The sequence below is a fragment of the Hylobates moloch genome, unplaced genomic scaffold (genome assembly GCF_009828535.3).
Source record: "Hylobates moloch isolate HMO894 unplaced genomic scaffold, HMol_V3 SCAFFOLD_13, whole genome shotgun sequence".
NCBI lineage: Eukaryota > Metazoa > Chordata > Mammalia > Primates > Hylobatidae > Hylobates > Hylobates moloch.
This window is the reverse complement of record NW_026652288.1, coordinates 100,794,570-100,938,748: the sequence shown is the minus strand read 5'-3', so window position 1 is coordinate 100,938,748 and position 144,179 is coordinate 100,794,570. Positions and strand designations below refer to the sequence as shown.

Genomic DNA, 144,179 nt, shown 5'->3' with positions numbered 1-144,179 from the left:
AACAGTTATTAATCTTCCAGATATCATCTTTTGTCAGAACTCAAGAATTATGAGGGGCCCTCGACATACTGATGCTTTCTGACTGAGCTGCTCTCTACCCTGAATACAAGAAATCCTAGTAGTTAGGCAGGAACACCACCCCTATTCAGCCTAAAGAAGTTACAGAAGAGGGATCTTTATCCTTCCACAACTCTTAGGATTAAGGGTTCCCTTGTAAAAGGGAGGAGGGAAACGTCAGAGGCGTTGGAACCAGAGCAACTTCGTCTCGAATAGAGGTTGCGTAAAATAAAGCTGAGACCTACTGGGCTGCATTCCCAGGAGGTTAAGGCATTCTAAGTCACAGGATGACACAGGATGTCAGCACAAGGTACAGGTCACAAAGACCTTGCTGATAAAACAGGTTGTGGTGAAGAAGGTGGCCAAAACCCATCAAAACCAAGTTGGTGATGAGAGTGACCTCTGGTCATCCTCACTGCTTGTTATAAGCTAATTTTAACGTGTTACCATGTTAAAAGACACTCCCACCAGCAGCACGACAGTTTACAAATGCCATGGCAACATCAGGAATTTACCCTATATGGTCTAAAGAGGGGAGGAACCCTCAATTCCAGGAATTGCTCACCCCTTTCCCGGAAAACTCATTAATAATCCACCCCTTGTTTAGCATATAATCAAGAAATGACCATAAAAATGGCCAGCCAGCAGCCCTCAGGGCTGCTTGGCCTATGGAGTAGTCGTTCTTTATACCTTTACCTTATTAATAAACTTACTTTCACTTAAAAAAATGGTTTTTGAAAAAAGTGAAAATGGAAACACAACATACTAAAACCTGTGGTATAAAACAAAAGCAGTACTAACAGGGAAGTTTTTGGCAATAAATCCTTATATCAAAAAAATGGAAAAATTTTAAATAAACAACCAATTGGTAAACCTCAAGGAACTATAAAAGCAAGAACAAACCAAACCCAAAATTCATAGAAGAAAAGCAATAATAAAGATCAGAGCAGGGTTGACCACAGTGGCTCATGCCTGTAATCCCAGCACTTTGGGAGGCCAAGGCAGGCAGATCACTTGAAGCCAGGAGTTCAAGACCAGCCTGGCCAACATGGTGAAATCCTGTGTCTACTGAAAAATACAAAAATTAGCCGGGCGTGGTGGCACATGTCTGTAATCCCAGCTACTCAGAAGGCTGAGGTAGGAGAATCGCTTGAACCTGGGAAGCAGCGGTGAGCTGAGAATGTGCCACCGTACTCCAGCTTAGGCAACAAAGTAAGACTCCATCTCAAAAAAAAAAAAAGAAAAAAAAATCAGAAAAGAAATGAATAAAAGAGGCTAAAAAATATACAAAAGATCAACAAAACAAAGGTTGTTTTTTTGAAAAGATAAACAAAGTTGATAAAACTTTAGTTAGACCAGCAAAGGAAACAGTTAGAAAACACAAATAAATGAAATCGGAAGTGAAAAAGAAAACATTAAAACTGTTACCACAGAAATACAAAGGATCATTACAGACTACTATGAACAATTTTACACCAACAAATTGGAAACCCTCGAAGAAACAGACAAATTCCTAATACATACAACCTACCAAGATTGAACCATGAAGAAAAAGAAAACCTGGACAGATCAACAATGAGCAACAAGATTAAAGAAGTAATAAAAATGACCCCATCAAAGAGAGCCACAGGACCTGATGGATTCACTGCTGAATCTTAGCAAACATTTGAAGAAGAACTAATACCAATTCTATTCAAACTATCTCCCAAAATTGTAGAAGAGAGAATACTTCCAAACTCATTATACGAGGCCATTGTTACCTTGACACCAAAGGTGTCAAAGGAAACCAGACAGACACAACAACAAAAAAAGAAAACAACAGACCAATATCCCTGATTAGCACAGATACAAAAATCCTCAACAAAATACTAACAAATAAAATTTAACAACACATTAAAAATATCATTCACCACAATCAAGTGGGATTTTTCCCAGGAATGTCAGAATGGTTCAACATATGCAAATCAATCAATGTGTTACATTGCATCAACAGAATGCAGGACAAAAAAAAATGATCATTTCAATAGATGCTGAAATAGCATTCAATAAAATTCAAACATCACTTTATGATTTTAAAAAATCTCAAAAAATGGAAAAATATTACATGCTCATGGATTAAAAGAATTAATATTGTTAAAAATGTCTATACTGCCCAAAGCAATCTACAGATTCAGTGCATTCCCTAACAAAATAACAATGATGTTCTTCACAGATATAAAAAAAAATCTTAAAATTCATATGGAACTACAAAAGACACTGAATAGCTAAAGCAATCCTAAGCAAAAAGAACAAAGCTAGAGGATCACACTACGAGATTTCAAACTGTACCACAAAGCTATACTAACCAAAACAATATGGTACTATTTATGGTATTGACATAAAAACAGATACATAAATCAATGGAACAGAATAGAGAACCCAGAAGTAAATCTACACACTTACAGCCAACTCTTTTTGGCAAAAAAGAACGTATATTTGAGGAAAGACAGTCTCTTCCTGCTGGGAAAACTACATAACCATATGCAAAATAATGAAACTAGATTCTCAACTTTCACTATATGGAAAAATCAACTCAAAGTGGATTAAAGACTTAAATTTAAGCCCTGAAACTATGAAACTACTAGAAGAAAACATTGGGGGAAGAAACACAGCACATTGGTCTGGGCAAAGATTTTTTGGGTAAGACCTCAAAAGCACAGGTAAGAAAAACAGAAATAGACAAATGGGATTACATTAAGCTAAAAAGCTTCTGCAAAACAAAGAATATGGAATGGAAGAAATTTTTGCAAACTATCCATCTGATAAGGAATTAATAAGCAAAGTACATAAGTAATTTCAACAACTCAATAGCAAAATAATAATGGTCTGATTAAAAATGGGCCAAAGACCTGAATAGGCATTTCTCAAAAGAAAACATACAAAGAGCCAATAAGTATATGAACAATGTGCAACGTCATTCATCAACCGGGGAATGCAGACCAAAGTCACAATGAGATATTATTTCACCCAAGTTAGAATAGCTGTCATCAAAAAGACAAAAAATAACAAATGCTGGTGAGGATATGGAGAAAGGGAAATGCCTGTACACTGTTGGTAGGAACATAAAGTAATACAGCCATTATGGAAAACAATACAGAAGTTCCTCAAAAAATTAAAAATAGAACTACCACACGATCCAGCAATCCCACTGCTGCGTATATATCCAAAAGAAAGGAAAGAGTATATTGAAGAGGTATCTGCACTCCCATGTTTATTGCAGCACTATTCATAACAGCGAAGCTATGGGATCCACTTAAGTGTCTATCAACAGATGAGTGGATAAACAAACTTTGGTATATATATACACAATAAAATACTATTCAATCATAAAAAAAAAATCCTGTTATCACGTGGATGGAGCTCTAGCTCATTATATAAAGGGAAATAAGCCAAGCACAGAAAGACAAATATCAACGTGGTCTCACTCATATGCAGGAGCTAAAAAAGTGGAATTCTTGGAGGTAGAGAGTACAATGGTGGTTACCAGAAGCTGAGAAAAAAAGAGTAAGATAAAGAGAAGTTGCTTAGTATGTACAAAAATACCATTAGGTAAAAAAAAAAAAAAAGTTCTAGTATTTGATAGTACAGTAGGAAAATTATAGTTAACAATAATTTATTGTATATTTCAAAATAGCTACAAGAGAAGAATTGTAATTTTCCCAACACAAAGAGAAAAAGATAAATGTTTGAGGAGATATATATCAAAATTACCCTGATTTTATCATTACACATTGTAAATTCATATATCAAAATATCACATGTGCCCTGTTAAAAATATGATATATCAATTAAAAAGTACAATAAAATAAAACGGGGATGTGTCTAAAACTGGTAGTGTCTTATAATTGCTGTGGCCTGGCGGCAGTTGTAATGTCATTGCCTGCCTGAATGCAAATATCAAAAGCATCATCCTCAAAACTTGCAAAATGGGTATCTGCAGCTTGGAAGAAATTCCCAGATTAATGAGTGAAGATTTATTTGAAATAATGCTGTGACATCGATTTTCCTAATGGTACAAAGGATGATATTGTGAGAAATGGCATGGATATGGATGGCTGTGCATCCAAACATGATCCAGAAGAGTCAGACTCTGAATGGGGAGGAGCTTCCAGAAAACGTAAACAATTATTTTGGTTATGTTCATTTTTAAGGTATCCATAAAATGGACATATAATTCTACAAACTGTCAAAAATGACGTATAAAGCTCTGCCAGTGTGTATAAAATAAAATGCAAATTTATGTGAAAGCATTCTCTTTTTATTGGCAGCATTTTTCTCTCTTAATTATGTGTATAAACAATAATGATGTATCTGACAATCAGTGGCATCTTAGAAACAATGAAATACCTAAATGTCTAGTTGGTTTTGTTTGTTTTGTTGTCTTTTTTTAAAATCATGTTATCCTGAATATTTCAGCATACTCTCCTAATGATAAAGGCATTCCCCTATAAAATTGTGATGCCATTATCACATCTCAAAAGCTGAGCGATATTTCCATTATGTCATCCAACATCCAGTCCATATTCAAATGTCTCCAATTGTCCTAACATGTCTTTTGTATGTTTAAACCAATATTCAGTCAAGTCTCATGCACTGTACTTGACTAAAATCGTTCTTATTATTAGCACTGGGTATTACCTACTCTTTAGGGACAAATTTATTTTCCCCATCCCCCTGAATCTTTTAAGGCATTTTGTTTCATCTTGTTTATTATCTTACGGAACTCATCTAAGGTAAGGGATATTTAGCAGCCTTATAAAAAAAAAAAACCCTGCTCATTTGGCATCTGTATTTTCTTTTACTGAGTTTTTTTTTTAATCTTTCTGAGGTAAAATTAAATAAAAGGCCATTTTCAAACAACTTGGGTTTGCAGCAGGACCAGGTTGTTCTTAATGCACTAACTAAATTCCTCTCTGGGGTAACGTACTTACGTACAGTAGAGGTCCCAGATACCCGAACATGGGTTGCCTTTTGAAAGTTCGGTGTGCTGTTCTCTGAGTGTTAGGGGTTTGGTTAATTTTGAGTAACCTCTTTATTTTGATGAAATATCCAAATCTTCCTGTTGCCACTTTGAAAATAGCTCCCTCCACATTTCCTTTAGATTGGAGTTGGTGCTTTGAACATAATGTTCATATCTCTGGAAAGAACAGCATCTCTCGATGAATAAAAATATTCCTCTTCAAAAAAGAACTTGCTGTTCCATTATTATATAAAATGTTTCAGTGCTGGTGTGAAAAGAATGTATAGACTTGTGGGTAGTGTATAGACTAAAAAACAAAACAAATTGAGTGCTCCAGATAGTAGGAAGTGAACACTGCATATTCTTATTATGCTTCTCATTTATCTTAGAGCAAAATAAAATGAGATTTTTGGGGGAAAATGGACTTTAAAAACCATACAATCTCATACCTAATATAATGTACAATAATGTTTAATTGAAATTGTCTGGCAACCCTAGCTAAAAGTGAGTTGTATATTTCTAATTTAAGTTTTTCAGAATGAATTTATTTTTTTGCTTCTAGTTCTATGTAGGGCTTTCTATAAGACGTCTGAAGTGTAGAGTTGTATATGCGTAAAGTTTTACTGCTTATAAAATTTTTTTACAAAAGAATGATAAGTATCTGAGATGATAATTTTGTTAATTAGCCCAATTTAATCTTTTCACCTTGTAAACATATATCAACACAAACATTGAACCCCATAAATGTATGCAATTATTATTTGTAAATTAAAAATAAAATCAAGAAAGAAAAATATATATTCCTTTTTCAGCTGCTATGAACAACAAACTAAGCCAGAAGCATGCAATACCGGGTGATGTCTGATCATTGATTTAATACGACAGCTCTATTATGTAGATTTACTTAACTAGTTTCACAATGGATAAGTCTTAATTTCCACACAACTGACATGTTATTAAATATAATAACAAGCTCTGTTAACAAACATCTCCCCTTTCTTCTGTTTCTACTATACTCCTAAAAGGAAAAAAAAACATTCAAAAATGTGATCTTGAAATAGAAGCTTTCTAGATTATACGTCTAAGAGTCATTATCACTGCCCAAGCATGGGGCATCTCAGTGAACAAGCCAGGTCAAGGCCATTTCTATTTTTTTCAGGCTTGCAGTTGCAGAATTTTAAAAATGCCAAAATATAGCTACAAAACTAATATATGTTAAAGGTTTACATTTAACAAATTATTGTGCTCTAGAAAATTCAATGATGGTACATGTGACCTATCTTGGAGACAATTTCAAAAATATATTTTTGAAGCCCAACATTATGAAACACCCTAGGCTCTCAACTTCCAGTCTCTTAGAAGCTGTGCTAATCATACATTCACTTCATTAAATACAGAGTTTTGATACCTCTATAATCTTCACCTCCTGTAAACTACTTGTTGTAGTTCTCTGGTCACGTTTGTATGTAAACACGTGCCATAGTAAAGTACCAAACATTGACACCCACAGCAATAAAAAACAATTGAAAAAATGTGTCAGAATATGGTGCTACACGACTTTTGATAGGGAAAATAGTTTTCTATGTTAAGGGTAGCATTTTAATTCCACAGAGACCATGAGAAATTATGTACAAATAAATTAGAGATTAAAAATCCACAAAAATACTGATATCTCATCAGTTTATTCATTTACAAAGAAAATTTATCTTATTTCAAAAGGAATAAGTCATCACTCAGTTCCCTGATTTTTAGCCATCTCTGTCCATCAATAAATACAGATATATTTCCACTCATTCTTATCATCTCTCTCCAGTCTCACAAGAAGGTTTATCTTATATCAAGTCTCAACATAATCCTTTAACCTGTGCTTTAAATCGTACTCTCTTCTTCCTTAGAGACCTCACAACATCCTCTTCTGGTAACTTCAACAGCTCCCTTACTGCTTTCTTTCCCTTCATATATAAATAAACATAAATCTCTCTCTCATTATTCAAAAAAAAAACTTTAATTTCAGGGTCTCCCAGCCATCATCTAATTGTCCTGATTTCCCCTTAACTAAATTCTTTAGAGGTAATCTACACTTTCTCCTTCCCTTTCCGCTCTCATCCTACAGCTATAAAATTTCCATCCCCATCTTTCCAAGGAAATTTTTATCACAAAGTTAAGCAGTTACTCCATTATTTCCAATAAAATGAACACATGTCAGCCTTGATTTTACTTTAAATCTATTAAATATGTAGATGTCTGGACCAAGTTTTCTTGAAATTGTCTCCTGTAGGGCTTCTATAACGTAATTCTTGCCTGTTTTTCCCTCAACATCTGTGGTAATTTTTCAACCTCCGTCATAGATTGAATTTCTTTCGGTTACACCTGAAGTGCTAGTATTTCTCAGAGTTCCATCTTTGTTCTTTTGATTTCATTGTATTCTGTTTCCCTGGGTGGCACCATCTGCCCTTATAATTTCAAATAAACTGTACTGATAAAGCACAGATCTATGTTTCCAACCTCGATGGCTTAAATGCCCTTTATGCTTTTCTGTCTACTTATTTCAGGGCCACAAAATCACTCAATGCTTTACCACCAAATCTCCTCCCTTTTCAATGAGTGGAACCACCGCCTTCCCTAACTCAGAACACAGAAATTATGCTTGACTCTTCCCACTCCCTTGTTTTTCACAAATCACTGAGGCCTGATGAGGCTACCCACGAAAGCTCTCTTTGTTCTACCAGATGCTCTTTACCTACAATTCCTGATGCTTCCAAACCTTGCCACTTATATTAATAGCTGAGCTCTTCTCCCTGCCCCCAGATTGTTTGCCTTCAATATTTTCACCACAAAACTAACAGGATGATCCTTCTAAAATGCAGAGCCAATCAAGCTATTTCCCATTTCCTCCCATGCTTAAAACAGGTCATTGAATTCCCACAGTCTTCAAAATAAAATATCAACTTGGCCCTCCACAGTCTGTCACTGCCGATTTCTACAGCTTTATCTTACCAAATTTGCCTTGTAGCCCACATTTTAGTCATACTGAAATGTATATACTGAATACTGACATTTCAATCATATTGAAATGAATGCTTTGAATGAATTTCTGGAAAAAATGTTCTTTAAACATTTGCACTTTTGCACATCCTCCTCATTTGACTCAGCTTGAACATCACCCAGGAAGCGGTGCCTGTTTTCTCTTAAGGGACTGAGAAAATTCTCCTTTTCTGTATTCTCATACAATCTCATTGAACTAATCTCAGCTACAAGATCATTTTATTATTTTATACAGTCAAATATGTGTTCCCTAGGCAGCTAGGTTCAGTGTTCCTTGAGGTTGTGTAGTATATTTTCTTCTTCCTACCCCCACTGTCCTTTGCAACGTCTGGCACATATTTGTACTCTATCAATGTTGAATGAATGAATTCAAGCACTACTTACTAGTACTCTTTTGCAGTTAGTAATGTGATAAAGCATGTACATTATCTAATTTAAACTTAAAAGTGCTTCACTTTGTATAGATGCATAGAGAGATGTAGAAACAGAAAGCAAATCACGAATTTCTAAGTTGGTCTTTTTATTGTAGACACTAACATCCTTGTCCATAATTTTACATGTGTGCCCACACAAACACATAATGTTTCTCATTCTGTAGAAATACAAAATACTCCCTTAGGGAGCATCAGGCAAGCTAAATTATTTAAAATACTTCTGTGAATGAGAAAGACTGTTATTATAATTAGGCACATGTGACTAGAACATGCTAGACCAAAAAAGTCTTATGTAAGAAAAAGGTATTTTGAGATTATAATTCTCTTTAAATACTATTCTTTTAAAAAGAAACAATATATAGAGGGCTCATTAAAATATTTTTTTTTTAACTTTTAGGTTCAGGGGTACATGTGCATGTTTGCTATATAGGTAAATTGCATGTCACAGGGGTTCAGTGTACAAATTACTTTGTCACTCAGGTAATAAGCATAGTAGCTAATAGGTAGTTTTTTGATTCTCACTCTCCTCCCACCCTCCACACTCATGTAGGCCCCAGTGTCTGTTGTTCCTTTCTTTGTGTCCATGTGTACTCAATGTGTAGCTTCCACTTATGAGTGGGAACGTGCAGTATTTGTTTTTCTGCTCCTGAATTCGTTTGCTAAGGATAATGGCCTCCAGCTCTGTCCATTTTCCTGCAAAGGACATGATCTCATTTTTCATGGCTGCATAGTATTCCATGGTGTATATGTACCACATTTTCTTTATCCTGTTTACCACTGATGGGCATATGGGTTGATTCCATGTCTTTGCTATTGTGAATAGTGCTGCATTGAACATACACATGCACATGTCTTTATGATAGAATGATTTACATTCCTTTGGGCATATATCCAGTAATGGGATTGCAGGGTTGAATGGTAATGTTTTCAGTTCTTTGGGAAATTGCCAAACTGCTTTCTACAATAGCTAAACTAGTTTATATTCCCACCAGTACCACGTAAGTCTTCCCGTCTTTCACAGCCTCTCCAGCATCTGTTATTGTTTTGACTTTTTAGTAACAGCCATTCTGACTGGTGTGAGATGGTATCTCATTGCGGTTTTGATTGGCATTTCTGTAATTATCAGTGATGTTGACCTTTTTGTCACATGATTGTTGGCTGCTGGTATGTCTTCTTTTGAAAAGTGTCTGCTCATCTCCTTTGCTCACTTTTTAACGTGGTTGTTTGCTTTTCTTCTTGTAAATTTGTATAAGTTCCTTATAGATGCTGGATATTCGACCTTTGTTGGGTACATAGTTTGCAAAATTTTCTCTCATTCTGTAGGTTGTCTGTTTACTCTGTTCATAGTTTCTTTTGTTGGGCAGAAGCTCTTTAGTATAATTAGGTCCAATTTGTCAATTTTTGGTTTTGTTGCAATTGCTTTTGGCATCTTTGTCATGACGTCTTTGCCGGGTCCCACGTCCAGAATGATATTCCCTAGGTTATCTTCCAGGGATTTTATAGTAAACCATTACTTTACGTAATCAAATGCATCTTTGAGACTTCAAAGATTATTAAAAATGACATAGCTCAACCTCTTCATATATTACAGGAAAGGAAATTGAGACTCAGAGGGAAAAAAACAGCTTGCATAAAATTGTACAGCTTGTAAATGGAAAAGTCAAAAGATGTTGGAACATTAAAAATTAAGTATGGCTCATTCCTTTATTGTAAATGATAGGTTTAATTTAAAATACTGTGGCCTCTAGGTTTTTTCTCTGCAGTTTTAAAGCCTCACATTTTTAAAACCAAAATGAAAAGAGTAGTGATTCTATGTAGTACCCACTCATGATTGACTATTTTATTTGAGTGTAATGGGTGCTGCAGGGGCAGTTTACATGTCATCTGCTTTCAGCATTAAGCTCCTGACAAGCAGAATCCCAGGAAATACAACATGTGTGCCATTAAACCATCAACGTCTCTTAATAAAGTACAAACCTAAAGGTAGGTAAGGCCAACCAGCACTTAATCACTCTGAGGAGAACTAAACCACAAAAAGTAATGTCTGGAAAAACAAAGGTTTTTTCCAATTCTACCACTCTGGGGCTCTTTACTCCTAGCAATATAGAGATACTACATCTGACACACAGAATCTGGGTCAAGAAATGATTTTTTAAGTGACAGAATTGTCTGTAGTAAGATCATTTCCACTCCTACTGCATTATAGTTCTTTTCACTGGTGCTAATTCAATACATACAATGCAAATTAACTTTAGATCTCACTGTTGATTTTTTTAAATGAGGTATTATATAATGAACAATAATTGAGGCATTTTAGATAAATTTTACTGACTCGGGTCACTAAGTACTCTTCCTTGTTTCCCTGAAATGTTTTATATTCTAGAAAATATTTGATGTTCATGTTTAAATATGATCTTATAATCTACGTATTCTTATTCATAATGATAATGAAAACAACTTCTACAACTTAAATAATGTGGAACATAGTTCACAAAGTGCCTTCATATAGATTTCACACAATCTCCACAATCCTATAGTATTTTTATTTTTTTATTTCACAGAGTTGTAGTAAGCTCAGGGATATTACATTAATTTGGAAGTTCACAATATTATTATCTGGTAGATCCTGAAGTTGATCTCATATTTTTGGACACCAAGTTTAGTGTTCTTTCCACTACTTAATTCTGTGATGTTGGTGAGGACATAATATTAGAAATGGAGTAATGCAGTTTTTTTTTCCCCAACAAAGTTATTCAAAGTATATCAATTTTGGCTTCTAAGTGAATTTTCTTTCTCAAAATACCTTTCTATTCTAAGAAAAAAGTTTCCAAATTTTGGAGTCGCTAAAAAATAAAAACTAGTATTAAATAAAGGATAAATAAACTGAAAAGAAAGGAGAGAAAGGAAGGAAAGAAGGAACAAAGGAGGGAAAGAAAAGGAAAGAAGGAGGGAGGGAGGGAAAGAAGGAAGGAAGGAAGGAAGGGGAGGGGAGGGGAGGGGAGGGGAGGGAAGAGAAGGAAATAAAGATGAAAGATGGTGGAAGGAAAAGGAAAGAAAGGAAAGGAAAAGAAGAGAGGGGAAGGGAAACATCAGGCATTTCATTACCAAGAACAATTGTGCATTAGATATTTAAACAGCCCACCTTTCAAACTCTCCACCTTTTCTTAGCAAACCCTATGAAAATGCATTTGTATGTAAATATGTATGGTTTTCTGGGTCAAAGAATATAAAGCTTTCATCCATAATAGCCCATGGTACTATTATCAAAGGAGAACACTATCTGAAATAAGGAATTATTTGTGTGGGAGATGTAGAAAATAATAGAGCAAATTCTTCTAGGAGTAAAGAAGAAGCAACTGATTAAAACTAACAGAATCTGGAGGAGGGGGTTGTGAAACTCATGGCATTTGAACTGGGTCTTGAAAGATAGATTGAATTTCAATAGGAAGGGGGGAAAATAGGGCATTTCATGCTAACAGAAAGGCAGGAACAAAAACACAAAAGAAAAATTAATATTTTGGAAAGCAGATGTTTCAACATCTGTTGAATGGTTCAGGTGAGTGGGAGTGCTTAACAAGGGGCACTGATCAGAAAGCAAGTCAATTTTTGACCCCATTCCTGGCTTCCCACTTTGTAGTTTCACTTGGTTCTTATATATAAAGGATAGGTCATAGTTCTATTCCATTATAGAAGGACCACAATAACTGCTTGCTAAATTAATATATGCACACTTCCTGCCTCACTGTAATAAACTATTTGGTAATTTCTTCCACTAAAGAAATCAAATTATTTTCTTGTAAGTATATAGGAAGAGCATTCCTCAAAGAATATTATGCAAAAAAGGATAATGCTTGCCTTTTTGTTATTGTAGATTCTAAGTATAAGCCTTTTTAACAAGCTGAGTTAACATCCCAATCTAGCCTATTCTTGTTTCTCTTTGCATGTGTTTTACTTATTCATCCACCTTAAATATTTCCAATTCGTGGAATTCAAGAAAACTGGGTTAATAAAACATGTGTGTCAAGAGTATATTTATTTTATCTCTAATTTTTTCATTACTATCTCAGTCCAGCACTAAAATCTGTAAAGAAGGAATTGACTATTACGGGGAAGTAACTTTAGAAAGAAGGTTCATTGATTACATGAGCTCTAAATTCCTTCTCTAAAAATTCTGCTATATATGTTCTCAAACTATTTTCTCTTTAGAGGAAAATAATTTGTTACATACTTTTGTTCTTTATAAATTGGTTTAATATGTTTGCTAGATTATTAGACGGTTTGTAGTTGTAACTTATATGGAGATTAAATTCTAAAATCAGCACAGAAGGTGAAAATCCCATATTGCGAATTACCAAATGCTAATTTAAAATGTTTGCTACCAAAGATACAGAGAAACAAATGGAAAGTCATGAATTATAGAATAAAAATGCATTGAGTTGAAAATTACTAATTCAAAGTGCCACTTGATGAAATTTTATTATATATTTAATTGCAGGAACCTGCACCGATGATAGTATATAAATAGAAAGTAAACTAACCAATTATACTCTTTGTGTCAAAAATTATTGAGATTGTGCTGATTTATTATCCGGTTTTTCTTCCCTCTAAACTCATTCTATACTCTGTGATGTTGAGGCTCAAAACATGGCAAACAATAATTCCCAGTTTGGGAACTGAATTTCTGCCAGTAGGCAGCATAATAGAATAATAGTGGGAGACGGGAGGAGAGGGACAAGGAGCTCTTTGCTGCCTTACTCCTTTCCCTTGCAGCTGTGCTGGCAGTGACACCTGGTCAAGCCTGCAACTTCTTTCTGCATTCACTAAACCAGCCACATAGGTCCTTTGTCTTCACTGTTTCTTCTTTGTCCCAGGCTCTTCCTGTACCTATGATTCTAGGTCACCAGTATTGCCTTTCTGCTCTTTCAGCTCATCAATATCTGTGTAATGGTATGCCAAAGCAAATCTACTCTACTTTAAATAACTAATATGGTTTCCATTTTCCCATTAGGACTCTGACTTACACTATATTTCCAAATGAATACTAGTCTGATGCTTTGACATCTTCTATAATAACCACAAAATAAGGATGAAGAGAAGACTCAGAAAAAGCCAAAGATGGTGTCCCACCCTTTGGAACCAAAAAAAATAGTACAGACACAAATATGCACTGAATCCAGTGAAGAAAAATGTATTCTCTGAAGTTATCCAAGGCAAAACAAAATTCTCTAGACATCAATCACTCAGAAAAGAGGAAGTGAAAGGAGAGCAATTTTATAAGAGAACTTTCCACTAAAAAACTAGGCCAAAAAAGCAGGGGTGGGGTTGGCAAGGAGGTGAAGAACAATTTTATCTTCTTCACTTTGAGAGCTTCGACATGATTTTATGCTTTTCAGCTTCAAAAATTGCCTTGTTCATAAAAGTTTCATGGGTAATTTAGGTATTTTCTGCAAAAAATACAGAATATATAATAAGTTTCTGAGTTCAGAAGTTTTCTCCATTAGCAACCAATTTCTGATTCCTCTCAAAAAGGCAACTCAGATATTTTGGTCCCTTTAAGCTACTCACATTCTCATTCAAGTGAATAACTAAATGAAAACTGAGCACCGTCATTTTAATGTACCCTCGGGGATAAAGACCATGTTATTTTAAAAGTTAAATATTTTAGTTCCAGAAACCATCATGGCACTTATATTTCTTTTAGAATAAAGGAAATAAATATCTCTACTTGGCCACCCATTAAGGTATACTTGGGCCACAATTTTATGGCAACTCCCAGCATAAGCCATTGTCAAGTCAATTGTAACACAGTTGTCCTCAAGATTCCAATAATCACCGCCACATTGAAACCTCGCTGAGTACTGCTGACCCAAGTAACATATAACCAATTAAAAGTAGCCAAGGACCAACAGGATCTGGGAATAGGGAGACATGTATATCCTACAGATGTTAGAAACAAGCTGAGCTTTCCTACTCATCTGTAAGTGTGCAGACAGACCAATTAGCTCATTATATGGATATATTTAGAGGCAGATTATCCCAGGAAAACAGTTTGGCTCCTGCTCATTCTGGTTTTTGTTTTCAAATACAATAATGTCACTTCATATTTTTAGAAGAAGGTACAAATCTTTTTCACATTTCTTACCTAACTTGATTCACACAGAAGCAATACTCTGAGTTGACAAGCAAATACATGCATACACGCTGATGCAGGTGTAGCATCAGGCATGATCACACAGATGTTCAACAGGGAGTCAGTACTAAGCAGTCAGAATCATCAGAAAGCTGGGAAATGGGGTCATCAATATTCTCAAACAAAAATGGTATACTCAGGACTTAAGTTCTAATTTTCAAGGGAAAAATAAGTTTTACTACGGATGTCAGAGGATAAATAATTTCATCCAGACCCAAGCAAGATTTTTGTCCTATATTCACAAAGAAATAAAACCAAGTTACTAAGTTACATACACTCCTTTGGAGCTAAAGTCTTTCTCACGAAGTAGAAAGTCCAAAGAATGAGAATTATGATTTGACGTGACCTGAAACTATCATTGGATTACCCACATATAATAGATGTTGATGGCATTCTATAAGCTAAAAAGCAATATAAACTAAAGCAGAACTACCAGAGAAAAGCATTTTCAAGATCTCAGCGTAGTTTAGGCCAGTGGTTTTCAAAATATGGTTCCTGTACCAGCAGCATCAGTTTGTTTAGCCTGCCACAACAAATTACCTAAACAAAGTGGCCTGTAAACAACAGAAACTTATTTCACTCAGTTCTCCAGGATGAGAAGTTCAAAATTAAGGAGCTGGCAAATTCAGTGTCTAGTGAGGGTCTGCTTCCTGTTTCACAGACAGCTTCTCAGCATAACTTCACATGGAGGAAAGATGGAGGGAGTTCTCTAGGACCTCTTTATTGCAAAGTCACAATCACATTCATGAGAGATTCACCCTTATAATCTAGTCATCTCCCAGAAACCATCGCATTGGAGGTTAGGACTTAACAAATGGGTTTTGGGGAAACACAAATATTTCATCCATAATGTTCAGCATCTATTGGACACTTGTTAGTAAAGCAAATTTCAGAGACCTACTGAGTCATTAATTTTGAGGAGGAACCCAGAAATTAGTATTTTACAAATACCTCCAGGTAATTGTGATGAATGCTAAAGATTCAGAACCTCTGGGCTAATGGAAAAAATATCTCAAAGTCAAATTTGCATTAGTAAATAGACTCACCTATCTGCTGTGTAATATTGGGTAAAGTAATTTATCATACTGGAAATTTCTTCTTCAGCAAAATGAAAATAATATTTCCTCTCTGTATTATTTTAAAATTTTAAATAATCTTAACAGCCAGTGTTCCCCTGCTAAAAACTCAGCCCAGAAGTACCCCAATGAGAGAAGAGAATGAAACAACAATTCCACATGCATGTTACTGCTAAGATGAAATTACATGGACACCTGCTTCACCTTGAGCAAAGTCTGGGCCATAAAAGTTTAAAAACCACAGAGGTTGCCAAAAGACTCCACACAGAGAGGACCCTTCTGCAAGAAGACTGAGCATGGTTTATGCATTGAGGTAGAACTCAGACCTCATCCATTTTGCATTACTCCTTTGGAGAGTGAATGCACAAGATTTCAGGCCATAAATAATTTACCTAAACACCCACGGATCTTCTAAGTATTAGGACTGTTCTTTCAAATAGGCCAAAACCTGTGAAAATTTGCCAGAGACAGCCAGCTATGCCCAGAAGCAAAAGCCAGCCAGCAATGGAATTGCAACAGCATTCTAGGACTAATCTCATTCCTGGAAATGGGATTTTCTCATGCTCTTCCCACGGAGTCTGGAGGGCCTCAGAACCTCACCTTGGGTCTTCCTAATGACTTCTAGAACAGACCTAATCTTGCTAGTGTCTAGCTTCAGAAATCTAGTTTTCCAGAACCTCATTCACACAATTCCAACTGTTTTTTTCTGACTTCAGGGGGTTCGATTTAACTCTTTGTTCCTACCCCAGGAGGAACACAGACACTATTCTCAGAGATAGGATCTCAAGAATTTATGGTTCCCCCAAAATGTCCAGTGGCTATCAGAAGGAGGCTCCTTTTCTTTAAGAAGATTCCAGTGTTTTTAATTGTGAGCACTTGCCTTCACTTGAAGCCCCCAAACCCTAGGATGATTCCTGGCATTAAGAGGATTTAGGGGCCAGGCCAGGTACATTAGTTCACACCTATAATCCCAGCATTTTGGGAGGCCAAGGCCGGCAGATCACTTGAGGCCAGGAGTTCGAGAGCAGCTTGGCCAACATGGTGAAACCCTGTCCCTACTAAAAATACAAAAAAAAAAAAAAAAAAAACAAAAACAAAAACAAAAAACTGGTGTGGTGGCAGGTGTCTGTAATCCCAGCTACTCGGGAGGCTGAGGCAGGAGAATCACTTGAACTGGGAACCAGGAGGTGGAGGTGGCAGTGAGCTGAGACTGTGACACTGCACTCCAGCTAGAGTAAGAGAGCCAGACTCTGTCTAAAAAAAGAAAAAGACTTCGGGCTATAGAATTAGGTATGGTATCCCCAGTGTCCCCAAAATCTGTTCAGCTACTTAGCAGTACATCAGGCCATCTCTGAAAGGCTCCAAAGTTAAGAAATTCTCAATCATTTGTGAATTCTGATGGAGCCCAGAATTGTTTCTGAAGCTCACAGTAGGTGTAGGAACACCCAGTGATTAACCCTAGGTCCTTCTCTGAAGGCCAGGTTGTCCAGAAACCCCATGAGTGTCCTCCTTCATCACATAAGGGTGTGTGCACCCTGAAGGCAGAATCAGCACCTGAGCTACTTCCAGGTCAGTGACGGTGTCCAGGCTGCCCCCTAGAGCTGATTGGTTGTGCCCTGATTGCCCCCAGAAATCTTTTACCTTATCTTCTCATGGGAAAAAAAATCCCAGGAAGACCATAGCCCTAACTGCCACTGGAAGCATTGGAATCCAAGATAGAGATCCTAAGGATTTCTTTAGCTTTTCTGGAGTAAGTAGGGGCTGTTACATGGCCTCAGCTTAGAACAACAGCCAGCAGTCATTAGTGAGTATTCCTACTGAGTTTATACAAGACTGTGAGGATCTAAAGGTTGGCACAAGGATTCACAGATCAACTCTGGGTGAGGTTAATGCTATCAAGAATTAGCCCTAAACCTGCAATTATGGATTGTAATCTGGCCATATTCAGAGATCCTCAATTCTGAGATCTCTAGAAACTTGTCCTAGTACTTCTCTAGGATAGGGAAAAAAGCCCTGTATATAGCAACTCTTAGGCTTGATAAATTAATTATAGTGAAACAGAAGGCTTCTAGGTGAACTTGGCCAGCTTCTTGGGAAATGTTGACTTTATGTGAAAAAACACCGTATGTCTGAATATCTGTCTCAGTATCAGGTACCTGATGTCAGAGGTTTTTACTACAAAAACAAACAATCAGAACAAAATCTTACAGTTACCCAAACACCCTATTATCCCCACAGTGAGACATCCAAAGAAGAAATGGCTCTGCAAGGCATACACAGAGGGCTGAATGTTTGCGTCCCTCAAAATTCGTATGTTAAAATCCTAGTTCCAATGTGATATATTTAGAGGTGGGGCCTTTATGAATAATTAGGTCATGAGGTGGAGCCCTCTTAAGTAAGATTAGTGCCCTTACAAAAGGGACCCTCTCACCCTCTTTCTGCCATGTGAGCCTACAATGAGAGGTCAACAGTCTACAAACGGGAGGAGGGCCCTCGCCAGAACTCAACAATGCTGGGACCTTGATCTTGGCCTTCTAGCCTCCAGAACTGTAAGAAATCAATTTCTGTTGTTATAAGCTACCCAGTCCATGGTTATAGCAGCACGAGCTGACTAAGATAACACAGACCATCCCTCACAGTACAAAGGGCCTTCATTGAGTAAGATTCAAATGTCTTCCAAGGACCTGGGAATCCTGAGCCATCTTGCAGTCAGTCTCACAAAGGTTATTGTTACCTTTGTGTCAGATTTGTTACTTCGTTAACAAAGGTCCGCAAGACCAACTATTTTTTCTTACCTTTACTCAAAAGTAAAATATGTTTACTCTAACAATTCAAAAGGAAATATAGGTGTTTATAAAGTAAAATTAGGTTTCTCTCTTCTCCACTTTCTCTGGGGAAATCTGATATGTATTTCTTATATTCTTTTCTATGATATATATATCATATATATAATATCATATATAAGTACTATATATGATATTATGTTTTTAACATAAATTAGATAATAAACACACACACATATTGAAGTGTTTCCAGGTTCATTTGTTTCACTTTGTCTTTTTAAATCAATGCGTCAGTAGCCATTTTCCACCTTATCTTTCTCCACCATCGCTCTTAGTTAATAATTTTCCTTTTCATCAATAAGTTAGGTAATCATGAGGGAACTTTCACAACAACCCTCCTACAAACAACTATGCTCAGATTCTCTGCCTTCTCTCCTGTTCCTATGGCTGCCAGGACACTGCCTTCTCCTGGTTTTCTTCCTTTACAATGGGTCACTCATTCTCAGTCTTGATTCTGGTACCACTTCATATTCTCAAGCTCTGAACTGTAGAGTGCCCCAGGATTCATCCTTAGACCTCTTATTTTCTCAAGAGACAATCAGTCTCTAGTGATCTGATCCAGTTCTGTGGGTTTCAATGCCATATCTACACTGATGCTTCCAAATCTCCACATGGAACCTCTTTCCTAAACTTCAGAGGAATGTGTCTATTTGTCCCCATCAAATCTCCACTTGGAGGTCTAACAGTCCTCTCAAACTCACCATGTCTGATCTCCACTGCCCTCTCTCTCCAGTTGTTACTGTTGTTTTCATCATAGTAGCATTACAGGAAGTTTTACTATGTGGTAATGCAGGAATTCTTCCATTGTTATTTGTCAATATTTTCTTCAGGTTCTATTGAATAATGGTACAAGTGCTCACTCTGGGCTTACAAAGATATAATTTTGAGCAAGTCACCTTCCCCTCTCTAGGACTCATTTGGAAAATCAGGTCAATAGTTTTCAGTTGTCTCATGGCAGTTGAGATAGGTAGACTCTAGTTTTCACTTCCCTTGGTGTCCTGGAGATTACTCTTACTTTAATTCAAGCTCTATTACATTTCATCCAGATTTCCGGGTAGGTAGGAGTGTGTGTGTGTGTGTGTGTGTGTGTGTAAAGGTTTATGGTCATGTACTTTGCCATACAGGTAGATGTAGATGTCCCCACATCTCTCAAGTAATTTGTCTATAAAATAAGAGGGTTCAGCTGATTTTGCCCCTTATTGTCTTCCCTACAGCAGTGACAAGGGTATCACTTAGGAGACTGATAGAAATGCAGAACCCAGGCCCTCCTCCCAGACCTACAGGTGATTTACTTGTCCATTCAACACTGAAGCAGGCAGTGTTCCCTTATATTCCTGCAGCTCTGGCATTATAGGAGAAACCAATAATTAAATTATCATAATTCTGGTTTTCTTAATTTTTTTTCTAAATATCAGACGGAATTAAATTGGAAACATTCTCCAAGGCTTAAGAATTCCCTAAAGAATTTGAAAGAGGGTGAGGAAAAAAGCAGTAAAAAGGTATTCTTGCAATTATCCTGGCCTGTGATAAATACGGAGGTCTTTTTCTCTCCTCACTTGTGACAAAGATTCTTTCCTTGGCCAAACTCTACTCAGGTTCCTATGAGCAATTTTCCAACAAGTCCTGACTTTTAGACTTCTGACATCATCTCTGCGTGGTCCAATTTTAGCACGAATCTGGCTAAGTCAGTTTAATGAAAGTCCTCCACCTTCGATACCTAATCAAATCCTTCACTTCCCATACTGGATGTCTTATCACACTGGCTTGCCTTCAGCAAGGATCCTACTAAGTAGATTTAGCCAGAATACCACCTCAATCCTTGATGTTTCCTCTTAGCAATTTTTTATCGAGCGACCCTAACTCTGCTCCTTGACTATAAATTCCTACTTTTCCTTTTTACATTTGGTGTCAAGCTCAATCTCTCTTCCCAATGCAAGACCCAATCTCAGTGGTCCTTACACTTATCTTGATAGTCATCCTCCCACCAGGCTTTAACAAAGTCTTTCTTACTGTCTTTAATAAGCATTAGAATAATTTTTTCTTTAACACATAATTATATTTGTTTTCCACCTATTGGGGGCTTGTTTTTTTTGTTTGTCTGTTTTTTCTTTCTGTTTTTTTTTCTCTCATTTTTTTCCTCTATTCCATTAATTCTGAAAATGTCCACTACCCTGCTCAAACATCTTTAGCTAAGTCTTGCTTTCCTACTTCAACCTGTTCAGGTACATGTTATCTATTCCATATAAGGTTTTCTTCTAAGACTTTATCTGAAAATAAGTTCTCTGGTTTTAAAAATATAAAACAAGAATTTTTTCATCTCTAACATTTTCATATTTTAGCATTAGTTATAAAAGATAAATTACATAAGAAAAAATATAAATAGCTGACAAGTATATTTAAAAGATTAATCTTTCTAGTAATCAAGAAAATTTGCCTTAAAACAAGATAGGACTTTTAAGCTATCAAGTTGACATGGATTATAGATAGTACCCAGGGTTATGCAGCATACACGTCTCTCAGAGTTTGAGTATACAACATTATTCACGCTCTGAAAAAAGAAATATATATCACGATTATTTTTAAATGCAGTCTTTAATCTTTTCATCATATTTCTAGGAGTTTATCATGAGAAAACATTTAAGAATGTACACAAATATTTAGCTAGAGGGATAGTCATCAAAGTGCTGTCTTTATTAGGGGAGTAAGAAAAAAACTGGAAATGCTATAAATATCAATTAAATGTAAATTAACTTCAGCTGTTTATGGTAAAATTGTAGTGGAACAACACTTAGAGGGAATGGTATTTACAATATATCAATTTTAAAGGATGTGTTTCAAAATAATATGAATCCCATTTTAGTAAAATAAATATGTACATGTGAGTGTCCATGTACATCTGCATGTGTGTGTGTGTGTGTGTGTGTGTGTGTTGCTTGAGAAAAACATAAATGAGTTACCTTTTGCACTGGAATTACAAAGTTTCTAATTTAGATTGAGTATTTGTGGTTTTTAAGTAGGGAAAAAAATAAGAAAAAAAAGTATTGTTAATTTCCAAAAGTACAGAGTCTTTCTCCCAAGACTGATGATGGAAGAGGAAAAAGTCAAACCCTAAGAAAGAGTTCAGCTTTCCTTTTTCAATTTTCTGTTCTTCATTGTTTTTAGATGAAAATTCCTAATTAGCAAATCACCTTTTGATAAGCAATGAGTGTCCTGGTGTGGCCAAAATGCAATTATTTAGGCAATGAATTAGTCATTGAACAAAAGTATAACTACTTTTGTCCCTTAAATAGAAAGAACATATAGGGTGTTTATCTCTTTAGGTTTTCTCTGTACCTGACTTCTGTTCTCTTTGGCACTTAATAATACTTTTGCCAGTGGGTTCATGACAAAGGTATATATATTTATCCAAACCACTCAGTTTGTCCATTTCTAGCAGCTACAATAAAAATTCAAGTGTTAAAGTAGATGACAACTATTGACTAATGGTTGAAGAAAAAGCAATATTTTTTCAATTGTTTTTCTCTGTCAACAACTAAGAAAAACAAATTAGAGAAATCATTTAATTGCTGATTAAGCAATGTTAAAATAGACACTAATATTTTGCAAAGTAAGATGCAAATACATTACTTGTAATTTTAATTTCAAAATAAAATGAAATAAAGTTTAACAAATAATTTGCATGAATAATTTTATTATTTTTCTAATTTTTAAAAAGTCATTTGAATAAATTATGAAAAAACAGAGAAGCAAAAGAAAATATAAGTTAAAATCATCCATCATCCCACTGCCAAGGACAACTATCCTTAACATTTGTATATTTACCATTGTAGTCTGTTTTCTATACTAAAATAGACAGGTGTATACAACATATATAACTTGAATCATAGTAAGCCTATTGTTTCATAAGATTCATTCCATTAAAAAATGAGTCATGAAGCTATTTTGTGGATTACCATCTTATAACGGAAATGTAATGGCAGCAGGATGATCCACACGACAAGCTGATAAAAATTTATTTTTTTTCCACTTTTTATTTTGAAATTTTAGACTCAGAATAGTTGTAGTAATAGCATAAAGAAATCCTAAAAGTCTTAAATTCCTAAATGTTAACATGCTACTGCATGTGTTTAGCATTCCCATGCATACTTTCTCTCTTTCCCTCTCATATGACTCCTTCTCTCCACAGACGTATGTATACATGCGTACATAAATACATATATATGTATAATACTTTCTAAAGAGAAAGCTGCAAACAGAATTACACTCTAAACACTTGAGTGTAATTTTCTAAAATGAAGGATGTTCTTTTACATAAACATTACAATTAATAAAATTAGTAAAATTACTTGACATTGATGCACTACTTCTTGTGATACACAGATCAAAGTTACAGAATAAATTCAAATTTCTCCCGTTTTTTCCATAATGCCTTTTATAGAGCATGAATGTTCTTTTTCTTATCCAGAGCACAAGCAAGGATAACATATTGCATTAGTAAATTGGGTCAGAGCCAAATCATGGTGGACATTAAGATGTAGGTCTATTAAGAAGTTTGTACTTAATCTTATAAGAATAGAAGACATTGGAAGTTTTAAGCTCAGATTATCAGATTTTGTTTTGTTTTGTTTTTTAAAGGCATTTCTGTTGGCATCACAGAAAATGATTTGGAAGAACAAGACTGTTTAATACATTTCTGGAACAGTGAGACACAAGAGGACAAGGCACAGACTATACAGATGGAAAGGAGGGGAAAATAAGGGATGAATCAAAATGACATGTGCAAAGGCAAAACCTCTGCTCCTCCATTCCAAAGCAGGAATTAAATAGTTTAAGTTTGTGATGGCAGACCTTTTCCTACCACTGGTATTCACTTATAAGGAAGAGGACAAGAAAATTTCCTGCCTTCAACTTACGTTTGCAAAGAATGTTTTAAGATTGAGTTTGTGCGCCTGTAGTCCCAGCTACTCGGAGAGGCTGAGGCAGGAGAATGGCGTGAACTCGGGAGGCGGAGCTTGCAGTGAGCCGCGATTGCGCCACTGCACTCCAGCCTGGGCGACAGAGCGAGACTCCGTTTCAAAAAAAAAAAAAAAAAAAGATTGAGTTTGTAATGCATTGTGTACTTCTCAGTGAAAAGGGATAGTCCAGTTTAACAACTGTCCATTTCACATTTAAAAATCTGTTTATACCATCACAGCCCCCATTATACACCAAATTACGAAAGGCCTTGAATGTCAGCCCCAAAAGGTCTTACTTTATCCAATAGCCAGCCTAATGTTAGAGATCATTCTTAGTTTTGCACTTAAATAAATGGATGGTGCTAAACTTCTGTCATTTAACAAGCTAAATTAAAGAATAATTAACAGCCTTAAGAGTTAAAATAAAAATATGCACACGTTTTACAATCCTATAAAACCTAATGAAATGTATTATTCAATTAAAAAGTTTCACCTGAGAACTTAGGTTCTTAATGTTCATCATACAATTCAATCTGCACATCTTCCGGGAATTGAGTTAAAAATGCAGATTTTGATTCCATGGGTCTGGGGTGGGGTCTAAGATTCGGCATTTTAACATGCTGCCAGGGTTTGTCCATGATGCTAGTTCCCAGACCACACTCTGAATAACAAGAATGCAGTAATCATTGATTGAGTCTCACTGGATAATAGATTTTTACTTGGAGAGGGAGGTGGCACAGCAGGCTGGAAAGAGTACAAGGGTGGGAGTCAAGGATAAGTAGTTCAAGAACTATCTCTGCCATTAATAAACTGGGTGACATGAGGCAGATCCTATGATCATTTGGGGCCTCAGTTTCCTCGATGTATATATCTGCAATGGAACAGTGAATTGGTTTTCTAGGACATAAGGATATGTTTTTAGCAAACATTTAACAAAATTCAAACCTTAATGAGCAGACATGCTATGGCTGGTTTAATTGCAGTAAATGTATTTATTTAAAAATGTTCAATGTTTTCCTGCTGAGAGTGCATCTGAAATAGTTACCATCTGATTATAAAGAAAACGGAAAACTAAATTTCAAGAGAAAATGACCTCTTCTCTTCAAAAAGTTGAAGGCTAAATGGAAGAACAAAGACTGTGGCCAAAGAACCATAAATCAGGAGATTAAAATATTTCTTCTCATATACAGAAATAAATACCCTACTTTTCTTCCTTAGGCATGGCTTTTAGCAAAATACAGTTTTTGAATTTGAAATGAAACAGTTTTTCATTTCATTTAAACATGTGGCTCTCAACTGATGGGAGACAAAAGACAATTAAGTGTAGTCTATTGCTTGCAGAAGCATTCAGATTACTAGGGGCAGAGTGTTCCCAAGAAATCAACGGGGTCTAATCAGAACACCCAAAATCCAAAAGTATACACCTTGTACAAAACATTACTTCTTCATAATCTGTAAGTCGTTGTATTAGTCTGTTTTCACACTGCTGATAAAGACATACCCGAGACTGGGCAGTTTACAAAGGAAACAGGTTTATTGGACTTACAGTTCCACGTGGCTGAGGCCTCACAATCATGGAGGAGAGTGAAAGGTGCATCTCACATGGCGACAGACAAGAGGAGAACGCTTCTGAAGGGAAGCTCCCATTTTTAAAACCATCAGATCTCGTGAGACTTATTCACTATCACGAGAACAGCACGGGACCCGCCCGATGATTCAATCACCTCCCACCGGGTTCCCGGCAACATGTGGGAATCGTGGGAGTTACAATTCAAAATGCTATTTGAGTGGAGACACAGCCAAACCATACCAGTAGTAAACTAGATAGAATGGATTTTTTAAAAGTGAAGAAAGAGAAAAAGAGAGGGAAGGAAGGAGAGAGAGAGAGATGTATTATTTAACTTGGCAGAGACTTATAGCGAGCACATTCATTCACTTCTCACAATCTTTGGGATCAGCTGTGTTTTTGAAGCAGCCCAGTATCCGAGGGTCACCTTTTGCCAGCTGCCTGGGTCCTGTTGCTTTTGATCACTTTCTCTGGCAGATATGATGTGATTCTATTTGCCAGCTCGCTCCTTTGAGTCTGCTAACTCAGTGCACACTGCTCTCATCTCACTAGCAGGGCTGCCTCTGGGTGAAAGCACTTACTCCTGCCAAAGGCGATCTCCCCTTGGAAGGGCAAGCCCCTGTCATCTCCTGACAGCCCAGACTCCCACGGCAGATGCAGCTCTCCCTCTGGTCCTGGTGTCAGATTCAAAGGCCTGACAAGCTTGCATCAGCAGAAGCTCCCTTTTAATTGCTATAGATCAAAAAGTGCTGAACACGTCCATCAAAATAGAGTAGAACAGGATAGAGGAAGAGAGGAAAGATTAGGCATTTACCAAGATAACCCAGGCTTTCTTTATGCCACCTGGTCCCGTCTGATTAATGAGGGGGTCATTTTCCCACCAATACCATAAACAAAAAGCAACCAATTTCAATGTCTGTATATTGACCCTTCCTCTCATGTATTTTCTCTTTCCTATAATTTGTCCCTACAGTTACCTCATATTTCCATTAGGGGACACCCGCCAACACACACCCACACCTACAAGAGAGAAAGAGAGCCCTTAACCGCATTTCTTTAATTTTACATACTTGTTATTCCTTTGTTCTTTCCTATTGCATTCCATCAACATGGCAAAAAACTTGATTTTCATAGCTGGAAGTGGGCTTCGCTGAACAGAGTCTAAGAGTTGAGTAAACTAAGGCCAAGAGAATTGATCTGACTTATGTAAGACTACACAGAAGCTTTACCTATTTCCCCACTTTCTATTTAATGTACCCTTGTATTTCATGACTATGCTAGCTATATTTCAGTAACTTGATCTAAAAGCTCCAGAGGCAATCACACGTGCTTGTTGGAAACCAAGCCCACTGTGCCACATTGGTCCTGCCACTCAATAGCTTCCTTCTCTGTACAGTGAGAACGTGCAGCCCTCCCTACCTCGCAGAGGAGTTGTGAGCATTGCAACTACTGTCCTGGTAATGCTATTCAGTCCAAACACACAGTGAGTTCTAATTTATTGACTTTTTTTTTTTTTTAACTTTCATGTTAAGTTCAGGGGAACATGTGCAGGTTTGTTATGTAGATAAATTCATGTCATGGGGGTTTGTTGAATAGATTATTTCATTACTCAGGTATTAAGCCTAGTACCCATTAGTTATTTGTTCTGATCCAGTCCCTCCTCCCACACTCTACCCTCTGAAAGGCTCAGTGTATGTTTTTCCCCTCTATGTGCCCATATGTTCTCATCATTTAGCTTACACATGCAATATTTGGTTTTCTGTTCCTGGGTTAGTTTGCTAAGGATAATGGCCTCCAGCTCCATCCATATTCCTGTAAATGATATGATCTCATTCTTTTTTATGACTGTGTAGTATTCCATGGTGTGTATGTACCACATTTTCTTTATCCAGTCTATCACTGATGGGCATTTAAGCTGATTCAATTTCTTTGCTATTGTAAATAGTGCTGCAATGAACATATGTGTGCACGTGTCTTTAGAATAGAACAAATTGTATATTCCTTTGGGTATATACCCAGCAATGGGATTCTTGGGTCAAATGGCATTTCTGTTTTTAGGTATTTTAGGAATTGCCACACTGTCTTCCACAAGGGTTCAATTAACTCCCACCAACAGTGTATAAGCATTCCTTTTTCTCCACAACCTCACCAGCCTCTGTTCCTTTTTGACTTTTTCATAGTCATCATTCTGGCTAGTGTGAGATGGTATCTCATTGTGGTTTTGTTTTGTATTTCTCTAATGTTCAGTGATTTTGAGCTTTTTTTCATATGATTGTTAGCTGTATGTATGTCTTCTTTTGAAAAGTGTCTGTTCATGTCGTTTGCCCACTTTTTAATGGGGTATTTGTTTTTTCCTTGCAAATGTGAGTTCCTTATAGATGGTGTATATTAGGCCTTTATTGGATGCATAGTTTGCAAAAATTTTCTCTCATTCTGTAGGTTGTCTGCTCACTCTGTTTATAGTTTATATTTTCCCTTGCTGTGCAGAAGCTCTTTAATTCTATTTTGTCAATTTTTGCTTTTGTTGCAATTGCTTTTGGCATCTTTGTCATGAAATCTTTGCCTGTTCCTATGTCCTGAATGGTATTACCTAGGCTGTCTTCCACGGTTTTTATAGTTTGCTGTTTTATATTTAAGTCTTTAATACATCTTAATTTTTGTATGTGGCATAAAGAAGAGATCCAGTTTCAATCTTCTGCATATGGCTAGCCAGTTTCCCAGCACCATTTATTGAATAGGGAATCCTTTCCCCATTGCTTCTTTTTGTATCGACTATTTCTTAAGTAGAAATTAGTATTCAGAAGAAGTAAAACGTTTATAGTTTACTCAACTTATTTAATGCATCTCAATAAGTTAGAGACCAACGATCTCCAAAAATTTAGGTTTTTGTAATTTTTTGTTTTTTTGGTGGATCAACAGATTGACAAATGTTATTTTCCCAAGTAAACAAGTTTCTAAAATTCTCACTTACTATCACATTTGTCTTATAAAATAAAAGATACTTAAATTCAAAGTAGAATAAAGGGCATAATTTGAAAGTGAAAAATAATCCTTCCCCAAAACAAATAATACTTTTGATTCTGATGAGAAAATGCTGTCATGGACCAGTGTAACAAGCACTAGAGTTTGCAAGCCCTGTGCTTTTATCTCATCTCCAATAAGAAAGAGGCATGTTGCCAGAGACTGCATGTAGCCCTCCTTCTTCCCATCTTCCCATATGTGCCAGGAAGAGGCAAAGCTCAGGGGCTTTGACTGAGAAGACATTTTTCCAGGACTCTAAATGAAGCAGCTACCAGTCACTGAAAACGTATTCAGTGTTCATCAAATCTGCACATAGATTCAATTTGCCAAAGTCAGTATCCAAAAAAAAAAAAAATGTCATCAAACACGGACAATAAGCAAATCTAACAAAATGAATGCTGGAAAAAGAGCAAGCTCTGCCCCTTATTGTAAAACTCAACTGTACTTCTGGTGATGTTCATAAAAATGGTGTATGAGAAAATAGACTGAAAGCTTAATAAAAGATCAATGTGGGCTGTGACTGCATGAACGGTGTTCAAATTTAGGAAGCAATATCTTGAACTCAGTTTTGTAGCATTCAGACCATGCCTGGAGGTGAGATTTCAACAGGGACAAAGACAGACTAAAATAGGCAAGAGGAGACAATCAGAAGTGCAAAGGCCCTAGGCTGTATCATAACAAGATACTGACGACCCCAGGGATGTCTATGTCAGAGTAGTGAAATTTCAGGAACAACAGTCACTGTTTTCAGATGGCTGAAGAGCTGTCATGTAGAAGAGAAAATAGAACTGCCAGAGGCACATGAAGGTCAAAATGATTGGAAACAAAGTAAAATAGACTTATTCAGCATAAAGAAAAAAAATGTAACTCATACAGTTGCTCCCCTCTCCCCAGCACCCCCAAAGTGGAGTGATTTTCTTGAGCAGTGTTGAGTTCCTTACACTGGGAAGAAAGGAATGTCCACATCAAGGAGTTATACCAGGAAGTCTAACAAAAAGAAAAAAGATGGTGCTATAGATTCCAGCTAAGAGCTGGAAATCTGATAATTGTACTATATAATCTTGAACATCTCCCAGCTAGTTTCTCGGTCTTGCTTTGCCCACAAGTGAGGCTATTATATATAATAAACTCAGAGCATCTTTGCAGTTTGAATATGCTCTGGCTTTTATCAATAAACATATCTGGGTTTTTTTCCTTACCTTTGATTATGCAGCTATCATTTATTGACTATTTTCCTTGAAAAGGGCACTATAAAATGTTGAAGTATGGTATATTATTATTCCCATTTTAAAGACAGAGAAGCTAAGTTTCAGAGCCCATATATAATTTACCCAAACCACACAGCTGGCAAGTCAAGGACATAATTCTAAACCCAAATCTGTCTAAAGCTCTTAAACCACATGGTGCATGGACTGAAAACATTTAAAATTTATTATCTTGAAAGGATTCTCATTTTGTCCTAGCAGCATTTGTTTCATTGCCAAATCCTATGCCTATAAATTTACACAAATTCCTGATTATCCAAGGATTAACTTGGAGATGAGCATCATGAAATTGTTGCCCTTCCCCTATCTGTTTTCTTTGATATTAATACAAGCTTCCATGATAATTCCTCTTTTCATGTCCTGGGACTCACTGCCCATAAAAATGATACTTCCAACAACGTAGGATTACGTGTCTTTGGCCCCTCAACCATAGTCGCCTCTCTTTGCACTCCACTTCAGTTATTTACCATATGGGTTCAAGACCTATACCATATCTAAAATACTTTTTTTCTGACTATAACAATTCATGCTTTACACTAACCCCCTTATTTCATGACCTGTGAACTCTGATCTTGTGGTGATCTGATGGAAAACTGTCCCTACTCTCCAAGAATGTTACTTCTTGCCCCCCTGGCCTCACCCAAAGATCTCATAGTGCTTTACCTTAATCTCTTTCTCTCCTCTGGCTCTAGGCCTCCCTGTTACACATGCCCCATCTAAACCCCAACAGTGCATCACTCTCAACCATTCACATCTTCTGCTTCTATGTATGGGTTGCTGACCTGGCTGCTGAAAGCAAGCAGCCATGAAGATTGATGCCACAGTAAATGAGCACAATCCAATCACAGCTGTTTTCTCAATCTACAGTGTTCAGCAATTCCTAGTCAGTTCCCTCTATCATTTAGCGCAGCCCTTCTTCTAAACTGTCACCATTCTCCACAAGCTTCTAAATCTCACTGTTCTATTGTAGAACATAACTTGTCGTCGTATTTCACGTTCCTCAAACTTCCTTGCCTCCTCGTTCTCAACACAGGAAATTCCCTTCTACTACATGGAAGGAAAAAAAGAAATCAAAAATAGAAATTCCATTCACTTTCTACTAGCACATCCTATGTGCATCTGCATTCTCTTTTCCCTCATCTTCATATTATATATGACCTATGTATACTCTAATATGATGCACAGGCATACCACTGAGAGATTGCAGATTGAGTTCCAGACCACTGTAATAAAACAAATATCACAAATATTCCAGTTTCCCAGTGCACAAAAAAGTTGTGTTTACACTCTAATATAGTTTAAGTGTGCAATAGCATTATACCTTAATTTAAAAAATATTTTATTGCTAAAAACTGCTAAAGATCCTTCAAATCATTGCAAACTTTTTGCAGATGGATGGTCTTGCCTTGATGTTGATGGCTGCTGACAGATCAGGGTGGTGGTTGCTAAAAGGTTGGGGTGGCTGTGGCAATTTCTTAAAATTAGACAACAATGAAATTTGCTGCATCAACAGACTTATTTTCATGAAAGATTTCTCTGTAGCATATGATGCTATTTGATAGAGTTTTATCCACAATATAACTTTAAAAATTGGAGTCAGTGCTCTCAAACCACACTGTTGCTTTACCTGCTAAGTTTATATAATGTTTTAAATATTTTGTTTTCATTTTAACAACGTTCACAGCATCTTCACCAGGAGTAGATTCCATCTCAACAAACCACTTTCTTTGCTCATCCAGAAGAAGCAACTTCTTATCTACTCAAGTTTGATCATCAGATTGCAGCAATTCAGTCACATATTCAGGCACCATCTCCAATTATTGTTATCTTGCTATTTCAACCACATTTGCATTTATTTTCTCCACAGGAGTCTTGAACCTCTCCAAGTCATTCATGAGGATTAGAATCAACTTCTTCTGAATTCCTGTTAATGTTGAGATTTTAACCTCTTCCCATGAATCATGAATGCTTTTAATGGCATCGCAAATGTTGAATCCCTTCCAGAAGTTTTTCAATTTACTTTGCCCAGATCCAACAGAGGAATGACAATCTATAGCAGCTATGGCCTCACAATATGTAATTTTAAAATAATCAGCCTTGAAAGTTCAAATTATTCCTCAGTCTATGGGCTGTAGAATAGATGTTATGTTAGCAGGCTTGAAAACAACATTAATATCCTTGTATATCTCTATCAAAGCTCTATGATCTATGCATCATCAATGAGCAATAATATTTTAAAAGGAATTTTTTTTTTTCTGAGCAGTTGGTCTCAACAGTGGGCTTAGAATATTCAGCGAATCATGCTGTAAGTAGATGTGCTGTCATCCACGTTTCATTTTTCCATTTATAGAGCACAGGTAGAGTAAATTAAGCATAAGCCTTAAGGATTCTCGGATTTTTGGAAGGGTGAGCACTGACTTCAACTCAAAGTCACCAGCTGCATTAGCTTCTAACAAGAGAGTCAGCCTGTCCTTTGAAGTTTGTTTTTTTTTTTGAGACAGAGTCTCGCTGTTGCCCAGGCTGGAGTGCAGTGGCGCGATCTCGGCTCACTGCAGGCTCCACCCCCCGGGGTTCACGCCATTCTCCTGCCTCAGCCTCCCAAGTAGCTGGGACTACAGGTGCCCGCCACCTCGCCCAGCTAAATTTTTTTTTTTGTATTTTTAGTAGAGACGGGGTTTCACTGTGTTAGCCAGGATGGTCTCGATCTCCTGACCTCGTGATCCACCCGCCTCGGCCTCCCAAAGTGCTGGGATTACAGGCGTGAGCCACCGCGCCCAGCCTGTCCTTTGAAGTTTTAAGCCGGGCATTAACTTCACTCCAGCTTTGAGAGTCCTAGATGACATCTTCTTCCAATACAAGGCTGATTCAGCCACACTGAAAATCTGTTGTTTGGTATAGCCACCTTCATCGATCATCTTTGCTAGATCTTCTGGACAATTTGCTACAGCTTCTACATCAGCACTTGCTACTTCATCTTGTACTTTTATGTTATGGAGGTGGCTTCTTTCCTTAAACTTCATGAACCAACCTCTGCTAGCTTCAAACTTTCCTTCTGCAGCTTTCTCACCTCTCTCATAGTTCAAAGAATTGAGGAGTATTAGGGCCTTCTTCTAGATTAGGCTTGGCTAAAGGAGATGTTGTGGCTGGTTTCATCTTCTATCCAGAGAACTAAAATTTTCTCCATATAAGCAATAAGGCTCTTTCACTTTATCACTCGTGTATTCACTGGAGTAGAACTTTTAATTTCCTTCAAAATCTTTTACATTCACAACTTGGCTGTTCGGTGCAAGAAGCCTAGCTTTCAGCCTTTCTCAACTTTTGACATATGTTCCTCACTGAACTTCAATCATTTCTAGCATTAGATTGAATGTGTGAGATGCACAACTCTACCTTTCACTTGGACACTTGGAGGCCACTGTAGGGTTATTAAATAGCCTGATTTCAATATTGTTGTATCTCAGGGAATACTGAGGCCCAAGGTGAGGGAGAGAAATAGGGGAATGGCTATTGGTAGAGCCATCAGAACAAAAACAATATTTATCTATTAAATTAACCATCTTATTTGGGCATAGTTTATGATGCCCCAAAACAATTACAATAGTAACATTAAGGATCACTGATTGCAAATCACCATAACAGATGTAACAATAATGAAGAAGTTTGAAATACTGTTAGGAAAATGGTGCTGAGACTTGCTCAATGCAGGGTTTCCACAAACCTTCAATTTGTAAAAAAAAAAAAAAAAAAAACACAGTATCTTTGAAACACAATGAGATATGACTCTAAAAGGCCAGTTTCTTATATATGCACATATAGGTGTATATTAGGCAAATTTCTCATATATGTAAAGGCAACTTCTTATATATACACATTTAGGTCTGTGTTTTATATATAAAACGTGTATGACTATATGTCTCTGGCTCCTCTATCAGGAATTTTATTATCAATAACGCACTTTCTATTATAATTTTTTTTTTTTTTTTTGAGGCAGAGTCTGGCTCTGTAACCCAGGCTGGAGTGCAATGATGTGACCACGGTTCACTGCAGCCTCGACCTCCCAGGCTCAAGCGATCCTCCCGCCTCAGCCAGCCAAGTAGCTGGGCCTGCAGAGAGGCACCACCACGACTGGCTACTTTTTGCAATAATGCACTTTCTTTTCTATTTTCTTCAAACTCTTCTCTTAAAGTCTACTTGTCAATATTCTCAGATTTTCTATAATTAGCATCTACTAGTAATATCTTTGAAACACAATGAGATATGTGTACTCACTGATAAAGTACTGCTTTTGTAAATGTAGGATTTCTTTTTTCTAATCGAATTGGTGCCTTGGTTTTCACATTCAGCCAATCCAGTAGATTCTCTCAGTCTGGGAGTGCTTCAAGGTTAATACTGTCTTGCCATCTCCGGGTGCCCTCTGCTGGCACAATGATAGTACAACATGTAAAGAAACAGTTCAGTCTGGTGAAGGTGAGACATCACTTCATACTTATCAATTACTGGGAAGTTTATAAAATGCCATCACTTTGGGAGGCCGAGGCGGGCAGATTATCTGAGGTCAGGAGTTTGTGACCAGACTGGCCAACATGCTGAAACCCCGTCTCTACTAAAACAACACACACACACACACACACACACACACACACACACACACACACACACACACAAATTAGCCGGGTGTGGTGGCGCATACCTGTAATCCCAGTTACTCGGTAGGCTGAGGCAGGAGAATCACTGGAACCTGCAGTGAGCCGAGATCTCGCCATTGCATTAAAGCCTGGGCCACAAGAGCGAAACTCCGTCTAAAAAAAAAAAAAAAATTCACTTCCATAATTGTATAACACTAGTTAACATGTTTAAATATTGCTCATTTGAGCTGACATAGAGAGCAGGTGGACTGTCCAATATGGAAGTTACCAGTCGCCTGTGACTCCTAAATACTTGAAAAGTACCCAGTTCACATTGAAAGGCCTATAAATATACACCGTATTTGAAGAGTTATAGTGGCAAAAACAAATGTAAAATATATAATAATGTATTGATTACATGCTAAAATATTATTTTAGATGTATTAAATAAAATTTTCTCAACTCATAATTTTCTACCTTTTCAAATATGGTTACTAGAAAATTGTAAATCACATATATGTCTTGCATTGTATTTCTACTTTACAATATGCTACAGTTAGTACATTCTAAAGTGATAGTATCAGGCAGAAATTTCAAAGTAGGTGATAAAAAATGATTAGATGACACCTGAAATTCTCATGTAGATTGATGGTATAAAATCACTGGAAAATAAAAATCTGAGAAAGATTTTATCAAATTTTTTTGTGTTTTGAGATGGAGTCTTGCACTGTCACCTGGGCTGGAGTGCAGTGGTGCTATCTTGGCTTACTGCAATCTCTGCCTCTTGGTTCAAGCGATTCTCCTGCCTCAGCCTCCCGAGTAGCTGGGACTACAGGTGCCCACCACCACACCTGGCTAATTTGGTATATTTTTAGTAGAGACGGGGTTTCACCATGTTGGCCAGGCTGATCTCAAACTCCTGACCTCAGGTGAGCCACCCGCCTCGGCCTCCCAAAGTGCTAGGATTACAGGCGTGAGCCACCGTGCCCAGCCGATTTCATCAAGTTTTGGATCAATTTTGGAGAATCACTTATGTGTTAAGTGCCGAAAACCACCATCTGTCCTCAGAGTGGGGAGAGGGTAGGAAGTGCCTATGCCTTAATTCAGGCTTATTGAGGGGCATCAACGGGACCACTGTGAGAGCCTGCCAAGAGGCCAGTCACGTGTCCTGTGGGAACAAAATCAGGGGCTGCAACTAGGGGAGTAATATGGTTTGGATCTGCATTCCCACTCAAATCTCATATTGAATTGTATTCCTCAGTGTTGGAGGGGGGCCCGCTGGGAGGTGACTAGATCTTGGGGGTGGATTTCTCATGAATGGTTTAGTACCATACTCTTGGTACTGTCCTCGCAATAGTGAGTGATTCTCCCCAGATGTGGTCGTTGAAAAGTGTGTGACACGTCCCCTCTTGCTCCTGCTTTTACCACGTGAAGTGGCTGCTTCCTCTTTGCCTCCCTACATGATTATAAACTTCCTGAGGCCTCCCCGGAAGCAGCTGTCACTATGCTTCCTGCACAGCCCACAGAACCACGAGCCAATTAAACCTTTGTTGTGTTTTTGTTTTTGTTTTGAGATGGAGTCTCGCTCTCTCACCCAGGCTGGAGTGCAGTGGTGCCATCTCAGCTCACTGCAACCTCTGTGTCCCAGGTTCAAGCAATTCTCCTGCCTCAGCCTCCCGAGTAGTTGGGACTACAGGCAGGCACCACCATGCCTGGCTAATTTTTTGTATTTTTAGTAGAGATGGGCTAGGCTGGCTAGGCTAGTCTCAAACTCCTGACCTCAGGTGATCTGTCTGCCTTGGCCTCCCAAAGTGCTGGGATTACAGGTGTGAGCCACTGCCACCAGACTAAACCTCTGTTCTTTATAAATTACCCGGTCTCAGGTATCTTTTTATAACAATGTGAAAATGGCCTAATACAGGAAGTAACTGCATTTTCAAACTTTGTCAGCGTGCAGAATGCTTCTTCCTCCAGGACAGGTGTGAGCTTTTTGTGTTCTTTACAGCTATGTGTATGGTTTAGCTTCTCAAAGAGGGCCACCTAGAGGGTAATAGGATGACAGTAGGTAGAAATTGGAGATGGACCATTGAACGCTGAGTGCAAAAGATTCTGGGAATTCAAGATGAATGATCCCCAGTGACGGGGGAGGAGAGGAGAGGGTACATATAGACATGCCATTTGACACTCATAGACAGACATGCCATTTGACACAATCCTGGTGACGCTGTCCCTTTTCTCCACCCCCTTCCTTAGCAAAAACTACAAAGAAAAATAAGGGACCTTCTTTGCAAATCTCTGAACCCAAAAATATCTGCAAACATAAACTATAAATAACTGATAGGTTAATAACACTACCTATTTTTAGATGATCTCCTCTGATCCTTATTTTGTCCCTTGCCCCCTCCTAATACTCATTGATTCATCAGATCTTGAGTAAGGCTCTGCTCAGTAAATTGGAATTCCAAGAACGTCAGAGTTGGAGAAGGCCTGAGGAGTCCTCTTTTCTTTCCATCCACAGAGTTATCCATGATTTTTGAGCTCTATGTGTCAGGCACTACAGTAGACAACAGGGACAAGAGGTTGTATTTGGTGAGAAATCACAATCTCCAGTGTAGCCCCATTCTTCCTTGAGGAAATTCTCATACTAAAAAGATTTTGTTTGTATCTACTCACAGAACTATAAAACAGCCTGTGTGTTTGGAGAAAGTGCGGTTAGAATGGTTGGAGCACAATATGGGAGATAACTTACAACTTCCTGAGCAGCCCAATCTAGATAAGCTTTGTTACAAAAGTTCATTTGTCCAGTTTTTCAAATATTCCAGGTGAGAAGTTACTTTTACAAAATGTTTCTAATTTTCCCCAGTAATATTCTTTTATTATTATTTTTGAGACGGAGCTTGACTCTTGTCACCCAGGCAATGGTGCAATCTCAGCTCACTGCAACCTCTGTCTCCCGAGTTCAAGTGATTCTTCTGCCTCAGCCTCCCAAGTAGCTGGGATTACAAGCATGCACCACCACTTCCAGCTAATTTTTTTTTTTTTTTTTTTTTGAGACAGAGTCTCGCTGTGTTGCCCAGGCTGGAGTGCAGTGGCGTGATCTCGGCTCACTGTAAGCTCCGCCTTCTGGGTTCATGACATTCTCTTGCCTCAGACTCCCGAGTAGCTGGGACTACAGGTGCCTGCCACTATACCCAGCTAATTTTTTATATTTTTAGTAGAGACAGGGTTTCATCGCGTTAGCCAGGATGGTCTCGATCTCCTGACATGATCCACCCACCTCGACCTCCCAAGGTGCTGGGATTACAGGCATAGGCCACCGCACTCGGCAGTTTTTTGTATTTTTAGTAGAGACGGGGTTTCACCATGTTGGCCAGGCTGGTCTTGAACTCCTGACCTCAAGTGATCTGCTGGCCTCTGTCTCCCAAAGTGCTGTGATTACAGGCATAAGCCACCGTTTCTGGCCATAATATTCTTCATTAAAGATTATCTTTTCTGATATTTATCATGGCTTTCTTTTGGTTAGTTTCCATGACCATCTTTTTTTTATCCTTTACTTTCATTCTTTGTCATATATTTCAAATATTTCTTATAAAGCTGCATATAGTTTTATCAGCCTGACAATCTTGTCTTTCAATTGGAACATTTAGTTCACAAACATTTGGGTTTGACTCTACCATCTACCTACTATTTCTTCCATTTTTTCTTAAGTTCTTTTCAAACCAGTTATATTTTATTATTTCATTTCCTTCACCATTAACTTGAGAGTGCAGGACAGTTGTCCAGATGGCCTTGGACCAATCCAGTTCTCTTTTTCTTGCTTGTAGTTCTCAAGAATAACTGTAGAATGTGGTAGAAATGCAGCATCCTGAGATATGGGGAGCTGGGGCAGAAGAGCCTGGGCTGTTTCAGTCTCCCAAAACAGGATGTCTTTCAGTGCTTTAGCACTGAATCACAGTGAACACAATGCCTCTGGGTATAAAACTCTGGTTGGGCTTCTTTCCAGGTTCCCTCAGCTGTGCTGCAAGTTAGACCCACACAGATGAAACTCCATCTGTCCAAGGCAGTTTTCCTGATCTTTGGGGGACTGGATTGTGAAGAATCCTAGGCTGCTGTTGTCCTTTGCTGCCTATCAGTAAGTAATAAACCACTTCATGTAACTTGTGTATGAGTGTGTTCTGTCTCACCAGACTCAGATAAGGTGAAGAGTGCAGAGTGAATCTGCTTCACAGGTAGTTTTATATTCTTTTACTACTCTTTTTATAGTTATAATAATGATTACATCAATCACACCTGACATATTAAAGTCTAATACTATGTTACTTCTTCCAAGATAGTGAAGACACTATGCCTTGCTAGCCACAATGTTTTCTTAGACAGAAACAATAAAAATAATCTGGGAATTTGTTAAAAATGAAAAATAGTTAATGCATGCTGGGCTTAATACCTAGGTGATGGGTTGATAGGTGGAACAAACCACTTTGGCACACATTTACCTATGTAACAAACCTGCACATCCTTCACAGGTACCCAAGAACTAAAAATAAAAATTTAACTTTTTTTAAAGGATAAAAAAGATTACATATTAAGTGCAATGTACACTGCTTGGGTGACAGATGCACCAAAATCTCAGAATACACCACTAAAGAACTTATCCATGTAACCAACAACCACCTGTACCCCCCAAACTATTGAAATTTTTAAAATAGAAAAAATATGCAAAATCTCTGTCCCCACCCCAGATCTATTAATCAGAATCTAGCTTTTACTTTTTCATAATTTATATATTATTTTCATGTATTTTAATTTACATTTTTAACCCATGTGATATTGTTTAAACAGTCAATATTCATTTATATTTACCAATATACACTTATTTATACTTATTCCTTTCTGCATTTCTGACCTTGCTATTGTGTGCCCACTGTTTCTAGGCCTTTTCAATGGACAAAGATGGTTGAAAAAATTGTTTTAATATGTGGATGTGTCTATTGAGAGACAGAGAGATGAGAGAGAGACAGAAACGGAGGGAGGGAGGGGGGAAGAGAGAGAGAGATACATAAGGTCATTTGAAATAGTTCATTTCTGTATGAGCATTAACCAGTTGGATACAATTAAGTTAACATCTTTCATTTTACGTTAATAAAGTTTGCTTTGTATTTGTAAAATTTTGTTTCATGATTATTTGAAATACCTAATTCTCACATCAAGTCTACAAAATAAGGAATATTCCATTATATCTAGATTCTACATCTCCCACGCACACATATTTCCTCCCTTCCTATAGCAAACTCAAAAATGTTGTTACTCCATTTTCCTTAATATAAGCAAATATGCACACATAATGGCATGATCTCCCAAACTCCTTTTTCCAGATATATGATGAGAAACTTTCATGTTTTCTCCACCTTTCTTTTCTCATTTAAAAATGTATCCTGTAGATCACTTTATGGCTAAGATCTTCTTCATTTGACAGCTAACCAGTACTCCACAATGCATTAATAACAATTATTTCATTAAAAGTATTAAGATAAATTTTCTAACAATCTACAAGATAAATCAATTTCCTTACGAAATTAGCAAAAGGGCCAAGTAGGCAGTCTCAAACTCCTTGGTCCCCACCAATCCCAACCACACACACACAAATCAAAAAAACAAGCAGAAACTTTCAGAATCAACATTGTCAGAACTCTGGAAAACAATCAAAGGCTTACAGCAACCTAGTGGAAAACAATCAAAGGCTTACAGCAACCTAGTGAACATGGAATCAAGGAAAAGCTAATTTATAAATGGTTGAAAAGCTTTCTGGTGTTTTACTTGCTCATGCCCCACACTCTCCTGGCTCAGCAACACTCTTGAAGAAAGCAGCCCACATTCCCATTATGGGATCCTGGTCCCTAATACCAGAGGAAGTACAGCAGACCTTATATGCAAATTATCATACAGGTCTGTTCTAACCTGACACGGTGATCTGAAAGAGTCATGCAAGGTGCTTATCTTAGTTGGTCTAACTGGAAAAATCACCAAGGCCAGAAACATAGTGGGCCTTATTTGAAAACACTGCAAAGTGGATGAGCAACCCACTGACATCTAAGGCAGGAGATTAAAGTTGAGACATACAACAAACAGACCAAGGCTTAAGAGAGAAACCTGGGAAGAGAGTTTCTTAGCAATCAAGGTTACCTGTATTTATGGGGGAATTTAGAATGCCATACATATGCCAAGGGCAAGAACCATGCTCAAAAACGACCTCAAAAGATCTTAAGTTTCACCTTGGTTGAATCTCTTGACTCAGTGAAAATCAGGCTAAGTGTTCAAGAAGGGAAGGGTCCTAGAAAAGAGCCAATCTGCAAAGCCTGAAAGAGGTACTTTTTTGCCCCTGACACTGGCCCCACCTCTGATGTTCAAGGAAATCTCTGTCAAACATGAGATTAAAAAAAAAAAAAACTAAAGAACTATATATGACAAGCAATATAGTCTCTGCCAAAATAGTTTGGAAAAGTCACTAGACAATGGACTACTACGACCTTCAACAATAAAAACAGAAAGAAAATGCAAACCCCAGGGAAGGCTGAGCATCTGATTTCCAGGGTTACCATATTCAAATGTCTAGTTTTCAACAACAAAAATCACAAGTTATACAAAGAAACTGAAAAATACGGCCTACTTAAAGGAACAAAATAAATGAACAGATGCTATCCCTGAGAAAGCCCGGGTAGTGGACTTACTAGACAAAGACTTTAAAACAGTTGTCTTAAATATGATGAAAGACATGAATCTACACATCCAAGAATCTCAACAAATCCCAGCTAAGATAAACTCAGACACCCATGTTGAGACACATTATAATCAAACTCTCAAAAATCAAAAAATCTTGAAAGCAGCAAGATGAAGCAACTCCTCTTGTACAAGGGAACCGCATTAGGATAAACAGCCAATTCCCCCATCAGAAACTATGAAAACTAAAAGCATGTGGAATGAGATATTTAAAGTGCTGAATGAAAAAGACTGACAACCAAAATTTCTATATCAGGCATAAATGAGGGAGAAATTAGGCCATCCCAAGGTAAACAAAAGCTGAGGGAGTCTGTTACCACTAGACATGTCTTGAAAGAAATACTAAGGTAGACCTTCAGGTTGAAATGAAAGGACACTGGAAATAACTCAAAACTGTGTGAAGACACAAAGGGCTATGATAAATGTAACTACACGAGTGAATGTAAAATCCAGCACTATAGTATTCTTAATTTATAACTCTACTTTTTGTGTCCTACAGCAGCATTCCCAAACCTTTTTGGCACCAGGGACTGGTTTTGTGGAAGGCAATTTTTCCACAGACCAGGGGTGGGAATGATTTTAGGTGAAACTGCTCCACCCCAGATCATCAGGCATTGGATTCTCATAAAGAGCATACAGCCTAGATCCCTCACGTGCCCAGTTCGCAATAGGGTTCACGCTCATAAGAATCTAATGCCACCACTGATCTGACAGGAGGTGAAGCTCAGGGGGTAATGCTCACTCGCCTACCACTCACCTCTTGCTGTGCGACCCAATTCCAAATGGGCCATGGACCAGTACCAAAGGTTGGGGATCCCTGCCCGACATTATTTTAAAAACAAAACCATAAAAATAATTATAGATCTATGCTATTGGGCATAAAATATATAAAGATATAATGTCACTACAGCAACATAAAGAAAACAAAGTTTTTTTTTTTATTATACTTTAAGTTCTAGGGTACATGTGCACAATGTGCAGGTTTGTTACGTATGTATACATGTGCCACGTTGGTGTTCTGCACCCATTAACTCGTCATTTACATTAGATATTTCTCCTAATGCTATCCCTCCCCCCTCCCCACACCCCACGACAGGCCCTGGTGTGTGAAGTTCCCCACCCTGTGTCCACGTGTAAAGAGAACAAAGTTTTTGTATGCTATTGAAGTTGATGTCAATTCAAACTAGACTGTTACAAATTTATTTTGATAAATGTAATCCTCATTGCAGTCACCAAGAGAATATTTTAAAAAATTAAAGAAACTGAAAAAGGAAGCAAAATAATTCATTTAAAAATATCAACTAAACACAAAAGAAAATAATAACAGAGAAAATGAGGAACAGAAAAAAGGATTTATCCATTTGGAAGACAGATATCAAACAAGCAGAAGTCCTTCTTTAATAAAAGTTACTTCAATTGTCAGTGGATTAAAATTCATTAATGAAAAGGCAGTGGTTGGCAGAATGGATTTTCAAAAAATTATTCAATTATATTCTGTCTACAAGAGACCCACTTTAAATCTAAAGACACAAATAGGTTAAAGTGGAAGAAAGGAAAAGGATATTCCATGCTAATGGTAACCAAAAGAGACCTGGGGTAGCTATACTAGTACCAGGCAAAACTGACTTTATGTCTAAAAAAATTACAAAAAATAAAGACATTATATATTGATAAAAAAGTAAATTCATCAAGAAACTACAAAAATTATAAACATATATGCACCGAACATAGCTTCAAAATACATAAAGCAAACACTGACAGAAGTGAAGGGAAAAATAATTTTACAATAATAGTTGAAGGCTCCAATACACCACTTTTATTAATGAGAACATCTAAACAGATGACCAATAAAGTAGTAGAGGATTTGAGTAACACTATAAATCCATTAAACCTAGCAAACATTATATAGAACACTCCACCCATCAACAGCAGACACACATTCTTTTCAAGTGCATATGGAACATTGTCCAGAATAGACTATGTTGGGCCAAAAAATAACTCTTAATAAATTTGATAAAATCAAAATCAAAGTATCTTCTTTGATCACAATTTAATGAAATTAGAAGTCAATGTAATGAATACAGAAAAACTACAAATGTGTGAAAATTAACACATCCCTATAAAACCAATGAGATAAAGAAAAAAATCAAAAGGTAAACTAGGAAATACTTAGAAAATAATAAAGATAAACACATACACAGACACACACACACAATACCAAAATTTAGAGGATGAAGCAAAGGCAATACTCAGAGGGAACCTTATAACTGTATATACCCATATGAAGAGAAAAATCTCCAACCATTAACCTAACTTTATACTTTGAGGAAACAGGGGAAAACTAGCAGGAAGGGGGAAAGAATGAAGATCAGAGTAGAGATAAATGAAATAGAGAATAGAAAAACAACAAAATCAACGAAACCAAAAGTTGTTTATTTGAAAAGATAAATGAAATTATAAGCCTTTAGTTAAAAAAGCGAAGCAGCAAATAACTAAAATTAGAAATAAGAGTAGAAACATTACTATCAATCTTACAAAAATAAAAAGGATTATCCCAAATTTACAAAAATAAAGGATTATAAGAATATGAACAATTGTATACCCATAAGTTAGATAACCTAGATGAAAAGAACCAATTCCTAGAAACATAAATTGCCTAAACCAACTCAAGAAGAAATGCATAATCCCAACAGACCTGTAGTAAGAAATTGAATCAGTAATTAAAACACTCCCAGTCTGGGCGCGATGGCTCATGCCTGTAATTCCAATACTTTGGGAGGCCAAGGCAGGTGGATCACGAGGTCAGGAGATCAAGACTATCCTGGCTAACACAGTGAAACCCCATCTCTACTAAAAATACGAAAAATCAGCGGGGTGTGGTGGCACACGCCTGTCGTCCCAGCTGCTCAGGAGGCTGAGGCAGGAGAATTGCTTGAACCTGGGAGGCAGAGGTTGCAGTGAGCTGAGATAGTGCCACTGCACTCCAGCATAAGCAACAGGGCGAGATTCCATCTCAAAAAAAATAAAATAAAATAAAATAAAAAAAGCATAGGACCACATGGATTTGCTGGTCAACTCTCTAAATAAATAAGAATGGAAAATAATCCTTCCCAAACTCCTCCAAAAAATAGAATAGGAGGCAGCAATTCCTAACTCATTCTAAGAGGTAAGCATTGCCCTCTCATGCCCACTTTCACTGCTGTTACTCAATATTGTACTGTAAATTCTAGCCAGAAAAAGTAGATGTAAAAAAGATATAAAAGACTGACATAGTTTGGATATTTGTCTCCTCCAAATCTCATGTTGAAGCATTATCTCCAGTGTTGGACGTGGGGCTGGTGGGAGGTGTTTGTGTCACAGAGGCAGATCCCTCATGAAAGGCTTGGTGCTCTCCCCATAGTAATGTATGCACATGAGACCTGGTTGTTAAAGAGTCTGGGAACTTCTCCCTCTCTCTTGCTCCCTCTCTTGCCATATGACATGTCTGCTTCTCCTTCACTTTCCACCATGACTGGGAGCTTCCTGAGGCCTTCACCAGAAGCAGATGCTGGTGACATATTTCTTGTGCAGTCTACAGAACCATGATCCAAATAAACCTCTTTTCTTTATAAATTACCCAGCCTCAACTATTCCCTTATAGAAATACAAAATTGACTAATCAGAAAATTGGTACCAAGGAGTGGGGCACTGTGATAACAACACCTGCAAATGTGGATGCAGCTTTAAAACTGGGTAGTAGGCACAGGTTGGAATAGTTTGGAGGGCTCAGAAGATGATAGGTAGACAAAGTTTGGAACTTCTTAGAGTCTGTTTAAATGATTGTAACCAAAATGCTAATAGAAATATGGAGAGTGAATGCTGGGCTGATGAAGTCTCAGATGGAAATGAGGAACTTACTGGGAACTGGAGCAAAGATTACTCTTGTTATGCCCTAGCAATGAACATCGCTGCATTTGCTAATGCCCTATGACTTTACAGAAGACTGAACTTGAGTGATGACTTAGGGTATCTGGTGGAAGAAATTTCCAAGCAGCAAAGAATGCAAGATTTGGTGTGCTAGCTTCTCACAGCCAGTGATCAGACATGGGAGCACAGAAAGAACTTAAAGTTGGAACTTACCATTAAAAGGGAAGTAGAGCATAACAATTTGGGTAATCTACACCCTGGCCATGTGGTAGAGAAGGAAAGAGCATTTACAGGTGAGGAATTTCAGCAAGCAACCATTGCTAGAGATATTAGCATGAATAAATGGGAGTCACGTCCTAATAGCCAAGACCGTTTGAGGTGGCCCTTCGCATCACAGGCCCAGAGGCCTAGGAGCAAAGAATAGTTTCAGGGGCCAGGCCCAGGGTCCTGATGCTCTGTGCCACTTTGGAGAGATGTTCCCTCCATTCTGGTTGTTCTAGACACAGCCAAAGCTCAAAGGGACCCAGGTACAACTCAAGGTGCCATTCTGGAAGGCACAAGCTATCAGTCTTGGAAGAATCCACATAGTGTTAAGTCTGCAGGTGTGCAGAATGCAAGACTGGAGGAGGTTTGGCAGCTTCCACCTAGATCTCAGAGGATGTATCGGAAAGCCTAGGTGCCCAGGCAGAAGCCTGCTATAGGGGCAGAGCGTCCATAGAAAACCTCTACTAGGACACTGCCAAGGGAAAATGTGGAGTTGGAGGCTCCACACAGAGTCCTCACTCAGGCACTGCCTAGGGGAGCTGTGGGAAGGGGTCCACTGCCCTCCAGACTCCAGAATGGTAGAGTCACCAGCAGTGCACATCTTTAACCTGAAAAGCTGCAGACAATGGACTCCAACTCATGAGAGCAGCCACATAGGCTGCACCCAGCAAACCCACAGGGTTAGAGCTGTCTAAAGCCTTGGGGATCCACCCCTTGAACCAGTGTTCACAGGATGTAAGACATGAAGTCAAGAATTATTTTAGAGCTTTTAAGTTTAATGTCTTCCCTGCTGGGTTTTGGACTTGCTTGCCAAATCTGCTGACCCTTTCTTTTGGCCAATGTCTCTTTCAGAATGAGAATGTTTGCTCAATGCCTGTATCACCATTGCATCTTAGAAGTAAATAACTTGCTTTTGGTATTACAGACTCATAAGTGGAAGGAACTTGCCTTGAGTCTCAGATGAGACTTTTGACTTTTGAGTTGATAGCAGAATGAGTTAAGACTTTTGGGGACTATTGGGAAGGAATGATTATATTTTGCAACATGAGAAGAATATGAGAGTTGGGGAGCCAGGGTCAGAATTGTATAGTTTAAATATTTAGATTTCAACTCCAAATCTCATGTTCAAATGTGATCTCTAATGTTGGAGGTGTTTGGGTCATGGGAGCAGGTCCCTCATAAATGGCTTGGTGTTCTCCCCACAGTAATGATTTCATATAAGATCTGGTTGTTAAGAAGAGTCTGGGACCTCCTCCCTCTTTCTTGTTCCCTCTCTTGCCATGACACACCTCCTATCCCTTTACCTTCCACAATGACTGTAAGTCTCCTGATGTCCTCACCAGAAGGAGATACTGGTATCATGCTTATTGCACAGCCTGCAGAGCTATGAGCCAAATAAACCTCTTTTTGTTAGAAATTACCCAGCCTGAGGTAATTCTTCCTAGTAATGCAAAACAGACTAATACAAAGGCATCTTAATTTGAAAGGAAGAAGTAAAACTACCTCTGTTTGCCTATGATATAATCCTATATATTGAAAATCCCAACGGATCCACTAGATACTAGTTAATAAGTGAATTCAGCAAAGCTGCAGGTTATAAGATCAATAAATAAAAATCAGTTGTTTCTATACACTAGTAATGAACAATCAAAAAAGGGAATTAAGAAAGCAAGTCCATTTACAATAGCTTCTAATATACCAAGGAATAATAAGGAATAAATTTAACCACAGGTGTGAAAGACTATACACAATAAATCACAAAACATAATTGAAAAAAATTAAAATAGCATAAATAGATATTCCATGACCATGGATTGAAAAACTCCACATGGTTAAGACGGCAATGTTACCCAAAAGATCTGTGGGTTCAACGCAGTCCTTATCAAAATTGCTACAGTATTTTTGTAGAAATGAAAAGGCTAATCTTAAAATTCATTTGGAATTGCAATGGGGCCCCTGACAGCCAAAATAATCCTGAAAAAAACACTGGAGGATTCACAATCCCCAATTTCAAAACTTACTACAAAGCTCCTGTAATCAAAATAGTGTAGTAGTGGCTTAAGGCTAAACATATAAACCAATGGAACAGAACTGAAGTCCAGAAATAAACCCACAAATTTATGGCCAATTGGTTTTCCTCAAAGATGCTAAGTTGATTCAATGAGAAAAAAAGAGAATTTCTTCAACAAATAGTGCTGAGACATACAGTAGGTTTCCAGATACAAAATAATGAAATTAGAGCCCTATTTCACACACAATTAGGATGACTATTAGGGAAAAAAAGAGAACAGAACAAGTGTTGATGAGGATGTGGAGAAACTGCTGATGGGAATGTAAAATGGTGCACTCATTAAGGAAAACAGTTTAGTGGTTCTTCCAAAAGTTAAACAGAGAGTTACCATATGACCCAGCAATTCCTACGTATATAACCAGAAGAACTGAAAATAGAGACTCAAATACTTGTACTACAATGTTCATTTAAACATTATTCACAATAGCCAAAAGGTGGAAACAATCTAGTGTCTATGAATAGATAACTGCATAAACAGAATGTGATACTTAGAATATTCAGTCATAAAAAGGAATGAACTGCCGATACATGTTACATGAGTGAACCTCGAACACAGTATGCTAAGTAAAACAAGCCAGACATGAAAGGAGAATTAGGTTGATTCCACCTTTATGAAATATCTAAACCAGGCAAATTCATAGAGACAGGTTAGATTGCTAGAAGTTGGGGAAGGGAAAGAATGGGGAATTACTGCTTAATGGGTACAGAGTTTATATTTTGGGTGACTGAAAAGTTTTGGAAATAATGATAGTAATGACCAACACTGTGAATAAAATTAATATCATTGGATCATACACTTAAAATACTAAAACTTCATAATTTGTTATGCAGATTTCATAATAAAAAAACAGCAAAATAAATAAATGCAGAACACACTAAAAGAAAAAAAGGAAAAGAAATTGCCAAAACAGCTTTAATTTTCCATTGGAGGAATATGAAATAATATCCATAGATTTTTTTTGAAAGAGTAATAAAAAGGAACATGTTTCACTAGACATTAATTTAGTAATTTAAAACGTGGCACTAGACAAAGGTAAGAGAATTTTTTACACAGAAAATGTACAGAATTAGAACTATTACAATAGTGGATTTCAAATCTATAAAAAATGAGTTGACTGTTTAATAAATAGCATAGGCAGAAATGAACAGAAAACATCAAAACGAATTCCTAGTGAAATAAATCTCAAATCCTAATTAAAATGAGATTAAAATATGTAAATGTTGGAAACTTTCATTTCTAGGAAATAAAAGACATACTTTTCCCTATCCCTCCCACTAAATACAACTAAAACACCTAAACATCATATTATAAAACCAACGTAAGACTCTCAATACAAAATAAGTAAGTCAAGGAACTTCGGAACCTAAGGAACATGGTTTCCCTGGGTTTTCTTGTTCTCTCATATATATCGGACTAAGAAAACTACAAAGTTTTCAAAACCAGTGGTCTTCAACTTTTTTGGCAGGTACTGGTTTTGTAGAAAACAATTTTTCCATGGACAAGGGTGGGTAGGCAGGCGGGGTGGAGATGGTTTTGGGATGAAACTGTTCCACCCGAGATCAGCACGCATTAGATTCTCCTAAGGAGCCAGCAGCCTAAATGTTTCACATGCGCAGTTCACAGTAAGATGTGCACGCCTATGAGAATCTATTGCTGCTGCTGGTCTGACAGGAGGCGGAGTTCAGGCGGTAATGCTCACTGGCCTGCTGCTCACCTCCTGCTGTGCAGCCTGATTCCTGACAGGCCAAGGACCAGTAAAATGGTAAAATGATCACTCCACTAAGACATGACAATCCTAAATGTGTATATTTCTGTGCTGATTAATATTAGATGTCAACTTGAAGGATACCTAAATGGCTGGTAAAGTGTTTCTGGGTGTGTCTGTGAAGGCGTTGCCAGAGGAGATTGACATTTGTGTTGGTGGACTGAAGAGAGGAAGACCCACCCTCAATATGGGTGGGCACCATCCAATCAGCTGCCAGCGCGCCTCGAACAAAGCAGGTGGAAGAAGATGGGATAAGCTTTGCCTGCTGACTTTTCTGGCTGCCTTCTTTCTCCTGTGCTGGATGCTTCCTTCCACTCGTCCTGCCCCTGGACATTGGACTTCAGGTTCTTTGGCCTTTGGACTCTGTGACTTGTACCAGTGGCTTACCATGGGCTCTTGGGCTTTGGCCACGGACTGAAAGCTGCAGTTTCCCTGGTTTTGAGGCTTTTGGACTTGGACAGAGCCGGTATCAGCTTCTCTCTTCCCCAGCTTGCAGATGGCCTATAATGGAACTCCATCTTATAATCATGGGAGTCCATTCTTCCTAATAAACTCTTTCATATTTATATATCCTATTAGTTCTGTCCCTTTGGAGAACCCTGCTATATACATATATATACACACACACATACACATAGAATATCAAATGGCAGCTGCAAAATATGTGAAGTAAAAATTGATAGCAACTGAAATTAAAAAAGACAAATCCGGAAGTAGAGACTTCAACACCTCTCTCTTGACAACTGATGGAATAACGAGACAGAAATCAGTGAGGATATAGAAGAACTCAACAATACCACTGACCAACAAGATCAACATAAAGACAGCCCCTGACTATGACAATGGTGTTACATCTGGATAAATGTAATCTGAGTATGATTACAAAAATGAGGATGGGGTTACATCTGGATAAATCCATCATAAATTGAAAATACTACGTTGAAAAGGCACTTTCAACTTAATCAGTTTATGCAGATATAACCCCAACATAAGTCAAGGAGAATGAGTATATAGAACACCCAACAGCAACAAATGTGCTTTTTAGTGCTTATGGAACATATACTAAAACAGGCAATATCCCAGGCCATAAAACAAACTTCAACAAATTTAATGAAATTGGAATCATGCAGAATCAAACTAGAAATGGGAGATTTTTAGAAGATATCGGGAAAATGGTTCTGGAGCAATTGAACAGGCAGGCAAAAAATGTAAACCTTGTCCTAAACCTTCACACTTTATACAAAAATCCACTCCAAAATGGAGAAAATCTTCGGGATGTACGGCTGGAGAGTTCTCAGGCTTGGCACCAAGTAATAATCCATAAAAGAAAAAAATTGATATATACCAATTGGTACTGTCCAGGTCAGAAAAGGCCATTTTCATATATACATAAACCCTTAGAGTCAATGACAGGTTTACCTGTGTTTGAGAGCCCCTGCAGCCTGGTCAGGGATGTGAGGGGATGCAGGATTGACAGATCAGCAGGAAAGGTTTCAAAAAGACTAGTTAGGCACAAAGAGCACTGCTAGTGATGGCAAAGATCGGGTAATGACACAAAATACTTTAAAGTGGCAGGCATAATTAAGGGTATGTTATGATCTACATGATCAAAACCGAATTTGCATCATTAGGCTGAGGAATTGATAAGAAAAGTGGGTGTGTCCTGGAAGTATGGTATGCAAGACATACTAGTGGAGTTAACTTACAAGAACATCCAAAGACCATTTGAGGAAAGAGGCTCAAATTTCAGCCTTGGGAACAAAACATAGAGATGGGTATTGGTTAGAAAAACACAAGTTAATGACAATCTACTGGATGTGGAGATAGAAGGAGCAAAATAGTGCAGTAAAGAACAAAATATCATGGTTGAGACCTTTCATGATGGAATGTCTAGGAAGTCTTTGTGATTTTGCAGGCACCCAGCAGTGAATAAAGCTGCTCTCTTCCTGGCGACACCTTAAAAGAAACCAGCAGCCGTTGACAGCAGGAATCCTCAAATGTTAAACTTGAAGGAGTGCTTCAGGCAAGTGAACTGAGGTACAGCAGGATAAATGATGTCCCAAGGTCCTGAAACAAGCTCATAGCAAAACCTGGACTAGGATCCCATATCTCCTTATTCCTGTAGATTTCTTTAGTACACTGATTTCGCAGCAGCCTTTAGTTTCTGTTCGTTCATTTAAGCATGATAACCCAAACACAATGGAGGGGGGCATTTATCTTCCTGCCCTTGAAATGGGGGCAAAATTGTCTTGAAACCGTGATTCTAGGATTTGCAGTAGTCCAAAACCCTCTTAAAGGTTTCTCCAAATTTCTAAGGTGTGCAAGGTAGATAGCGGTCTCTTAGCTGCTTTAAGAAGGAAGTGGCCGGGCGCGGTGGCTCACGCCTGCAATCCCAGCACTTTGGGAGGCCGAGGAGGGCGGATCATGAGGTCAGAAGATCGAGACCATCCTGGCTAACACGGTGAAACCCCATCTCTACTAAAAACACAACAAACTTAGCCAGGCACAGTGGCGGGTGCCTGTAGTCCCAGCTACTTGGGAGGCTGAGGCAGGAGAATGGCATGAACCCAGGAGGTGGAGCTTGCAGTGAGCCGAGATCGTGCCACTGCACTCCAGCCTGGGCGAAAGAGCAAGACTCCATCTCAAAAAAAAAAAAAAAAAAGGAACTTTCTTGTATGCTACCTTTTCACATGGCCATAGCCTGACAATCAGACTCAAGTCATATTCCCCATAAACCACCCTATCACCTTGAGTACCTCTTACTACAGATTAAAGGGACCTGTTTTACTTGCATATTTAATTTTTTAATTGGCTTACAGATGCATCAACTTTTTCCACTGGCAACTTTAGTATTTATTTAGAGACCAAAGATTGAAATCAACATACTAATCTTCAACTAAATAAAACAGTATCACCTGCACATCACTGGTACTACTCAGGATCTAGCAGAGACTACAGAAATCATTTAGATTTCCTGCTATATTTGCCATAGAGGAATCTGAGGCCTAGAGAATCTGCTGTAGGGTGGCTAAATAGTGACATCTTTAAACATAAATTTAGTAGTCATTGAAAATATTATTTTTAAGATACCTGATAAATTTTTGCAGAATCATTTCCCACATTGTGGCTATTCTATCGAACCAAATAAGAAAAAAAAATCTTATGAAGGTAAAATATTGAATAAATCAGTTATTAATATCCATTTTGTCAAAATAACATTTAAGTGTCCACAAGGTGCACAGTGCAGAGAGTTGTGCATGGGGTCTTTAATTATCGGAATTATTGTGTGAATATCCACTTACCTGTTTTTTTTTCTCCCAAATACATCAATCTAACCACCAAACACCACACACAAAACAAAGCTACTTCTCCAGCCGATCCATACTTGGCAGTATTTATTGACGATTTCAATACACCAGCCATCATTATCATGTTATACATATTTACAGGAAGCGTATGGAAATGGAGTAAGAAAAAATTTTACTGTTATTAAACAGACCTATTAGGGTCATTTTGTAAATAATAATAATTATAATAAGACTCTCGTAAGTTTCCCTGTCCTTGAATGCTGTAAAGAAACAAAACAAAAACATGAGACAGAGACCACTGACTTAACAAATGGATGACTTTATTAAGAGAGAAGGACAAGATTGGTGTTTACCTTGGTCAAACCATCTAGGAAAACAAAGTGCACAGACTTATAGAATACTTTGGTTTAAAAATTATTCATAATATCAATATTAGACCTGATGTTTAAAGAACCTAATGAGAAATATAGTGTAAAAAACAAACCATGAAAACACAAGTTTGCATAGATGAATTAATGTAGATGTACAACTGGCATTTTAAAAAGGAGGTTTGCGTTTTGGGAGTGCCTTAACGATGTCGAACACCTCAGCCTCCCAAGACACGTGAAAGTCACCAGCACCACAGTTCTCATTTTCCTCAATGAGGTCATGAGCAGGAACAACTTGTGCTGTATGGAGGTGAACTGAAAGAGCCTGCTTCCATTGGCCTAGTCCAGATGAGTGTGTACATTCCCATCAGAACCCACCACTGGTCACCTTTAAGGCATCCACAAAATGTCCCTCACAGTTTCACTTAATCGCTAGATAGGCATGTGGTTTGAGGCAACCTCTTTGTTTTCTGTCCTCACACAGGCAACTATATTCCATCAAGGTTCTGTTCAATTCCGTGAAAAAGCTATTTCAAAGCTGCCTATTCTTCTGGGGCTTGATTATAAATCCATGAGCATTTGGAATAACAATCCACTTGTTTTATAAATATATCCACATTCCAAATATCAAAGGGGCACTTACTAAAGAATCTGAAAGTGCCCAGGCAATGTGTAGTCTCTCTCTGAAGAGATCATGTTTCTAAATTATGAGACAAATGATAGCATCACCTCAGGTTTCCTGGGCAACTTGATTTATATGAGCAAACTCTTGTACTTTTTAATTCAGCACCTTTCAAAATATATGCTGGGATGGATTCTTCTTAGGGAAAACCCCATTATAGAGAATTCTCATTTGGGGGCATCATTTTTATATGCTATCTCCCCAGTGTATCCTCTCAATATTTATAACACTTTATGAAATAAATATTGGGTTGCCTGTAAGAAGAGAAAAATATTGCTCTTTCTGAGGAAGAGCATTTGGCTTGCAGTTTACAGCAAGAGCTGAAATTACAGACCATAGGGATTTCCAAGGCCAATTTGACCAGAAATACAAAAATTCTGATGTCAAAAACCCTATCACAAAATTTAATAGCTAGAAATTATTTTAGCAATATAGCCTGAAATCCAGTGCAACAAAAATGTATCCCAATTCTATGAGATGTCATAGTATGCTCTCTTAGCTGTCTTCCCTTACTTGTTCTTACTCCTTACTTGATTGATCTTTTGTGAAGACAATGTCGCCCAAACCCATCTTTCAATTTTTCTATTCTTTATATATGAACCTCAGCAATGAATAACAGGGTATTAAGTTACACAATTAATTCTGCCCTTATCTGAAATGCTGAAACCTGCACAGTGCTGGTTCCCTATGCTATGAAGTTACTCAAAAAGAGAAAAAACATTTTCTTCGAATTTTCTGAGAATGTACAAATGCATCTTAAATCTATTAAAATATTACTAGGCAGTGTTCACATATTTATATATATAAAGGAAAGAGAATGGTTTTTAGGGCCATGTATTTCTACAACTCAACATGATTACTTACATGATTGTGTCAGCCTGTGGCATCAAATAGAATCACCACTCTGGTGTCTTTCTTACCATAGCAAAAGTTTTCCTGCTTTTCTGTTAAAAGTAATAAAATAGAAACACTCTTCACATTAGCAAATCTCCCATTTCGAGTAACTATCTGTTTTGTTTGGTTTTCTCCTTTTTTTTCCTTTTAATGGTTAAGCATTTCAATACACAAGGGTGTTGGTGAAATTCTTACAAATAATCTGAATGTCTTCCCTGCATAACAGAACCTTTGGAGATATCTTCTACATAGTCACCATAGAAGACAGTCAACTCTCAATTACTCAAGAAGTGGTCACCTGGTACGAAGGATTTGGCTAGGAAATTCTCTCTCCTTCTACCCGTCTTTTTGGTCATGCCACTGCTTATTCAGAGGTTGACAGACAACATGAAATAAAATTATGTATTTATTGTGTTACAGATCAGCCACAAGTCAGTGGCAGAAAAGGTCCAAAGCTTCTGATGACAAGGATACTTGGGGATCATCTGCGAATGCTATATCTCAGTGGAAAGCTGACTGTCAGTCACATAAAGGAAGTAACGTACACTGACATCAGTCACAGTCAAACTAATTTAAGGCAGTACTGCGCTCCTCACAAACAGTGCTGGCATAAAGTGCAGGTCTCATTGTAAAAGTGACTGTGTAGTAGTGAGATTTTCTGTTTACTCTTTCTTTCTTGACTTCTCTACAATTAAATTTCAGCATTTCTAATGACAGTTGTTAAATAACAGAAGCAACAATATCCTGACTCTTTCCTTTAATATTCTTACCTCTCACCATGGATAAAAGAGATTCTTCCACCAAGAATTGGAATGACATTGTGCCCAGTCTCCAGTTTGCTTCTACCTGCCCATATTACTTATCATGGGCCAAAAAGAAAAAAAGTATTCTATCAACAGTAAGATAAGCAGATATGGCTTTAAGACTCACAGGCACCACCAGAAATGAGAAAATGGGACCATTTTATATAGTCACTTCTCTATGAGCAGTAAGTAATAGACAAAGTAATTTAAAAATCTATTTTCCTTTTTGCTGAAGCATGAGGTTTTGATTGTGTTATGATTGTTTCAACAGAATATGGCACTCTATGTACAACGAAGTCTACCTTAGCACTCCCTACACAAATACTGTCTTCTCAAAAGGGAAAAAGCCTTTGGCTGCAAGTTCTATTCTATTACCAGTCCTTCAGAAAGCTGTTTACACAGAGATCTCACTCCTTTATAGGCTGAAGATTTTATAGCCAATCATCATAGTTATCTTTCAAGAAAATAATCACTGAACAATGAATCATCTTGGTACTCCCCAAGGTGATGTTTATACAAAGGCAAGACATCAAAAATCTAGGACTTAAAATGCTAACCACTCATGGGGTAAACTGAATGCACCATATTACAGTGGGTATTTCCAATTTAGCACAAACAAATTTTAGACAAGTTTTGACGGTATTAAAGAAAATTAATAATCCGTTAAAAGCTAATTATTTTTATACTGAAAAGTTCTGACTTTGAGGGAAAGTGATGAGCAATAGTCAGCAATGAATTTACTCATCATCTAGCTCAGCTTCAGGACACATTAGAGAAGAAAAGGGGGGTTAATGAATCAGGTCCAGAATTTTCTAGAGTGAGCTCAGTAAACACAAAGCCCAAGGTCACACATTTTGAAATATGCTGATCTAGATCCAAGTGGTCACTGCCATTCTAAAAAGGTTTTCCTCCTAAAAGCATCTATCCATATCTTTCTTTTCTAATTTAGCTATTTCTCTATCATCAGAACACCTAGGGTGAATTTTCATTTTCTGCTTTTGTAATTTCTTGGTGTGCTGCTGGTGGTTGTAAAGTAACTTGGGAAATAGCAATTCAGTAGTATGTAAAGCCACTTTCTGAAAATCACAATGTTCCTTTAAATACACGTAAAGCAACTGTCCAGTCCCAAAATAAAATACTTATGTCTAATAAAATACTTACGTCTAACAGTGGTTTGAACGCAAAAGTCAAATATTTTTCAAGTCAAAACATTTAATTTGACTCTTATCTAACTTTACTTCTAAACAATGATTTATAAAATGTGGAGGAGAGTGGATGTCTGTGTCAAGCAGCCTTATGGTAAGGCTCCGTAACATATTGTGCTTATTCAACAACACTGGTGTTAATGAGGCCTGGCCTCCAAAGGACAAAGATACAGAAACAGAAAGGTTTTCCAAGGCCAGAGTATTAGTTTACATCACAACATTAAAGCATACTACATTGTGGGCCTAAAAATTAAACTGCATGTGTTCTAGCAGCAGGAACAACAACAATAACAACAACAAAATCCTTCCACATGTATATAAAAATGACGAAGTAAAAAGCAGAGAACACAGTGGAAAGTGTCTGGCAGTTCATTAAAATACAGTTGAGTTGCTTCTATAGTCTCAAACATTATTACATTATTTGAATGAGAAAGAGTAAGAGGGTTTAACTGGCTGAATTTCTTTCTATCTCCTTATTCATAGGGTAATAATTACTCTGATATTATTTAAAAAGTGTTTGCTTTACACAAAAATAAAATAAACATAAAATATTTTAAAATTGTAATCTTTTAAAAACCTTTAAAAAAAGTAACAAATTTTCAGTAAAGATGTTGAATTAGCTATCACAAGGGAAATAACCACCTTTGGTCACTCACTAAGACAGCTGAAACACTAACATTCCGGGTTAGTGTTAAGTGGTCTGACATTTTTTTGAATGAAGTATCTCCAGTTAACATTTTACAATAATAAATAACTGGATGAAGTACATGAGAAGCAAGAGAAATGCAGAATTTTTAAAGTAAAACTGATCATTGTATGAGATAGAAAAATAAATATTTATGAAATAAAAAATGGCAAGTGATTTTGCCTAGTTATCAAATAAAAATACACTGTTTTTTCTTTTAAAATTAGAATAAAAAAACTTTGAAGGACACGAAGTGAAATCACTGGGCAGATAAAGAAAAATACAGCATTACCATAAGTAAACAAGGCCTAAGCTTTGGATATTGAAAGCACTATCTGGAATTTGACTTAAGGCCAGGACCTTCCATTTTGTCTCCCCTTCTTTATTTAAATGGAGGTTTTTCTTTACCCATTTTATCATAGCTATAAAAAGTCCTGTTATTTTCCTTTTCCTCCATTTCTCCAAAATGACTACATAACAGAGGGATGTTGATTATCTTTCTGATTAACATCTGCCCAAAACTTAACTCACATGATTTTACTTAAATTCCTATAATACACGAACTTCATGAAACTACAAATCTTTCTCAAATGAGACCCAAATCCACTCTGAGAAACTGTTCTAAATAGCTGCCTGAATATTGTCCAACTTTAAAGACCATCTGAAAAGATAAGGCAAACAGAAGGCAATTCACAGTGGGAAAAAAATTAACATTTTTCTCTAGTGACCTATATCTTTCCTAAACAAACGCCATATTGAAATGACAAGAATTTCATATTTATACAATGAAAAATAACAGCAAGTCAAGCTGAAGGGATATATATATGTGTATATGCGGGGGAGAGATAGGGAGAACAAGTGAGCTTGATTGCCATTTGTCAACTAAGTAGTATGGGAAAATAAATATTGCAGTAAGGTTAGCAGCTACACAAAGACTAAATTTCTTGAAGAGGGGCTTTTAAAGGTCTTGTATAGAGGAATACAATCACTTGCACAAAGGAATACAAATGTTTAAAACCAAATACTTGGCTGGCTGGACGTGATGGCTTAAGCCTGTAATCCCAGCACCTTGGGAGGCCAAGGCAGGTGGATCACTTGAGGTCAGGAGTTCGAGACCAGCCTGGCCAACATGGTGAAACCTGCTGTCTACTAAAAATACAAAAATTAGCCGGGTGTGGTGACACAAGCCTGTAATTCCAGCTCCTTGGGGGGCTGAGGCAGGGGAATTGCTCCAGCCCAGGAGGCGGAGGTTGCAGTGAGCCAAGACTGCACCACTGCACTCCAGCCTGGGTGACAGGGCGAGACTCCATCTCAAAAAACAAAACAAAACAAAAAAAACCACAAATACTTGCATAGATGACCACTTCATCAAATTCAACTTCATGTTGAATTAATCTAATTACTGGCATGTAAACCAAACATTATTGAGAGGTTATCAACAAATACTGCTACGACTTTAAGCAAGAGAAAAGCCTCAGTCTACAGCCAGAGAGAAGGATGGCATCATTACTTATGCAATCATTTTTCAATTCCATTTCCTTGGCTCTACAAGTAAATGAAAAAGAAGAGATGGAATACAAAGTTTTTCATATATATGAGTTAAAATTTCAGAGAACTAAATTTTTGTCAATAAATACTAATAAATGTTCCATTGCCCGGGGCTTCGGAAAGCCTTGCTACTGAGCCAAAGGCAGAGGAAGTGTTAAAGAATGCTATCTAGGCCAATCTCCCCAGGAGGGCTGAGAAATGCAAAACCTCTACAGTCCATCTAGTCAGAATAACATATTTCAATTGCTCCAAGTGTTTCTTTTTTTAAAATACTTTATGGTTGTGCTTTTCTTAAAGAATACAATAAGCAAAGGCTCTGTCCTTCAAAGTATCATACACTAATGCAACAAAAAGCTATTTCTTATATTCTTTTATTCTGTGTTGCATCCAAACATTGTTTTACTTTGATCTTCATCTCCATAAAATTTGAATTGCTAAATAAGGCCTACTCCCTAGATACCAAACTCCATACCTAACAAAATGGCCGTTTACAAAGCTCTTAGATACTATATCCCAAGAAGTATATGCAGCATAGAGGTGGTCAATATTCAGAAGCTACGTTTTCTTATACTGCCCAAGTGATCACGAATAACCAAAACATTTGAAATGAATTAAAATTACTTATGGTCAGAAATGCACTTGAGGATAAATCCCAGGAATGCAAACACAGGAGAAAAAAAATAAGTGTAGAATTCATTCTGTATCACCCAGTAATACTTGCTATAGTTAGTCCATTTTCAAGGCAGATTCCTACTTTTTAATGCTTGTAATGAAAACCTGGGGAGGGGAAGAAAAAAGGAAACACAATTAAGGAAAAATCTTTGAAACTCAGACAGCTTTTTCTCCCTGCCCAAGTAAAATAACTTTATTTCTATACATTTCTAATAGTACTTTATTCTTGATTGTGACATATATACAGAATCAATGTGTTAGTTTAGTATTATGCATCAAATGTATGTCAAAGACAGTAAGGTACTCCCCAAAAGGTGATACATGTAGTTTGAGAAAGAAAAATACGAGCTACTTCATTAAATCGGGAACAGTGAAAATGCCACCAACTGATGGAAGTTGAAGTGGGATGTGTTGATGAAGATGTTTATAATGTCCAACTAACCTTATTTTTAAAATAATGTCTTTTGTCTTTTTCTCAGTATTGGATGCAAGTCAGAATGCGGGGGAGGGAAGCTTTCTTAAAAATGCAAATGCTTGACAACCCCCATCTAGAAATTCTGATTTAAGTAGTCTAGAGTGCATTTGTGTGATGGTATTTTTAAATGACAGCAGAAAATGTAATTTAAAGATATTTTGAGACATTATTATTGACTTGGAAATAAGTAACAATATCACCTAAGTCTTCAAAAATCATAACAAATAAACAGCACCAATTAATGAGATCTAATATATTTGCAAAGTCTACTGCACTGTGCAAACTTCTTTTACATATTTAATCTTTTATGATCTTGACAACTCTGACACTTTCTAGACTGCCTCCATTTTGCAGATGAGGAAATTAATATAAGAAACTACCTTTTCACCATTTCATTTTACGACTCTCATAAAAATGTACATAAGTGAATGCAGATCCTTGCAAGAGCAAATACGTTCCTCTGTCAGAGGCGTTTGAACCAGAGCGACTCCATCTTTAATAGGGGCTGGATAAAATAAGCCTGAGACCTACTGGATTCCATTCCCAGGAGGTTAGGCATTCTAGGTCACAGGATGAGACAGGGGGTTGACACAAGACACAGATCATAAAGACCTTGCTGGTAAAATAGGCTATGGTAAAGAAGCTGGCCAAAACCAAGATGGTGACAAATTTGAACTCTGGTTGTCCTCACTGCTCATTATATGCTAACTATAATGTATTAGCATGCTAAAAGACACTCCCACCAGAGCCATGACAGGTTACAGATGCCATGGGAACATCAGAAGTTATCCTACAAGGTCTATAAAGGGGAACCCTCATTTTCAGGATTTGCCCACCCCTTTCCCAGAAAACTCATGAATAATATACCCCTTGTATTAATCAGCATATAATCAAATAACCATAAAAATGGGCAACTAGCAGCCCACACTGCTGCTCTGCCTATGGAGCAGCCATTCTTTATTCCTTTACTTTCTTAATAAACTTGCTTCTACCACTTTACTCTCTGGATTTCCCTAGAATTCTTTCTTACACGAGATCCAAGAACCTTCTCTTGGAGTCTGAATCGGGACCCCTTTCTGGTAACAAATTTTAAAGGTTTCGTCCAATTGAGGTATCCCTATTTTTTCTTTATGCTTTGTTCCATTTTTCTTTTGCATGAAAGTTATGTGGGAGGTGTGCATGCATATTTTAAATCTAATTAATAAGAGTCATAGGCAGATAGGAAACAAGAGCCACTACAGAAAATGCAGTCCTGCGGATCTAAACGGAGGTCACCATCACCTTTTAAGAATCTGATGAAAGAGCTGGGTGCCGTGGCTCATGCCTGTAATCCCAGCACTTTGGGAGGCAGAGGCAGAGGGATTACTTGAGTCCAGCCTGGGGTGACATGGTAAAACCTCATCTCTACAAAAAATACAGAAATTAGCCAAGTGTGGTGACACATGTCTGTAATCCCAGCTACTTGGGAGGCTGAGATAGAAGGATCATTTGAACCCAGGTGGTAGAGGCTGCAGAGAGCCGAGATCATGCCACTGCATTCCAGCTTGGGCGACAGAGTGAGACTCTGTCTCAAAAAAAAAAAAAAAAAAAGTGAATCTGATGAAAGCTTCATGCTCTCTCTAGAGGAAAATGTAAATACACAGAATATCTTACATAAAATTTAGGGTGTTCTGTTTTCTGTTTTGTTACTGTTTTAATAAATGAGGAGTTCTATAACAATGTGCTAACAGAATAACTTATTTTTCCACTCTAGTGGAACACAGAATTTGATTTTTCCACTGCAACATGAGGCTTATATAAAAAAAGAAGATCCTAAACTTGACCACACATACTCTTCTTACCTTTATGAGAGGACTCTGATTTTGAGAAATGCCGTGTGGAACTCTGCTGGTTTGTAAAATGAGTGTAATCCAAATCTTCACCATCTGTCATGATAGGTGGTGGTGGCCTAAAAGGAAGCCAGAATTTAAAGGGGCATTCTAAGTAACGCTTACTACAACTCTACCTCTTATTGGATTGCAAGGTAAAAACATTTTATAACACTCTCGTGAAATGAAAAGCCAAAATGCTTCAGAATTCACACTGTAGTTCTTGGACAGTTGCATGGCCCTGAATAAATTATTTATCTTCCCGTTCCTTTGTTTTGATGTCATAATTCAATAAAAACAAGTATCTCCTCAACAACTAATACATGTTAGGAACTGTGCTAGATAAACAAAGATTAGTGAGATGTGACTGCTGCCATTTATAAGAAATAAACTTTGTTTTGGTAGGTCTTACACCAAGTCAAAGAAAAAATAAGAGAATAAAGAACAGAAAAGAAGAAAATAATAAAGCCAAGGAAGAAAAGAAAGGAAAAAAAGAAAAGAGGAAGGGTAGGAGACAGAAAGGAGGGAGGAAACAGAAACAAAATTTCATGAGCAAAGTTCCTTTATCCACTAGGTGGCAAAACAGATCTTAATACATTTGCAACTTCTATGTAATACATTTGCAACTTTTTATGTCAAAAAAATGTAAAAAAAAAAGATATAATTTTTACTAAATTTTTTATTAATTACTTAATATAGATTTATGCAAACATGTGGCACTGAAGCAGAAAACCTCTCATTCTTTATCTCCCAAAGGTGTACTCAAAGTTTGCACTAAAGGATAGCACCAGATTAAGATTTATCAAATATATAACCATACTGTAGGCCATTTTGTACATTTATATGTAAAATCTAGAAGGCATAAGTATTCTGAAGTTTGTAAAGTTATAGTTGGTTTGGTACAATGGGCTCTGTCATGTAAAAATAAAAGCAAGTGTTTTCAAATTTTTTTAACTTGTTGCCAAGCAATAAATCTTTCCCCAGGTATTCAGCATCCAGAAGAGGTCAACACTGGATATAAATTGGTATATGTGCTGAGGACTATGCTACAGGTTCTACATAGATTATCTCAAGTAATTTTCAGGACAAGTCTGTATGCTAATTATCATATACATATTTTAGAGTCAAATTAGGTTAGATGAGGTAAATAATCTGTCCATGTTCACACAGCTGTTTAGTGGCAGACCCAGGCCTCAAACTCAACTGGATTTCAAAACCAGTGTTCTTAACTACTCTAGTATGCTCTACTACATAAGTGTGTATTTTTATCAGGAGCAACATCATCTGTATACAAGACTGTATATATGTGTGTTTATATACATGCATTTGTATATTTTCATAAGTATACTTTCGTATGTATCTGTACTTATACTTTCAAATATCATTTCATGCATTTTTTGTTACATATATATACATACATAAGTAATGGAAACATAGTGAATAATGCATTTTTTCTAATTTTTATTTTTAAATCATTTGTTTACAAATATTGGAAATTAAATAGTGTTTTTCTCCAATACCTGATATTTATAACACTTACCTTCAAAAAACAATTTAAGACTTGGTAGAAAAACAGAGACAAATCAATCTGACTCTAGGATTAAAGAACTTAGCTTCAAAAAGCAAACAAGTGGCTTAAGAAGTGACTCAGGCCCAAGAAAACAGGGTTAGTAGTTAGAGTGACCCAGTCTGTTCTCTCTTTTATTAATGTCATTAGGCAGTCAAAAATCAGAAAGACAGAAGTTGAGTGGGACTCACAAAAACAACCCATGATTATTGCCTCACCATCAACTCATCATCAAGGAAAAGTATGCTAAAGTTATGAAACAAGCACAGGATGCCCACAAGTTTTCTAGCATGTCCATGTAAGGATAAACAAATCAATCTAGAATGGCTTCAGTGCTCTTAAGCGTACTGTTCTGTTTAGTTTCAGGTTACACAGAGAACAAATCTTGGCTTACTGCTGCCAGGAGTCCTACACCAAATTATTTTGTTATACCAGAGACAACTGTTTTAAAGTTAAAGCATATATATCCAAGTAGAAAAATTTTTATTAACACTTTGTTGTATAGTTTTATTGTATTAAGATTGCCTGTTTCCTACTGTTCTCATGAAATCATTTACATCTTTAACTTAGTGATATAGCCAAACACCTTTCATAATTCACTTCAAAATTCACTTCTTTAAGAAACCCTCCTAGACACTTAAACCAGGATGTCTCCCTATGTTCTTATCATCTTGTATTTTCATCCATAGAACTTAACACAATCATAATAGTTATTTGGATAATTATTTGTTTAGATTATAAACTCATGAGAACATGACAGAGTTCATTCTTGTTGACTGATGTGTACCCCAATTATGTGTGAGCAATTATTAGGGTGCTCAATAAATACTTGATAAATGAATAAATGGAGACAAATGTATTTCACATTCATAAGAATGCGCAAGGAATAAAATGAGATTTAGAAAATATTTAATTTTTTAAGGAAAAAATGCAAGTAGAATAACAGACAATATTACCAGCATAAAATCCTCTAGTTAAAACAATCTGGAACATGGGTTGAAATTTTTTCCAGTTACAAGAATTAGAATTCAGATTGCTAAGTTATCTTCTATTTCCTTAAAAGACAGTAGAAAACTTCTTTCAACAGTGTTTTGTAGTTCTCCTCATAGAGATCTTTCACCTCCTTGGTTAGAAGTATTCCTAGGTATTTTTTGTGTGTGTGGTTATCGTAGATGGGATTGAGTTCCTGATCTGATTCTCAGCTTGAACCTTACTGGAATATAGAAATGCTACTTATTTTTGTACATGGATTTTGTTTCCTGAGACTATGCTTAAGTTGTTTATCAAGTCTAGGAGATCACAGATGACATAAATAAATGGAAAAGCACTCTATGCTCATGGGTTGGAAGTATCTATATTATTAAAATGTCCAGGTCAGGCGCAGTGGCTCACGCCTGTAATCCCAGCACTTTGAGAGGCCGAGGCAGGCAGATCACCTGAGGTCAGGAATTCAAGACCAGCTTTGCAAAGATGGTGAAACCCCATCTCTATTAAGTATACAAAAATCAGCTGGGCGTGGTGGTGGGTGCCTGTAATCCCAGCTACTCGGGAGACTGAGGCAGGAGAATCGCTTGAACCCAGGAGGCGGAGGGTGCAGTGAGCCGAGGTCACGCCACTGCACTCCAGCCAGGGTGGCAGAGTGAGACTCCATCTCAAAAAAAAAAAAAAAAAAAAAAAATGCCCATAGTAAACAAAGCAATCCACAGATGGAACAAATTCCTATCAAATTACCAACGTCACTTTCTGCAGATTTAAAAGAAACTATTTAATCCACATGGAACCAGAAAAAGAGCCACATAGCCAAGGCAATCCTAAGCAATAAGAGCAAAGGGAGGCATGTCATTACCAGACTTCAAACTATGCAAGGCTATAGTAACCAAAAAAGCATGGTATTGGTACAAAACCTGACACATAGACCAATGTAACAGAGTAGAGATCCCTTGAAATACAGCTGCACACCTACAACCAAGGGATTTTTGACAAAGTTGACAAAAATAAACAATAGGGAAAGGACAACTGATTTAAAAAATGGTGCTGGGAAAACTGGCTGACTATATGCAGAAGCATGAAACTGGACCCATACCTCTCACCATATACAAAAAATGCAAGACCTTAAACTATGAAAATTTTAGAAGTAAACCTAGGAAATACTCTTCTCAACATTGGCCAAGGCAAATAATTTATGAAGACCCCAAAAACAAATATAACAAAATCAAAAACAGACAAATGGGACTTAATTAAAGATGTCTGCAAAGCAAAAGAAACTACAAACAAAGAGACAACCTACAGAATGGGAGAAAATATTTGCAAACTATGCATCCAACAAAGGATTAACATCCGGACTCTCTAAGGAAGTTAAACAAATGAACAAAGAGAAAACAAACAACCCTATTAAAAAGTGAGCAAAAAATATGAACAGACACTTCTCAAAAGAAATACAAGCAGCCAAAAAACATGAAAAATGCTCAACATAACTAATTATCAGAGATGCAAATCAAAACCACAATGAGATACCATCTGACAACAATCAGAATGGCTATTAAAAAGTCAAACAATAACAGATGTTAGCATGGATGCAGAGAAAGGGGAACACTTTTACACTGTTGTTGGGAATTCAAATTAGTTCAGTCCCTCTGGAAAGCAGTTTGGAGCTACCATTACCCTGGCAATTCCATTACTGGGTATATACCCAAAAGAAAATAAATCAGTCTATCAAAAAGACACATGAACTCATGTTCATCGCAGCACTCTTCACAATAGCAAAGACATGGAATCAACCAAAACGCCCATCAACAGTGAATTAAAGAAAATGTGGTACATATACACTATAGACTACTACACAGCCATAAAAAAGAATGAAATCATAACATTTGCTGCAACATGGATGCCTCTGGAGGGCATTATTCCATGTGAATTAACACAGAAACAGAAAACTAAATACTGCATGTTCTCACTTATAAGTGGGAGCTAAATCCTGGGTTCACATGGACTTAAAGATGTGAATAATAGACACTGGGAACTCCAAAAGGAGGGAGGGAGGCAAGGGCTGAGAAACTTCCTACTGGGTACTCTGTTCACTATCTGGGTGACAAAATCAATAAAAGTATAAACCTCAGTACCACACAATATACCCTTGTAACAAACCTACATATGTATCCCCAGATTCCAAAATAAAAATGGCAATTTTTGAAAAACAACAACAAAAGTTAAACACACATACACAAAGAGTAGAAAATTCCGTAACAAAGAAATCAGATTTTTGACCATAAGTATTACAAGCTCTACATGAGAATGTGTCTCCTCTACTACTATTACTACACTTCAGTAATAAACATCTTGACCTAGGAAATGCCATGTTCTTCAATCCTTGAAACCAACTATTTCTGTATAGCTAGCTAGCTAAACTTCTCCACCATGATTAAATGTGAAAGAGGAAAACCACAGATTCTAACCAGAAAGTATACATTCTGATATTAGTTGTGCAAGGTATCTACATATGCAAGATATATAAGCTTTAACTTTTAAGTACGAAAACATAGGTTTCAGAAAATTCTTATTCTTTTTCTTTGTCATATATACAATCCTCCTAAAATGACATTTAAAGATAAATGTTCTTCTAAGGTAAAAACAAAAATTTCTATTCTACTAGCCCTAAGTCACTTTTCATTCATTTATAATAGCCATTTTTAATACAGGATCATTTGATTATTCACTCTTTCAGTATGCCAAATATTTCTAAAGTATCTATTACATTCCAAAAACTTGTTTTCAGACTTTAATAAACTTTCTTAAGAAATCAACCAATACTGTTCCATCATATATGCTGTCAATGGTATTAGTATTCTAAAGAGGCCAAGGATTTGAAGACCGCAGAATAAGCCTAAAGATGATTTAAATTCATTTGACTAAAAAGAGGATAATAATCCAGATGTATTTACTTACTGAGAACAGATTAGCTGCTGCTTCTTTTACTTGGATACTTTGGGAATGTACTAAACTATAGAGTTCTAAGAAAATGTTTGGCATGTGCTTAACCAAAAGCTACAACAGAAACAGATTTTATATAACTAGACAGAATATGCCACTATTCTTCTCAGAGCAATACAAACCCAATGTAATTTTCTGAAGGATTATCTTCTGAAAGCAAATGAGTTTTAAGATAGAAGATTACTTTTTAAGGACTCTAAATACATTCACTTGAAGGAAACAAGTCTAGGAGCTTCAGTGTGGGCATGAGTAGCAACAACAGTGTCAATTATTCAATGAAATAAACGTTATGTTTCAAGAATTAATAAATAATCAAGAATAAAAGTCAAATTTGAATAATTCAGAGTTTTCAAAATTTTAAACTTAGTGTGACTTTTTTGTCTTGTTTTTAATATTTTTTCTTCACATTCCAATCATGTTTTCTTTTGAAAGGCAACAAAAAGCAATTAAAAAAAAAAAGAGGTTACTTCCCCAGAGACTTAAATGTTGACAACTTGAGGTAGAAAGACAGCAGCTGCTCTGTAACTATTATGCACGACTGTTTGAGATAAATCAGAAAGTATGTACACCATAGCCACAGCTATTTGTCGAGTGGGATTTAGACAGTCTACAAGGATTCAAGATTTTGTCAAGGACACTGAGACTCAGAAAGAAATGAGTTTGAGCATGTGCAAATGGCATGCACACATCGGTGTGGCTATGAAACCCGGTAAAAATTTAAAACTCGAAATTTTATTTAGGAAAAAAAATCACTCTCATTCCCCAAGCTGAAAGCATAAATTCAGTGAATGCAGAGGTAAGAATCAGTCCTAACAAAAAGTACATTCTTCCTTATCTACCCCAACTTTTGTAAAATCCTGATTTGATGTGCACAACTCAATGTAAGACTGGAAATAAAGTACTAAAAATAACCCTGGATGTCTTGACACTACCTCACAAATGCAGATTTTTGGATCTCCTCTCCAAAAAACATACACTCTTCTTAGGGAACTGACATCTCCTTACTCACCCCAAAGTCAACTTCCTCATTTTCCTTTTCAGGTGTCAGCTTACCGTGCTGGCCTTTCATTCTTAGAATGGTGAGGTTCATCACTCTCTTTTGACTTTGAATTTGCTGCTTTAGCTGTTTTTGGCTATGGACAAAAATACAAACAAACAAACAAACAAAAATAACACACACATACAATCCAGAATCATCAAAGGGAAAGATTAAGTTTAAAGTATGTTTATCATGCCAAGCTCTTCCTTAGTGATTTCAGATTAATTATATTTAGTTGAGCAACATAAAATATTTTTATATATAGCCACTCCAGAGATAAAAAATTTATAGCTGCAAAGGTAGGCTTTGGGCTTACATGAAAGGTGTAATTTAGCCCACTCATCTGAAAGCCTTAGAACAGCCAGAGGAATGAGCTAAACACACAGGAACGTGCTTCCCTAGATGGGTGTGCTTGGCCACTGATTATTAACATAATAGCTACACAGTAATTGACAAGAACCAGTGGATGCCCAGAGTCTATGGAATCCAGGTTTGTGCACTCAAACTTATTTCCGCACACCTGTCTTAGGCTGATTTCCAGCCAGTAAACTAAGGCACATTCAAGTCAACTTTTCCAAGAGAGGAACTGTATCAGTACCAGTTATAAAATAAAAATTACAGAAGTCACGATGATACTTGCTAGAGATGTGGCCATTGCCTTCTGACACACCTGATTTCTAATCCTTAAATACTTACCCTTTCCTAGTTAAGGTAGCAAAGAATCTGAGAAACTCCTGGGCAATTATTTGTGGCTTAATTCATTTAACAGAAGTATTTGGGAATCCTTGACTAAAACAGTACGTTAGAAAAAATCCTGAATTACTGAGTTAGTTAAGAGAGAGCTAAATATACATAATTAATATGAGAATAATACATTCATTGTTTTGAGACTAACTCGTAGGTAACTGGGCAACAGCAAAGAGTACAGCAATACTATTAGCAAGGTTTCTACACCTTCTTTTTCCTCACAACCATTACTGAGACTGTGAGGTGGGACCAGAAACCCAATGGAGGAATTTGTTCAAGAGAGACCAGTGCTAAACACCAACTGTATAAGGAATACACAACCTAGGTTTCATTCTTCTGAGCCTAAACTCCCTCCCTAAAAACTCTGTATTGTACCAATTCTCTCCCTATTCCTCTGCTCTTTTTCCACCTAGCTTGATCTTCTGTTTGTTAACTGTCTACACTTTGTCTTCCTCTCTACATTACACATTACTATAAGGAAAAATGTCGTCTTTCCATGGAGGTCCAAAGTGTTGTCTTGTGCGCTGCCACTGATGAATAAAGTCTGCTCTACTGGAACTCGCAATTACCGCAGCAAAATGAATTGCAGTAACTGTTTATTTTGTCTACAATTTCTGATCAACGAGGGGAAAGATAACAGTCCAAACTCATGCTAGATAGGTCTTGCACTGTGACATAAATAATTGTTGGTGATAAGTATGTATCTTTCAGTCTGCCACAAACCATGTTACATCAAAGGAAAGAGAAACGGGTACATGACAGAGATTAAAGATAATGTAAGCACAAAGAAAGTACAGATGGGAAGAGAAGTTCATTGTGGAAAATATGAAAGCATGTGAAAATATGAAAGCATGTGAAAACGCTACATTCTTCTATAATCAAAGTACTGTATATGAAAACTAAGACTGTTCATGACCAGAAGCACTTGCATTTTACTCGGTCTTAAAGGGAACAGAATGAGTTTTCAATCTTAGCAGTAACTTTTGACATATTTTCAAAAATTCTGTGATTTTTCATGGTGATGGAATCTTCACAGATCAGATTCATATATGCAATACAGATAATTTATATATTCATATATCCTATATTTGCAGAGCTTAACTTAAAAGCAGAGTCCCCTTTTCATTTCTAATTTTATTTCTAATTAGAAAACAAACAAAACACACTCTACCTTCCACTCGGGGTCTTGCTTTCTTTTGTCCAAAGATGATTTCTCCCGCTCCTTGGCTTTTTTGTAAGCTTTCTTTTCTTCAGCCATTAGAAGTCGAGCAATTTCCTAAACAAAATACAGTCAATATCATTAACTGCAGAGTTGCAGATAGAAATATACTAGGATATTTCCAAAGAATATCAGCTAAACTCATTAACTTACTTCATCTTGAGCTACTTGAGCAGCTCTCATGTCCACCTGGGTAGCCTATGATATCGAAAATACAAAAACAAAGAATTTTATTGGAATCTATGTTGTGCGTTTTCAGTATCTTGTTCAAAATAAGCTGGTTTTTGAAAATAATTGTGACTCATGTTCCTGAGGATGCTAATCAGCTGGTATGCTTTCACCAGCCAGAGCAGGAGCTCTTTTTATCAAATCCTACAGCAGGGTCATGGAGAACAATCATGGAGATGGAGAAATGGAGTTACGGACTTCGTTGTTAATGCTTACTCACTAAGCAAAAGTGGATACTCTATTCCTATTGTCTTGATTTTTCCACTCATAAAAAAAGGTTTCTCAATTAAGAGAGGACTATTAACGTAATTTTAAGATGGACTGAATTCACAAAAAAAATACCCATCAATATATATCTAAACTTTTGCCTTAAAATTTGCTCACCAAAAGTTCTTCTTCTTGCAGTTTTCTGGCAATTTCAGCATCATACCATTCCTGATCCCTGTGGGCCATTCGCGATGGAGTAGATACAGCTTCTTTAGTCACTCTTGGCTTCATTCCTTTAAAAAAAAAAAAAAAAAAAAACTCAATGTAATAAAACAACCGAGGATGTTTTCTGAAAAGTTACGAAATTTAAAATAAAGGAGATTTTTCTTTAGTAGCTAACAATGACAATACTACCTCTACTCCAGAATACAGTGTGGGGTGCATTAAAAATATTTTTGCCCTAGGAATGGAAGTGGCAATGTAGATAATGCATACATTTAAACAAAGATATCTAACCAAGCCTGCCTGGTAAAAAGTCCCCTCTCACATAGTTCCTGCAACAGCAGAAAATTATGTAAGAAGTTGCAAGTGAGGCCCTGGAAAAATACAAAGTGAAAAAAAGTCATTGAAAATAAAAATAATTTAAAGAAAAGCAAATTACAGTCAGAGTTTAAGAGGCTAAGCTGTCAAGGGTGGAGGAGAGGAGAGGCTTCTATTTATCTCAGCCTGCATACTTACTACTTCAGAGGGAGCAGAAACAGCCGCACCTGGTAGTCATGTGATAATACCTGTTAGACAGGCAGTGGCCCTGCCATGGCTTTTGCTCTGAGAGTAAATTAACCCACTCGCTTTAGATCTTCCCCACAGCTTTGATCAGACTAATAGCACTGTGACATCTTAGGGAAAATATAACCAGAGCTATATTGAGAGCACAATGACCAGAGTTCTATTCCAATTTATTCCTATAAAGCAATTCTGGCTTTAAACTTTTACTTGACAGTGTGAGTGTATTACATTCAGAATTAATAAAAATTGTGAATACAGTGAACAAGATTACTCATCTGAAATAGTTCATTTTAGTAAATTAACTATTCAGAGGAGAAACAAAATGTACTCCTGATTGTCTCTTTATGCCAGGCGTTGTCAACCAGGGCTATATATTCGAATCACATGAGGGTGCTTTGAACACATATAAAAATATTTGCCCCAACCCCCACAGATTCTAAATTAAGTAGCCTGGGTGTGCCCTGTCCTTGAGTAAGTTTGTTTTAAATCTCCCCAGTTCATTCTTACTTGCAATTAATATTGGTATCACCTGTTTAGTGTATTATGCCCATTAAAATTACTGTAAATTAAAACGATTTTTGTCAAAATCCCTCACCACACTTGACTCACTTGCTGTTAATTTAAAAAAAAATAAAATACAAGTAAACACTGGGCAAATGATGAGAATGTAAGTATTTTGTGAAGCCTATCTTTGTACAACTTTCAACCTCGCTTCTGTGGCTTCAGAAGCCAGACTCATACACATCTCTATTTCCTACAAAGAAAGACTAGCAAACATGGCTTTCTTAGCTTCAGACCTAATAGAACCCGATTGCACAGACCACTTCAAATCATCTCTAGAGCCAGAGTCTTATACTGGGCTAGGCTTAATCTAGATTTCTGAGTGGTTTGGGACAGCCAAAAAAAAAAAAAAAGAACAGTGGCATAGTCCCAAGAGTGGACCATCTGAAACAGAATATAAATCTCCCTGAGTTATTAAGCTTAGTCATAACTAGGAAGCAGATTTCAGAGAAAATGAAATTAGATGAGGAACTCAGTACTGGGCAATGTCAGTGGACAAAAGTCTGCTATATATACCATGTTCCAATCTATAGAAAAAATGATACTTCAATAAGCAGCCCAAAGCTTAATTAAGGATGATGGAACATGCCTAGCTCCTTCACTTTTGCCATCCAGTGAAATACAGTGGGATGTGCTGAAATTTCAAGGACCAAATTTTCTCCACTATTATGCCTCCTAAAGTACACCACAGAATTAGCCAAGAAGATTTTTCACTTTCAATTTTATTAAAGACACATTGTTTTAAATTCTATCAAAGACAATATTCCATTGAATAGTCTAATTGGTTTGACAGGGTGATAAGACTGTAACCTCTGGCAGTTAAAAAGAGAAAGAGTCAGAATCTGAGGTAATATCTCTCAGTTCCAAATATTTAGAGGGGAAACGGTTTATTTAAACCCTTGATGTATCACTGGAATCTGTAAATCTCATTAAGCAGAAAATCCCCACAGCTTGGAATACTAAATTTTTGCATTGTCAGGATGCCCATTCTCTGCAGTGTCCTCTGGACCCAAGGTGACAAAAATTTTTGTAAGGGTATAGAAAAAGAACTCACAGTGCAGTGTAAGGCCGTCATTAAAGAAAACAAAGATGTCCAAAAATTTTTTTAATGTAATTAACTGAAGGAAATTAACAGACTAGTTTCCCTCATCTCAGTATCCTAGACTCTAGAAACCAGCTTTCAAAAAATCGGGTGAGTGGTATTTTCAAGTTCCATATATATCTTAATTTAACACTTCCTTGTCTTTTTCTGTTTATCATCCTTCAGATGAAGAACACAAGAACGTCCCTAAATGAACACAAAACTTCATCCTTAAATTTACAGAATAAAATTGTTGAAAGTACTGATATTCAAGATAAATTTATTCTGAGCTTGGAATAAGGTAAAATGATATATTCTTTTTGATATCATGTAAGAGTATTTGTAATAAGCCAGTCTGACATTTAGGGAATGCCACAGTATATCTGACTAACAATTCACAGCAGAACAGTGCAGTTATTTTATGGCCCTGCGAGTTTAGAAGTTAACCTGCAGAAAATGATGAGCTATTAAGAATTTATAGTCCAACAGAGAAGTAACTGAAAGGTTAGGTACCCATTGCCCTGTAGAAAGTTATCTTATACTTAATTTAAAATTTTATTTTGCACTGTCTTTCAACTGATTCTGTTAATGCTGCTCTGCAAATCCTCTTAGAACCAGCTCCTTGTCATCATGCTAGTTTCTTCATTATTAAGTTAAATATAACTTTGGCCTGTCCTAACAACTTTAAGAATTGTGCTTTTACAACAGCAAGAATAGATGCCACTACCTAGTAATTATATTTTAATGTAATCCTCTGACCTGTTCCAGGGAGTTACAAAATCAAATGCCTACAGGGGCTAGAAAGGTAAAATGTAAAATGCAAGCTGAATATAAAATGACAGAAAAGCAGCAGCTCATGTTGTAGTCATTTTAGTATCTGCCTGATAACAATGTTTTTTAATCCCTTGTGCTGGCAGAATAAAAAAACAAAACATTTGCAATTCCAGTAGTGGAGCCTGTGAGTCAGTGTTTAGTGTCATGCTTCCTCAGCCTATTTAAAATATCCTGGAGCATAACTAAAAGCCATAAAGCCTAACTAGCCCTCAGAGCACTCCTGAAAGTCAGATTCACAGAAGCAGAAACGTAGAGGTCAGTGTATCACCATTCTTTCTCCATACTTTCCCCACGCCTTTGGAACTTATAAACCTCAAAATGTTAGGGGTGTAACTTCCTCATAAACCTACTCAAGACAGATTAATACACTTTCCCCTATTTTTCCGCAGCTCTTTATATCTCCCTAACAAAGTGTATCTAGTTTGGAATTGTTTACAAAGCCATCTTTTTGGCTGAAATCCAAGCACAAAGCCTAAGACAAGGATATTTGTGGCAGCTACTCAGAATGGTTTCCGGAACTAAATTTTAATTTTCTGTATACCCAAGTCCTTTAATAAGAAATGACAGGAAAAACCAACTTAACCTGAATCGGCAACCCAGAAACAAGTTCTCTGACCACAGATAGAGCTTGACTGGCTCCTTCGTACTACGATTCCTAGTGTTACGGCCACATGGAAAACATCACCTCAGCAGTTTATAGAAAATAGAGCCATTACTGTGTCAATGACGGACTTCAGAGTTAAGCCTCAGGGGTGCCAGAAATTTGAGGTTTATCTATAATATTTACCTCATTCTTACATAGGTACCAAGAACTTACCTGTATTGGTACTTTAGAACACCAACTGCAGAGTTAGAGCTGGAGAAAGTTACAGTATAAAAAGTAATTTAATGCAATAACTTTAAAATTTTAAGTTCCTAAGAATCCACCTCCAGGTCTAAAACATGTCCAAACTGCCAGGCCTCACTCCAGAGATGATAATACATGTGAAATCCAGACATTTCCATTTTTAGTTAACAGCTGATTCTGATGAGAATGAACTGAGGCATATTATTTGAAAAATACTTTCTTAAAAGACTGCCTATCCAACTCATTTTACAAATGAGAAAGATGAGGTCTAAAAAATATAGTATTTCCGGCTCTATTGGCCTTTGGTTAGACAAACACTATCAAGACGGGCTCATCAGCTCTTCTGGGTTCACCGAAGTAAAACCAGAAATTCAGGAGTTTTGATTTGGTATCAGAATCTCTGATATACAGTCTCAGTAAATGAAGAACAGTATCTGGAATGGGTACCTCTAATACAACCTGGGCACGGAATAACTCTCCAAGGAATCAGTGCATTCTCACAGAAAAGTGACAAATATTTTCCTTCTTCTTATAGACCTGAGATTAAGTGTATACCTTTTATAATATGTTGCTCTAGGATTTATTTCAAAGTCATGAACATGAACTGGAGAGAAAGAAAGGTTGCTTAAGATACTTATTAAATTCATCGGTTTGTAGTTATATACATGATACCAGGACTTCCATCGAAACTGTCCTCTATTACCTGGGTCATGGAGGTGGAGCTGCTCCTCACTCTCTGAGAATGGAGGAGTCCTGGGCCTGTGTCTCCTTTTTCTGTGCTCACCTTGCCCATGGTCCCTCCCATATACAACTTCCTTGCAGTGAAGCCCTGCTTTTTGTGAGGACTTCGGTGAAAGTTGACCTTGGTGTCGAGACTGTTTTTCCCAATTTCGAGTCTGATGGTTATTCTTAGTCTCCCAGTCATCACATTCTGTGCTCAGAAACACTTCACCACTGACTGTGGGAAGCAGAGGTCTCCGGGGCCTCTCCTGAGTGGACCGTTTCCTTTCGTGCTGCTCATTGTTAATTTGGGGATTGTCCCTCACTTTGCCCGAGCTAGAGGATGACAGGGATCGCTTTGATGAACAACGTTGTTCTGGCTCTTCCAAGTTCTCCAGTGGATGTTCTGGTTTCTCTTTCTTCTGCTTCACAGTCTTTCCATCTCTTTGGAGTCTACAAGGTCTTGAGAATCCAGAACCCAATTCCCTGGCCCTCCTTGACCCTGGTTGGTCTGAGTGGAGGCAGAGGGATGTGAAAAATAAAAATGCAGATTAATTTAATGAGAGTATGAACTCACTACACAGGGGGGAGTCTGGGCTCCAGTTTAACGTACTTTAAAAATGGAGAAAATTGCTCTTTCAACTTAAATTGAGAAGAGGGGATGAGCATTACTGAAACAGTTCATGCGAACCTAAAGAATTCTGGGTACATAGCCAAAACGGTAAGAAACTGAAATTAAGTGAAACAAATGTGAAAGAAGAGCTTGATCATGATTAGGTAGAGCTAACAACACTTTTAATATTTGCCAATAACAAAATTATAGCCATTAAACATTAAGTTCTATTTATAAACCAATTTGAAACTAGTATAGAGTAAAAGGTAGAGGTTGAGGAATCTTGTAAAACAAAAAAATTAAGCTTCGTAATTTCAGACAGAGGCTTTCAAATATTCTTACTGGAAATGCCAATAAAACTGTATCAGAATATTGCTGGTTTCTCTTGAGTTCAGGGGAATGATCCACAGATTTTTATATTCCTCTATCTGCCCACTTCATGTGGCCAAACATACCCAGTCACTTCAGAAAATAGCCCTCTATTACAGTTCAATGTAAAAGAGGATAAAGTAGATCAGAATTTTAAGTGAGTTCATGACCCTGTTATCTTTAGATAACTCTGTTCTCAATCTTCGTTGAAACTGGCAAAGGAAAAAAATTCAAAGGGTTTCCTTGATGGAATATATAAAAAGGAGTCGCTTCCTAAATACATTTAAAAACCTGTATGATATTGTATTCTTTGTATAAAAATACAATATATGCTAAGTATATGACCCCAAATTTAATATAAACTTCAAAAACAGCACAAAAATAGTGCTTTTTCAGGTCTTTTTTAGGCACAAGTATAATGTGAAGACAAAGGCAGCAAATTCATATGCACTTTACAACAATATACTGATTTTAACATTTTCTAAAACTTTTACTACGTTTTGGAAATAACAACAAAAAAATCCCAATTCCATGGAAAATTGCTATGATAGCTAACATTCCCTGATGGAATTAAGCACTTGCTGAACTGCATTTCAAAGAGCTACCGTAAGTTGAGGAGATGTAAAGAAAATAAAAAACTATACGTTTTCCTTTAAATTGTTTCATTTGATATTAATCTGTTAAAGGAATAGAGCAAGAAAGAGATATGTGCTAAATGCACCAATTATGTAAGTTTCCATTAAAAACCTCAAATTGTCTCCTCTTGAGCTTTCCAGAAGAAAAGAAAGCTTGCTTCCAAAGACAATACTAAATAATTTGTTTTCTAAACAGTCTGTAGAAGTATTTATCTTCATCATTTATGGGTAAGTTTTATTTTACATAAAATCAAAAGCAAACAGAAGAATTACCCGGTGATAAAAACAAATTATCTGCTCTCTTAAATAAACTATTATTTTAAGACTATCATGACAACATGAGAATTAAGTGACTACTGCTGTAAATTTATATAATACAGACCAGCTACTTAAATGATGACCACATCCAGGGAACAATGGTTTACAGTGTTAATAAAAATGTGCTCACTCAGAGTTGCACAAGTGAAGTACCTTCTGGCTCAAAAGAAACAGAATTGAGTTTTGACATGAATTTGTGATATTATGATTTTTAATTCCTTCTAAATAGTTAATTGATATTCGCAGTTTTACTTTTAGAAAATATGCTGCAGGAATTATTACAGAGCTGTTACTACATTTTTACAGAGCTGACTGGAAAAAAATTTATTCTCTAATAGTAAATTTGCTGTGACAGCTTTAAATCTTGGAAAGAAAAAGATGATGTGAGGAATCTATCTGAATGCTTTAAAACCTCATATAGTTGAGGACTGAGACTTGTATGTTTTTTGAGACCAAGTTATTTGGCAAATATAACTTACTCCCTCACTGCCAAAACATACATAGGTATTATGTATTGGCATATACATAATACACACACACACACACACACACACACACACACACACACATCTGCATTTTATATGAGTGCCTCCATGTTTGGCTTTCAAAATAAGATAGATACAGAAAATATTACATTATACACATATAACACTGATATATGTATAAATAAGTACTTCACCAAAATTGCATTATTTCATCTTCTCAAATCCAAATGAAGGATTTACTTAATAATCTCCATTTTATTTAGTACATAACTTCATTAAAATTAATATTGTTCTAAGGAGGGGACAGGACTTGAACCACAGTCCTATGACTCCAAAGACCACAACTTAAAAAAAATCACTAATATGACTTCAATAAGAGGCTTTGAAAGAAAAACATGGATTCACTAATAAATAATACATATCATTTGAGTCGATATAAATTTGACAAATGTTTTATACATTTCAAATTTGTAGAAAATCCATAAATAATCATTCTAATAGATAATGTATTAAAGTTTGACTTAAATAAAAGTTGAAAAATTGACCATTTCTGTAATGATACACTGTGATTACTATGCAAGCAAGGCAAAAAATCAAATAGATATACAAAGGCATGCATAAACAAAGAATATCCCAGATGTGTTGGAAAAGGACCACTGCAAAGACCGGAAGGATTATTTTGTAAATATGAGCTGAACTGTAATATGGCTTCTGTGGAACTGCACTTGGTCTAACACAAAGGCATATTAATGAGGACTCCATGTTCAACAATATATAATCTCCCAATAACAACACAGCTGAAGCAAGAGAAATTTCAGTATTTACACACACATGTTCAGGAGGTCACCACTTCCTGTTCCTCAAAACTCCCTCAAAGTCTCTCTCTCACCAAAGAAACAAGCATATATGCCACTCTCTACAAATTTATCAGAGTAATTAAAATAAATACAAAATATTTTTAAAAGCTTTTATGTGTCCCAGAAAAACCACTGAATTCTTAATATAGTCTCCTGCCCTAGAGAAACAAATCAGGATGACAGTATTCTGGTCAAAAAAACAGGTTTGAGTCTCAATTCAAGTCAGTATAAGGCTTTAAGAGGGGAATGCTAAAATTAATAGTTTAATGCATTTAATTCCTTGTCATCCTAATGTTTTTATAGACTGAACAGTTTAAAATAATAACGTTTACAGTGAATATACCTCCAAAGCAGAATTTTTAAAAAAGGGAAAAACACCGGGCTACATTTCTAAGATTTAAATTGAAGGTGAAGAGTAACACTTTGCTTTCTGATCTTTAGTACAGTAAAATGTGGCAAAATTTTTTCTTTTCAAATGACATAACATACAGATTCATCAGAAAAACCAGCATAAAGAAAACAGCTATCAAAAAAGAGATGAGTGTTTTACATACGGAGGAAGAACACATCAAGCAGTAAATTGCGAATCAGCCTGCTTACTGAAAAGGCTGAGCTCTACTGATTATGGTAAATTTAGAACAAAAAGTGTTACTGGGCAAAATTATACTCAAACTGTAATAATCTCATCATCTACATACACACTGCTTTCATTCTACTCATCAGAGAAACACATATTTACCTTTTATAATAGAATTACAGAAAAGCAGTTGATGACTGGTTTGCAAGGTCCTTCAGGATCACTGACCTGAAATTCTTGACTCTCTGAAAGTTGCCTTTAGGTTTTGTTCACTTGTGATCCTAAGTATTGGTCTTCAAGCTGAATTTCATTAAATACTGACACTTGAAACTATAGGAAACGTCTTTCCTTTCACAAGTCTTTGAGAAAGACTTGACAATACTTGCAAATACTCGCTTCCCAACACATTTTTAAGATAAAGAATCACCACAACTGCCACCACCACATCATCACCACCCTGCAAAGTAGGCACCAGAGAAGCGAAACTGAGGTAATCATTCCCTCAGAAATCATACTACATGGTAATCGAATAGCAAAGAAAGGATCAAAAGAAAAAAATGAACACGGAAATCTTAAAATTTAATATTGTTTGTCATCAGCAGGCTACACCATTGGCCCAGGTTTAAAAGGCAAGAAAGCACAGAACAAAGCTTTGTTACCCAGTAAGTGATGCCTGGTATACCTTCTTTCTTCATACCACTTTCCCGCTTCAAACACTACTGCCCAGACTTCTTGAGAAACGTTAAGTCCAGAGACTCATCCACCATTTTCCACATCCCATTTATGTGCTTAGATTATAATAAAGCATTCCAAGTCGCTAAAGTTTAAAAAGAATGTATGCCAATTCTTATAAAATCATATTCAAATTTTAGCCATCACGAAAGTGGCTCGGGTTGTCCAACTAAAGAACAGATAAGGCTGGGTGCGGTGGCTCATATCTGTAATCCCAGCACTTTGGGAGGCTGATGTAGGCAGATTACTTGAGGTCAGGAGTTCAAGACCAGCCTGGCCAACATGGTGAAACCTCGTCTCTACTAAAAATAGAAAAATTAGCCAGGCATGGTGGTGCACACCTGTAATTCTAGCTACTTGGGAGGCTGAGGGAGGAGAACTGCTTGAGCCTTGGAGGCAGAGGTTGCAGTGAGCCGAGATAGCACCACTGCACTCCAGCCTGGGTGACAGAGCAAGACTCCATCTCAAAAAAAAAAACAAAAACAAAACAAAACATGAATTTATTAGATGCAAATAGAATCCTGCCACATATCTAAATGTACCCAGTGACGGGGGATAAGAGAAACATTCTCAGGTCCCTAAGGTCACTTTATGAACAAAATTAAAGGAGTGTTTTATGGTTGAGTCTAAGGATAGAATACATCATGATGCAGGAATTGTTACCTCCATCTTCATAATAGCAACTATCTGCATAAGCACGGGTTGCAGGGAACTCTGGAAAGTGTTTCTTTCTCTTTTTCTCTTCCTGTAACTCCTTTTCTTGCAAAAGGCGAGCTATGTCCTGCAAAGACAAGGGGAGAACGGAAATACGCATTACCAAAGAACAAACAAACTCCACATGGTGGGGCCTGACATTCCACTGCCAAGTTTGTATGTGCTCTGTCCATGGCTCTCTAGACTTTCTGGCATTAATTTCATGTCTTCAAATGCCAGATGATTGCTCAACAGGAGTAGCACATGATCTAGATAAGTGAGACAGGCTTTAATTGAGATTTAAATCTAACACAATATGGAAGACATTCAAAACTCAGTACTTCCTAAAGCAGGTTACACAACAGAATTTTAAAAATATGTATTTGTGGGCCCTTTTTCCAAACTGATGATTCAATAAGTCTAGAGGGGCAGGATGTAGTAATCTACAAAACTTTATAAATTATAATTTAAAAGCTTTTGAAAAGAATTCTTATGGGGATTTTGATTTAGCTTTGCATTAGAATACCACTGTCTTAACCGAAAAAGAGAAAACAATCTTCCTTCTGTCTCCCACCTGTTCATCCCCAGGCAAATTTTTAGCAGTTATTAAGTGAAAGGCACTGTGAGGGACAGAATGATGAATAACATTCCATAATGTCCCCTAAAAGATTATCATCCTTTTATGAAAACAAAAGTTTCATAGAAACTTTAAAAAAAAAAAAAAAACTACAATAAAATTAAATTTTAAATGCCTCAAAAAAATTTCCATGGGAGTACCAAAGAGGGAATACTATTTTTGCTTAAAGGAATTAGTACAAGATTTTGCGCTGTGTTAGGCTTTGAACAAAGAACTGAATTCCAACAGGCAAAGTCGAAAAAGAAAACATCAGCAACGTTATGAACATTTTAATGGGCACCTATCTAAGGAAAAGCCAATAGTTAAATTAGAACACGAGGTATGGAATGTTGTAGAAAAAAAAAGCTGAGGCTAGAAAAACAGTCTAAGGCTGAATCACAGGAACTCCTTTTAGACAATCTTAAGAAGTCTGGAGTCTGTTAAGATAGGGGATGAAGGATTACTAACGGTTTTGAGCTGCAGAGTGACAGTGTTCTGAATCTGAAGATTATTTCTATGAAAGCCCCATAAAATAGCCTATTAACTTATATGTTCATGCACACTTTTAAGGAGAGAAGTTTATAGCTATCATCAGATTCTTAAAGGCTCATACAAATATGAGAACAATACTCACTGGTACAAATGGTAATAACAATCATTGGTAGTTTGAGGTACTTACTTCTTTATATTTATCGTTAATAAGGAATACAAGAAGTATTAAATGTTAATGTTATAAATTTAAAGCAAGAATTACTATTCTTCAAATTTTATGAATAGGTGCAAATGAAGAATATACTAAGATGGCAATATACAATTTCAAAAGAAAATTTAAGTGAATTAATTTTTTTCACATCAATGCAGAAACAAGCTGGATGCTCAATCTAGGTAAATTAGCAATATTTATCCATATCCTTAGCTGTTTTTTACTATTCATCCAAATAGCCTTACAAATCTGACTTTATGCCAAATACAAACTTAAAATATACCATTAATACACTTTTAACTGACACATATATACGTATTTTTGGATAAGTAATCTATGTAAATGCCCATGCAATAGTTTCAGACACTTAAGTGAGCACTCACAAAATGTTGCAACTCAAGCTGAGAGGTAAAAGATATCATAATCCTACTTAACACAAGTATACTTTTCATGAATAGAACTCTGAGTTTCTAAGACTTTGATGGAAAAACTATCTCCTAAATCTGAAAGTTAAAATGAATCTCTTTTCCCGTTCAAGTCAGACATGGTTTAAAGAGACATTGGGAGAGAAACAGTCGCTACTAATATGAATTTAGGGGGAACTTTAATTCTTTATCTGTACAATGGAAAGTTTGAACTATTCAATCTTAAAAAAAAAAGCCAAATGTCTTTGACTTCTTAATGTATCATTTTAACAAATGTGTCTACCAGGTGCCAATCCCTGTGCCAGATTCTTTAGCTTTAATGTCTTACAAAGTAATGTATCAGTCAGGAAGAGAGGAACGGGATACATAGCCTATTCTCCAAAAAACTATTATTTGTTACAGAAGAATTTTCCAAATTTCTATAATGTTTACTACAGAAGTAGAAAGAAATGTAAACACTTCCTTGAGCTGTATGTTTCCTAAGCACTCAAAACTATATTTTCCTAAGTAATTTGCTTTATAGTAAACAAATATTTCCCCTGCTATAACTGAGGAAAAAATATAAAGGAAAATTATCAGGTCCAACTTCCAGCAGAAATTATAAACTATGCTCCATGGACCTGGTAGACACAGCTTTATTAAAATGATAAATTAAGGAGTCAAAGACATTTGGCTCTAAGATTGAACAGTTCAAACTTTCCACTGCACAGATAAAGAATTGAAGTTCCCCCCAAAACTGGTATTAGTAGTGACTATTTCTCTCCCAGTGTCTCTTAAAACCCTGTCTAACTTGAACTGTAGGAGAAAAGAGATTCATTTTAACATTCGGAGAAAAGAGATTCAGTTTAACATTCAGATTTAGGGGATAGTTTTTCCATCAAAGTCTTAGAAATTCAGAGTTCTATTCATATAATTGCTTATAACTGCCATCTTGCTACTGAATTTAGTCCTAATGGAAGCATAATAATACGCCACTCTCTCAGTGTAAAGAACCAGGAGAGAAAAAAGAATTATGCCCCTTCTTTACAATGCATTAGCTGGTCAAAGAACATGCTTTTAATCAAGTAAAAAAATAATAATCATAATATGTCATGCACCTTAGCACCCAAACCTTTTTGCTCTTCTAAGCTCTCAGCTCTTTTTTGAAAGAAAAGGTCTGCTAGGCTTGAGGAAACAAAGGACAAAAATTCAACAGAAAACTGCCACTCTATTATGGCTGAGGTTTAGCACAAGTCCGTTCTCCTCCCTGCTTTCCAACATTACTATGCAGTGAGTTTTGTTAGATAATTTCAATATAAAGTAAATCCCGCTGAAACAAGCTGAAGATGGCAATTATCAGTCACAGTACTTGGATGCAGCTAACCAGCTTAGTCACCTTTGATATAAACAATCTCCTTGGTCCTCAGCTTCCTTCCTGTTAATGATAAGTCTAGAACAGCACTTCCCAAGCCTGTTCCTGGGAACACTGGCCTCAAAACTTTATCCAAAAAAACCACACCTTTCAATAGAAAGCATGCAGCATGTCTAACTCTTTAAGATGCATATCTGCAAATTTTAAAACTTTAAAAGAAAAAAAAACCCTGTTATCTTCCAGTAACCTATAATTTTCCAAATTTATGACAGAAGCTTCTGTTCACATTTTTTAAAAACTCAGGTCATGTTCTACATAACATAACTTGGGAAAACAAATCTAAATGAAATCTTAAGCTCTTTTAAAGTCATTTTTACTTTTATTTTAATTAATGAGATAGACTTCTGGGCTAATATGTAAAAATAACCCTGTTCCATAGAAGACTTCTTAGTAAATACATTAATTGAAATGGAGTTTACCATTGTATCTCACCTTTCCCTTCTGTTATCCAAGCTCACCCAACTCTGGAAAATTTGAAACTACAACCATAAGGAAGGAAACAGTTAAGGATCTCTAGTATACTAGAGAATTGTAATTTTAATGAAAACATAGATTTAGTGATTCCCTTCAGTGGGCCAGACATGTGCCCTGTGACAAATTCTTTAGCTTTAAAGAATAGTGCTATGAGCAACAGGGGATTGGTGTATATGGTAAATATCGTTAAAGTTCTAATCTTGCTTTTAGTAAAACAACTAGCATAATGTAGACATGAAAACATGGCTCTAAGAGAAGCATTAATATAAACAAGGTGCAGTGGCACCCAGAGGATCCCCATACATCTTTCCCAAGTAGATGACAATTAACTGAAACACGGTGTTGGGTTCCCTGGGGTATTTCTGTCATTTATAGGTTGAGCATCCCTAATCCAAAAATCCGAAATCGGAAATGCTCCAAAATCTGAAACTTTCTGAAGCACAGACATGGTGCTCAAGGAAAATGCTCACTGGAATATTTTGGATTTTGGATTTTTGGATGCTCAACCTGTATATGATTTATACCATATAAATATATAAGAGTTAAAGGGTTATATCATACACATATATAAGGGATAGAGGGTTACTTCTCAACGTTTCGCCTCTATCCTCCAATGGCAGTGCGTTTAAAAAGAGGAAATCTGGAGTTTAAAAACAATCAAAAGGCGATTTTAAAATGTGATTGTCAAATGACTGTCAGAAAGGAAAAAAACAAAATCATTCCACTTAATTGCTAAACTTCTTTATTAACTAGCAATTAACATATTAACATCTAACTCGGTAGGGATGTCAAGGCAGGTATAAATCCAAAAGGGTTGTTTGATACAACAGGAAAATACCAATTCTATGGATGTAAAAACATCAGTATAACAGTATAAGAAGAGAGGAAGACCTCAACAAGAAGCCTCCCATCTCCCTTTCTAGTCATATATATATAAACTTATTTTTACAATACTTAAAACACAGAAAAATTTTTAATAGCTAAACGGTACTGCTGTTTGATCTAGCCTCTAAATATTACCAAAGAATGTGTAAATATTCTTTTAAAACATGAAATTCTAATCTCTTTAAGAGTGCTATGTGTAAGTACCACGGTTCATGCTAGACTCATTTTTTTAATGTGAATTAGTTACTAGGTTTATCCCTGAGCAGTTTATACTATAAAGGCCTTCAAATTGTTAAACTAGTGCCACAAACTTTTCATGACATGTTTGGCCGTGCTAATATTTATTTAAGGAAAAAAAAAGTTTTTCCTTAAAATAGTTGCACATTCACATATATTTTAAACCTAGGTTTAAACACACACACACACACACACACACACACACACACACACACACACATCTAGTCATGCACATAGGTACACACACACTTTTAGAGTTTTATTTAAGAATAACTAAGTTAAATTAACTGATTAACCTTAACCCATTTTTATTAACCACAAATATCACAGAGTCCAGTATACCCAAAGTCTACAAGCTCCTTCCAATAGGAAGCCTACAGAGAACTACCATACTCGAGAAACTATGTAAAAGAGTTAAAAATAAATAAACAGAAACAGAAGAGCAAGACAGAGTGAGAGAGCAAGAAAGTCAAGAAGAGGAACAAAGGGAGGGAAGGTGAGGAGTTCTCAAAGCCAGAAAGACCGAAAAAAAAAAAATTTTTTTTAACTTTTCCACATCTGTGTCCTGCATGGAAACGCCACTTTCCTTACATCTGTGCTTTGTTAACAAACACAATAAAATTATACCATGACAAAGCTAAACTGCTAATTTATGCACCCAAGGTTGTATAACTCCACCACATCTGACACACAATGTTGTTTAGAAAAAATTTAAAAAAAAAAAAATCTCTGTTCCAAGAGAAAAGGGTTCTCAGTCTCTACATCTGGTATTTTATGGGGTAGTAACTACCCAGGAAAATTGACCCCAAAAATCTCTTAAAGAGATCTGGGTGGAAACCCAGAGAGAGATTTTCCACAGCCCTGCTGCTGATAAGTCCTTATTAACCAAGTAGACTCTACAGGGAAGCAGAAGAGCATTGAGCGGGAAGGGAAAAAGAAAAAAAAAAAAAAAAAAAAAAAGGCCAGGTGCAATGGCTCGTACCTGTAATCTCAGCACTTTGGGAGGCTAAGGCGGGTGGATCACGAGGTCAGGAGATCGAGACCATCCTAGCCAACATGATGAAACCCTGTCTCTACTGAAATACAAAAAATTAGCTGGACATGGTGGCAGGCGCCCGTAGTCCCAGCTACTCAGGAGGCTGAGGCAGGGGAATCGCTTGAACCCAGGAGGCAGAGGTTGCAGTGAGCGGAGATTGCGCCACTGTACTCCAGCCTGGAGACAGAGCAAGACTCCGTCTAAAAAAAAAAAAAATGGGAACTAGGAGAGTTCATGAGTCACAAGCAATTCTTTTTCAAAAATTGGCAGAAGAATTAGTACTACTGTCTCAGTATTAGTACTACTGTCTCAGTATTAGTTTCCCCTCCCTTTCAGGCACCCTGTTACCAACAGACTATAAATAAGCATTTTCATATATCCCTCAATGACAAACTTTACTCACGCAAATTTTCTTCACTTAATATTGACAATATACTAGACAGCTGAGAGTCACATTTTTCTACCTTGGCACAGTAGCCATCTTCTCATCTGAGACATGAGTTGAAAAGTCAAAAAGTCTGAATGAAGTTTATATAGGCTTGTCCAGTCAACACACCTACACAACTGGATTTCTAATTTTACTTTTCCACTCTACTGAGGGCAAACTAGTGGGAGACCTGTAACGACAAATGTGTAAATGCTTGAGGACCTCTCAAATCACGCCATACTGAAACATACTTAAGCCTGTTTAATTTTGCCCTAGGCAGCACATATCTCTCTATAACAGAAATCAAGGAAAGGGCAATTATAAATTTAACATGTACCAGGTGCCCCAAGTACCTGATCTCATTTACCTCACAACAGCCCTTTAGGGTATGCACAACTACTGTGACTCAACCCATTTCGGAACCTGAGGTTCTGTATGGTTAAGGGTGATGCTGAAAATCACACAGCTAAATAGTTAATGAGCTAAAATTCAAACCCACGTGAGTGTAACTCCAAAGTCCACGTGTTTCATGTATACCACAGTACGTCTAAGTCAGAAGCAGTCAGGAGACCTGAATTGTACAGACATTTCTCTGGCATTTTATAACTTGGAATCAGTCACTTACTTCTTTAATACTTAATTTCTACATCCGAAAAATGGAGTTAATCACTAAACTGCTTATTTTACATAGTATTACCATGAGATTACTTACTATGATTACTATTTAGATTCTACATAATTAAAATAAAGTGTTTTATTTTCTCTTTCTATCCTGTTTTTCCCTAAATGGAGAAAAAAAAAAAAACCCACATGACAGCAGTAGCATTTATAAGAAGCCAACTTCATTACTCTGGTATTTTTTAAATAGAAGCTTTCTTGTCTACAAAACATAATCACTTCTTTTAGTTCCCAGTGTCATCCCCAAAGCAAACTCTTTACTATAGAGAGGCAACACATTAAATACTAAGAAAGAGCCTCCTGTGTATTACAGGAAGTATCAAAAATAATCCCTAATTTTTACTTGCAGTTCTGATTATCACAAGATCATGATTTGTTTCTTGAAGAAACAACTCAGTACACTCATACCAGGTGTCTCACATTCATCTGGCATTGAACAAGAAGTCTTAGAGGAACAAGAGTGGTTCATTCAGTAAGAGTAGCAGTGTACGGAGGCTGTTTACTGACGACCCTGATCATATCTATTTAACATGATGATCTAAGTGCCAGTTTGCCCAGTACAATTTCAGTTTGTGTAATTAACACCATGCTTATAACCCTCAAAAGTGTTTCTGGGTGCGTAACAAACCATATTGTTAACCAACTATTAAAAATAATAAATCATTTTCTTCTCTATTATAAATCAAGACAGTGACCAAGTACAGCATAACAGGTGTGAAAGCAGGGTAGCATAGAAGTGATGTGAAACGAAATAAATTGTTCATAAGAAGTGCTGAAACTAAGCTGGGCACAGTGGCTCATGCCAGTAATTCCAGTGCTTTAGGAGGCTGAGGCAGGAAGACAGCTTGAGCTCAGGAGTTTGAAACCAGCCTGGGCAATACAGTGAGACCTCGTCCCTACAAAAAAAAAATTTTTAAATATTAGCCAAGTGTGGGGGCGTGTGCCTGTAGTCCCAGCTACTCAAGAGGCAGAGAGGATCACTTAAGCCTGGGAGGCGGAGATTGCAGTAAGATCATACCACTGCACTCCATCCTGGGTGATGGAGCAAAACACTGTCAAAAAAAAAAAGTGCTGAAAATAATAACACAAAAGGAAATAATGGCTAATGGTAAATTCAAGTCTTCTCACAAACCAAACACTATTAGTAATTTTAGTCATTTTCAGCCTTAAAAACAATATGACTTAAAAATATATAAAGAATCAAACTGATTAGTTTTTTTAACCAAAAGATCACAGGAAAGTGAAACCTTTAAGAAAAAGAGAAAGAATGAGAGCAATGCCTGCTCCTGGCCTCTCCCAAGGACTACTCCCTGCCTCCAGCGCAGGCCCCACTCAAAAGTCTGCTCTCTCTAATGCTGCAAGAACAACCCAGGGACAGACACCTTGTAATAAGCTGAATAGTGTGCCCTCTCTGAATTCATTTCTACCCAAAACTCAAAATGTGACCTCATTTGGAAACAGTCTTTGCAGATATAATTAGTTAAGCTGAGGTCATATTGGATTACGGAGGGTCCTCAATTCAATGATCGATGTCCTTGCAGGAAGATAAGAAGACACAAAGATACAGACAGAGAAGAAAGCCATGTGACAATGGAGGCAGAGACTGAAGTGATGCAGATACAAGCCAAGGAATGCCAAAAATTGCCAGGAGTCAGGAGCTAGGAAGAGGCAAGGAAGGATCCTTCCCAAGAGGTAGCGTGACCCTGCCAACACTTCAGATTTTAGACCTCTAGCCTTCAGAACTCTAAGAAAATAAATTTCTGTTAAGCCAAGTTTGCAGGAGTAATTTGCAACAGCAGTCATAGGAAACTAACTCACATCATATGTGAAATTATCCATTATCTCTCAAGACTTTTACCATTTACATAATCAAGAGGCTATAAATCATGGTCCACAGAGGAAAACGCAGCCCAAATAAGAGGCATTCTGCTTCCCATTCAGCAACCCTTCATTGAGCCCGTGACCTACAGAAAGTTTTTGCTCTAAAGCTGAGCACCCCTTTCTCCATGAGGGAGAGGGGCAGTAACTAAGTTATACCTCATCCTTCTTCTCCTGAATGCGTCGTCTCTCTGCCTCAATAGCCAGCTTCTCCTGAATTTCCTGAGCAATTTCACAGTCTTGTTGTTCACTAAAAAGCAAAGGTGAAAACATGAATAAGGAAAATAAAAAATAATGTATTTCCTAAAAGTAATAAATACAATTTATTGAATACTCACTATATGAGAAGTACATTATTTTTCTCACTTTATCTTCAAGATAAAGATGCAAAGAGGCTGACACGGTCACATTTACAGATGAGAAAACTAAGGTCCAGGGAAGTTAAATCATTTTCTCAAGATCACAACGAAAATATGTGGTAGAACTGGAATCTGATCACCACACCCAACAATGGAAAACTCCACACCTCTTCTATACCACCTATCACTTCACCCCACTGGGGCCTGTTTGCCAGTCCTGCCTCTACCACTAATAACCACAAATCATTCTCTGTCATGCCATTTTATAAGCTATAAAAAAGTTTACACTTAGTAACTTCACATTATAGGTCTAATATCACAGTATTCTTATCTATTCAAACCAAAGAAATGAAAATAAACAAAAATCTACTCAGAGCAATTCCTATTTATATTTCTTCTTTTCCTTCACTCATTGCAATAATTAAGAATCATACACAAAATTATGGACTTAGTTTTCAAAGGCCTCTGTCTTCATTCAAGCCTCTACCTGAACCTCCTAAATTAATGTAAAATCTGTATAGAATTAAGTGACTAATAACTACACTGGATGTGATAATAGGTGGGAAGAAAGTAGAAGCACTGCAGAGAAGGTAAACCCAAATGAAGTGTTAAAGGTCACAAGTGACACAGATAATGTATCTCCTGGTACAGAAAATAAATAAGTGAAGCTTCATCTGAGTTTAATGATTTCAAACCATATTTCCAAGAAGTACCGGCTCTGGTTCAGTCACCTAATTACACAGACTCCTGGGAAAGCGAAACTGAGAAAGCAGTAGCAAACAAGCGAAAATCCTGATTTGGGACAGCAGCCTCGGTATCCAGACTGAGTAAGAGGTTCCAGTTCAATGACAACTGCAGCATTTCATCCCTCCCAAGATCTCCAACCATCAAAATTGCCAGGGAGTGAACTGAAAGACTTCCCTTCTAGCTTATTTCATCCAGGAACAATTCCAAAACCTTGAAGTCTCAGGCAGAAATATAACACCCGGTTCTTCTCTCCTTTAGGACCTAGAAAATATCAGTCTCTACTCCTGATTTATATTTGAGTGGTTTGTCTTGATAATTTCTGAAAAAGCTCATTAGACTGTTATTAACCTAATTCAGGATTTTAAACATCTGCATCAACCTCAGAACCCGCCTTTCTAACAGAGAATTGTGAATAACGTAAAGGGTAATGAATTTAGAACTCTAGAACATTCTAGCTTTGGTTCTCACCTTAACCATGTGACACTGAGCCTCATAACATCTCAAATATCTCTCTTCCTCTTTATATCTCCATTACCATGACCTTCAATTTAGGCCTCATCATCTCCTTCCTCTATCTCTATCACCACTGTCCTCATTCAAGCCTCACCATCTCTTAATTTGACCATTGCTCAACAGTTGCCTTCAAATCTTGCCCACTCCAAGCCTTTACCCACCTAGTCTACAGAATTGATCCCAAAATGAAAATCTAAAACTACTTCAATGGTTCTCCATTCCTTATAATTTAAAATCTACAAAACCTGAAATCTTTAACATAACTTATCATGACCCTTTTGATCCAGCTTTTGACTACTTTTCTGGCCTCACTTCCTACTTCTGCCTGTAAATACACTCTCCACTCCAGCAATACTGAACTTCTTTCAGCTAACATGAGATTCCAAGTCTTTTTACCTCCTGCCCTTACGCATGCTGCTCCTTCTGGCTAGAAGGGTTTTCCCCATCACTACAAACTTCTAATTAACCTTCAAGTTTCAGATTAAACATATCGTCTTGTGAAGCTTTTCCCAGTCTCTTCTCCCTAAATAGGCCTGAAATTTACATTTCAATTCTCTGTGACTCATGCACCTATCTCTAGATACATAATGCTGAAGGTGTTTTCCTGAGGCCCTTAAAGGCAACGGCTGTCTTATTCACATCTCTGGTCTCCTTTCATGGTGCCAGATTTAGCATGAATCAATAAAAGTGTTTATTTACAAAATAAGGGAAACTTGACAAAACGATTAATAAAGTCCTCTCTACAAATAATAAACAGAAAGACAAACCCTTCCTATAAGTTAGCAAAAATGACTGGCTTTCCTTTTTTACCTGAATATGACACTAAAGTAAATTAAGGGGTTCCTTCCATTTTTCCTTTACCCCTTCTCCTCCTCAACACAGTATCTGTGGTTAAATCTACCCACATTAAAGATTTAGGATGTAAGAGCCACTCTCAAAGAAGAAATGTATCCTGGGAGCTTTGTAACACTGAAACAGAATAAAAGTCACTGTGCCAAAAGAAACCTGAGAAATCATTATTTCCGCTTATCTGTCTGTTAAAGGAGGCTACTAGAGAGACTTTTGTCAGACACTGAAGTTATGAAGATAACCGAGTCTACATTTCAGAGCGTTCAGAACATTCTGCTATGTACTTTTGAAAAGCAAGGAAAGTAAGAGCGGCAAACACAGCCAGAACATAGTAAAGGAACCAGTACAACCCATAAAGTTATTTGATGTCCACTATTTCACTGGATCCCCCAAAGAAACTATGAGGCAGAGGGGACAGAGATTATTTTCCCCATGTTACGGGTAAGGAAAATAAATTCAGAGAAGTTGACTAACTGGCCCAAAGTCATACAGCTAAAAAATGTTAGAATTCACACCATCATCCACATGTCCTTAAACCTGGTCAAGTGCTCCAACAACAAAACATTTTCTAATCAAAAAAACTGTTAGATATCCACTGTAAGATTTGTAATCTAACAGTAAAAGGAATCAGAGGAACAGAAGTAGTCTCCTTCTCCCCTGCCCTAGTTGCTAGCTCCACAGAGAAAACCAGTCTTGACATTACCCCTCCCACCTCCCAAATCCTCACAGGTCTTTGTAGCGCTTCTGGAGCTGGGCCTGCGCTTTCAGATCTTCCTCTTGGAGCTGCTTAGCCACCTGGAGATCATGCTGGACCAAACGGTTCCGCTGAACGTTTGATGCCAAATGATGCTCAACTGGAACAAAAAGATTGAGGACAGGAATGAATAACGCCTTGGTTTGTTAGTAATAAATGCCATAATAATCTTAAGAGCTTTACCATAACAATAGCTTTGCATCGATCACTCCGTTTTATTGTCTCAACAACAATATGTAATAAAGAGCAAGGAATTATTATCCCCACTTTTCCATTAAGTAAAAAGAGGATCAAAAAGATTAAATAATTTGCCTTTGGTCACACAGCAACAAAGTGGCAGTGCCAGGACATCTACACAAATATTCTAAAGCCAGGACCAATGCTCTTTCTACTACTACATGTTGTCACTCTATTAACCGCATTTTTCAAAACGTCAATTTTATACTGATATGTGAATTCACAAATCATATATTCACAAGTATGTACTTTAACATGCGTAGCTTAGATTTACTTTTCATCACTACATGGAAAAAAAGATTCAGAAAAATCCACAGTGTGATCTCATTTATACCACAGTTGCCTGGGAAAACTGTTCAAGTCCCTATCCTAGGAGCAAGAATAGATTCCTTCTGCGCACCACAGATAAATCTACAACCATTGTGCCCCTCCTACAACAAGAGGCTAGGAAAAAGGTTCAAACCCCTCTTTTCCTCCTACAGACGCAGCAGTCTACTAATTCCTGGCAGCCTATCTTACTTAAACATGCCTGCAACTTCACTGCTCACCCAGGCATCACTTGCCTCAAGAAATCCTTCAGGATGTATGGATGGTGACGCCAAGTGACTCTGCTCTCTCCCTACCTAAGCCCTAAGAAACCAGCCTCAAGCTACCGCTAAAAAAAGAAAACTGAAGGAGCATAAACGAGAGGTGTTACTCACTCTCTTGTTCCTGCAGGCTGTGGGCCAGGGTGTGGTCCTCCAGGACGGCAAAATCCCGGCATACTACAGTAGACGAAGGAGGAAAACAGACAGGAAGGCTCATTAGTAATACTTTAACATACAAAGGAAAGGATTTTTTTTTACTTTAAAAAAAATTAATTCTAATATTTCAAAATGACAAACTTTATAATTCTCAATGCACAAAATAGTGACTAGTTAAGTATGCAGTCTTCAGTCACAAAAATCCAGAGTGTCTGCTTAGTGCCAAGCACAGGGTGTCACAAAATACTGGTTAGCCTTGGCCCCTGGCCTGAGGTGAGAATATTTACAGAATCAGATTCCAGAGGTCTAGAAATTCCAATCCACTTCTATAAAAGGAGGGTAAGTGCTGCTGAAATAACAGACGTATCAGTCATGCTTTGCATATTGCTACTGAGAGAGAAACGAGTTATTGCATAATTAGAGGTGTTAAAAGAAATCTAACCTATGCTTCTCTGTGGTTCAGACGATCCTCTCCCAGCAATTTACGTCTACCCTGGTGTCTTTGAAGAAAAAATATATTTTCACTAGTCCCTCAAGTAGGGGCAGAGCTCTACTTTAAAAATTCTTAATTTTTTAAACTTTCTTTAGTGGGTCAATCCCCAGGGACATGAGTTAGAACTAGGTCTCTAGGTCCCTCTAAATCTTGGGCTGCGCCAAAATAATCTACAAACCAAAAGAAAATAGGAACCCTGAAAGAAACCAGGAATCTGTCCCAACTCTGCCTCCACCTGAAGATCCAGGCAAGGCTATTTCCTGACCTGTATTCTTAGAAGCAAAATGGAAAGAAATAGTCTCGGAGGTCCATGTTTACCCCAAGCTGCAATTTAAACTCCTGCTTCGTAAACATACAAACAGACAAAACATGAAGGATTCATCATGTAGAGTGCTGTTTTAAGGACGTGTAGTTTACGTGATGTTCTCACTCTATTCCAAGCACGTAATTCATGTTAAAAAAAGGAAATTCCCCAAAGCCTCAGGTTACTGCAAATGAGTAGGACTCCTGAAACATTCCCTAGGGCTTAGGAAAAGGGAGAGATTTCTTTCTGCAGCTTTGGATTTGCCTATGAGGACACTTAACTGAAACAGAATGAAAAACGTTCCTTTGCCGTTCTTCGCACTTATGTATGTTCACATATACACTCAACATAGTTGTGTCCTTCACTACTGAGGGATAATGCCACAAAAACGGAGGGAGATCTTGGGGAGGTCAAGATTATTTTGAAATGGTTTTATAAGGGAGGAATAATTCTTGCCCAAGAACTACATTAAACTGAATACAACCTGCTTAATCCTCACTCAAACATAACAGCAAAACCAGTAACTCGAACAGAAAGCCCTGTTCTTTTCCATCAGCTACATTCTCAACAAATTCTAATATCTTGAAGCCCAGGTCCTAGTTACCTTATATTTCACAGAATAAAAGTACTTTCAAGATGAGCTAGATAACACCCTCATTTAATAAGTGAGGAAACTGAAAGCCAGAAGGAAGAAGCGATTTTCTAAAGTTGTACAGAGTTCACTGGTAACAGGGCTTGGGGGTCAACGTCTAAGCCAGCAAGAGCTCAAGAGCTCTTTCCCCTTCCCTGACACAATGACGGCCCCCCTTCCCTCCAGGTAAAATCATGGTCAGAATGGACGGAAAGAAAATATTCTACATTAACCATCGTATACTCTCTAAAACACTTCAATTAATATCTAATTTTTAAATGGGTAAGACATACATGGGCCTAATTTATAAAAATTAATGAATTAGCTAAAATAAATATAATCAAATCTAGTGTAAAGAATGTTATTTTAATATATTGACCTATCATTTAAAACACCTTTATTATACTGGAAAAGCTTGTGCTTATATATTAAAATTCAGTCTTAATTTTAGATTAATTATGATTAGATCAAATTTAAGATTAATCTTAACGATTTTCAAATTATGGGTGGCAATCTATTATTAGGTCAAAAAATCAATTTACTAAGCCTGAGAAAAGCATTTTAAAAGTCAATAGTCTAGAGAATAACAGAGGACAGTTGGCTCTCATAGCCCTGAGTTTTCGATTCACGGATTAAATCAACCACAAATAAAAAATATTCGGGAAAAAAAAATGTGGCTGTACTGAATATGTACAGACTTTTTTTCTTATCATTGTTTCCTAAACGAAACAGTATAATAGCTATTTACATAGCATTTACACGGTATTAGGTAGTATAAGTAATCTAGAGACAATGTAAAGTATGCAGTAAAATGTGTATGAATTACATGCAAATACTACCCCATTTTATATCAGGGACTGAAGCATCCATAGATTTTTAGTATCCACATGAGGTCTTGGAACCACCTTCACACCCCGCCCCACAAATACCAAGGGACTAGTATAAATCACACACAGTACAGGAAACTAGTTTGGGGAAACTTTTCCCATATTATATATAAACATCACAGAAATATATACGTACAGAGATGATAGGTATTAGGTCAAAATGTAAAATACATATCATTCTATACATTACAAAAAGCTTAAAAGCCACTTCAATTTATGTTATTAGGTCAGAACGTTATGCCAAAAATACATTTTCTATGTTTCTAATACCGTGCTAACTAAAATTAAAAATTATGAAATTATTACATTTTTCCATGTGGAGAATCATGTGAAGAACTACAATAATTTTAAAAATATTTCTTAACTTCAGTCAGCAGAACATTAAACATTAAAATATACTGTTTGTAGATAGATATACCTATGGTTAAAAAAATTTTTTTTTAACAATATGGCACTGACACAAACTTAACTCCAAACAGTAGTTCTCTCTCCAGAGAGACGAAAAGGGGCATGAGTGCCTGGGCTGCATGAGCCATGCTGCTTCAAAAGCAAAAAGAGAAAAGACACACAATTGGGCAAAATATTAACATTTGATGCGGGTGGTACGTTCATGGGTTTCTCTATTTCCTGTGCTTTTTAAATGTCATAAATATTACATTTTAAGTTCTATAATTAAATTCACTTATTTCATGTTGTCAATAGCACGTATTGCTAAACCATGAACATGCGGTTTGACACATTATAACAGGTGTGAGAAATTTATGAATTACTGATTACCTTGATGACTCCTCATAATGATTTCTTTATATCTCAACAGCAACTGAAGTACATTCTATTATTGTGATTTGTCCCTGAATCTGCAGAAGCTGAACTAGTACCCAAAAGATATGAGCAGGGCCTGAGCTAGAAGGGGATCTGGAAGATTTTCAATGACTATGAGGAAGTACACAACACATACACACAGAGTTGTATTGTCAAATACACTGACTTAGCCCTTCAGAGTTTACTAGGAGATTCCAAACATATAATCTCATTTATACTGAAATATTACTTGCCCAATATATAATTTCTTCTGAACCCACTCTAATTTTTTTCAAGATTTGCCTCTGTATTCCCTGCATCAGTATTCTAGTACAACCTGGAAAACAATCACATATCCAGTCAACTTTGTAAATCAGTAACCAGATTGAGAATTACTGAAACTATTTCACAGCCAGGCCACGCTCAGAGCCTGAAGAGAACTCTTCTCCTTTTCTAACCTCCTCTGCCTTTGATGTAAACAGTATAAACAGTCCACTGAGGATAAACAGCATAAACTCGTCTCCCCACCTTTCCCTGTGGGCACATTAAGGTGAACCACCTTTCGCCCTCCCATTTCTCAAACTTTTTCCCTCCCATGTTCACTTTCACTCATCCAGAACTCAGGCTGACCTTCTTGTCATCAGCCAACCCTATCAACGTCTTCTACTATTCCCAGTCTGCTATTAAAATGAGCTTCCCACCATAGTCAATTACACAACTATTCTTTGTTTCCACCCAGATCTCAATGGTCCTGCAGGCTCTCCCCTCTGCCCAGACATTTTCCCAGTGTTACGGATGGTGGCTAAGTCTCTTTTGAACATTAAAAGCCTTGCAACTCTGCCTCATTGCTTAGAAGAGCATTAACAGAAAGAAATGCACTTTGCTCTGAAATTCGAGCACACAGCTGCTTCCCTATCCAGCTGCAAGCTCTTCATGGCAGGGACTTTGTGGGTGTACTCTCTGCACCTTCCACACAACGTGTGCTTGTTAATTGAAAGAAGTTAAAAAAAAAAAAAAAAGCTGGATCATAAAGTCAAACAAGAGTAGGAGAAAGGAAGAAAATAATGTCATAAACAGAATTAAACTCTGCTATTATGACAGCATAACGCATTATAAGATACGTCAAACATCATTTAAACAAATTTAGTAATAAACAAACTACATAAAACTAGAACCCTATCCCCATTCTCATTAAAGGAGTTTCAATGATATGTTAATCTAAATACAGGCATGTCTTGGAGATATTGCAGGTTTAGTTCCAGACCACTGCAATAAAGCAAATATCGCAATAAAATGAATCACACGATTTTTTGGTTTCCTAGTACATATAAAAGTTATGTTTACACTATAGTCTATTAATAGTCTATTGATAGTCTATTAAATGTGCGATGGAATTCAGTCTAAACAGATTACGTACATACCTAAATTTAAAAACACATTATTACTAAGAAATGCTTGCTACACACCTTCAACCTGTAAAACACATAGTTTATCCAAAGCACAGTAAAGCAAAGTGCAATAAAATGAGGGATGCCTGTATATACAAATTAGTGTACAGTGAATTAATTTATAATAGGCCAAGCAGGTCTTAGAAATGGAAAGGAGGACTGGCTGACATACATAAATACATACATATATGTACCCCTCATCCATTTCCTTAAAGAATGATTTTCATTGAGTTGTTCATCTCCCCCTAAATACATGAATGGCATAGTATGCACCTAATAAACACTCATTTACTCAATAAACAAGTGTTGAACTCTATTTCAGGATGAATAAGTCATCTCCAAGCCATCACTGAGGTGAAATATCAGAGAGGAAAACAGGTATAATGTAAGTTAATAAACACTGTACTAAAGACAACTTGTTGTACTAAAGAAAATTCTTTGAAGTCATAACAATGGAACAGTTATGCGTGTTATGAATTGGGGGTGGATGTAAGAAGTGGAGGTAATTTAAACAGAATGTATCAAGAAACCTTGTATCAAGAAATCTTAAAGTAATTAACACAAAATGTATCTCAAGGTAAGTTAAAATTCCTATGCACAGAAGTGGTAAACATTCTTGGCAAAGGAGCCAATTACGGAAAAAGACAAAAAGACAAAAATCCACAGGCCATCCTGGAGTTGTGTGTGCCCCGAGCACAGAAGCCCCAAAGGGAATTACAGCAAGAGATGGGATAGGAAAGCCCCTGTGCACTCTCATGAGGAATTGGTTCTTTTTTACACAGGCTTCCTGGTATACAACTTACCTGAAATGTACCAAAGAAAATCTAGTGATTACCACCCCACTCCACCTCACGCCAACCAAACTCTATCTCTTATACTTTTTCTCTTCTTGCATTTGCTTCCCAAGTCTCTCATTTTTGTTTTCGCCTTATTGTTTCTCCTCACACACCTTTTTTCAGGTACATCTACTTGCCAACTTTATCCCTCCAGCTCCAGACACAGCCCACTCCCCAATTCCCTACCAATAACTGTAGGAGCTTTCCATAAACTTCGAAGCAGAACGACTTGTTTTCCTTCTACAGGTAACACCCTTGGTCTGCCCTCCCCTTGGCAATTAGTAGAAAAATAGAGACAAAATTTGTATACTTTAATAATTCAACATTTTAAAAGAAAAGAAAACTGATCAATATTGATTTGAATATCTCTTAAAATTCTGGCCCAAATGACATCAAATTTGGAGGCCTAAAACAGCCTTTAAAAAAAAAAATTCTTTTCTTAGTCATTAACAGTACTAGATTAAGATCTCCTCAGCTTTCACCAACAAAGAAATAAGTAAACTCTGAGCATTTTTCATAAAACATATTTCAGATTGTTATTTTAAAAAGCTCATTTACAGCAAGTTTCTCTCCTTCTCACTCAGAAACAAAATATTCTCTTTAAAGACTGTTTCAAAGAGGTGATTCAGATTTACAAGTGATGGGGTAAGAGTCTTTACAATCCCCTTATCTTTTTCTCAGGAACAAAGAGAAGTGCCCCCTCCCAACCCCTGCCACATCCCCCACATACACACATACCCCTAAGGGCAGCAAGAATTTTGTTTACTCTTCCACTAAAGGAACACAGTCTAAATTTTGGCCAAGAATCGCGAACTTAACTTGTATTTATACTGGCAACGCTGGTGAGAAAAAAACTTAGTGGGAGACATTTTGCTAAACTAACTCTGCTCAAAAGTTTAAAAGCTCTGCACAAGATTAACTAAATCTAAACAGTGAACAGTGCTCCTGCTATCAAGAACTCCTTTCACCTCAGTCAAGTATGCAGAATGAGTACCTATCTATCACCCCACTTCAAACAAACCCAGAATTTTCTGATTCAATGAATGGCTACATGTTCCTTTCATACATTATCCAAATAATGTGCACATTCCCAGTGTCTTCCCAACTAATTCTACATAAACTAAAAAGGAAGTAGTGAAAAAAAAGCTATTCCCCTTCCGTTGTTCTTTTACCTACATCCTAAGACTTTCTGAAATTACAATTGCCATGATTCGTCTTTACAAGCTTCCACCCACATAAAAATGCCTGGATTAATAATACACTAACTAGAGGCTATTTCTTTCGCCTGTGTCTGTTTTCCCTTTTATAGAATGGTAGAATTTTGTGAATTATTCTTTTTATGTAAATGCTATGAGTAGCAGAGGGAGTATACACTCTGCTTTTTTTTTTTTTTGGTGGCGGGCGCCTGTAGTCCCAGCTACTCGGAGAGGCTAATTTTTTTTGTATTTTTAGTAGAGACGGGGTTTCACCGTGGTCTCGATCTCCTGACCTCGTGATCCGCCCGCCTCGGCCTCCCAAAGTGCTGGGATTACAAGCGTGAGCCACCACGCCCGGCCTACACTCTGCTTTGAAAGCAGTGATTATGCTTGCTTTCCTTTGTTCTATATACATGAAAACATCTACTGTGAACAAGAAAGATATTCAAGAGACACATTTTGTCTTGTGAAAGTTTGGCAATAACAGACAGCCACAGCTGACATTTATACAGCACTTCATAAATTACAATGCACTTTCACATTTATTCCTCCTAATCATCTGAGGACAAAGGCTTTATCAACATCCCCATTTTACTTATGAGGAAACTAAGGCTCAAGACAAAGAAAATGGCTTGAGCAAGACTACCCAACAAATAAAACAAATGAACTGGAAATCAAATCCACCTCTTCTTGCCCCAGATATTTCTGCTTAGAGTATCAGGGAAAAAAAAAAAGGAGGGGGGGTATTATTAAATACTAGTTAAAATAAGATAAATGTGCATTAAGTTCTTTAAAATCAAGGATAAAAGTAATTTTTAGTAAAGATGGTATATGTATTCAAAAAGCGGTTTCCAGGTCCCCCAAAATGCAAATAAAAATGAGACCTAGTTTACTTTGCCTCACTATCTCCCAAGAATAGACTTCTAGCAATCACAGTCGGCCTATATTTACACCTGAAAAAAACAGGAATAAAAAGTTCCTTAATTGTATAAACGTAAGGGGTTCAAGTGCAGCTTAGTTATATGGATATACTGTCTAGTAGTGAAGTCTGGGCTTTTACCGTAATCACCACCTGAGTAATGTACACTGTACCCATTAAGTACCTTCTCATCTCTCACCCTCTTTCCACCACCCCATCCTTCCAATTCTTTCACAGTGTTTCCTAAGTGACCTACAGGAAACCCTAGGTAGTGACTACAGTGAAAAATGCTAAGGGAAATCTCTCTTTGGGAACTACCACTTGCCCTCATCTCTCTAACCCTCTTTTCAACATCCACAAGTTTCCCTCCATTTGGGAAGAGAAGATATTGTCAAATTTTAGACTCGTGTCTAAGATATATTAATGACACTTTGAAATAATAAATGTATTTTATAAAACTTTTATGCTGCCCTACAAAAGAAATGTCTCCCTAATCTGTCAGAGTTTCTTCTCTTTATTAAAAGTTCTAATAAAATTACCTGAGTAAAAGAGAAATGGGATTCAGAGAAACTGAATAGATCTTATCCTAATGACAAATCCTCTACATTCTCAACCCCAGCAATCTTTATATAGAGATCAACAAAATGACATCAATATGACTACCGCCAATACCATTAGCAAAACCAACCCCCTCCTCCACCCCCATCAGCAGGGCAAGTAGGGAGCTTAGAGATGCTTGGCTATAGACAGCAGACACTCTCTTATGCTCACTCAAATACCCCAATTATGAGCCCCATAAAAACAAACATAGCTCTGAGTTGCTGATCACTGATAGCTAAAATTTCTCACTTTCAGGCTCAAGGCCGAAAAAAGAACACTTAAGTAATGGGTGAGCAATTCATTTACTACAGAACAAAGGGTAACACAAACTTTTGATCCTTCTCCATTTTTTAGTGTTCTAAAATTTTCATGCCATTGAAATTAACAAAATCTAAACACAGTATGACAGTGGGAGGGTAGTGGCATCTAATTCTGGCTGAAGCTAAGCAAATAATCTACACAGGTATTCCATCTTCATTTATTTTGTTACTAGTCAAAGCAATCAATAGCAGGGCTACTTTTCTAAGTCTCCAAATGCCCTGTTCTTTCCAATATGCCATGATATTCCACCAGTCTGGGAGATAGATGATTCTTCTAAACAGAGATCCATAATACAATTAAATCAGATGCACTGTCTTGTAGTTATTATCCTTAGTATAATAATCCCACTACTAAACTGTCCACAAAGTCCACACAAAATTTTTGCAATTTCTTTGCGAAAGACAAAGATTTTCACTCTACACCTTATACAGATGACTAAGGAATCAAGCAATATTTACCAATATTTCATCTGTTTAGAGATTCTTATGGTTATTGGTTTTGGTCTCTGTTTTTGGTTGCTTGGTTTTTGTGAGAATGAAACAGAGAATGGGAGAGCCTTGCAAAAGGGAAAGAAACTTAGTCACCATTATTACACAGATGATGGTGGGGGAATCTCTGTGTTCTATCTGCCCAAAGCACCCATCCACCCCTCTACCATCTAGAAAATTCACAATCAACCTACAAGACCCCCATTCAAATGTCACCTATGTAGCTGACTCACAAACATGTGGCAGACTCATCTATCATTTTCTTTCAGTGCTTTCACAGCACGTAGTTTACAGGATAGAACTGTAGCACTAATTATATTATTAAAAATTTTTACTCATGTTTCCCCAACATATATTCTAGATCCTGAAAGGCAAGAAAAATATTACGGATCATTTTATCTCCAACATGTATCCCAGTGCCCAGGATAGTGATTTTCAAATATATGTTTGTGAAAAAGATGGATCCTGAAAACAATGATGACTAGTGCACAGGACATAACATGAAATGTTGGATTTTCCCACCCACATCCATCCAGCATATTCATTCATCCACATCCTCCAGCTTATCTGAAACAAGGCTATGGAGCTACATGTCTATCAATACTACCTCAAACAACAGTAAATTCCTTCACCTGGAATTTCAGATTTATTATAATGAAAGGATATGTTGCCTAACAGAATCCTAGAATACCTAGAAAAGTGATATACACAGGCAGGTGGTCAATTCTTGGTTTCTTTGGGCCACAATTAAACAGATCACTCAACTTACAAAGAAATGATGGCTGAGATTTGTAATAATATGCCGAAGATCACATAGTTAAATGAGTGGCACTGTTAAGATTAGAGCTCAGAATCAAGAAAAATGTGTGTATACATATGGATGTATTTGTTCAGCTAAACAATGCAGTGGGGTACTTAGGATTTATGTGGCATTTAAAACAGAGAAAGCAGTATGTGCTGAGGTGCTAGCAGGAATTTGCACAATCTGGAGCCAGTCTCCTGAATTACTGGTTTGAGAAAACTGCCCCATGTCCTTAGAACTCCCCTGTAGTTGCAAACTGCCAAATCATCCCAAGAATTACAAAATGTTAATAAATTAAGTATAAGATGAATGGAAAAACACAACTCAAGGTTGATATCCAAAAAGTAAGAAGAAGAAAGGAGAAAAACCTTCAGAAATTCTAGTAACAAAGACATTTTCGGGGTTAATTATCCTGCAATAAACATTACAGATAGAAAGCTGCCTTCTTCACAAAAAGTTTTACAAACACCAGAATAGTATAACTCAGGATCCTCTGCAAACTTCTTACAAATATCTGACCTGCTAAAGTCACCTTCTTGGTTAGAGCACCAAACTGTCAAGAGTATCAAGAATCTGTAATCCTATTTCCAATAATAATGGTCCTAAATGGCAGACTGGGCTTCCTAGTTTCCTCAAATACTTCTAAATTTCAATCACTGTTCATAAAAAGATGCTGATCTATCACTTTATTAAAATTATAGATACATTATCAGAAAGGGTTTAAATAGCTGTCAAATTCAGCCTTATCTTGCCCAAGCAATCATCTGGATTCCTTTTAAATGTTTCAGCCACGGGAAACTCCCTTTATTTTAAAACACAGCCCATTTTTCCGATAACCAGAGGTAAAACTGTCTTCAAAAGGACAAAATCTGCCAACCTATAGTGATTATCCACTGGTCCTAGTTCCAGCCTCAAAGCACTCACATTCTCCAGAGTGTAGGTAGGTGTGTTGTACAAACAACTGACATTCTGAGGTCTGTTATTTTTATACACCCTATGGATAACCATCTATGTAGCATATCATACAGGTTAATGCACAGGTTAAGTCCCAAATGTACTCTCCATGTTACAGGCAGAGTCTACGGCTGATCTTATGCCTCCCTATAGAATACCTTGACTACAGCTGAAATACTTGACTTTTCAATTTAAATTTAGAAGGTACCAGAAAGAATAAACATCAAAATTCTAACATTAACAATATACTATGGGATTACAATGCAGCTCATCTTCCTTTTTAAACACTTCTATATTTTCCAATTCATCTTCCAAGAAGCAGAATCTGATAATCCTTTTCAAAATATTTCGTAATAAAGAGAGATACATGTTTTTATTCTAATATAAGCATCTAAACAGTGAAGCAAGAATATTTACAAGGAAGAAAATCAGTTGTAGTAGCAATTTTATTGATTTATTTTATAATGCTCCTTTGAACATTAACAAAAGTAAAGCCCACATATGGTCCCAAATTTGTCGACAGTCTTCCTGAACACCAGTGTAAGAAGAGAAATATGAAAAGTTGTTCAGTTTTCATTATCAGAATGGAGAAATTATACCAGCTCTTTACTGCAAAGAAATGTTTTATTAGTATCAACTGTACAAGTAAATTCAGTTAGCATGTGGCAACTTAAAATAGGGAGCACTAAATTATACAATAGCATCATCAACAGTTTTACAAGAAGGGTAATAAGCATAAGTTTTAAATGTGTGCCAACAACACATGCACACTTCAACAAACACTGCAAAGAATCATTCTGAAAAGTAAAACTACTGATCGAATCCCAACATTTCATTCTCACACAATTTATCAAAGTATGTTCTTGAGTTACTTTTTTTCTAATCCCTAAATTCAAAGTTAAATGAAAACCCCAGTAACCTAAACCACTTGTTTGGCAAGTAGATACGTTATGGCTAACCGCAGATAAACCAGATTGCAGGCAAGTGGGTTTTGAAAATGCTGAGATGATATAAGTCCTCACATCAGAAGTACTACTTTAATATCACAGACCATCTACATCATTATCAGCGACCACAGAGTAAAGTGGGTAACTTATTGGGAAAGAGAAAATGGCTGAGTCAGAATTTCCATCTGACAGGACAAATGATCTGGAGTGAGAAGAAGAGTGAAAAAGCAGGGAAAAGGTAGCAAGGTAGAAACAGAGCAGTCTTATATTGGTTAAACTGTCGAACACAGATAAAACTTTCCAAATAAGGTTTATGTGATTCAGCTACCACAAATGATTTTTAAAATGCCCGCAAACATGGACCTCACAAGCTTCCTGTGTTAAAGGCAACAACTGTATGGATTGGTGCTTTGAATCCAAAACCTTTTTTTGGTGGGAGTAACAAAACAGAAGCTATCCAAGAAAAGTTAAGACTTAGACCTTGTCTATTCTTAGAAGATGCTGACGCAGGTATTAACAGAAAGCACTCAAGTTAAGCTTCCTTTCTTCTCAAGAAACGTCCCATAACCTCAAAATGAGCTCAATCAGGACGTCATTTATTCTGAGTGCCCATCAAATTGATTCCTGGGTTCTGTCTTTCTATTCCCATCAAGAAGTCACTAAGGTTCTCTTCAAAACCCCAAGTGATGTGCATTCCTCATAGTCTAATGCTCAGTGGAACGTATATTAGAATTGGCATCCTGGCCTGGCATGGTGGCTCACGCCTGTAATCCCAGCACTTTGGGATGCCGAGGTGGGCAGAATGCCTGAGCTCCCGAGTTCGAGACCAGCCTGGGCAACACGGTGAAATCTCGTCTCCACAAAAATACAAAAAATTAGCCAGGCGTGGTGGTATGCGCCTGTAGTCCCAGCTACTCAGGAGGCTGAGACAGGAGAATCACCTGGACCCGAGAGGCAGAGGTTGCAGTGAGCTGAGATCGTGCCACTGCAATCCAGCCTGGATGACAGAGCGAGACTCCGTCTCCAAAACAAACAAACAAAAAGAAATGACATCCTTAAGCTGAACCAAAATCAATATGTTCTATCGATCCAACATCGTTCTATCCTTTAGTGTCACAAATCATTGTTTCACACTATATATGGTGGCCGCCAATCATATGTAACTGTTACATATAATGTAAATTTAATTTTAAAAATTCAGATCTCCTCAGTTTCACTAATCATATTCCTAGTGCTAAATAGCCATATGGGGCTGGTAGCTACTATTCTGGACAGTACAGAATACAGAACGTTTGCATCATCACAGTTGTTCTATTAGATAGGACTGCTCTAGACAATAATCACAACGTGACAGTATGACAGAACTAATTTAGACAACTGGACCACTCAGTGAACCTGAATTAGAGACCTCATAGCATTTAAAACCATTTTAACCTTCTGCATGTGCATGCATGCACAAGCATGTGTGCTTGCAAACACACTGTATAATTTGCTTTGCCATTTCAGACAACCAAGGGTCTTGAGTATATTACTGGTCTTGTGTCAGCCACTGATTTATCTTCAAAGTGCTCGCATATTTACATTTCTCCTATGCTGCTTCTTCCTCAGGCCTAATGTGACAGTTTTGCTAACCTCAGTAGGGTGAAAGGTTAAGAGTTATCCTACATTTATCTAGCAACCACTGTGTAGGTATAGTCACAGACACAAAGTGAACAAATTTCTGATTAGAAAGTAAAGTGAACCAGGTATTCAACATAGAGGAGTTCAATTCTTGAAATACAACTGGTACTGAATAAACCCACCAAATCTCTAATACTTTACCAAGCACTTACTGAAGTACCCTGGATTCTGATTAACAAATGTGAACATTTATTAATTTCAACTGGCCCTGAAAGTTAAATGAGTCACAACTGAAGAAACATTCTCCTAGATTTCTTGTCTCCCGTACCTTCTTTAAAAAACAATTGCATTTTACATAGTTGCTTTACTTTAGAACAATTCAGGAATATATGAACTTAGCAACTAATTACTCTTAAAATCATAAAGATGAGTAAAAAGGAAGCACTTCTGCTGTTTTTAAATTGTTCAGTTTACTTTTTAAATGGGTTTATAAAATTTCGTAATTAAACATAAAGAGATAACTTAAAATTATACTTAGAGAAAGATGAAACTCTTACACAGTAGCTTCTGCGGTACACTGCACAGAGAACACTGGCTCTTTGAGATATTCAGTGAATATTTATTGCACAAGGAAGCAGCATGGTGTAACCAAGAGAACTCTTACTTTGATTGCAATCCTAGCTCCATCACTCACCAACTAAATAATCTTAAACTAACATCCCTTATGTTTACGCCCCTGTAATATGAGAGAAATAATAGCCATCATAAGTACAGTCATCCCTGGGTATACATGAGGGGGATTGGTTCCAGCACCCCCCCAGATACCAAAATTGGTGCATACTCACTTCCTGCAGTTGGCCCTGTGGAACTCAGGTGTATGAAAAGTCCCTTAGTACATACAGGCCTTGCATCCCGCCAAGTACTGTATTTCTGATCTACACTTGATTGAAAAAAAAAAATCCGTGTATAAATGGACCCACACAGTTCAAACCCATATTGTTCAAGGGTCAACTGCACTTGAGCACTGCAGGAAATTTTAAAGGTACTTATCAATTATTCTCATGGAGGTAGTCAGACATTCTATGAAAAAAACAGGCCACTGATAGTCATAAGGCATCCTCAAAAGGGTAAATACCATTATATAAGCAGTAGTAGACAATTTTTTCAAAGCAATTTTTCACAAAGCATATCCAGATAGTAAGAATTCATTTTATTTTTATTCCATGTATCCCTAAAGAAACTCCAACCTTCTGTTGTTTCACTACTTGAATGGCACTTTTCCTGGCACTTACACAAGCCCTCAAATGGTTTGGCAGCCAGTACTCTGTTTGCCTTAGCCTAGAAAGAAAAGCCACCCATCTCCTTAAACCTCTGTAGGATAAACCCAGTCATGCCCATGAAAACCCAAAGATCACTTCCAGCCCAACTTAAGTATAAGTTTACACCAGGGGAAGAAAACCATTTTGGTTTATTGGCTTCATATGACAAAAGAGCTTCCTTAAGCACCAGCTACTGCAAGTTCTATTTATCCTTTGAGTCAGATATTTCCATTTTCAAATTCTCTTTTGCAACTAGATACTTTAGCTAGCACTTTCTTTCCTATTAGGATTAGTAAATTCATTTCAACTTTAAACGATTGAGAGCAATATTCAAAATTCCCCAACAACTTTACTTTAGATAGAGTCATGGGATAAACAGGCACGGTAAAATAATCTCTTAAAATCTTGCTCTCATAAAGCAAACTGCAATACTGACAATTCCATTCTGATAACCATTTGTCAGAACTCGACACACATTTCTAGAAATCTTGGATTACGGAAATCAAAAGGCAGGAACAGAAAACAAATGTGTAAATCTTGAAATTTCTGCAATTCCACTGTTAGGCCACCACATGCTCAGTAACTGGTCATGTTCACTGACTGAAAATGTGTTTGTCTAAAAGATATCTTGAGATCATGGGTACATTCCTAGAATCAAATCAGTTTTATACAATCTAGGAGGATACTTCACAGAAGATCAGGAGCTATATCTGCCTAACTTTAATAAAAGTAAGCTTACACAAAAATAGTATTTCTTCCCCTAGACATACAGTCTATACAGAATAAGGTGACCCCACAGTAGACTTGAGGAAGCCAGCCACTGTTTCAAAGTACATCCAGAAAATTCCCACACAGGTAACAGGGAGTTACACATAGATTTTAACAAGTGGTTCTGTCAACCACTTTGGATCTCCATGTAGTTTCACAAGAGTGGGGTTAATTTTTTTTTCAGAAAGAAATTTATATTCACCTGATTGACTTAAGTTACATGTGAACTCTTGATAGTTCTCTATTCCCAACAAAGGCTGAAAACAGCTAGCACTCTGAGAAAAGCAAAAACTTAAGCTGCCAGTCATACTGAGAGACTCCAGTGAGGAGGATGCTAAGACTTCAATAATATACAAATAAACAGAGTATACAGAGCAACAACCTGGATCTGTTTTGAATTTAAGTGTTTAAGAAGTATTTATGAGTATCTTGAGTACAGATCAGGACTCAAATATTGCTTACTTCCAGGCTAGAAGACCTTGGGCAAGTATTTAATTTCTTTGAACCTCAGGTTCCTCATCTGTAAAATAAGGATAAATGTTGTGAGGACTAAATTAGATAAGGTATGTGAAGGGCCAAAGAAAGTATCTGCTACTCACTAAGTAGCAGCTCAATAAACAGAGCCTATTATTGGCCTCATTAAAGTTAATAAATTCTTATAATTAGTTATTTTCTATTAGGTATTACTTCTAGTGAGGTCCCACTAAGTCAGTGATTAACATAGATCTAGTCACTTGTCTAGTACAGAATCTGTACTGCAATTTACAATGAGTACTTGCTCTTAGGAATCTGCAGAAATGATCCCAGTGCAGGCTAAGCTGGAAGGATCACTTGAGGCCAGGAGTTCAAGATCAGCCTGGGCAATACAGTGAGACCCTCACTCTACCAAAAAAAAAAAAAAAATTAATTAGCTGGGCCTGTAATCCTAGCTACTCAGGAGGCTGAGACAGAAGGATCACTTGAGCCCAGGAGCTTGAGGCCACCGTGAGCTATGACTGCACCACTGCACGCCAGCCTGGACAACAGAGTGAAACCCTGTCTCTAGAAGAAAAAGAAATAGAATCTGAAGCAATGTTTCCTGGCAAGGAATAACAATATAATCAATAGTTTACTGCACGTCTAAAGCTCTTTCTAACCTCCTATGTCCACCTGAGAGAGAATATGTTTCCTATACACATTGTAGGCCTGAGTTAAGGGGATATCAGAATGTCTAAAATGTTTAATAAGCTCCACCACTCCCAACTTTTTCAGCTGAATGTCCAAGATTAGAAAGTAAAGTAGAATTCTATGTGAAAATTATGTAATTATAGTTTACTGAAATAGAAGAATCATCAAATTATCACCATCAAGAAGGGTATGAAGGAAAACTGTTGAGTAAAGGTGTAGCCAGCCAAAATCTAACTAACATATTAACATGCAGATTAAAACTTTTTGGCATAGCTAAAACTAAATGTAGTTCCTAATTCTGTATTTTGAGTTGCTGTAGTAAAAGCTTTCTGCTAAATCTCCATGACAGTTTAGCATCTGAAATGTAATAAATATAGATTTACTTGCCCAATTTACAGAAATATAAGGACTTTATGATAGTATATAAGGCACAAGCAAATTATAGTATAAAGAGCCCTCTTAATTCCAGATACCTGTCAGAATTTTAGTCTTGGCTCTGTCAGCAACAAGTCACTTTCGAAATCAGAGCCTCATGTCCTGACCTGTGAGGAGACAGATTAAATTACCTCTTAAGAATCTATCCAACTTAAAAATAAGGTAGAATGAAATGTAGTTGATTTGGTGTAAGTGATAGACATTTGTCTTTTGGATACAAGTATTATACATCATGTAAAAACGTAATAACTGAAGCCTATTCATCTAGGGTAACTGTCATGCTAACTTTCACCTACACCAAATATTGCTTTCTTCATTACTGCTGTTGATTTCACTATTTCTAGCATCCAAGATAACAACAATCTGCTTATTTCCAACTGTATAGTATCTTTAACCACAAGTATATTTTAACCTTTTGTTCAACCTGGTGCCTTTTAAAAAGGTGAACTTTTCCTATTTCAACTAATAGTTCTCACAGAGTCTTCAGTATCAGAGTAAAAGGAGACCATGTTATCAGTCACTAACTGTCCAGTGAATACAAATGTGGACTGTAACATTTACTAAAAGGTTCTCCTGGGGCCAGATCATCAGAGTACAGCCTGGGAAAGTCAACACTTTCCATATTCAGAAGGCTTCTTGAAGATCACCATATTTTTTATGTTCATCTGGAACACGTTCTAAATGCCCTAGATTTCTCTATGATTGCTAATGAAAATGGCTTCAGTACAACCTACAGTTTGCTTGGTTATCATGTAATACCCTCTGCAGAGGAAATGAAAGAAAATCAGGGGCAGCCTTATCTATGAACAGGAAGGTAAGATTCTGTCCAAATCCTTTTCTGCTATAAAGGAATCACTTGCCTCACTTGTTTTATATAGAGTCAAAATTATTTAGATGGTTTAGAAAATTTTATATCATAACTCCCTTGAAGGATACATTTGTTTTTCGTAGCACTGCATATTTTTAACCAGTGTTAACTTCTAATACACCATATGAACCTGAAAGAGACCATTCTAAATTAAGTACAAATTGAACATATCATCCCCAAAGCAAAAAGGCTTCAGCTCATTCTTTTGCTCATGCTCTCTCCTCTTTTCAATATAAACCATGACAAGTTTGCAATCGGTATATTCATTGTTTCCAACCCAAAACTTCCAGATTCTTCACAACTGTCTCCCCTTATATCAAGAATTTTGTAAGAGCCTTCCCCCCTTTATCTAAAAATAAATTTAAAAGAGAAAATAGCACACATAAAAATTCTGATGGAACCCAATACCATCTAAGAAACTAAGTGAATACTCTAGTAACAGCAACGAAATGACAATATCACTTTACTGGAATGTGTACAAAAATTACCAGCATCTTATATAACTCAAATTAATCCTTAAACAAGTAAGACTGTTGCCTCCAAAGGGGACCACTCTTTTCCAATGAGTCATAAAGGCTTAGTCATTTTCCATTAACTTTAAGAGTTTTAACTGCATATAGTAAAACCATGAATGACTTATAAGAATATCTTTCCCTCTTCACCGCTTCCCCATTAGCAACAAATTCTGTTTTGTTTACTGACTATGGAGGTGTTGTCAATCACACCACCAATCAACTTCCTATAGAAATTTGAGAGCTGGAACAACTCATACAACAAAAAGTAAAAGTAAAATGATCTTTCAAAGGTTAGCTCTATGGAGCTTCAATGGGGAAACTATAAAAAGAAGGAATGATTTGTGGATCCACCAAAGACCAATTTGAAATAATGAGGTCTGACCAGAGAATGCTGGGAAAACAACAAAAGCAAACATGTCAACTTAGAATCCAGCAATCACTGACAGAATTGAAAATATTTTCTAGGAAAAGCCAGAAAGTGATCTATAAATGCAGACATTGAGACTGAATAGCCCTTTCCAAAAGAGCTACTGGCCCAGATATTAAGGCAAACTCAAGATGTACAGATGGGAAGTACGTGGACCATTAAGTGAGCCCCTATCTTTCTCTTTCTTCTACGTCAGGACTCCCATCTAGACAAAAAGAGTCTTTCACAGTATTTGTCAACTCTTATATTCGATATTTACACAGACCTTCATAATATAAAAGAAAAACCTAATATTTTCAAAGTATTTGGTGGGAAGATGCTACTTAAAAATTAGTGAATATAATACTTAAAGTCAATCATGGACTCCTCCATAGTCAATAAACAAAACAGAATTTGTTGCTGATGGGGAAGCGGTGAAGAGGGAAAGATATCCTTATAAGTCATTCATAGTTTTACTATATGCAGTTAAAACTCCTAAAGTTAATGGAAAATGACTAAGCCTTTATGACTCATTGGAAAAACAAAAGCCAAAAAAGTCCAGGGGAGACTCCCCTGGTATTTGGTCACTGAGGAGCTGTATCAGGACTGCAAACGCTCATCAGGCAAGATGAAAAATTTGGTGATAAATTAGCCTAGGCACTTCTGATACAAGTTTCTGAAAAGATGAAATGACACTTCATTCACACAAATATCTGTAATAAGTTTTAAACAGGGCCAATAATATAAACTAAAAAAAAAAAACAAGCAAACATTTTAAGGTGGTTAAATCTGTTGGATACTCATGAACTTCTGAAAGCCCCACAGACCCTTACTCAGAGCTGGCGTACGGCATACTCTTACTTTACATAAGATTTCTACCTAGATTTGATTTTGAAAGTCCCCAGAAATTTACTGGGAGTGTAATTTTTTTTTCTTCTTAAAAAAAGAGGCTGGGCGCAGTGGCTCATGCTTGTAATCCCAGTACTTTGGGAGGCCGAGATGGGCAGATCACGAGGTCAGGAGTTTGAGACCAGCCTGGCCAACACAGTGAAACGCTGTCTCTACTAAAAATACAAAAATTAGCTGGGTGTAGTGGCAGGCAACTGTAATCCCAGCTACTCGGGAGGCTGAGGCAGGAGAATCGCTTGAGCCTGGGTGACAGAGCTAGACACCATCTTAAAAAAAAAAAAAAAAGAGAAAGGAAAATGATTTAACTCTGTACTTTTTAAAGTCACTTCAATAATTAAATAGGCTATCATAAGAGTTCAATCAACAATAATTCCCACGGGCATCATTATATTAAAGCAAAGTTATGATAAACAGTGTTTATACCAATAACTGAACTGTCCAAAAAGGTTAAATAACAAAGTTTTTGAAAGTTTCATTGAAAATGGCTCCAGAACAAATCTTTTTTTTTTTTTTCTGTCTAGTATCAGGTCACAAAAAATTTAAGCTTTGCCAATCACGTGGTCTCTGCTACAACTACTCATCTCTGCTTCTATAGTATGTAAGCAGACAAAGACAATATGTAAATGAATGAGTATGGCTACGTTCCAATAAAACTTTACTTACAGACACTGAAATTTGAATTTCATATAATTTTCACATCACAAAACATTATATTTTTTGAATCATTAAAAAATGTAAAAGCCATCCTGAGCTACCTTGCTATATAAAACAACTGGCAATAGTTTATAGGTCCCTGCAACAAATTTCAATTACTAGAGAGGATTACTGCTCATTCTTTATCAGATAAATGAGCTGTCACTGCAAAAACTTAAGAAATTAGGAGAAGATCCCTGTATTGGGGTGGCCACAGTATACTCATTCTGTATTTTCCAAATGCAATTGCATAAGTCTGAGTACATAGTCTGTATATAAAAACTACAGATTCCTGAAACCATCTCTAAGAGATTTAGCTAATATCAAGCAGGGCTAGGAAGGTGTTTAGATCCCCATATCATTCTGATATTGAAGTAAGGTTTTTAAAAGTATGGACATGGGCAAACTGTGTATCTAGTAAGAACTGTATCCAGAATATGTAAAGAACCTCCAAATTCAATAATAAGAAAATAGTCTATTTTAAAATGAGCTTAAATTTAAAACAAACACGTCAACAAACAATATAAGAATAGCAAATCAGCACAAGAAAAAAGGCACAACATCATGAGTCATTAGGGAAATACAAATTAAATCCACAATAAGATATCATTACACACTTGTTAAAATGGTTAAAATGAAAAAAATTAAATGGGCCCTGAAAATATCAAATGCCAGCAAGGATGCAGAGCAACTGGAGCTCACATATATTGCTGGTGGGAATGCAAAATGGTACAGCCATTTTGAAAAACAGTTTGACAATTTTAACATGCACTCACCGTATAACCCAGAAAGTCCATTCAAGGGAAACAAAAACTTACGTTCAAATACACACACACACACACACACACACACACACACACAAACACACACAAACTTGTATACATACAAATGTTTAGAGTGACTTTACTGACACCCACCAAAACTGAAAATAACTCATATGTTCTTCAGTTAGTGAATGGATAAACAGTATGTTTGAGGAGACTCAAAAAACTACTTACTATATGATCTTATTTATATAACATTTTTGACAAAGCAAAACTACAAGGGCAGAAAACAAATCAGTGGCTGGTGGGGGCATGAAACGGGGGTTGAGAAGTTTGGGGATCAGGAACTGTTCTGTATCTTGATTGTTGTGGTGGTACACATTTGTCAAAACTCAGAACTACACATGAAAAAAGAAGGAATTCTTACTGTATGTAAATTATTCGCTGAACTTTACTAAAACGACAAAGAAAAAGGAAAGAACCACTGATAAATAAACAAGACCAGTAATACACTGGTTCTGGTTTATTAGAAAAGTCTTCACTGCTTTGTTTTTTTTCCTTTTTCTCAATATAGGCTAAAAACTATCCTATGCACACACACTTAATGTATATGTGTATGCTTCTTTAACGAAATGATGACAGAAGGAAATAATGATTGTTTTCTGCTTAACAGTCCTTTTAAAAGTAATATCTGAGAACTCTTGTGCTGGTTTTTAAATTCAAACACCTGGAACATTCTAGATTCAAACATCTAAGTAATCCCCAAAGTCCTTCTAAATATAAAAACTAATTATCCTTTGTAGGTCTTATCTAAGATCTAGGTTATCCTAATTTTACATTTTTGAAGCACAGGACACCTTTAAATGAGTTACCAGTTAAAAACATTAATCCAATGGCACTTCCAGTGGCTACCTCTGAAACAGCAAATATAGTTGTTTTAATGTTTGTTTTCTCCTCTAAGGATCAAAGCGATTCATTTCTAAATATGCTTCTGTACCTTGGAGAACTGGGATTTCAAGCAGCATTTACTTTAGTGGTCTCCATAACTGTTTTCTTTATGAATGAAAATCACATGCTTCTTGTCGCTGAGGAAAAATTCATTTATCTCAGTAAAAACTGTCATGTCCCTAACAAGGGCTGAGGAAAGACCATGGCCTATGACTTTATTTCTCCACTACGTTTAATTTTAGAGTTTCTACCTTTAAATATTAGCCTCTTTAGAATGAATATACCAGAGAAGACATGCATTTTTGCAAGATTTTCCAGGTAGAAAAAACAGGGAGGCAAGAGTGTGACTTCCTATAGTTCACTCAGTAATTCATTTGCTGAATCAAAAATAAAAGTTGTAATAAATTTTAATCAAACCTATGTTAACTCAGCATCCATATGATACATTACCCTTAAAATAACTGTCCTCAGAAAAAGCCTTATTATTTTCATTCTACTGTCTTAAACATATGGCATATCACATAAATGAAACATATCAGAAATGAATCTTATGCATCTACAATTTAAAAGAAAGAAGGGGAAGAGAGGGAAGGAGGAAAAGGAAAAGAGAAGGTAGGTAAAAAGAAATGGAGGGAAGAATAAGCTGTGTAAGCAACTACTCACAGTTCTAAACTTTTCTAATTCTAGGCCCCCATGTGCCAATTCCTAGCTACTTAGCCTCAGTGGTTTAATACAACTCACTTGCCTTCCCTGACCCTCAGATTTTCATCTGGAAAATAAGGAAGTTGGCCTAGAACAGTGGTTTTTAATGCTTTCTACTCTGAAATATCTTTTTAAAGTACCAATTAACTATAGTTTCCCACACGTGAGTCGTCCGTTAAGTACCTGTTAGTTCAAAAATATATGTATTTTACAAATTAAGTTACATCCATTTGAAAATTCCCTTGTTCATTCAAAAAAGTATTGCAAGTCTACATATGGCAATACACTATTTTCTTCATTTTTGTGAAAGCCATTTTTGGTGCACATATGAATTCAGAGAGTTATTTCAAGAACTCCATGCATTCTATACCACAGCAAAGATCATGTTCATGTACCATGGAAAATTTTTTTTTTATTGTGGAAATACCCTCAACACAACATGCGGCACACAGCAGATATGCAAATTATCTAAGATTCCTTCCTGCTCCCAAATTGAGTGACTGAGTGATATTGCTTTGTACTTAGAACAAAAAATTAAACCTATTATTACTCAAGTAAAAATAAAAAACACAAAATAGCATTTAGAAAATTTAGAAAATGTTACTAAAATTCTATTCTTGATTATCTCCAAAGTCAGAAGAGAAAGCAACAAATTACTTTCTTTAATTTTTCTATGTAATACATATCTATGTTGAATGAATTTTATTTACAAGACATATCTATAAAAAATTAGAAAAAAATTCCAAGTTTTTATAAATTTAACGCTGGTATAAATAAGTGATACACACGGTTTAAAAGGTATTATCTCTGCCTTTTAAAAGCTTATACTCTGAAAAAGAATACAGAATAATTATGCCAGAGATAAGATTCCTAAACCAACAGAGAATAATAATGTATTCATTCATTCACTCATTCATTTATTCACACATGCAAATATTTACTGAATAGTTGCTGACTACATAGAAGACATTCAGCGAAATGAAGGTAAAGCAAGATAACTAAGACATAAACCTCCTAGCTCAAAGAGATCCAGCCAGGATCTCATTAAAAAGCAACAACCAAAACAAAAACTGTTAGGGAATTCTGAAAAACAGGGAAAGTGGGTTTGCCGTGTAGCCAGATATATGTACATCTCATGGACACTGCCATCTGTTTAGATGCTTAGCGTGCGTGTGATAAGCTCTAAATTTCTTAGACTACTGGGTTAACTGATTGTACCAGACATAATTGTATATCTTTCCCTCTTGAAGATCTGGATGTATGCCATTAACTTAATTTACCATATTATGCCACCGGAGTGTCCTAACCTAAAATAAATCAGTGCTTTCTAGGTATGTTTCCTTTTACAGACATTTCTAAAAATGTATTAAATTGTATCTTTCACTAAAGAAAAAGGATTTGCTCCCAGAATAGCTAGCTACCTATACTTCAAGAAGTAAGTCACTCGTAGGTAAACTGATTTCAGATGTTAAGCACACACATGCACACCAATACACACAGAGTTCACCAACTTTGAGACAGTGGAACTTTCCACCTAAAGAATATAAGAATTGAACATAAGAAACGAGATTGCGAAAACTGCTGTAAGGAAAGAAAAATAAAGATTAACATTTGGAGAAAATAGGAAAGGTTGAAAGCATGCACTGCATGGCTAAAAGTGGTAAAGCTCTAATGCTTAAGAAATTGCAAAGAAGTTGATGAAACGCCAAAATGTCTAGAAAGGCTTTGATCAACCGATACAGGAACTTGGAGAGGAAAAGTAAAGTAGGGAGTCTTGATTGCTGGTTCAAAAAAGAAAAATTCAATGAAGAAGCTAAAACTGACCCCCTAGAAAATGTAAGTTTGTCAACTGATTAAAAGTGTTTTTTAGAAAAATATGTTTTCAGCTCTGAACTCTAAGAAACTTTCAGAGTATTATTGAAACATGCCTGTTCCTTTCCCTAACATTCGCAAATTGCATTTTGCATTTCAGTTATAGACCTACTGAAGTTTAAAATGGCTGGAAATTATTTCAAATCTAGAACCTCAAATGTTTCAGAAGAAAGAGAGTATTATTCCTGAATATTGGCAACAGTGTTTTCCATTACAAAAAGTACACAGATGTTCCAAAAACACTTTTATCCAGAAAAAAAAGATGTGTTGACACTTAGTTGACTTGATTCTTTTCACCTACACATGAACTCAATCATTTCTCTTTGTCTCCCAGTTTAAGAGATTTACCGAGGTATAAATACTACCATACGTGTATGTGTATGTGTTTTTTCAAAAGGTCTGTCCAAATGATGAATATTTTTGACTTCCTTAAAAACTAAGTAAGCAAGCATTAGATTTCAACCTAGGAAAGAAGATTTTTAAATATCCCCTTACCCTAATGTCAGCTGCTACCCACGACCTCCATTGAAATGTTCATGACGAAAGGTCACAGGGTGCCCCATCCCCTCCTAAACAGCAATGGAAACGGGCGCGCACTCACTGCACTGTTCTTCTTAATCTCTATTGGAATCTACCCCATGATACCAAGTTGAATATAAATTGTAACTGCATATATATCTACCAAAAGTTTAAATTAAAAAGTAGAGGAGACAGATACAGGGATTTTTTTGAATGGGGTTCAAAAATCTGCATCAGAATATTAAACTAATTACTACTACTAACCCTTCTCAAATAAAGTTGGAGTTTCAGTATTACCACAGTCTCAATGTTTGCGCATGTTTTACCCTATCAGGGGCACCAGCTTCATTCTCTTTAATTAGGATAAAGACACTGTTAGGGAGTAACTGGACCATAATTAAGAGTTATATTAGGGAAGGATACACTTTATTAGACTTGAATACTTCTCAGATCAAAAACTTCACCACCATTAGTAGGACATTCCTAGTATAATACATCATTTCCTTTGATGATCTTGGAACCAGAAAAGTCAGATGTTTACAAAGACAGTGATCTTCTCATCAATTCCTGACCACCTTCAAAATTAATAAATATTTAATTCTAACTTAATGAAAGAGCCACACTGAATTTCCTTACCAATTTACCAGATTACAAAAGAAATCGCCAAACACCGTATTATGCAAAATGAAAGCTAATTTAAATGTATTAGACTCTAGAGTGTGAAAATGGAAAAATCTTGCACTTTTATATGGAAATTGTGGAACTCCTTGAGAAATAATATGTGAGAATACATCATTCATGTCTTGGTACGAAATCAGAAGATCTAAGGGTAATATAATGTATATGAAGAGTTTTATGGTTTTTCCGGGTCACTCATATGAATAGGGGATTGGATAAAATCATAGCACCATATGATTAATACTATACATAACAGGTTTTGTTTGAACTCCAATTCTCATTCTACTCACCATGCACTACACACTGCACAAGGATCACTCTTTCTCTAGAGACAAACCCAACATATACGCACACAAAAAACCCTCATCTCCAAAAGTAAAGGATAACCAATCTCTAAGATAAGAACTCTCAAAAGTATTGATCCGCCTTTCCTATCACTCAGCCTCCTTAGTCTTGACAGCAGAGTGAAAACTGTTTTCTACAGGTGAAAGCCGTAAGTCTTCATCAAAGCCATACCAGGGACAGAAAGGTAGAAAAGTATTAACGCTAAAATCTCACGCCTAAGCTTTAACACCCTTCTGGAACAGTAAGACAGAACTAGGCCCATCAGAAATTCTACATAAAATCAGTGACCACTAGTCACTAGTCTCCTAGTGCTTGAAACTCTGAGAAAGCAATCAAGCAGTCCCTAATTTTCCTGAGATTTTTGGGCTCGCCTGTGCACACACAAGACCAACTGAGTCAAATTAAGTTGGCAATAAAACAAGCGGTTCCAAGAAAGCAACAACTGTTTTCAATTTCACATCTCCAAGACACCTCAGGCTACAGTATTCAGTCGAAACAAATGACATTCACAACAAAAGCCGATTTTGCAGGCCCTTGGAACTCAGGGGTCTGCATCAGCACTCTGGAACGTCTATGCTTCCTAGGACCAAAGAATAAACAAAGATAACGCAAGGCATAAGGCGATCCAGCACCTAAGATCTCAGTAAAAAACGCTAGGTCCTGAGGCAGCTAGTGGAAAAACAGAGAAGGGAAGTCAAAAGGTTACTTGCTGTCAGCTAAAGCCAGATCAGTATTAATCTCTACTTTCCTGGACATTGGTATAAAAAGCAATGACAAGGTCATCAGTCCCCTGTTCCCCTCGCTCACTGTGTGTTTGTTTTGTTTGTAAGAAAATGCTTATAGTGGCTTCCCGCCCGCGCAGAACACAGCCAAGACTAAACTTTTAAATCTTGAGGAAGGTGGGAAAGTCAGTCAGCCAGCCAGACGCCGGCCTAGGAAAAGTAGGGAGAGAAGGAGGGAAAGAGTCATGTTTCAAAACAAAGGCTCCACACGGAACTGAATGTCAACCCCTCCCCACTTCCCAGCCTTCAAGCCAGCCAGGCTGGGCCTCGATTTTTAAGAAGCGTAGTAAGTCAGATGTACCCAGTTCTCAGCGTTCACCGAGGCTTTGCGATGCACGAGAACGCGGGCACAGCCACTTGCTGGGGGTGGTGCTAGCCCACCCCCCCCCCACCACCCCCTTGAGAAAAAACAGGCTCGGAACGTCGGTGACTTGCCCAAGGTCCCACACTAGAACCTGAATTCAATTCCTTTCACGTCCAGGCAGGGCCAACGCAGGGCGGGCACCGGGCGAGGGCCGCGGGAGCCGAAATGGCAACGCCCCTGACCTGAGAGAACCTCGGGCTGGGAGAGGGGAGGGTCCCGCGCGCCCTCCCTCCGGGGCCCTTACCTTCCTTGACTCCAGGCAGCTTGGACTGGTCGATGCTGACTTCAGCCATACTGGTCCAGGGTTCCGGATGCCCCTTTAACGCGGGCTTCCCGGTCACCGCCGGCGCCGAGCGGGGCCCCGAGCGCAGCAGCAGCGCCGGACGCGGCGCAAAGTCCGGCCGGCAGAGCTCGCAAGCCGGAGAACGGAGCGGGTCGGGCGGGCAGGGGCTGGTGACCGAAGCAGCGGGAGACGGTCCCCGACGCACCAGGCTGGCGGCCCAGCTGCCCCGCCGCGGCCACCTGCTCTGCGTCCCCGGCCCCAATCGATACCAAATATCCGGAGCCCGGAAATGGACCGGGGCCGTCCAGTACGGAGGGAGAGAGGAGACAGAAAGGCGGGCGGGCCGGCTGGGGGAGGGGGAGCTGCAGGTCTGTAACCGCAACTGCAAGTGGTTGGCGAGCGAAGATCAGCGCCCGCTGCCGCCTCACTGTTGTCTCCTTTGTGCTCAGTGACGCGCCGCCTGAGGCTGGGGCCCCGCTGTGCTCCCGCCCCCGGGCCCTGCCCCCCTCCTACGGGAGGGTCGCGTCTTTAGGTGGGGGCTTTGTATCCTAAAGGCCACAACAAAAAGGCCACACGGGTCACCTAAAACATGATCGTTCCCGTGAGCGGTGTAGTCAGCATTCTGTGGTCTGGTTCTGGCATTGAGATTAACACAGGATGTTTACTGCATGCTTGCCTCTGTCTCGTACACTCTTTTTGCACCTGGAATTAGAGGAGAGATGATAGATGGCCATAAAAACCCCGAATACAACGTACAGAATGAAGAGCAGCTGATAAAATTCTGGGCCAGTTTGGAGTAGAGTGTCTACACAATCAGCTGGGAGGACTGAGTCATTCATTCATCAAAATCGCATGAATGTGTCTACCAAGTGTGATGTTAGGTACTGTGGGTGATAACGAGGCGTCAGACTTATCTCTGTTACAGCGCTGCACACATTGGACTGTAATTGTGACATTTCTATCTCTCTAAAATAGACAACCTCTCCTGTTTCATCTCCTGGCAACAGAATGCATCCTCCTTTTGGGAAACTGCCTCTTTCTCCACTCCTCAGAGGTGAGCTTCTCTCCCAAACGTGTGCCATGTCTGAACCTCGAGACTACCACATCACTCTTCCCCCTTCCTCCACCGACATGGGTTCATCAAAGGGTGGCTGGGTGACCAAGACAGGTCAAACAGAATACTTTCCTGGGTACATAAAGAGTTACGTATTCTGTTTCTTGTGGAAAAGATCTGCCTCTAGGAGATGATGAAGGCAAACTGAAGACAGAAGCAAAGAGAAGAGAAAGGGAGATGAAGAGGGCGTGTTCGGTTGTTACCACAGTAGAAAAGCAGGATATCCCCAGAGCAGCTGGCATTTTGACCACTCCTGGATTCTGAGATCTGCAACCTGCAAACTCTCAACTTATCCCCAGTTTTGCTTAAGCTAGTAATAGTTGATTTTCTGTCACTCACAGCTCAGAGTCCCAGTATGAGAGGCCACATAGGGGAGGTTTTATTTGAACTTGACATTGAAAAGTAGGTGGATTTTAGGCTAGCAAAAATTTAGAAGACTTTAAAGGCCAGAGGGTAGCAAAGTATAGCCCACAGGCCAAATCTACCCCACTGAATTTGAATGACTGTTTTTTATATGTTCAAATAATTACGTTTTAAATCACTACATAAATAGGACATAATATTTTCAGCCTTGCCTCTTAAGCCTCAAAGTCTAAAGTATGCTTTACAGAAAAAGTTTACCCACCCCAGTGCTAGGCAGAGATAACACTCAGCAAGTTAAATGTGGGAATAAGAAGGAAGTGGTATTAGAAAGGTAGATTTATGGGGATTTTTTAATTGCCCTGTAATCTAGTAATTTTTTTTAACTTCCTGTGGTCTAGAGAATATTTATAATAGCAGTATTTTCTGTTTCCCTCCCCAAATCTGTTGTTTGTACTTCTCTACCAAGCCGTGCCCTTGGATGCCTACAGATAAATCACTAGGCCCCCTTGACCTGTGGCTTCCTGTTGTGATTGACCAATGGGAAGCACTGGCAGAAAATCAAAAGAAGGGAGGAGAGAAATATCAGAGTATTCTTCTTTCCTTTAACCCAAAATTTTGGCCACAGTCCTGTCCCCCTATGACTACAAGGCCTGTCTAGAGGCCTCTTTTCCATGGCTTCAGCTCTCATGGGTCTCTAATAATACAATTTCTTTCCAGTGTCCCTTCAGGCCTAGAGTGTAATGGCTTCCCCTAGCTCCTTTTGGCTCACTGCAACTTCTGCCTCCCATGTTCCAGTGATTCTCGGCCTCAGCCTCCTGAGTAGCTGGGATTACAGGTGTGCACCACAACATCTGGCTAATTTTTTGTATTTTTAGTAGAGACAGGGTTTTGGCATGTTGGCCAGGCTGGTCTGGAACTCCTGGCCTCAAGTGATCTGCCCACCTCGACCTCCAAAAAGTGCTGGGATTACCGGCACGAGCCACCATGCCCGGCCTCCCCTAGTTCTCTTAACCCAGTTAACACCTCTGTAAATAGTCTACATTCTTTTCAGTAAAATCACTTTTAGTGCACCTCCTGTTTCCTACTTAGACTGTGACTGTTACAGTAAGATATGCCAAAAGTAAGATATGCTTAAAAATATGATGCACTTACAGTAAGATATGCATAAAAATATCCACATTTCTGGCCTAGAGAAAAAATGGAAACATGTATAATAGCCACAACTATTGTTTAGAGAATCAGCTGCTTTCAGCAGAAAAAGTAATGAAAACCTGGAGCCCTTTTCACGTACTAGAGCAGATGACCTGGAAATCCACCCCATAGCTGGGCTTCCTTCTCCTACTCCACACCTGTTCTGTATAGGTCCCCTAGCTGAGCACACAATTAGAGCTCAGCATTACAGAGTAGGCAACTTCTAGCAAAGGACTGACAGTAACACGGGGAAGAGCTAGTATCTTTTGCGTATTTACAGGGAATGAACATATGGTGAATTTCTGTAACAAGTTTACATCTTTTGGTGTCCTGAAATGTCCATTTTGCAATAAAAAAGAAAGCATAAGGCTTCTCAGGAAGGATACAGATCCCTAATTTGGGGCAGATGCCAAACAAGTAATTCAGCATCAAATCACAACTTGAATGCCATAGTGAGAAATAAGGATTTTATTTATAAGGCAATATGGAGGCATCAACTGATTTTTTTTCTAGGTGGATATTACATGATACATTTTCTACTTTTATAAAGTGAATTTGGTAACAATAAAATGCTTGGAATAGGGAGACTTTGGTCATAAGAAATGAAAACTCCAGTTTGAAAACAGTCAAATTCCACAAAGGCAACCCCCAGTTAGAGCTTACCTTCTAGTAAGGCAGGGGTTTATCTGTTTGATTCCCTACTATCCGTGTATCTAGAATAGTGCTTGGCACATAATAGGCACTCAATAAATATTTGTTGCATAAATAAATATAGTTATCCAATTTTATTATCAGTAAGAATCACAAATTAAAAGTAAGTTAAAAAAATAGGCAAATGAATAAATTACACTGGACTTTGGCAAAACAGGAAAGGGGACCCACAGAACTATACTTCTGGAAAGAATTGTCTGTCTCCTTGGGCCCCAGTGCTTCCTAGCTCATCAGCATAATATACCTAAGAGAACAGTTCCAAAAATGAGGATGCAATTAGAACTGTTATTCACTTTCACCAAGAAGACTGTATTAATTTTCTAAGGTTGCCATAACAAAATACCACAGACTGAATGGCTTAAATAACAGAAATTATTATGTATGTTTTTCACAGTTCTGGAGGCTACAAGTCCAAGAGCGAGGTGTCAGAACATTTGGTTTCTTCTGAAATCCCTCTTTTTAGTTTGCAGATTGGATTAGTGCCAACCCAAATGTCTTCCTTAAAGACCCTGTCTGCAGTGCAGTCCCTCTGAAGTACTGGAGGCTAGGGCTTCAACATGTGAATCTTAGGGAGAGATAATTCAGCCCATAATAGAGACTATTAGGACAATAATCCAACCATACTGTTTAGGCCTCTTTACTCCAGGCCTTGAAGCATTTTTGTCTGGACTCTCATAACATATGTAAGTTCCCCAACCCTATTCATGCTCTCAGCTTTCCCCAGTTGCTCAAGTCCCCTCACCCTGCTCTATGGAATTCATAATCAGTTACTAACAAAATTCCCCATATCTCCTTTGTAACCATTCCGTTTCTCTTATTTTCTTACTGGAACTCAGGTGTCACCTGGGGACATTGCTTTTCCAAGAGCCCTCTAAATTAGAGGCTGTTTCTTCTAACATACCCTAGACCCCACTGGACCTGGAGGTGCCATGGTTGTTTTTACCTTATTGCCTTTTTTAGAACATATGTCTTTAGTATTCTTAAATATTTTCAACTTCTTTAAAGCTCATGTCCTCAAATTCTATCACCTACTACATATCCTTATTGCAATTATCTGTACACTTCTGGGTAACTTCTTATTCCTTACAGATGAGACCTTTTTTTCTCATTCTCTGTCATCACAGAACACTTGATGATTTCAGTGTATACATAAACATACAGAGTCATTCCTTCTGGTAACTTGATCTCTCTTTCCTTAAACTTCCTTATTATTATTATTTTTTTTTTCTGAGATGGAGTCTCACTGTGTCACTGAGGCTGGAGTGCAGTGGCACAATCTCGGTTCACTGCAACCTCCACCTCCCAGGTTCAAGCGATTCTCATGCCTCAGCCTCCCAAGTAGTTGGGATTACAAGAGTGCACCCCACGCCCAGCTAATTTTTTGCATATTTAGTAGAGAGGAGGTTTCACCATGTTGGCCAGGCTGGTCTTGAACTCCTGATCTCAAGTGATCCACCTGCCTCAGCCTCCCAAAGTGCTGGGATTACAGGCATGAGCCACCACGCCCAGCCTTGACTTCCCTATTCTGATGAGCTTATACCCCATTGTATTAGCCTGTTCTCACGCTGCTAATAAGGACATCACCCAAGACCAGATAATTTATACAGGAAAGAGGTTTTATGGACGCCACATGGCTGGGGAGACCTCACAATCATGGCAGAAGGTGAATGAGGAGCAAAGTGACATCTTATATGGTGGCAAGCAAAAGAGCTTGTGTAGGGGAAACTTCTCCTTTATAAAACCATCAGATCTCATGATACTTACTCACTATCAGGAGAATAGCATGGGAAAGACCCGCCTCCATAATTCAATTATCTCCCACCAGGTCCCTCCCACCACATATGGGAATTATGGGAACTACAATTTAAGATGAGATTTGGGTGGGAACACAGCCAAGCCATATCACCCTATCCCATCTGTCTTACTCTATTTTCGGTTGCTCATAACAGAATATCTGAAACTGGTAATTTATAAAGAAAATGAATGTGTTTGTTACACTTATGAATGCCTCCAATTGAAGGAGTCCCATCTGGTGAGAGCCTTCTTGCTGGCGGAGAATCTCTACAGAGACCCAAGGTGACACAGAGCATCACGTGGTGAAGAGGCTAAATGATCTAGCTGAGGTCTCTCTTCTTCTTCTTGTAAAGCCTCCAGTCCCACTCCAATGATAACCCATTAGTGATTCAGCAATGGATTAATGCATTCATAAGGGCAGAGCTCTCATGACCCAATCACCTCTCAAAGTCTCCATCTCTTCATACTGCCATGCTGGTGACTAAATTTCAACGTGAGTTTTGGAAGGCACAACATTCAAGCCATTGCACCATCTCCGCCAACTCCTCTCAGGGTAATTCATTAGAATTTGTCATTACTAAAAACTCATTCTTTGTCAATTTCAAATGTCTTCCAAGTACCACTTCTATCTCTCCAACTCACTCCTAGGGGTACCCCACATTCAACAGTTCTTCAATTACACAAGAACCTATAATCTGTTTGCCCTGCCACCCTGGTACTGCCTCTCTCTTGACCCTATATCCATTTTCTCCTTAACTGGCTTAAATTTGACAGCTCATTTTGATAATCACTCCCTACTCAATACCCTTAATTCCCTTGTCTCTGTCTTCCTCTTTTCTACTTCCATAGCAAGATGCAAGACATGGCTAATCTACTATACACTCTACATATTGCCCTGATCAATTAATTTCCTACTCCAAAACACACTGATAGCACACTTTCTTCCCTTATACCAACAAGGTCCCTAGCCTCTTTTTACTCTTAGTGTCTTAGATTTGTGAGAAAATAAAAGCACTGAGGTCAGGCGTGGTAGCTCATGCCTCTAATCCCAGCACTTTGAGAGGTCCAGGTGGGTGAATCACCTGAGGTCAGAAGTTTGAAACCAGCCTGGCCAACATAGTGAAACCTCATCTCTACTAAAAATACAAGAATTAGCTGGGCATGGTGGTCCATGCCTGTAGCCCTAGTTATTCGGGAGGCTGAGAATCATTTGAACCCAGGAGGCAGAAATAGCAGTGAGCCCAGATCTCCAGCCTGGGCAACAGAGCAAAACTCTGCACTCCACTGCACTCTAGCATGGGCGACAGCAAGAGTCTGTCTCAAAAATAAATAAATAAATAAAATAACAGCACTGAAAAGAGAACCTGAACATCATACCCTTTCCAAATCTATCAACCCATCTACTTCTCCTAAGACTGACATCTTCATTTGGACACTGGATAGTTGAGTGATAGTCAAGGCATTTAGCAACCAGAATGGCAGAAGCACAAACATAGCACCAAAGCAGTCTGTGGGGTTTTCTTCTGTTCCAATTGTTACCTTTTAGTTTCTGGATGGTGGGCAGGTCCAAGAAGTTCCAAGGGAAAGGAGGTTGGAGGTGGGAGCACTCCAGGGGCTCAGAAGAGCAATTATTTACAAAGTGTCCTGAAAGTATGTTAGTATCTTAGCAGTCATCATTGCTTTGGTTGTGCATGTCTGCTGAACATCAGCCCTAATGAGACCCCGTTTCTTCATTTTATCAAACATATTTCTCCCAAAATTTTCTCTCTCTCCTGCATCATTATTTTTCCTCTAAAACTTGCTATAATTCCTCCACCTTAACAAACACTTGCCATAGCTCCAGTCCCCTTCAGCTATTATCATATTTTTATGCTCCTATTTACAGCAAACCTCTTTGGAATATTTGTCTATTCTGATGGTCTGTACTTCCTACTCTCTCATTCTTTCTTGAATCTATACTAATCATGCATTTGCCTACACCACTCCAAAAACAAACTGTTCTTATTAACATTAGCAGTGACTTCCATGTTGCTAACACAGAGATCAATCTCATTCTCCTTTTATTGGCTAATTGTCACCATTTAACCAAGATGACTCTACTTTCATGTTTGAAACATTGTTTTGCTTTTGGTTTGTTATTTTTATTTCATTTTGTGTTTTTCTTATCTCCCAAGACAACTCTAAATCACTGACCACATTGTGGAAAAGTGACCTAAGTCAATGAATGCTCAACACTTGAGTTTCTTTTGGATAGTGTTATCTGCCAGTTATTGGAAATAGTTATGGGCTAGCAACTCTACCTGAAATGTTTCTACCAGATTACAAAAAAAGTTCATCTGAAACCAAATTCATACATTATATATGAATGTTCATATATTATACATAATGAATGTACATATACACATAGTCACACACACACACACACACATATATATACATATATCATTTTTTTTCCGATGGAGTTTTGCTCTTGTCGCCCAGGTTGGAGTGCAATGGCGCGATCTTAACTCACTGCAACCTCCGCCTCCCGGGTTCAAGCAATTCTCCTGCCTCAGCCTCCTGAATAGCTGGGATTACAAGCACCACCGCCACGCCTGGCTAATTTTTGTATTTTTAGTAGAGGAGAGGTTTCACCATGTTGGCCAGGCTGGTCTTGAACTCCTGACCTCAGGTGATCTGCCCACCTTGGCCTCCCAAAGTGCAGGGATGACAGGCATGAGCCACCGCACTTGGCCCTAGTCACATATATTTTTATATATCATATATACACATATTTGTATGTACACATACACATTTATTAGCAGATAGATACAAAGAAGTCATAAAGACTGTTTTGAAAACATGTTGAAGTCCCAATTTCCTATCCTCTATGGATTCTGACTACACAGTCCAGAAAAGATTTGTGCAAACACAGACATTATTTTGGAATCATGCCTTGGGAATCATTGCAAAAAATAAAGGCTGAAAAACTCCTTTGGCGCATAAACCTTGTCCAAATAAGAGTGTAGAATTTCTTTAAAATATTTCAGGCAATTCATATATCTCCACATATTTTGAGTACCCACAATTTTACTAGTGAAAACCTATTTCTTGCATTCATTAAATGATGCTTTAGAGTTCCTATTATTAATCTAAGATTTTAAAAATAGCTAAAGGTCTTACTAAAACTTCCTTTAGAGTATAGCCTTCTGAGAATAATCTGGGTTGCAATACCTGCAGTTTGAATTCCTAGCTAGGCAACTGACTGCCACTGTACTGTACATGAAAACTAACCATTCCCACCCCCCCACACACACACTTACATCATTTCTTATCATAGTCTTTCTTATCATAGTGTTTCTGCCCCCATTTTCCAAACATTTAAATGCTACAGTGTTTCTGATTCAGACAATACTACAGTTCTCAAACTTCTTCTACTTCCTAACTATTCTTACTCTGGAGGATTTATTGAGGAATAATGTTGCATGAAGCTTATTTTACAAGCCTTAATCCCGTTAATCAGGGAGAAGCCCTTTAGACCTAATCATCTCTTATAGGCCCTGCCTCTTAATACTATCAATTGGTAATACCTGTATTCTGGAGAGACACATTCAAACCATAGCACCAACTGACTACTTTTTCATACTAATTTGAATATTTAATTAGCACTTATTCAGGAATAACCAAAACTGATCTTGTAATTTCTTCAATACCTATTGCTCCTTTGTATACTTCATCTCTGTACTCACACAGTTGTCACATCGAAAACTTTAGAGTCATCTATTCTTTACTCTTCTTTCTTTCACACCCTACATTTATCCTTCAGCAGATTCAGTCAACTCAAGCTTTAAAATATAACAAAAATTCCACATCTCATTTCCTGACTGCTACTACAGTGGTCTAAACCCTCATCATCTCTCACTTGGATTTTGGCTGTAGCCTCCTTTGCAGTTTCTTGTTTCTACTCTTGTTCCCCTGGAGTTTACTGACACAGAAGCCAGAGTGACTTATATCTTAAAGCATGCCAGAGCATGTCATTGATTTGTACATGAACCTTGGATGCTATCTCATCTTCTCAGAATTCAGTCTAAAGTGGTTAGCATCATCTGCTGAAGTCACCTCCTGGCTTCCTCTCATTCCCTTCTCACTGCCCTGCCCTCATATTGACCAACTTGATGTTCTTTGAATAAGCCATGCATAGTCTTGCTTCAGGGCCTTTTCACTTAACTGGTCCCTCTTCCTAGAAAGATCCCATATGCCAATAACTGTATGATTTACTCCTCCAATTTTATTCAAGTGTCTGCTCAAATGTCACCTTCTCCTAGTGACTTTCCCTGATCTTATCTAAAATAGCAATCCAATCTGTCATTCCATATCTTGCCCACCTTTTTTAATCTCCAGGTCAGTTATTCCTGCCAATATTATATGTCTGCCCAATCTACCACAAAGACTGAAACTTTGTCTACATGATTTAATACTGTAATTGTCAGTACACAGAATAGTGTTGGCACATAATAGCTGCTCATGAAATATGTATTGGGTAAATTGCTGGATAAAGCATTTGGTAAAGAATAATTGAAGCGTATCTAGGCTATGCTGACCAAATAATCCTTTTCCAAAAAGTAAGGTTTTTTTAAAAAAAAAAGTGGCTTTTTTTTTTTTTTTTTTTTTGAGACCAAGTCTCGCACTGTTGCCTGGGCTGGTGTGCAGTGGCACGATCTCGGCTCACTGCAACCTCCACCTCCCAGGTTCAAGCAATTCTCCTACCTCAGCCTCCCGAGTGGGTAGGATTACAGGCACCCGCCACCACACCTGGCTAATTTTTTTTTTTTTTTTGTATTTTTAGCAGAGACAGGGTTTCACTATGTTGGCCAGGCTGGTCTTGAACTCCTGACCTCGTGATCCACCCGCCTCAGCCTCCCAAAGTGCTGGGATTACACGTAAGAGCCACCATGTCCAGCCAAAAACAGTTTTTAAGAAAGGACTTTTAAAAAAAGAACCTATACCTTAATAGACAGAAGGTGTAATTTAAAATATTTAGAGAAGCAACTAAGTTAAAAAGAAACAGATATCTCCTGCTTTGCCGTGAGGGCACATTTGCTATACCAACATTTTGTGAAGTATAATTTTTGTTTATGAGCCATTTATTTATTACAGATAAATGTCCAGTTTGAAAAAGAAGTAAAATAAGAAATAGATTATCAATACCTATTGTCATGTGAGAGATTTTCTATGGCTATCAGAAGGGTGTAGGCAAGAGACAATGATAAAGTGAGTCAATGTGGAGCCAGGGCAAAGGAATCTCAGCTAGGAGCTTGGCAGGGACTAGAGGAGGATGATAGCAGTTTTCATATCTAGGGATAGTATACATATTGGCACAGGTACTGATTAGTACAAGGAGCATAACGCAAGGAGGACTGTGAGCTAACACAGAGGAGAATTCAGCAAAGTGTGAGCCATGGCATCAGTTTCCTAACCTGTTAGCTACAAACATCTTGTATGATAGAGTTATTATGGTAATTTCTACAAATGTATATGTACATCAAAAATAATCTACAGACTATATAAATTAAAAGTTTTTCATAAAGCATATTTTGAATTTTTAAATGAATACAAGTGCAGCTGTGATTAATACATATAAAATTTACAAATATTACTAAGATCGTGTGATTTGCAATTATCTATTTTTTCAACCAAAATTATCTATAATTTCAACCAATTATTTGTTTTTTACAAAAACAAAACAAAAACAAAAAACAACTATGTATGGAGGGAAATCTTAATTAAAAGATCTTCAGCCAGGCACAGCAGCTCACACCTGTAATCCCAGCACTTTGGGAGGACAAAGTGGGTGGATTGCTTGAACTCAGGAATTCCAGATCAGCCTGGGCAACATTGTGAAATCCCATCTCTACCAAAAATATTAAAAATTAGCTGGACGTGGTGGTGTGCACCATGTGGTTCCAGCTACTCAGGAGGCTGAGGTGGGAGGATCACTTGAGCCTGGAGAGGGGGAGGTTGCAGTGAGCTGAGATTTTGCCACTGTACTCCAGCCTGGGCGACAGAGTAATACCGCATCTCAAAACTAAAAAATAGAAGATCTTCAAGCTGGAAAACATTGGAACCGAATTTAAAGGATGAACCATTCAGTCAGTTTTTCTGCAGGAGGCCTATAGTTTAGGAAATTCCTTTCCTACAGGCTACTTTTCTTGTGATCTCAGATTTGTGAGATTTCCTCAAGATTTCATTTTGCCCTATGTGGAAAATGCTTAAAGTATGAAGAGCATTCAGTGCTAGAGAGAAGTCTGGTAAAACTATACAAATATGAATGGGAAATATAGACATTGATTACAGTAGCTACCTCTAGAATGGAGAAAAGGGAAAACAGAATGTAGGAAAATGCATGTCGCCGGGCGCGGTGGCTCACGCTTGTAATCCCAGCACTTTGGGAGGCCGAGGCGGGCGGATCACGAGGTCAGGAGATCGAGACCACGGTGAAACCCCGTCTCTACTAAAAATACAAAAAAAAATTAGCCGGGCGTGGTGGCGGGCGCCTGTAGTCCCAGCTACTCGGAGAGGCTGAGGCAGGAGAATGGCGTGAACCCAGGAGGCAGAGCTTGCAGTGAGCCGAGATGGCGCCACTGCACTCCAGCCTGAGCGACAGAGCGAGACTCCGTCTCAAAAAAAAAAAAAAAAAAAAAAAAAAAAAAAGAAAATGCATGTCACAGATTATTGCTTTAAAAATGACCACAACATTGCTTCTCGCCACACATGCCCTCCTGCAGTACGACATTGTAACCTTCCATCAAAATGTGGAATCAATTTCCCCTCCTGTTGAACCTGGGCTGGACCTGTAACTAATTAACCAATAAAATGCAGTAGAAGTGACATTCTGAGACTTATAAGCCTTGACATAAGAAGGCCAGGCAACTTCTGTTTTCATGCTCTTAAGGAAGTCAGTTGTCTTGTTAAAAGGAAAAAAAAAAAAAAAAAAGCTGGCTGGGTGTGATGGCTCATGCCTGTAATCCCAGTACTTTGGGAAGCGGAGCTGGGCAGATCGCCTGAGGTCAGGAATTCGAGACCAGTCTGGCCAACATGCTGAAACACTGTGTCTACTAAAAATACAAAAAATTAGTTGGGCGTAGTGGTGCATGCCTATAGGCCCAGCTTCTCGGGAGGCTGAGGAAGGAGAATAGCATTAACCAGGGAGGCAGAGGTTGCAATGAGCCAAGATGGTGCCACTGCACTTCAGCCTGGGTGACAGAGGGAGACTCCATCTCAAAACAAAACAAAAAAAAGAGGCTATCCTAATGAGAGGTGACAACGTGCCAGCAGCCGTCGCTTGCTCTCCACGCCTCCTCAGCGTCAGCATCCAATCTGGCTGCACTTGAGGAGCCCTTCAGCCTGCTGCTGCACTGTGGGAGCACTTCTCTGGGCTGGCCAAGGCCAGAGCCGGCTCCCTCTGCTTGCAGGGAGGTGTGGAGGGAGAGGCACAGACGGGAACTGGGGCTGCGCCGCGCTGCTTGCGGGCCAGCACCAGTTCCGAGTGGGCACAGGCTCGGTGGGCCCCGCACTGGGAGAAGCTGGCAGGCACTGCTGGCCCCAGGCAGTGAGGGGCTTAGCACCCGGGCCAGCAGCTGCCAAGGGTGTGCCAGGTCCCCCAGCACTGAGCGCCTCGCTGGAACTCTTGCTGGGCCTCAGCCACCTCCTGGCAGGGCAGGGCTCAGGACCTGCAGCCCCCCACGCCCGAGCCCCCGCAGCCCGCCACGCCCGAGCCCCCACCCCCATGGGCTCCCGTGTGGCCAAGCCTCCCTGAAGGGCGCCACCTCCTGCTCCAAGGCGCCATGTCCCATCGACCACCCAAGGGCTGAAGAGTGCGGGCATGCAATGCGGGACTAACGGGCAGCTCCACTGGCGGCCCGGCGCAGTGTGGGATCCAGGAGGTGAAGCCAGCTGGGCTCCTGAGTCGGGTGGGGACTTGGAGAACTTTTATGTCTACCTGGAGGATTGTATATGTGCCAATCAGCACTCTGTGTCTAGCTCAGGGTTTGTGGATGCACCAATCAGCACCCTGTGTCTAGCTCAGGTTTGTAGATGCACCAATCAGCACCCTGTGCCTAGCTCAAGGTTTGTAAAAGCACCAATCGGTGCTCTGTGTCTAGCTAATCTAGTGGGGACTTGGAGAACTTTTATGTCTAGCTAGAGGATTGTAAGTGCACCAATCAGCATTCTCTGTCTAGCTCAGGGATTGTAAATGCACCAGTCAGTACCCTGTCAAAATGGACCAATCTACTCTCTGTAAAATGGACCAATCAGCTCTCTGTAAAATGGACCAATCAGCAGGATGTGAGTGGGGTCAGATAAGGGAATAAAAGCAAGCTGTCCGAGCTAGCAGCAGCTATCTGCTGGGTGACTTTCACGCTGTGGGTGCTTTGTTTTTTTGCTCTTTGCAATAAACGTTGCTGCTGCTTACTCTTTGGGTCCGTACTGCTCTTAAGAGCTGTAGCACTCACTGCGAAGGTCTGCAGCTTCACTCCTGAAGCCAGAGAGACCACGAGCCCACCGGGAGGAATGAACAACTCTGGATGGGAGGAAGGAATAACTCCGGACGGGAGAAATGAACAAACTCCAGACACACCATCTTTAAGAACTGTAACACTCACTGCGAGGGTCTGCGGCTTCATTAAGTCTGTGAGACCAAGAACCCACCAATTCTGGACACATTAATATGCTGTTGGAAACTGGCTGTATGGAAAGGCTATGTGGAAGAAAACAAACACCCCAGCCAACATAATGGAGCTCCCAGCTGACAGCCGACATCTAGCTGATTGCCAACCACTTTGGAAACTGATCTTCAAAACCCACTTGAGCTATGTCAAGAGAAGCCACATGTGACACAGGTAAGATGAGCTCTCTGACCTTACCCAATTTGCAGAAATTTGAATAAATAAACACATGCTATTGCATAAAGCTAAGAAGCTGTAGCATGCTCTATTATGCAGCAATAGATAACCAAAAGAATATGTTTCAGTTACATATGTAAAGACAAATACAGCAGCATCTTTACCTTGAATCTGAGTGTGGTGCATTGGTGATTATTTAATTTTTCATTGGAAATATTCCAAAACTAATAAAATTTAAAAACATATTTAGACTTGAACTTTTGCCCAAGAAGGAATAAATGGTTCTAAACAATTTCTTCTCCAAAAATGATGAAAAAGCTAGAGAAAACATATGAGATGAATGTTCTGAAGCACTAGGCAATGGGTAGCATGACTCTGGCAGTGGAAAAAACACAAACTGTTTTTCCTCCGCCCTCACACCACAATAACAATCATCAACACAGAAGACTCCCATCACCAAATCCAAATGTGTGAAGGGATTTCCTTATACACCATGCAACAATTAGTTCTGTAGCAGACACCAGCTGGGTGAACTCCAATCCAATTCTGACACTGTCTACCCGGACATGGTATCAGATCCAGCAGCTTAGGGCTCAGTCCCCAAGACTGCCCTTCACTTCCTATGCCAACCACAGGTCCCAAGTTGTTCTACTTGTGCTTCTGACCGACCAGCTATAAATCAGGGGTCACAGAACCCCCTCCTTGGGTTTGATTAATTTTGTAGAGTAGGCCAGGTGCAGTGGCTCATGCCGGTAATCCCAGCACTTTGGGAGGCTGAGGTGAGCAGATCACCTGAGGTCAGGAGATCGAGACCAGCCTGGCCAAAATGGTGAAACCCCGTCTCTACTAAAAATACAGAAATTGGCCGGGCATGGTGGCAGGCGCGTATAATCCTAGCTACTCGGGAGGCTGAAGCAGGAGAATCACTTGAACCCAGTGGGGCAGAGGTTGCAGTGAGCCAAGATCGCGCCATTGCACTCCAGCCTGGATGAAACAGTGAAACTCCATCTCAAAAAAAAAAAAAAAAATTTCTAGGGTAGCACGCAGAACTCAGGGAAACACTAACTTACACTTACTAGTTTATTATAAAGCATATTACAAAGGATATAGATGAAGAGATGAGATGCATAGAGCAAGGCAAGTGAGAAGGGGAACAAAATTTCCATGCCCTCCCTGGGAGCCCCATACTCCAGAAACCTCCACGTGTTCAGCTATGCAGAAGCTCTCTGAACCTGGGTTTTGATGGAAGCCTCATTATGTAGGCATGATTGATTAAATCACTGGCCATTGGTGATCAGCTTAACCTTCAGTCCCTTCCCCATCTCTGGAGGTTGTGGAGTGGGCCTGAAAATATCAACCCTGTGACCAGGGTTTGTTTTTTTCTGATTACCAGCCCCACCCTTGCACTTGCGCTCACACTCCTCAAAGCTACATAGGGGCTGCTTGCTATTAGTCAATCATTAGCATACAAAGCAGTCTAAAGATTTTGGTTGTATGCCAGGAAACAGGGTCAAAGACCGAATATATGTTTCACAATATCACAATGACCCATGAGAGAAGGGTAACACATGAAATTTAGCCTCCCATACTATTGCCGACTTTGTACTTGGGGCCTGTTTCCCAACTTTTATGAGGGAAGTAGAGTCCAAGAAGGGTCTGTCTGGGAAGGCAAAGAATAGAATGCAGGACTGCTGACCCAATTGGAACTTATGGAGTAGGGTACTGAAGAGGACAGAGCTGCGCACAGGGGCTCCCAAGTCCTTGGTCAAAGCCTGTACTGCGTGTATGTAATGTGAAACTCCACGAGGCTTAAGAGAAAGTAGCATCTACAGAGTAGGGAATGAATTGTCACTGGAAATAGGGGTCTTGAACCAGACCCCAGAAAGAGTTCTTGAAACTTGTGCAGGAGGGAATTCAAGATGAGTCACAAAGTGCAGTGGAAAAAGCAAGTTTATTAAAAGCTACTCCATTGCGGAGAAGGGTGTCCTCAGAAAACAAGTGAAGGCGCCTGGTGCGGTGGCTCATGCCTGTAATCCCAGCACTTTGGGAAGTCAAGGTGGGTGGATCTCCTAAAGTCAGGAATCTAAGACCAGCCTCGCCAACATGGTGAAACCCTGTCTTTACTAAAAATACAAAAATTAGTTGGGCGTGGTGGCGGGCGCCAGTAATCTCAGCTACTCAGGAGGCTGGAGAAGGAGAATCACTTGAACCTGGGAGGTGGAGGTTGCAGTAAGCCTAGATGGTGCCACTGCACTCTAGCCTGGGCGACAGAGTGAGACTTCATCTCAAAAAAAAAAAAAAGAAAGAAAGAAGTGGAGGAATGCATTGTCTTAGTTTTAAGTTTTTCATATATAGGGGTCTTGTCTATGTAAAAACTAAGCTAAGCTGTGTCTATGTGCAGGTGAGCAGACAGTGTGACAAATTTATTACTCTATTGACTTAAAGAGAACTAGCTTTGACAGTCTGGTGTGTGAGTACATCAGAGCATAACTGTTATTATCTCACAAACATATATCGTTATGGGTATTGGGACACCTGGACTTTGTTATTGTAGAAGTGTGTCCTTGCAGGTATCATTAGGCTGTTTCCTTTACTATAAACATCCCATGAATGTGGGTCCTGACCAGCAAGGAATGTGCTTTGCTAGTCTCAAAATGGAGCTGAACTTTAAAGGGAAGGAACCAGAGTTCACACATTACTGTGAGTTAAATGTTACAACCATTTTAAAAAACTGTTTAGGCTGGGCGCTGTGGCTCACATCTGTAATCCCAGCACTTTGGGAGGCCAAGGTGGGTGGATCACTTGTAGTCAGGAGTTTGAGACTAGCCTGGCCAATGTGGTGAAAAGTCATCTCTACTAAAAATACAAAAATTAGCCAGGCGTGATGGCAGGTGCCCGTAATCCCAGCTACTCAGGAGGCTGAGGCAGGAGAATTGCTTGAACCAGGGAGGCCGAGATCACGCCACTGCGCTCCAGCCTGGGTGACAGAGTGAGACACCATCTCAAAAAAAAAAGAAAAACCTGTTTGACAGTTATTAGTGTTAAATGTACACTTATCCTATGGCCTTGAATTGCCCATAAAAATGTGGCCTGCAAAGAAAATATCACCTTGTATTTTCATTTCTGTGCCTCATTATCCTTTTCTCTTTACTCCAGCTGCCCTCACAACTCCCAATAAAGTGTTAGCACTTTGTAGGTTTTGCCACCTATTCTCTTACAGCCCCAGGCAAATATAATTGATACAAGGAGAGGAGGGGGCCTCAAAAGCCAATCCTCAAGATGACGTTTTGGGGTTAGATCAGCCATGTTCTGGAAGTCACAGGGGCTCACTTTGTTTCTGTTGTCAAGTGAAATGACAAAATTACTGGCCTGTAATGAATCACAATTATTAAAAACTTCACCTGTGGTTAAGTAGAATGAGGTGTGGGTAGAAGGAAGGGCATTAGAAAGTCAAGTGGCTGTTGCAATTGATTTGTTTAGGGGCATTTATAATTACAAAGTTGCAAGAACTGCAAAAAAGAAGTAAACTGATGGGTCCCTGAGGCCGGGAATAAAGATTTTGGGGGATTTTGAACTTCTAAATTCTTTGAGCTGTCATGGCCAGCAGAATCAGTCCTGTCCACTTGCCAGAAGAAAACAGCCCAACATAAAGACCATGTAATAACCTCACTCAAAGCAGATGACTTGCAATATGACTTTTGGCGTCCTCAGGATCCTTAACTCTCATTCCACATCGCCTCCAGGGCTGATACTCCGAATCAAGTTTTAATGCAACCTGAGTAGGGAAGCACAGCCCAATAATTTGCTGTGATGATTTCTTGAAGCCTGGCATTGGTGATGGCTTACTCTAAATGAGGTGGAGATGCCTTTTTTTTTTTGAGACAGATTCTTGCTGTGTCACCCACGCTGGAGTGCAGTGGTGCAACCTCGGCTCGCTGCAACCTCCGACTCTCAAATTCAAGTGATTCTGTTGCCTAAGCCTCCCAAGTAGTTGGGATTACAGGTGCATGCCAGCACACCTGGCCAAGAGGTCAAAATTTTCATGCCACATAACTGTGGAATTTGTCAGAGGGCTTTGGGAAGTGGAAATGTTTGAATGGATTTACTATGCCACAGCTGAGAAATATCACCTAACGCCTGAAGGATACTGCCTCATTAAGGCACTAATGAATGCACAGGTGAGGAAGGCACTGAAATCATTGAGAAGCTCAGTAGTAGCTGCCTTCATCAGTGGAAGATGCTGCTATAGAACTAGGCTATCTAAAAAGTATGAGGAAAGTGGGCCTCTGGAATGGAACAGGCCATTGGAATAGTACCATGGGAATGGCAGAAGTGCAAAGTTAATGCACAGAAATACAGGAGTGGCAATCAGAGAACCTTGGCTATCAGAGAGCAATGGTGATGCCCAATAGATCATGAATTTCCTAGGGATGACAGACAGGTGGAGAGAGAGAGAAAGAGATATCAATCTGCCCTGAATGCCGCTTCGGAAAATCACAGCCCTTTCAGTTTTCATATAAGTCTGTTCACAGCCCTAGGTCCTATTGATTGAAAGGGGAACTAGATACATGCAAGTATATCGAATAATTTTTCTCCAAATTTTCCTGCAGAAACCTGTAACCATTTGACAAGGCAACATTTCCTAGGTGATTTTAAGACTGTTAGGTGTGAGGACTGAACTGACTGCTATCAGGGGACCTGAAATGTCATCTTAGCCACCTGGTGAGGAAGGGCATTTATAGAGGACAGGTGTTAAATGGAGTTTTGATCCCAGTCTGTTGCTCAGTGGGTTCACTGTGTCTGTAGACTACCTTATAGTTACTTCCATAGCCAAGATATGTATAATCAAGATGGACGTACTTAGATTTTGGCAGAACTTTTAAATTGCTTCTTTGACCTTTGGAATAAAAGCCAACTTAAAGTGCCAATTGCAGCTTCTGAAACTGTACGTCTCGACCCTAAAGATAAATAAATAACACATTTCAAAGGAATTGATGTGATCCCCTTGTCAAATATTTAAGAGATGTAGGGAAGCTAGTAGCACTTTTCTAATCAATTCGTCTGTTCGATCTCTGTAAAAAAGAGTTGGATCATAGTAGATAGCAGTAAGCTACTATAACTTTAACCAAATTATAACTCTGATCATTGCTACTACATCAGACGCCAAGAACTATGAAGGATCTGAGATTTTATTCCACTTGCAAGCAAATAAGTTAGCTTGCCACAATTTCATGGATGTTAGCAGAGACAAATGACAGTTCGTTACTCACAGAAATAGCAATGGCCAGAGCATCAACATTGGCAGCATTTTCCCAAATGTCAATAATTCACATGGCCCAAAGTTGGTATAAGGGACAAATGATTTCTGCACACTAAATAGGATTTGTTACGGGATGGGGATCTCAAGCTTAGGGATCATTAATCTTTTATAATGGGCATTAAGTGTGCTTGACCTTTGCCTTGATGGGAAATACTATCTTTCTTATTCTGGCCTGTAAAGAAACCTACTATTTGTTTTGAAAGGGGATGTTATCTCTATCTTTGTGTTAGGTCATTCTCACATTGCTATAAAAAAAAAAAAAATACCTGGCTGTGTGCGGTGGCTTACGCCTGTAATCCCAGCACTTTGGGAGGCTGAGTTGGCGGGGGGGATCACATGAGTTCAGGAGTTCAAGACCAGTCTGGTCAACATGGTGAAACACCATCTCTACCAAAAATACAAAAAAAAAAATAGCCAGGCATGGTGGTACGCACCTGTAGTCCTAGCTACTGGGATGGCTGAGGCAGGAAAATCACTTAAACCTGGGAAGCAGAGGTTGCGGTGAGTAGAGATCGTGCCACTGTGCTCCAGCCTGGGTGACAGAGTGAGACCCTGCCACAAAAAAAAAAAAAAAAGAAAGAAAAAAAGAAAAATACTTGAGACTGGATAATTTTATGAAGAAAAGAGGTTTAATTGGCTCACGGTTCTGCAGGTTGAACAGGAAGCATGGTGGCATCAGTTTGTGGAGAGGCCTCAGGGAACTTACAATCACGGCAGAAGGCAAAAGGAAGTGAGGCATTTCATACAGCTAAAGCAGGAGGAAGAGAGAGCAAGAGGAGGTGCTACATGCTTTTATATTACCAGATCTCACAATAACTGACTCACACATTATTACCAAAACAGCATGGAGGGGATGTTGCTAATCCATTCATGAGAACTCTGCCCCCATGATCCAATTACCTCCCACCAGACCCCACCTCCAACACTAGGGATTACAATTAGACATGAGATTTGGTGGGGAGACAGATCCAAACCGTATCAGTCTTCCAAGGCTGTTTGCAATACAAACATAAACTTGAAAATATTAAATTGAAAACATAGTCTAAAACAAAGAGGCCAGGCGTGGCGGTTCACGCCTGTAATCCCAGCACTTTGGGAGGCCGAGGCAGGCAGATCATGAGGTCAGGAGATTGAGACCATTCTGGCTATCATGGTGAAACCCCGTCTCTACTAAAAATTACAAAAAATTAGCCGGGTGTAGTGGCAGGCGCCTGTAGTCCCAGCTACTTGGGAGGCTGAGGCAGGACAATGGCATGAACCGGGGAGGCGGAGCTTGCAGTGAGCAGAGATGGCACCACTGCATTCCAGCCTGGGTGAGAGCGAGACTCCGTTTAAAAACAAACAAACAAACAAAAACAAGAAAGCCAGTTCCTGTGCTCACAAGAGATGCAGAAACATTGGATACCCATTCAGAATTGATTTTCATTAGCAACGGTATTATTGTTACTGAAGCACATCAACCCACCTACTGGCATTTGGTATGCTATTATTAAAATAGTGATCCCTTTAGGATAGAGGATCAAATATAGTTTGCTTTTACATGACTATGTTAATGGTCCTAGTCTCTGTTGTAATACAGTCCTCAATTATCTTGACCATTTATCATTTTTACATTCTGTTGAATATCATACTGGTCCACTCTACAGATAAGATCATTCTGATTTGTCTTATAACTAAGAGGTAGCAAGTATCCTCAATATCCTAGTAAGATACAGGCAGAGCAGAAAGTGGAAATAAACCCCATAAAATTTCAGGGATAATGGCCTTGGGCATATTGAGTCATTCCATCTAAAGCAATGGTTCTCAGCCAAGGATGATTTTGTCCTAAAGAGAAATTTGGAAACGTCTGGAAACATTTTTGGCTGTCAGAAATCACAGAAGGGGGATGACATCAAATGGATAGAGGCCAGGGGAACAACAAAACATCAGACAATGCCCAAGACAACCCCCTCCTAATAAAGAATTACCAAACCCCAAATCTCAATAATTGCAAGATTGAGAAACTTTGCCTTAAAATAATAAATGTGATGCTCCATCTCGAAACCTCTAAACAGCAAAAAGAGATATAGTGCATGTGAAGCCCTTTGAATTATTGAGGTAATACAGCAATTGGTAATACTACTTTGACTAACTGAGTGACTTAAAGACTGCTTGTTTTGAATGTGGTCCTGTACAAGAGAAGGTTCTGTAGTAGATCCAAAGTGCAGTGAAAGCCGCCCTGCCACTTAGGACGTATTCATGTGGCTCAGCTCTTCCTTTATTCCTAGCCCTAACACGTGCCTGGATTCCAAGCCACTGAAGTTCTAGTGACAGCTCTCGCCATTCTCATCGTGATAAAGGCCCAGCTATTTCTGCTTTTTCCACTAACAGAGAAGAAAAAGCCCCTACATCGTGGTGGCTGACGCCTGTAATCCCAGCACTTTGGGAGGCCAAGGTGGGCGGATCACAAGGTCAGGAGTTCGAGACCAGCCTGGCCACCTTAGTGAAACCCCGTCTCTACTAAAAATACAAAAGTTAGCCAGATATGGTGGCGGGCGCCTAAAGTCCCGCTACTCGGGAGGCTGAGGCAGGAGAATTGCTTTAACCCGGGAGGCGGAGGTTGTGGTGAGCCAAGATTGTGCCACTACACTCCAGCCTGGGCAACAGAGCGAGACTCTGACTCAAAAAAAAAAAAAAAAAAGAGAGAAGAAAAAGAAAAGAAAAAAGAAAAAGCAACTACATAAGGTGCTGACTGACAAAGAAGAGAGACTACTGCAATGGTGTGTTGGTAGGACAAACTTCAGGAGATTCCAGATTCCCTGCTGGATGCCTAGAGCAGGGAGGAGAATAACACAGCCTGAAAGTACAGGAAAGTTAACACACCATGAGGTAGACCAGTCAGTTACAAAAGATGAGATGTTAGCAAGAGAGAATCCTTTGAACGTCCTACCCATCATGAACTGTTCTTAGGTACACTGATCTCTTATAGCCAGTCCAAATTTATCCTGCAGGACTCAGCAATCAACTGTTTATATGTGAGACTGCAGCCAGCACAGAAACACATGATGTTGTATTTGCTTTTCCTTTGTCCATGTTCCACTTTTCATTTTCCTCTTATGCTTCTTTGTGCCTTTCAATAAAGCAATAGCATATAATTTTGCCTTAGTTTTGTTTTTCTAAAGGTCTCAAGCTAAGATGCCTTGTACTAGAATACGAATGGCACAGGGAAATTCAGTTGGTGAGGAGACGTATAGATGGATTGAGGCTGGGTCATGGAGAATCTTTAATGTCAAGCTAAGGATTCAAAGTACACTCAGTTTCCAAGGACGTATGATTCTGTATTCACACAGAGTGCTAGGAACAGAGCTCTGCATACGTAAAGTAACTCAGAGCCTGCCTAGGCATTCATTAACTAATAAACTGGGGAGTGAATATTGCTGTTTCTTTCTCTTCACATATTTCCTATGAACTTTTCTTTTGTTTAATTACATGGGCTGTACTCCCATTCCTGTACGTAACCCATCTCTCATGCACTGCCAGAGGTGAACCAAGGTTTTGGAAGGGGTTGGTTAATGAGAAAATCTGTAGGAAGCCCAAACATTAAAATTTCCCCTCCTGGCTGGGTGCAGTGGATCACACCTGTAATCCCAGCACTTTGGGAGGCTGAGGCAGGCAGATCACTTGAGGTCAGGAGTTCAAGACCCACCTGGCCAACATGGTGAAACCCTGTCTCCACTAAAACACAAAAATTAGCTGGGTATGGTGGTGTGCGCCTGACACTCCAGCTATTCAGGAGGCTGA

The 144,179-nt window shown here is 38.0% G+C and overlaps 1 protein-coding gene across 2 annotated transcripts; it reads right to left on the bottom strand.

Moving 5' to 3' along the window:
* Positions 1–56,469: 56,469 nt before the first annotated feature.
* On the bottom strand, positions 56,470–121,475 carry CCDC50 (coiled-coil domain containing 50). Of its 2 annotated transcripts, XM_032171914.2 has the most exons (12): positions 120,986–121,475; positions 93,399–93,461; positions 92,434–92,560; positions 89,398–89,488; positions 80,439–80,556; positions 75,173–75,700; positions 70,538–70,653; positions 70,079–70,123; positions 69,878–69,982; positions 67,974–68,053; positions 61,340–61,446; positions 56,470–59,128 (listed from the first exon to the last, which is right to left on the bottom strand). In XM_032171914.2, the coding sequence occupies exons 1-12, from the start codon at positions 121,032–121,034 to the stop codon at positions 59,109–59,111; spliced, it is 1,449 nt and encodes a 482-aa protein (XP_032027805.1). In that variant the 5' UTR covers positions 121,035–121,475; the 3' UTR covers positions 56,470–59,108. The 2 variants fall into 2 exon arrangements, with proteins under 2 accessions (XP_032027805.1, XP_032027804.1); XM_032171913.2 differs by lacking the exon at positions 75,173–75,700 and having other exon boundaries at positions 120,986–121,455.
* Between the last annotated feature and the right edge of the window lie 22,704 nt (positions 121,476–144,179).

Excerpts from the sequence above, each read along its gene's own strand:
- CCDC50 (XM_032171914.2), bottom strand. The coding sequence starts at position 121,034 with ATGGCTGAAGTCAGCATCGACCAGTCCAAGCTGCCTGGAGTCAAGGAA. Across the intron at positions 69,983-70,078 it reads CTCAAGTAGCTCAAGATGAA|GAAATTGCTCGACTTCTAAT; the intron begins GTAAGTTAATGA and ends TATTTTGTTTAG. Across the intron at positions 59,129-61,339 it reads ATCAGAGTCCTCTCATAAAG|GTTTTCATTACAAGCATTAA; the intron begins GTAAGAAGAGTA and ends TCCCCTCCCCAG.